General features: G+C 49.2%; 2 protein-coding genes across 2 annotated transcripts in view; both read right to left on the minus strand.

Moving 5' to 3' along the window:
- Positions 1 to 20,659, minus strand: part of FGF12 (fibroblast growth factor 12) — a gene marked incomplete at its 5' end in the record, with an annotated part of 246,382 nt that extends 225,723 nt beyond the window's left edge. The window contains 2 exons of the mRNA XM_081862809.1: positions 20,196 to 20,417; positions 20,558 to 20,659. Coding sequence (XP_081718935.1) covers positions 20,196 to 20,202 — 7 coding nt within the window. The remainder of the gene's footprint in view (positions 1 to 20,195; positions 20,418 to 20,557) is intronic.
- Positions 20,660 to 59,361: 38,702 nt separating this feature from the next.
- MB21D2 (Mab-21 domain containing 2) lies at positions 59,362 to 119,827 on the minus strand. Its single transcript, XM_081862566.1, has 2 exons — positions 119,545 to 119,827; positions 59,362 to 61,373 (listed from the first exon to the last, which is right to left on the minus strand). The coding sequence occupies exons 1-2, from the start codon at positions 119,810 to 119,812 to the stop codon at positions 60,109 to 60,111; spliced, it is 1,533 nt and encodes a 510-aa protein (XP_081718692.1). The 5' UTR covers positions 119,813 to 119,827; the 3' UTR covers positions 59,362 to 60,108.
- Between the last annotated feature and the right edge of the window lie 23,696 nt (positions 119,828 to 143,523).

Consider the following 143,523-nt stretch of genomic DNA (forward strand, 5'->3'; position numbering starts at 1 on the left):
ACTGGCTGGCAGCAGCTCTCCAAGGTCTCTAACTGGGGCCTTCTGCAGCTGCTGGGGGGGGGGGAAGAATCCTAGCTCCCTATCCACCAACTTCTGCTCAAAGCGAATCTCCAGTAACATCACCCAGCAATGCAAAATGAGTCAGCCTCCCTTTATTTTCCTTATCACTTATGAATAAGATGTGTTTGCCGCCTTTGTGCCAGAAGAGACAGAAGGCAGGATGCAGCCCAAGGTTGTTCGATATAAATGAACAGGACTCCACCGAACCTTACGAAGCCAAGCTGGATTTTCTGTTAGACCCAGAATTAAGGGAGGCTGGCGTCACATATCCCAGAATACGACCTGACCACGAGACCGGCTGGAAGAGGAGCCTAACGGCTGGCTGTTAAAGTGAAAAACAACTCCAGGTATGGTACAAGGAGGGTTCTGATGCATAGCAATAAAAATGGGTTGAGTAAGTTGCATTTCAGGGATGGCGGTTGTACTGGATTGCCGGAAGATGAACAGATAAAGATACATAACACATATTTCGCTATATAGCCTGTGTCCTGATGGAAACGGTTTTGCACATTGTGTCCAGGAATGTATTACTGAATGAAATCTGACTGACTGGGACTTTGGGGTACTTGAACCGCCCAGGGGAATTTCCTCCAAAATAGCCCAGTGAGAGCTGGACCATCAAGAAGGCTGATCGCCGAAGAATGGATGCTTTTGAATTCTGGTGCTGGAGGAGACTCTGGAGAGTCCCATGGACTGCAAGAAGATCCAACCTCTCCATTCTGAAGGAAACCAGACCTGAGTGCTCACTGGAAGGACAGATCCTGAAGCTGAGGCTCCAATACTTTGGCCTCCTCATGAGAAGAGAAGACTCCCTGGAAAAGACCCTGATGTTGGGAAAGATGGAGGGCACAAGGAGAAGGGGACGACAGAGGACGAGATGGAGGGACAGTGTTCTCAAAGCTACCAGCCTGAGTTTGACCAAACTGCGGGAGGCAATGGAAGACAGAAGTGCCTGGCGTGCTCTGGTCCAGGGGGTCACAAAGAGTCAGACACGAATAAACGACCAAACAACAACAATGAAAGTTGCATTTCAAGGGCAGCGGTTGGATGAGGGATGGCAAAGTGCTGGGTTGCTGGAAAATGAACAGATAAAGATAACATATATTCCGTGATACAGTTTGTGTCCTGATGGAAATGGTCTTGCAGACTCTGTCCAGGAATGCATTACCGAATAAAGTTTCTGATTGGGACTTTGGGGGACAGTGGTACCTCGGGTTACAGATGCTTCAGGTTACAGACGCTTCAGGTTACAGACTTCGCTAACCCAGAAATAGTAACTCGGGTTAAGAACTTTTCTTCAGGATGAGAACAGAAATTGTGCTCTGGTGGCAGCGGGAGGCCCCATTAGCTAAAGTGGTGCTTCAGGTTAAGAACAGTTTCAGGTTAAGACCTCCGGAACGAATTAAGTACTTAACCTGAGGTACCACTCTACAGTGGTCCCTTGGTTTAAGAACAGCTTAGTTTATGAACAACTTGGATTAAGAATGCTGCAAACCCGGAAGTAGGGATTTTGGTTTGTGAACTTTGTCTTGGAAGCAGAACATGTTCTGCTTCCTATTGTGTTCCATTTGTAAATTTCCCTGCTGCTATAGGAAAGCATGCCTTGGTTTAAGAATGCTTTGGTTTAAGAACGGACTTCCAGAACGGATTACGTAGTTAACCCGAGTTACCACTGTACTTCAACCCCTCAGGGGAATTTCCTCCAAAATAGCCCATCCTGGAAAACTCCTCTTTTTCAGGGCAGGGAGGAGGGCAATACGATAAGGAGGGAACGGCCACAAGCGGGCCGTGACCCCAGTTTTCAGGGTGAGAAAAGCCTCGATTTATTTACTAGTTAAGATAAGTTTAAGAAGCACAGGTTGAACAAGCGAGCAGACACCCAAAACACCAGCTGAACGTACGTAAAGTAGCAATGAAGGCATCTGACGCGATGTCGGCATCATCCACCATTCGGCATCCCCCCCCCCCCCGCCCCAAATCTCCATCTGCTGAGCTCCTGCATCAAATCCTCCAGCAAAGCATCGAGGGGCCTCTCAGGCTCTTGCCGGCAAGTTCGGGTGCGAGCATGTTGGGGGGGGGAGCGGTGAGCGGCTGAATGCAAATTAAAAATGGGGCCGTTAAAAGGAATGGCTTTCCGTGATGAAGCGCTCTAATTACACAGCAGAAAGGGAGAAAAAGACAGCACGGGAGAATGAGGGTAGCAAAAAATAACTCCCAGAAACCAACCCCCCCCCCCCCACTGTGCACTGGAGATGGCTAGATGTCTCCCTGCAATTTAGCAAGGTACAGATCTGTTTCCTTGTTAAGTCTCAGGGTGATGATGATGATGATGATGATGATGATTGCTTCTGTCAACAAAGGCAAGCTTCACAAGCTACACAGAGCTCTTTGCCTGGCAGAACAGAAAGATTCCTAAGTTTTGCAAAGGAGCTGAAAGTTTCAGAAGATAATATTCTTTTGAATATACTGTATTTTTCCGTGTATAAGACTATATTTCCCTCCAATTTTTTAAAGTTTAAAATTGGGGGTCATCTTATACACGGAATGTTGCAATTAATTATTTCTTAATTTTGGGCTCAAAAAATAGGGTACATTCTTTCGAATATACATACCTACTATATGGAATTTGACAACTGGACAATGGAAATGGACTCTCCGTGCCCTTGCTCTGGCCAAAAGACTGATATTGTTGCATTTGCATTGGAATATAGGTCTCCATTTATTCAATAGGTTAAAGACCTCCTCCAGTGAAGGAAAGTCCACCACCTCCCCAGGAAGATCTTAGGTTCAGAAAGTTCTTCCTGACGTTGAGTCGGAATCCCCTTCCTTGTCATTTGAACCCACTGCTCTGGGTCCTGGAAGTGGGACTGGGACCCAGAAGCAGAGCTTTCCTTTCTTCTGAATGCTAGAAGCGCAGACTGGCCAAAAGTCAGGGGCCTCCATTAAGCAAGAACATTGGTGGCCAAGGGATGATGATGATGATGATGATGATGATGATGATGATGATGATACCCCTCCCATCTGGCTGGGTTTCCCCAGCCACTCTGGGCGGCTTTGTCAGGAGTGCGTGCAGGAGCCGGGCCCTGTGACCAGTAGGGCTTCGCAGGACTGGGGCCTTCCTAAGTTTGTTCTGGAGAGGCAAGGCACGGCCGCACAGGTGAGGCCGATTGGTAACTCACTACACTTGGTGGCTAGAGCCGGAAGGGATATAAGGTCAGCATTTCCCTTCGGCTCTTTGCCACAGCAACACGCTTCCTGCCTTGCTGTGTTTGGCTTCTTGTTTCCTGATCCTCGGACCTTGGCTCCTTGACTCCTTGCTTCTCAACCCTCGGACCCTTGACTTCGTGACCCCCTTTTCCTGACCCTCGGACCCCTGGCTTCTGGACTCTCGTTCCTGCTCCCACCCCTCCATCTTGCCCCCTGACTTCCCGACGTCCTCAGCCAGGACTTTGATCGCCTGTAGACCAGACCGTGACAGGCTTCCAACAAAATATTAAAATACAATAGTCCATTGAACATTAAAAGCTTCCCTAAACAGGGCTGCCTTCAGATGTCTTCTAAAAGTCTGGTAGTTGTTTTTCTCTTTGACATCTGAAGGGAGGGTGTTCCACAGGGCGGCATGTCCTGCAATTCACAAAAAGGAGTTTCCCACGAAAAGCCCTTTCCATAAACACACAGAGAGAGAGAGACAGGTGCCAGCCAGCCTTTGCTGGCCCAGAAAGCACAGAGTCCATTCCTGGGCTTATCTGCACATATGGAACCCAAAGCTTTAGTGATTAATAAGGCAACCGGCCGTCATTCATTCCAAGATGACGATGGGACGCAGCATTATCGTGGTAACACACTATTAATCAGGGATTTCGGGAGCGCGAGTCATTTCCGCCTGGGCCTTGCGGGGATTTAACGCAGGAGCACATTCTGTGTGGCCATCTCCACAACAGGAAGCCTCACATCTCACCCGAGTTTGCAGCCAGAGTCGGAGGAACAGTTGAAAGAGCTGGAGAAGACTGACAGGAGGCTTGACAGCCATCTTCAAACATCTGAAGGACTGTCACCTGGAAGAAGGAGCAACTTTGTCTTCTGCTTCTCCCGAGAGGAGGACTCAGACCAAGGGGTGCCAATTACCAAATGTCAGGAAGAACTTCCCCATGGTGACAGCTGTCCAACAAGAGAATGGGTGGCCTCAGAAGGTCACGAGCTCTCCTCAGTGCCAGATTTATGTATAAGCTAAACAAGCTCTAGCTTAGGGACTCACTCTCTTGGGGGACCCCCAAAAAACTAAAGAAAAAACACACCTGGGTGTACATTTCCAGAATATAAGATAAAAAAAACAAATACAGTAGTACCTCTGGTTAAGAACTTAATTCGTTCTGGAGGTCCGTTCTTTTTTTAAAAAAAAAATAATAATAATATTTATTAACAATTTAAACACTACAAAAAAGAAAAAAAATTAAACAAAACAATGCAATACTAAAACAAAGACACTACATAACACTAACACTAAGACATTAAACTAACAAAACAAAACAAAAACAATTTAAAACACATCCAATAATTTCAATATCTTATCTTTCATTCACTTATTTCAAAGACCTCCTCACACCTCCCTTTTTGTATTCCACTTCAAATAACTGTTTCAGCAATTCCTTTCCATCTTCCTCTGTTTTCTGTCCTATAATTTATCTTAACATATTCTAACCTTATTTTTTCCCTTTAATACATTAATAATCTATTTGGTCTTAGTTCCTTATAACATTTCTACTAAAGCCATATATCTTCATTCCAACATTTTTCTAACATTCATTAATTTTACAGTATTTCTGTAGATAGTCTTTAAACTTTTTCCAGTCTTCTTCCACCGACTCTCCTCCCTGGTCTCGGATTCTGCCAGTCATTTCCGCCAGTTCCCTGGAGGTCCGTTCTTAACCTGAAGCACCACTTTAGCTAATGGGGCCTCCCGCTGCTGCCACGCCGCCGGAGCATGTTTTCTGTTCTCATACTGAAGCAAAGTTCTTAACCCGAGGTATTATTTCTGGGTTAGCGGAGTCTGTAACCTGAAGTGTATGTAACCTGAGGTACCACTGTAAAATAAAACCTACATCCAGCAACAGTGTTTTGTGTTGTGTAGGCTCCTATGATGTAAGTCATGGGCCCCGCCTGCTCTCTCAAATATCACTGGTTTGCTCCTGTCTATATATAGGGTGCCTACAATCTGCATGTGCAAATGGCTTGAGATACCTATTAGGTCCATAAATTACCATGTAGCATACAGTGGTAGCTTGGGTTACATATGAATTAAGTACTTAACCTGAGGTACTACTGTATATTCAACACAAAAAACAGTGGCAATTTGTTGTTGACAAAGGACAGCTGGACATATAAAGGGCCCCATGACCTTCAGGAGCTGAGGGCCTCATCAGACCTAAATCCGGCCCTGCATGTAACACTCCAAAAATGTAAGAGCATAAGAACAGAGGCGTAGCTGGGTCAGACCAGCAGCCCATCTCATTGAGATGTCTGTTCCTACACTGGACCACCAGATCCCCAAGGACATGAGTGTGACTGTGCTCTCCCTACGTGTAATTCCCAGCCTCCCAAATGGCATAAACAGAACAGGATTCTGGCACTGCTGGCTTATCATAGAATTGTAGAGTTGGAAGGGATCCAAGGGTCATCTAGTCCAACCCCCTGGTATGCAGGTATCTCCGCTCAAGCATTCCTGACAGATGGCTAGCCAACCTCTGCTAAAAAACCTCCAAGCAAGGAGAGGCCACCATCTTCTAAGGAAGTCCACTCCACTGTCAAGTGGCTCTTACCCTCAGAAAGTTCTTCCTGATGTTTAGCCAGAATCTCCTTCCTTGCAACTTGAAGCCATGGGTTCGAGTCCTACCCTCCAGAGGAGGGGAAAACAAGCTTTCTCCATCCTCCATGTGACAACCCTTGAGATGTTTGGATGCTTTCCAAAACTGTCTTCAAGGTCCATTATAGATGATAGATGATAGATAGATATAGATAGATATAGATAGATAGATTAGATAGATAGATAGATAGATAGATAGATAGATGATAGATAGATAGATAGATAGATAGATAGATAGATAGATAGATAGATAGATAGATGATAGATAGATATGCTCCTAGCTATTGCTGGATATTGGAAAAAATATATTTCTGCACCAAGACAACTTGCAGCTTACGCTGAAAACAGGTGAAGAGGTTGCTCAGTAACCTCCTATGAGCTAGACCAGGTGTCGGCAAACTGAGGCCCATGGGCCGGATCAGACCCAATTGCCTTCAGGATCTGGCCGGTGGATCGGTGTGGAGATTCTGTTCGTTTGGGCTGCACCATTCCCCCCCCCCCGCACCATTCCATTCCATTCCCTCCCCTCTCCCTCACACACACCACGGCGGCGTCTCCTCCCTCCCTCCTCCTGGCTTCTCCCTGCCCTGCCTAGAGGAGGAAGGGGGCTGGGCTGAGCTGGCTGAGCGCCATTTTAAGCAGCCCCTCTACGGAGACAGCCCTTTCACGCCGCTCATCTTCCCTCCATGGGCAAGCTCGCTCTGCCTACCCATGGGAAGCAGCAGCAGTGCTGGGAGGTGAAGAGGACAACTTGGCCCCCTCACCTCTTCTTCCAGCCCCCCCCCCCCGTGCTGTTTCTCTGGCCCGCCACAAGGTCTGAGGAACAGTGAACTGGCCTGTGGCTAATTTTTTTTGCCAACTCCTGTGCTAGACGTTCTCAAACCGCACGTCACCCATCACCACCACAACACCCTAAAGAGAGGGTTATGTTAATCAAAAGCCCACTGTTTCCCAAAGGCCTCAAACCAATAGACTGATAGATTTGAAGAATTTGGGGCAAAATTTGGAGGAGTCTGCTGAGAATTCATTGCCCCCCATGGCTGCTCCAGAGTTTGGGGGGGGAATCTGAACCAGTGGATTCAAATTACAAGAAATGTGATTCCAGCTAAACATTAGGAAGGACTTTCTGAGTGTAAGAGCAGTGGAATGGAGTCCCCCAGGAGGTTTAAGCTGAGATTGGAGAGCTATCTGCGAGGGATTCTTTCACTGGAGTTCCTGCCTTGCTGGGGTTGGACTAGATGACCCTTGGCAACCCTTCCAGCTCCATAATTTTGTGATTCTATGAGCTTCTGCCAGAGATGTTAGGCCCTGTTCAAAATCTTAGGCTCCCGTAGGCAAGTGACCAGAGCCATCAACAGGATTTACATTTCAAGAGGTGAGCTCAAACTACAGCCTTGGTGACAAAGCTTGCTACCCACCTAGAATGGGGACCATGAAAGACTATTTTATCTATTATTTGTACAATGCCCAATAGCTGGTGTTCTCTGGGTGGGGAAGAATACAACTGACTAGCCATGTTTTCCAAAAAGGGCGGGGGGAGCCACTTTCACAATAAAAATAAAAAATACTAACAGTGATTTAATAATTTAAAACAATTAGGAACATTACAAAGTCTTTGAAATCATATATCGAACAGATGGAAAGCTCTTCAATCTGAGCAGGCTGAAAGTAAAGAGTAAGGTTACCGTAACCTCCGCCATAGAGCTTCAGTATGCTGATGACAACGTAGTGTGCGCACGCTCAGAGGATGACCTCCAAACCATCCTAAATATCTTTGCAGAAGCTTACGAAAAGCTTGGCCTATCGCTCAACATCCCAAAAACCAAAGTGCTGCACCAACAAGCACAAAATAATCCATCTGCAGTGCCACAAATCCAATTCAATGGTGTAACGTTTGCGTGTGGATCCAGAATCGGCCTCTACAGTCACTTACGGATTCACTGGTAAAACCGTGTTTATGGAATACAATCTTACTCGGCTACGAGGGATGGCCAAAGAAGAAAGAAAAAGGAGGACAGATTATAATTCAGGCAGAGAAAAGTTCTTCTCCCTCTCTCATAACACTACAAATCGTGGACACCCAATGACACAGATTGTTGGACAATTCAGTACAGATGAAAGAAAAAACTTATTCAGGCAGCACATTGATAAACTTTGGAACTCCCTCCCACTGGAGGCAGTGATGGCCTCCAAACTAGATGGCTTTACAAGAAGAAGAAGAAGAAGAAGAAGAAGAAGAAGAAGAGAAGGAGGAGGAGGAGGAGGAGGAGGAGGAGGGGAGGAGGAGGAGGAGGAGGAGTTTGGACTTGATATCCCGCCTTTCACTCCCCTTAAGGAGTTTCAAAGCGGCTCACAATCTCCTTTTCCTTCCTCCCCTCAACAAACACTCTGCAAGGTGAGTGGGGCTGAGAGACTTCGGAGAAGTGTGACTGGCCCAAGGTCACCCAGCAGCTGCAGGTGGAGGAGCAGAGACATGAACCCGGTTCCCCAGATTACGAGACTACCACTCTTAACCACTACACCACACAACAAAGTCATGGGGGAGGAAAAGGCCAGCAGTGGCTCCTAGGCACAATGGCTCGGCTCTGCCACCGCATTGGGGGGCAGCACTGCTTCTGAATACCACTTGCCACAGACCACAGAAGGAGAGAGGGCTCTTGTGCTTGGGTCCTGCTTGCAGGTTTCCCAGAGGAGCACCTGACCGGCCACTGGGAGAACAGGGTGCTGGACTTGCTGGGCCCTGAGCCCTGAGCCTACATCCAGCAGGCTCTTCTCTATGTTCTTACATTCTCGTGTGGGTGCCAGGTGAGCATAGAAAAGAATCTCTGAAGGTGACTTTAGACATGTGCACCAGTGCCCTCGTGTCCATCTCTGACTCGTTCCAAGGTGATTTGCGCAGGAGACATATGCTAGCGGTGGCTCTCATTGCGCAAGGTTTCTTTTTTCCAGCCCTGTTTGTGACTCCCCAACACTGCCATGCTGGAAACATCCACACCTTCCTGCACTGTGCTGCTTTATGAGCCTCATGGAAGTATTCCAAGCCCCTATGACCAGCAATGGAGGAAGCCACTCGGGCGCCTGGAGTGGGGCACCCAGGGACAGGGCGAGCAGCCCATAGGAGTGGGGCGAGGGCAGGGCGAGTTGTCCACAGGGGTGGGGCGAACCGTGGGGCCTCCGGAGTCTGCCTGCCTCCTCCCACTCTGTCAGATGTGAAACACAAGAGCAGTCAAGTACAACATTCCTAGAGTGAACATGTTACACATGGGGAGTGGGGAGGAATGTTTGTCCAGCCAGCAGGTCAACTTCCTGTTTCCTTCTGGGCTGGGACAGACTTCCTCTGCATGTGACTAGAGGTGGGCGTGGCCTCACCTGCGCAGGTAACAGCAAAAGCACAGGACAAGGCAGCCATCTCTCTCTCTTTGACTACATGCATCGAAGAAGCAACATCTACTTAGCCAAAGATGCTCTCCAAGAGAGGACAAAGGGACAGTCTCCTTATGAGATAGTTTCCAGGTATATGTTACTTTTCTAAGTCTGCCTTCTGGGCTCCTATTGTGAACAGAATGATGTGTGAGTAAACCTTTTTATACTTTTATAGAAGACTGTGTCGTGTCTTATCTTTTATGAGGGAATTAGGTGAAAATACCAGAACAGTTATTATAAAGGCTTTAGCGAGCCTGAGCAAACGCATCTGCTAATTTTACAAAAAAGGGGAATGTTACTCTGCTAAATTGTGAACTTGTTTACACAAGTTGGAAAGGCTATAATTCAACAATATATCCTCTCCTGCGCCCCTGAACATTCCCACACACTCAGCTGCCCTACAGCTGGGGAGGAGACAGCGGGCGGACTGTTTGGGCAGGAGAGATGTGTGGCTCGGGTGCGCTGCAGGCCCCACAGTGAGTGCCGCGGGGCATTTTGCCCCCCTCCTCAGTGGTGACACCCGGGGCAGACCACACCTACCGCAGCCCCCTTCCTCCACCCCTGCCTATGACAATGGGAAATGGGGGAAGATAAAATCCATGGGATGCATTCAAAGAAGGCTAGACCCATCCCAGGAATTTGACTACCCAGCTTTGCTCAGAACACACCTGAAGACTCCATCCAGTTCTGAGCTCCACTGAAGAAGGCTCTTGACAAGCTGGAAGGTGTGCAGAGGAGGGCAACCAAGATGAGCAAGGGTCTGGAAACCAAGCCTGATGGGGAACGCTTGAAGGAACTGGGTATGTTTAGCCAGGAGAAAAAAGGAGCCTGAGAGGGGACATGAGTAAAAGGTAAAGGTAAAGGTACCCCTGACAATTAAGTCCAGTCACAAACAACTCTGGGTTTGCGGTGCTCATCTCGCTTTAAAGGCTGAGGGAGCTGGTGTTTGTCTGCAGACAGTTTTTCCGGGTCATGTGGCCAGCATGACTAAGCAGCTTCTGGCGCAACGGAACACCATGACGGAAAACAGAGCGCACGGAAACACCGTTTATCTTCCCGCAGGAGTGGTACCTATTTATCTACTTGCACTGGAGTGATTTTGAACAGGGGACATGAGAGCCATCTGCAAATATCCGAAGGGCTGAACCATGGAAGATGGAGCAAGTTTGTTTCCTGAGGCTCCGGATCTGAACCAATGGATTAAAACAACAAGAAGGTGGACTCTGACTAAACATGATGAAGACCTTCCTGACTGTGAGAGCTGTTTGGTGGTGTAACAGACTCCCTCGGGGGTCCTTTCCAACACTACACTTCTATGATTCTATACTCTGCCACAAGCAAAGGAAGAACTGAAGCAAAAACTGCTGATATCTCAACAGATTGTGGCTTTTCCGTCCTTTCCCTGTTGTTGTATCTCTTTTTTCCACAGCTGTGCAGTTTGCACCGATCAGTCGCTGTTTCTAAGGCCACGTCTTGCCTGGCCTTTCCTGCTCCCTCTTTTTGAAAACCCCATCCGTGATATAGTGGTTGATGGCGCACCAAATCCACCGTGAAGTGCGGCAGAAGGGCCTTTGAATGAAAAATTGATATTTCCCCGTTCCTCTCTCTCCCTACACGGACCTGAGAGTGTGCATACTGAACGCTCTTCGCTCAGATATCGCCATTAGGGCATCTCTGAATTCTCTGGATCTTTTGGAAGAGGGGGGGGGGCACACGCTGATTTGCAGGTGTTGCAGCCACTCAGGGAGAGGAAAGAAGGGGAAAGAAAGGGATTCAGCAAGAGGCCAGGAATGGACTTTCCAACACTCGCTTTGCAGGAGCAGGAAGAAGAGATTTACCCCTGTGCCTTTGGAGCCAGGAAGGTTCTCTCCCCACCAACACCACTGGATCAGGCCAATCCAATCCAGTATCCTGCTCTCACAGGGGGCGACCAGATGCCCCAATGGGAAACCAGCAAGCAATTGCAGAAGCAGAGCAGAGCTGTTCTGGATAGCGGCCACCAATAGCGCTCACCTTCTCCATGAATTTGTCCAATCCTCTTTTAAAGCCATCCACAGCCTCCAGTGGCAGTGAGTTCCACAGGCTATATGCTGTTTGAATAAGGACTTTTCTATATCTGTCCTGAACCTTCCAGCATTCTCCTTCCATGAGTTCTAGCATTATGAGATGGGGGCTGCCTCTTAGGTGTCTTTTCTCTAAACTAGATCTTCCCAAGCGCTGCAGCTTCTCTTAATAGGGGAGGAGGGTGCTCCACCACCTTATCCCTCTGGTTGCCCTTTTCCTAACTCTGCAATATCCTCTCTTGAGTTGAGGTGATTAGGCACTGCTGGCTTATCATACAATCGTAGAGTCGGAAGGGACCTCCGAGGGTCATCTAATCCAACCCCCTGCGATCCAGGACTCTCAGCTAAACCATCCTTGACCGATGGCCACCCAACCACTGCTTAAAAACCTCCAAGGAAGGAGAGACCTCCCGGGGGAGTCCATTTCACTGTGGAGCAGCTCTTACTGCCAGGAAGTTCTTCCTAGTGTTGAGTCGGAATCTCCTTTCCTGTAATGAGAAGCCATGGATTCAAGTCCTACCCTTCAGGGCAGGAGAAAACAAGCTTGCTCCATCTTCCATACCTCTTGGGGTATTTGAAGATGGCTCTCCTATCTCCTCTCAGTCTCCTCTTTTCCAGGCTAAACATACCCAGCTCCTTCAACCGCTCTGCCACTGAGCTATAGGAGGCCCTTCTGCCCGAGCCCAGATGCTATACTCCCATTCAGTAGCCAGCTGGGTTCCCAATGCCTGGAAGTTTTGCACAAAGATTAGCTGCAATTCCTACATGCATGGGGTTAGACTAGATGACTCTTGGTGTCCCTTCCAACCCTTCACCTCTATGATTCTGTGAGCTATCTGCACTCTTCTGCCCCTTTGAAGAGGCTGCTTTCCCTCTCTCACACGCAGTCCTCAAGTTCAGGATAAACGTTATTTGCATTAATAATGTATCACGAACAATCGAGAACCGGAAAGGACCCTTCTCTGCTCCAGAGAAGTACAGGCAGGCCATCTACGCCAATCCTATTGTGCCCATAAAACACGGAGTGCTGTGGGCTGCCCTCCATAAATCCTTAGGGCAGAAACATCCCGCAGATTAACTCCATCCATCAGATATGCAGCAGAGGAGAACACAAATAAAAACAACTCCAGGAGAAGGAATGAAATATTCCCGTTCTCCAAAGTGATGCAGAAAGGAAAGAGTCAAGGGTAAGAAAGCTGTCGTGCCAGTTCCCTGCATATAGGCCTGGAGCGCGAACCCGGCAGCCCCCAAACCTCTTGATTCAGCACCCCCCTTCTGCGCCTTTGCCCTTCCTTTGTCTCCCAACTGTGCTGAGCAAACAGCCGCCTTTCCCTCTCGCCAGAAAACCATCCTGCTACATCAGCCCCCAGAAGCCTCATCCATCGCTCATCTCCGTCAGCAAGTTTACTCAGTTCCGGCCAAGATAAAGGAGAAGGACCTCAGTGAGATAGCAGGAGGGTGGGAGGGAAAGAGGGGGGGGGAGAACTGGAGGGGAAGGAGTGGGGGGGGTTGAGAAGTGTGGGTCAGAGAAGAGGGAGCCCTATGGACAGACAGCATTTCCTGGAAAGGGGGCTTCCTTACAGGCTTGGCGCTGCTTGTGCACATAAGACCATAAGGAGAGACTGCTGGATCAGGCCAGTGGCTCATCCAGTCCAACTGTCCTCGCAGTGGGAAACCCACAAGCAGGACCTGAGTGCGAGAGCTACTCTCCCTCCCCTCCTGTGGTTTCCAGCATGCAGGATTCAGAAGCATTGCGGCCATTCACAGCCCTCTCCACCTCCATGAATTTGTCCAAACCTCTTTTAAAGCCCTCCAAGTTGGTGGGGGCCCCCCCACCGTCTCCTGTGGCAAGGAGTTCCACAGTTTCATTTTGCACTACATGAAGAGGTACTTCCTTTTCTCTGTCCTGGATTCTTTAACCTTCAGCTTCATTGTGTGTCCGCGAGTGCAAGCGTTAGGAGAGAAGGAGAAAAACTATTCTCTATCCTCTTTCTCCATGCCAGGCATAATTGTACAAACTTCTGTCATCAATAGATCCCCCCCCTTCCCCTTGCTTGTTCCATGGCTCTTGGGGAAATGGCATTTCCTGGCATTTATTGCTATGGAAAAGAGGGAGAGCAGAACTCATGAAGAATTATTAATATGCCACAGTGCTCTGGGCACTGACTGAGCCCACCCTTCTTGGCCCCCTTCTCAGAGTCCGTGTCTAGGCTACCTTTCCCCAGCCTGGAGAATGAACCCCCCCCCCAGCATGTCTTGCCCCATGCCCTTCCTCCAGGAAGCCTCAAGGTGGGACACAGCCCCCTTCTCCACATACTCATTTTATCCTCCCAAGAAGCCTGCAAGGCAGGAGAGAGGGAGGCTGGCCCAATTCAACCTGCCAGCTTCCGGAGTCTGGATTTGACCCCTGGTCTCCCAAGTCCTACTCCAGCCCGCGAATAACACTGACCCTCAAAGTCTGCAGTGTTGTGCGTGTCACGGCTTTCAAAGTAGACTGTAGCAGCTTATATTTTCAATATCACGCAAACACAGGTTGCTGGGTTTATACATTTTTGTCCCAGGACAAAAAGTCCTGCGGTGAAGTCTTTGCACATGGACATGCTGGGGACCTAAAGAAGGAAGGGAGGCTGGGGGGTTTCCTACAGATGAGAAGTATGCGGGGGACAACATGTGCTCCCTGCGTTTTAGAATAAATGCTTTGTTCCTCTCTCCCCCAAAAATTAACAGTGACCCCTAGTATGGACTGTCCATGGTCAAAGGATAGTCTTTTCCCCCCTAAGTCTGTTCTTTTTCTGCCCCATGGAAATGCTGCCGCTATCCCTACATCCTACACGCCACATTATCCTCAAGGTCCTAGTCCTCTCTTTTTGGAACTCCCCAACACACATCCGACTCCTCCATCCATTTATTCAGCTGCTATATGCCTGCGTGCTTTCCTTTCCACAACTAATAGCAGCTACAGGGGTGGGGGTAGAATTAGGGCCACAACAAAGGAAAAAAATGATTGTATCCCCCCTTCCCCAACCCTAATCACTTTCTCAGAGACATGCACACAAAAGTGCATTTCGAATAATAAAATTATGAATCTCCTGCAAAATTATGAATCTTGAGGTTCCTGCATTGCATGGGGTTAGACTAGATGACCCCTGGGGTTCCTTCTAGCTCTACCATTCTATGATTCTATGATGACGCCCACTTAGGCCCTAAAAAAACTGCCAGGGCAGAGTCGGTGTGTGTTCAGTGCAGCACACAGCACCCCGATCAGAGATGAAGGTGGAGTCACTGCCTTCTCACCATTTTTTCTGTCCACATCAGGGACTGTAGTGTGGCCAGTTTTTTAACAATTGTCCTGCCCAGAAGGTGCAAAGCACAGGTGGGAAAAGAAGTAAGAAATGCTGGTGGAGAAAAGGAGGACATAAAAGCAGCCTGCTGGGTCAGGCCAGTGGCCCATCTAGGCCAGCATCCAGTGCTCACAGAAGTCAAAGAGATGCTTCGGTGGGAAACCCACGAGCAGGATTCGAACACAAGAGCACTTCTCCCTTCCTGTGGTTTCCAGCGACTGGGATTCAGAAGCATCGCTGACTCCAGCTGTGGAGACAGAGCAGAGCCACCGATCGCTCTCTCCTTTTCCATGCATTTGTCCCATCCTCTTTTAAGCCATCCAGATTGGTGGCCATTCCTGCCCCCCCCCCAGGAGCACATTCCATCGTTCGAACTCTGCACTGCATGAAGAAGGACTTTCTTCTCTCTGTCTTGAATCCTCCAACATTCAGCGTCATCAGATGTGCACGAGTTCTAGCGTTATGAGGGAGAAAAGCTTTCCCCCACCCTCTTTCTCTATGCATAATCTTACAAACTTCCCTCGCCTTCCCTCTAAGCTAAAAAGCCCTAAAGGCTGCAACTGTTCCTCACAGGGCAGCCGCTCCAGCCCCTCATTCATTTTGGTGGCCCTATTCTGAACCTTTCCCAACTGTGCAATATCTTTTTTGAGGCCAGGCCAACCAGAGGCCTCTGGGAAAGCCACAAGAAGGTTTCGAGCACAAGATCACACTCTCCCTCTGTCCTTTCCAGCGAGTGGGACGGTTGCTCACTGCTTTGCAGGGATGTGAGGGGTCATTGCCCAGGGTTGCACCTGGGGGACTTGGCTATGCCTCAGATACACGGACTGTGGATTAGTGTCATCTCCTGCCATGCAGGGCTCCTAAAGCAGCAACAGCAATGAGCCTTCTGAAGTCCTCTCGCCCTTCTTCGGAGCGCATGATCCATGACTGCAAGATCAGCCACTGGGATCGGGCTGGAAACTTGTCTTTCTGGCTCCATGCAGCCCTCCTTCCTTCCTTGGGCCAGTCCTTTTTTATTGCAGCCAAAGGCCGTGGCCAAAGGCCAAGGCCTCCCTAATCTCCAGTGTTAACTACTGTTAGCCTTGGCAAAGCTGATGAGTGGGCTGGAGCTGCATTCTGCTCCATCCCAGCAAACAAAGCTGCTGTTAAGAGTGACGAGTGAGCAGAAAAGACAGAGCGATGCCAAGTCTTCAGAGATTTTGCTGGAGTCCACCGAGGGAGAGAGAGAGAGAGAGAAAGGGAGAAAGTGCAGCACAGCCGACACATGCGTTTGACATGGTCTTTTGTGTATTGCGACTTTGCTGTTGTTTTTATTGATTATAGTCTGGTACTCAGTTCTGGAAGTATATCATACTAACCAGAGGCCATGACAATTGCAAACCTGCAAACATAGTATTAATATAATACTATAGAACATGCATCCAGAATATAAAGAAGGCATTATGTGATTAATCGGTAATGATTTATTGTAATAGTTGAGATTGAGTTTCTGCTTAATTATTAGTTGCTGATGCTCTGAGAGCTAATTTCATTGCATAATATTATATTCTAAATGGATCGTTGAACACTACTGCATTTTATATAAGTTGTTTATTTTAAAGTCATTTTTTAAAAATTCTGACTTATTTCCATTGCAATGGATTGTTATCGGATGTGTGGTCTTTGTTGTACATTTGGTTGTTTCTGTGGCTTGTAAAGTGCCTTGAAAGGTGGTAAACAAATTAAAAGTGAACTGGAGAAATATTCCATCTTGACCCAAGAGTGGAGGCTGCAAACATCCCATCTCTCCTCCCTGCCTTCCTACGCCTTACTCCTTGCATTAAGTGACTAGTCCACATGGCCATGATTGCTGCCAAGATATACTGGTTTTGGCTCAGTTTGATGGTCATGTTTTCTCCCAAAGTATTCTGGGAACAAGGGACACAGGTGGCGCTGTGGGTTAAACCACAGAGCCTAGGACTTGCCGATCAGAAGGTCGGTGGTTCGAATCCCCACGACGAGGTGAGCTCCCATTGCTCGGTCCCTGCTCCTGCCAACCTAGCAGTTTGAAAGCACCTCAAAGTGCAAGTAGATAAATAGGTACCGCTCCGGTGGGAAGGTAGACAGTGTTTCCGTGCGCTGCTCTGGTTCACCAGAAGCAGCTTAGTCATGCTGGCCACATGACCCGGAAGCTATATGCTGGCTCCCTCGGCCAGTAAAGCGAGATGAGTGCCGCAACCCCAGAGTCGGCCACGACTGGACCTAATGGTCAGGGGTCCCTTTACCTTTTATTCTGGGAACTGTAGTTTGGGGAGGGTTCTGAGTCTCCTTGTGTTAGGGATCTTTGCTGTGCCACCCCAACCTCTATAGACCTCTGGGGAGAAGGGAAAAGCTATAAACCCGCTTGCAGCATAACTTTAAAACCAGCTTCAGAAAACCAAAGGGGCAGCAAGGGTGTCACGGCACAAATCTCCTACGTCAACCCCCTCCAGGGCCACTTTCTAGATTTCCCAGGGAAAGATACCTTTCTAAAAAGCAAAGTGTACATTAGCCTGGGGACCAGGCTCTTTGCCCTGAGAGCTTTATCCTTAAAGTCCCTGGTGTGTTAGAGAGGCACATCCAGACTCATCAGTACTCCTGGGACTCTCCCATTCTTGCATGAACAGAGAGGGGAAATATGTATTGAAATGCTGCTATTATCGACAAGGCATGTAAAAAGTGAATAGAAAGCGCAAAATGGAAGGCTTCCCTTCCGATGGAAAACAAAGCAATCAGGAGGGCCCAACCCAGTTCTGATCTCCGAGCTTTCCATGCAAGGCCCCCTCTCACCCACCTGTGGCCTGAAATGGCACAGTCCACGCGAGAAAGGCAAACTGCAACACCAGCATCACCTGCCCTGGCGCAAAGGGCCGCACAGGTGGCCCGCGCAGGATCGACAGGGCCAAAGGTGAGGCCAGCGCAGGCCTGAGAGGCGACCACACACAGGGGAATGTGTTACCGAGGAAGGAACGCTGTGGAAACTGCAAGCACTGAAGTTTTGAAATTAATAAATAAATGTAGGGGGGAGGTTCTCCTTAACGAAGCACCGTTCTTGCACCCCGAAGAATGAATGGTGATACAGGGATGATAGGCTGTAAGCGAGGAGGCGGAATTCAGTCCTCACAAACACCGCTTTGCAGGTTATTAGATGAAACCCCCTTTTAAGTGCATGGTCAATCACAGATTAGTTTCTGTGCGTGAAATCTGAGAGAGCGAGAATGGAAATTCACCAAAATTTGGGCTAGTCTGGGGCAGAGGTGAGCTAGATCGCAGGAGTGCCCTGCCCTTCTGGGGATCTCACCAGCTTTTCATGCTATTATTCCAAGTTGCTGGCCCTTGAGGGTCATTGGAATATGTTATGCGGGAGGGGGTTTCAATGTGGTTGTCAATCCTGAAACAGCAGACCATCGCTTGTAGGGAAACCTGCCTGCTGAAAATAGTTGCTCTAGATCCTGCAACCTCCAGCCTTTGCTCCAACCCTCGCCTAACCCTTCAATTCCCCCTCCGATGTCAAGAGTGCTTTGCCAGTTCGCTACAGGGAGAGACAAATCGAGCCCCCTCAGCAGAGGAACGTGCCCTTCTTGGGCCCAGCACTGGGACCCGCCTTCCCTTTTGGAACCGCCAAGAAGGAACCAGCAGTTGCTGCCCCACCGAATTCTCCTTTCCTTCCCTCTCCCCTTCCTTTCCCCAACGTCTCCGTCCTCCTCGAAGGCCTTATTGAGCCTGCTTCGCACTGAAGATTCCGGCAAGGCGACCCCGCCGCCACCCCCGGGCGGAAAACATCTCGGAGTACCCGAAGCCCTGAATCCCCCCCCTCCCCGGAGCCTTCTCCGCCAAGCCAAGGGCTCCAAGAACTTCGACAGCAATAAAGCGCATCCTTGCAAGTCGTGAGCACCGAATTAGGATGGCCAGGCAGAAACCGCGGCCAGATGGCTCCTTCCCTCCCCCTCTCGCCGCTCAAGATCCAAGAAGGCGAGGGCTATCGCGCCACGCTATCGCAGAATCTCTGGTAATAGCGCTGCTTTGGCTGCCAAGGCGAGGGAAGAGGCTGCTCGCCTCCCTTCCCGAGGCTGCCTCTTGCTCGCCCGCCCGCCCGCCAGCAACACGGAGAGGCATCCATCTGCTTCTGGATGCATGACTATGCATATAATGGGTTATTATGTCCCCACCCCACGATTTTTATGGCATCCAACGTGCAGACCAGCAACACACCTACATCACAACAGGGGAGGGGGGAGCAGTCTGCTTTGAAAACAAGCCTTCATCGAGGTGTTGGAGTCAATGAGATTCCCTGGTGCTGCTGTTCATATATAACGGAATCACTCATTTTGCGGGGCCTGTTCTGAACCTCAGGTACATCCCCCTTGCCGCTCGAGAGGGTAGGATCCCTCCGTGGGATTGAAGCCGCCTATAATCAGATATCCCCAAACTGCCTTTGATTGACAGGGCAGTTATTAAAACGGAGCCCGGGGTTTCAAAGGCAGCCTCCGTCTTAAAGGAAGCCCTGGGTACACCAGCTCCTCATTCTTGCTGTATCAGAGCTTCCCAGCCACCTTGTGTAATAAAAGGGGGGGAGCATGAGACTGGGGGGGGGGGGTGTTAAATAAGAGCAGCGTCTCCCTGCACGCTTTTTTTCCATTGGCCGGCGAGATGGGCCACCAGCAACGTCAATCAGTAATTAATATTTAGAGATTTGGAGAGTTCACGTACTTATGCAAAACGAGCAAAGCAAATCGAATCGGATGCAATTTGTATACGCCTGTTTGGATGCAGGAGACACGACCCCCCCCCCCACGGTGCGCCCCCAAACCTGGGTGGGTCGGGGTGTGTGTGTGTGTGTGAAATATTTTATGAGCAAGGATGAAATGCACTGACGGAGGCGCGGAGGGCGGGGGGAGCGCGAGATCAAGGGACTCTCCTTAAGCAGCCAAAACAACATTGCACGGCTTCCCCCTTTCTGGAAGGTGGGGTGGGGGTTCAGCATTGCCCTCCCCCCCCCCATATGGCGCCACTGGGTCCTGCATGCAGCAGATGCCTCGTCGCGTGGGGGTAAGGACGGGGCTTGTACGGCGAGTCTCTTCCCAGCAAAACGAGGCGCCCCGCAACCCTCCTAAGACACACGCCCTACAATTTACAATTGCATTCAAAACATTAATTAAATCGCTTCCCGGCTCAGAGCCAGGGAGTCGCCCCGGAAATCCACCTCCGGGAGCCAGCTTCGGCGCTCGGGGCGAAGGCCTTTCCCCGTTCTCGCCCCCTGGCCGGCGTGCGGCGCAAGCCCAGAGCCCGGCGGCGGAGCCTCCTTCGCCCGCCGCCGCCGCCGCCGCTGCTGCTGCAAAGGGCTCTGCCCAGCCTCGACCTCCGCTCGCACTGCGGTGCTCGGGCGAGGAGAAACCGTGGGCGCCCGCCCGCCTGCCCGCCTGCCCTTACCTTCCATGGCCGAGCTGTCCGGGCGCCGCGAAGTTGCCGGGAACTTTGGGGAGGGCTGGTGGGCTCGGCGGGTGCTGGTCCTCCTCCTCCTCCTCCGGCTTCCGCAGCTCCTCCAGCCCGGATCCCCGGCGGCGCGTCGGGGCTTCCTCTCCGCTTCTTCCTGCTCGGCTCCGGCTCCTCCTCCGGCTCCTCCTCGGCGAAGGCTTTCCCGGCACCCGGAGGCTGCAAGCAAGCACCGCAAGGGTGAGCGCCCGCAGGGAGGGAGCCGCGCGCCGCTGCGCAACCCGCAGGGACCCCGGGATGGAGGGATGGAGGGATGCAGGGATGCAGGGATGGAGGCTGGCGCAGGAGGCGAGCGTTACCTGGCGGCGGAGGCGGAGGCGGCGGGCGGCGGGCGGAGCGCAGAGGAGCTGTCCGCCGGCGCTGGTGCTGCAGGTACAACTGCCGGCTCTGCCCACTCGGCTGCCTCTGTTGTACGCACGGCACAGGCGCCGGGGAGCTGGCAGGGCGCATGCGCCCCCCCGCCGCCGCCTCCCTTCCCCTCCTCTTCGCTCCGGCCGCGCGCTCGCTCCCGGAGCCGCCAAAAGCGCTTGGCGCGGCGCTTTGGTCCCTGGGAGGCCTCGGCCGGGGAGAAAGCGCGCACTGGAGAGCGGAATCCAGCGGGACGGGGAGTGGCCGGGGACTCCGGGGTTCTCCGCGCCCCGGGATGAGTTTCTGTTCGGAGAAAGAGGAGGAGGAGGGCTTCGGTTGGAGACCACCACCCCCCCCTCCTCCTCCTCCTGCTGCTGCTGCGAGGCTTTTGGCCTCGCGCGCCGGGAGCGTTTATACGACACTTTTCCTGGCCCGCGGGTCCCGGGATGGCGATGCTCTTGACTTCAGCCCCTGGGGGCGAAGCTCGGTGCTGCCTCAGCATCGCGGCGGAAGAGAAGGGAGAGCGCTGAGCGGGCAGGCGAGCGCTGCCGCACCTCGCCGCCTCGTGCAAGGCTCGCCTTGCTCTGCGAAATGGGCCAAAGAAGGAGGACCTTCTCCGATAACCAGGCCCGGAGGAAGGAGGCAAGGGCCTTTCTTTGCATTTTTACAGCTGCCGCTCTCAGGAAGCCAGACATGGACTTCCACAGCTCGATCGAACCTAGCCAAGCTTCCAACCGAACCCATTTGCAAGCTCCGCCTCGTCCCAGCATACTGGGACCTCACTGCTAAACTGGAGAAGACAAAACTCCAAAAGAGATGTAAGGAGGCTGGAACCAGACTTAAGAGGGGTGGGCAAGGGAGGGGCTCCACCATTCTAACCCAAATTAGCAGTCTAGGCTTGGGGGGGGGATTGGTACTAGTTTTTTTATTATTATCATTTAAAGAATTTATATGCCACTTAACTGCAGTTGGTGCACAAGAAATAAAATGCAGAAAGAGGTAAAAAGAATAATGATCAGTTGAAACAACGAAACCAGAGTTCTGTTAAGATGCCTGATAGAAGACTAAAGGTCTCCCGTGGGCGCCAGAAGTTCAACAGGGAGCAGGCCGGTCTGATTTCCACTGGAAGAATTCAAGTGGCACACACGTACCGAAGGGTCAGTCCGCCACTGGTGTAACACAACCTGACTGTGGCTCCCAATGAACATTGCCTCTGGATGCTCACATGCCCATGGCCTCCCACTGTCCATTTTGTTGTGCATTCACAGCAATTTCTGTTCATGGTGATATGAGGACAGCCAAGGATCAGGGCAGGTCTAAGCCACCCCCGGGTGCTTGGCAGGAAAATGGCATAGTCATGCCCACTCATGCTTTGTTGAGGCTGTTTGGGTAGTGGGCTTTGGGGGGCGGCTGCCATAAGAGCATAAGGATAGCCCGCTGGACCAGGCCAGTGGCCCTTCCTGTTCTCACAGTGGCCAAGCAGTTAATAATATATAATAATAATAATTTATTATTTATACCCCGCCCATCTGGCTGAGTTTCCCCAGCCATGCAAAGTCCGGGCAGACGGGAGGAGGGCAAATGTTGTCCCTATTTTCAAAAAGGGGAAAAGAGAGGACCCAAATAATTACCACCCAGTCAGTCTGACATCAATACCAGGGAAGATTCTGGAGCAGATCATTAAGCAAACAGTCTGTGAGCACCTAGAAAGGAATACTGTGATCACCAATAGTCAGCATGGATTTCTGAAAAATAAGTCGTGTCAGACTAACCTGATCTCGTTTTTTGACAGAATTACAAGCCTGGTAGATGAAGGGAACGCAGTGGATGTAGCCTACCTTGATTTCAGCAAGGCATTTGACAAGGTGCCCCATGATATTCTTGTAAAGAAGCTGGTAAAATGCGGTCTTGACTATGCTACCACTCAGTGGATTTGTAACTGGCTGACTGACCGAACCCAAAGGGTGCTCATCAATGGTTCCTCTTCATCCTGGAGAAGAGTGACTAGTGGGGTGCCACAGGGTTCTCTCTTGGGCCCGGTCTTATTCAACATCTTTATCAACGACTTGGATGATGGACTCAAGGGCATCCTGATCAAATTTGCAGATGACACCAAACTGGGAGGGGTGGCTAACACCCCAGAGGACAGGATCACACTTCAAAACGACCTTGACAGATTAGAGAACTGGGCCAAAACAAACAAGATGAATTTTAATAGGGAGAAATGTAAAGTATTGCACTTGGGCAAAAAAAATGAGAGGCACAAATACAAGATGGGTGACACCTGGCTTGAGAGCAGTACATGTGAAAATGATCTAGGAGTCTTGGTTGACCACAAACTTGACATGAGCCAACAGTGTGACGCGGCAGCTAAAAAAGCCAATGCAATTCTGGGCTGCATCAATAGGAGTATAGCATCTAGATCAAGGGAAGTAATAGTGCCACTGTATTCTGCTCTGGTCAGACCTCACCTGGAGTACTGTGTCCAGTTCTGGGCACCACAGTTCAAGAAGGACACTGACAAACTGGAACGTGTCCAGAGGAGGGCAACCAAAATGGTCAAAGGCCTGGAAGCGATGCCTTATGAGGAACGGCTAAGGGAGCTGGGCATGTTTAGCCTGGAGAAGAGGAGGTTAAGGGGTGATATGATAGCCATGTTCAAATATATAAAAGGATGTCACATAGAGGAGGGAGAAAGGTTGTTTTCTGCTGCTCCAGAGAAGCGGACACGGAGCAATGGTTCCAAACTACAAGAAAAAAGATTCCACCTAAACATTAGGAAGAACTTCCTGACAGTAAGAGCTGTTTGACAGTGGAATTTGCTGCCCAGGAGTGTGGTGGAGTCTCCTTCTTTGGAGGTCTTTAAGCAGAGGCTTGACAACCATATGTCAGGAGTGCTCTGATGGTGTTTCCTGCTTGGCAGGGGGTTGGACTCGATGGCCCTTGTGGTCTCTTCCAACTCTATGATTCTATGATTCTATGATTCTATGATTCTATGATTCTATGATTCTATGATTCTATGATTCTATGATTCTATGATTCTATGATTCTATGATTCTGGGCGGCTCCCAATTGAGTGTAAAAAACCCTCTGTCTGGTTCCCTGTAACCTCACTTCTCGCAATGAGGGAACCGCCAGAAGGCCCTCAGAGCTGGACCTCAGTGTCCGGGCTGAACGATGGGAGTGGAGAGGCTCCTTCAGGTATATAGGACCAAGGCCGTTTAACTGTTGACTGTGGGAAGCCAGCAATCAGGATTTGAACACAAGAGCCCTCTCCCCTCCTGTGATTTCCAGCAACTGGGATTCAGAAGAATTCTTGCCTGTAACAGGGGAGGCAGGGCACAGTCATTGTGGCTAGCAGCCACCAATAGCCCTTCCCTCCTCCAGGAATTGGTCCAGTCCTCTTTTAAAGCCATCTCAATTTGATGGCCGTCACTGCCTTCTGTGGGAGAGAGTTCCCTAGATTAACTATGCGCTGTGTGAAGAAGGGCTTAAATCCTTTTATCTGTCCAGAATCTTCCAACATTCACCTTCATCGGATGTCCATGTGTTCTGGGGTTCTGAGAATGGGGTAAAAGCTCCTCTACTCCACCACTAAGTCTCATGTTCTGTGGCTGCAGTGTGGCCTTAGCGCAAAGGGGGCGTCTCATGGCCCTTTGTACCCCGGCTGTCCTGCTCCGCCTCCAGCATCCTGCCTGAAGACTCCTCTCCAGCAACTTTTCAAGATCCTGCACAGTGGAAATGAACTGCCGTGGTGGCACCTGTGCAGGTATAGCTCCTCCTCCTCCTTTCCTGTCCCTTTTCCCTTGGGTGGGTGGGTGTTTAAAATTGTAAGCCTGTGGGTAGGGGCTGTCTTGTTTTAATTGCTGGGATAGCTCAGTCAGTACTGCATGAGACTCTTAATCTCATCATATATCATATACAGTATATCATATATATGATGATAATTATATTAATCTTCTTATATCTTATAGTGTGTTGGTTTGTCTGATTTTTCTGTTATTTGTTTGTTCAATTGTATGTTTGTTCACTTGTATGGATGTCTGTTTTTCATAAATGTATTTATTTTAAATTAATAAAGCTATATTAATAAAAAAAGAGACTCTTAACCTCAGGATCATGGGTTGGAGACCCACATAGGGCAAAAGATTCCTGTGTTGCAGGGGGTTGGACTGGATGACCCTCAGGTTTCCTTCCAACTCTGCAATTCTATGTTCCTATGAATTGATTATTGGTCACTCTGGAAGCCCTTTTGGCTGAAGAATGGGGTACGAATGCCCCAAATAAATAAATAAATCACTCCTACAACTATGTTGGTTTAGTGGTCTCTTCAACCCCTCCATCTGCACCTGATTCCTTGGAGAATCACTTGTACTGGCCATGTTTGTAAGAACAATAGAAAAATAGCCTGCAAAGGAGAAAGCTATCGATGGCTAGTAGCCATAACGGCTGGAGGCATAAATGCTTGTGAATTCCAGTTGCTGGAAACAGCAGGAGCGGAGAGTTGCTTTTGTGCTTGAATCCTGCTTGCACAAGAACATCTGGTTGTCCACTCTGAGGACACGATCCTGGACTAGATATGCCCCTTTGGCCTGAGCCAGCAGGCTGTTTTCATATAGTTCTCTCTTTCCTAAATTATTCTTCTTCTTCTTCTTCTTCTTCTTCTTCTTCTTCTTCTTCTTCTTCTTCTTCTTCTTCTTCTTCTTCAAAATTCACTAATTATTCTTATACCAGTAAGTTGCTGCTGTAAGCTCCTATAACACTGCCACGATTTTCTCTCCAGTCATTTGCAAAACATGTCCTCCACCGCCATTTCTTTTCTGAATAAAGTTTCTGCAAGAGCCAAATGCTTCCATAACCATTCCCATGAAGTTGGAAAGTGTGGATTCTTCCACTGAAGTGACCCCAGGTTTTCTGATGAGATTAGTAGATTCTTTATTAAAGATTTCCTTTCCTCTGGAATAGCGGCCTCAATCCAATTAAACTGTATCAATACAGGACAGTTATTGCTGCAATTCCTAACACCTCTTATTCCAATTGTGAAGTAAGCTTGCATTTGCATCTGAGCAGCTTTTATTAAATCTCACAAGTGTCAGGAAAGAGAGCGATTTCGCACTGAGCTTATTGTACTGTTTAGCTCAATGATTTTACCAAGCAAAGTTCTTTGTCTACCGACAGGTCTAGGATCATGGCCTGTGATGCTGCGTAGCCCACAGAGAGCTGCTTTACCCTGTTTCAAACTGCAGCCTTAGAAAAATGTAAATTGTGATGACACAAACATGAGCATCACACACATTGAGGTGCTGGGATTGGCTGCTTCTCTCTGCTGAGAAAAATGTGTGAGATGGCCATGGGATTCACAGCTGGACACTGATTCATGGTCTAGGGTCAAAAAAAACCTTTAGTAGGAAGAGAATTATTAAGACTTCATTACAAATTCAACCCAAAGCAGGGAAATTATACATTTCAGGCACCAAACTTCTGCACAATGGAAGGTATAGGAGACCCATGAGCAGGACTTGGGCAGCACAAAATTACTCGCCTTTCCTGTGGTTTCCAGCAGCTCGTATAATTATTGTTAATAATAATAATAATAATAATAATAATAATAATAATAATAATATCCTGACAGAGGAGGCAGGGCAGAGCTATCCTGGCTGGGAGTCACAAACTGCCTTTACCTCCACGAATTCCACAGAATGGTGGACAGTGTCATCTAGTCCAACCCCCTACAGTGCAAGAATCCTGCCCACAACCATCCCTGGGGGGGCTCAAACCACTAACCTTCTGGTTAACGGCCTGGTGCGCCAACCCACTGTGCCACCTGAGGGTGGAAGTCACAGGAGGGGAGAGTGTTGATCTTATGCTGGGAGCCTGCTTGCGGTTTTCCCACAATGGGCATCTGGTTGGCCACTGTGAGAACAGGATCGTGGAATAGATGGGCCACTGGCCTGATTCTGCAGACGCTTGTTATTGACTTAAACAATCCATTTCTGAAGACCTCCAAATTGGTGCCCATCACTGCCTCTTGTGGGAGTGAATTCTTCTTCTTCATCATCATCAATTATTACATTTGTATCCCACCTTTCCTCCAAAGAGCTCGGAATGGTCTGCGTAGTTCTCCTTCTCCCCACGACAACCCTGTGAGGTAGGTTAGGCTGAGAGAAGGCAGTGACTGACCCTAAAAGTCACCCAGTGAGCTTCATGGCTGAGTGGGGATTTGAACTCTGGTCTCTCCCAGGTCCTGGTCTGATGCTCTAACCACTACACCACACTATGAGGAGGTGCTTCCTTTCTTCAGCCCTGGATCTCTGAGCATTCAGCTCCACTCCTATCCCTTCTTGATCAGAAAAAGCCCAGCAGCTGAAGGCTTCTGACGTCTTCCCTTGGGCTTTAACTGGGATTCAGAGTGCAGACCAGTTAGGGGATGAGCTGCAGAATGAAGGAAGGGACACTCACAACCCCCCCCCCCACCTTGCTTTATGCCAGCTTCTTGTATCGAGGAACAGAAAGTTGTGGGCTCTCTTCTTCACGGGTGGTTTTTAAGCAGAGATCGGATGGCCACTTGTCAGGGATTCCTTCACTGTGATTCCCAAATTGCAGCAGAACTAGATGACCCTTGGGCGGGGGTCACTTCTGTGGGAATGTTCAGGGTGGCAGGAGAGGATATATTGTTTATTAATATCCTTCCTAACTTGCGCTAGCAAGTTCCTTTACTTAGCAGAGTTCCATTCCCCTTCTTACATGCTGATAGCTGGTTGCAGGCTCATGTGAGCCTGTCACTATTATACAATTCAGTCTGTCTCAGATTGAGTTGTATGTTCCTGGTAACTTCCTGTAATGGTTCTAGGGGTTGCTCGTGCGTAAATCAGCGCCACGCTTGGCTGAGTTACCTGGGTGAACCCTTTCTGTCCTGGGTGAACCCTTTCTCAATCGCTGGCAGAATCCGTCAGTGGGTGTTTCTTGAACTTCTTCCAGCAAAGAAGCTATTTGATGCCTAGTCTCCCTGCGCAGAAGCCTTCTGCGCAACAAGGGTGTGGGCAGTGGAGGACCCTTACTCTCCCCGCTGGTCCCCGGCAAGGAGTCATGGGACCGCCTCGCCACTTCCCCCATCTGCCCCCCTTCTCCACTGGTGTTATGCTGATTTCCGTCCCCAGAAGATGGGCTGCTTCTCTCCCTCCCGGGACGCTCTCCGTAATCCCTCTGGAGCCCTCCCTCTCCCTCTGGCTCTGATGGCAGTTCCCTGACAGTTCCCTTGAATCCCTCTTAAAAGAATAAAGAGGCCACAATCTTATTCAAAATCAATAAAAGAAGTTTACTTACATCAGTTCACAGTTGGATTCCTGAAGGAAGACTTAGTTATGAATATGTACATGTGAATCTACCCCATATGTGGGAATAATCCCAGTGCTTCTGCCAGCTGAGAGCTAGCAGAGCAGTCCTAGCTAGAAGCTGGTCAAACGAAGAAGGAAGTCAAAAAGAGAGAGGTGTGCTGCATGACTCGTCCTTTTGTTACCTGGACAGGTAAGGTCACACTCACCTTCTATCACCTGCAAAAGGAAGGATGCTCCAGCCCAGGCGGAAACAGGAACTTTTGACTGGCTAGAGCAAACATACCCTTCAATGTCCACTCTAGGAAAACAAGGAATGTTGTATTTGACTGCTCCCACTGAATTACACTCCACACCTTCCAACCTTACAATTCTATGATTCTATGATTTAACCATCTAAAAAGGAAGGCAAGTGCAACAAAGACCCTGTGCCACACCTGTGAGAACTTCACCAAAGTTCTCTCTCCCCTTTGATAATATTTGAATACCATTTATTTTCTCCTTTAGTGGCGGAGAACGTTTTGTGGAGCACGGAAGGCAGGGCAACTATTTTGCACAGCACCAGTTTTTGGCACACAGCTCCTGCCAGCCCCAGCATAGCATGGCCCTGCACCCTGGGAGCTGATGGGAATTGTAGTCCAAAACCTCTGCGAGGGACCAGGTTAAGGAAAGCTAGAGAAGGCCACTTGACCTGCCATAATGGTCATAAAACATTTGCAATTATATTTATGTAGGGCGGTGTGTGTTGTGTATATATTTATGTAGGGCGGTGTGTGTGTCACTCTGCCGTGATCCAGAGAGTCTCCTGGCACTTGGAAGCGCAGGGTCACCTTCAGCGGCACTCGTCAGTGTCAAATGACACCACGCTGTGACTCGATGCTTCCGATTTTCTCCCCTTTTAGATCTGGCATTGATTGAACACGGTGCTGGGTGAGATCACAGTCCCATGCTCTTCCCCCTCCTCCCTTCTTAAAAAAAGCCCTCCCCAAACCTGCCTTGACAAAAAGCGAGATTGGCAACTTTGGCACAGTTCCCAAACCTGTTGTAGAATCACAGAACTGTAGAGTTTGAGGGGACCCCCCCCCCCCGAGGGTCATCCAGCCCAACCCCCTGCAAGGCAGGAATCTCAGCTGGCTCATGAGGGAACACACAAGGGACCTCTTCTCCTCAGCACAGCCTAAAAGCCATAGAACCAAGACAGGAAGGGAGACAATCTCATTCCAAGGTCCATGGAGCCAGGGCCCCTCCAAACATCTTTTAATTTGTGGCTTCATGAGGATTTGGGCTCAGGATGTTGTTAGGCAGATGTATGCAATCCAACTTTCAATACCGTTTGCTCTTGCAGAAGTTTCAGGGTGGACAGCTTGGTCCATTTCCCAACAGTGCGCATTGTGTGGTGTGATACATAAGTAGCAGTCAAGTACAACATTCCTTGTTTTCCTAGAGTGGACATGCGGGGGAATGTTTGGTCCAAGTCAGTTGAAAACATCCTGCTTCCTCCTGGCTGGGACATACTTCCTTTAGTGTGTGACTAGAGGTGGGCGTGACCTTACCTGTGCAGGTAACAAAGGCACAAGGCACAAGGCACCCCCTCTCTCTCTGACTTCCTCCATCATTGGACCAGCAGCTTGCCGATCAGAAGTTCGGTGGTTCAAATCCCCTTGACGGGGTGAGCTCCCGTTGCTCGGTCCCTGCTCCTGCCAACCTAGCAGTTTGAAAACACATCAAAGCGCAAGTAGATAAATAGGTACCGCTCCGGCGGGAAGGTAAACAGCATTTCCGTGCGCTGCTCTGGTTTCGCCAGAAGTGGCTTAGTCATGCTGGCCACATGACCTGTAGGCCAATAAAGCGAGATGAGTGCCGCAACCCCAGAGTTGGTCACGACTGGACCTAATGGTCAGGGGTCCCTTTACCTTTACCTAAAAGGGGACATACCAGGAATATACAATTCAGTACTGAATTGTATGATAGTGAGCAGCTAACACAAGCCTGCAACAAGCTATCTGCTGTGCTGTGAAAAGGGGAATGCACTCTGCTAAGTAAAGGAACTTGCTAATGCATGTTAGGAAGGATATTAATAAACAATATATCCTCTCCTGCCACCCTGAACATTCCCACACTAATGCACTTTTATTGTGTAAAGAACGTGTTGCAGAGGAGACCTGCAATGAACCATCACATGAAGAGGCCTCTGGAGAGCCAGACGGTGAATAGACAGGGGCATCGTTAGACTCAGGGGCCTGGGTCTCTTACATGGGTCTCTTACCTGCCCCCACTTTAAACAAGCAAGCAAACGGAAATGTTAACAGAGGAGTTTTCCCTCTGAAAGCCAGCTGATATTTGCAGATGTCTCCATCACCCTCCCAAGCAGAGTCAAGCCATTAAAATATCCTCTTTAGACAAGCCTAGCTAGATGCTTAGAAAGGTGAAGTAAATTTCATCTGTTTTAGTCTTCTAACTTTTGTATGTTTTTAAAGTACAGTGGTACCTCGGGTTACATAGTCTTCACGTTACATTCGCTTCAGGTTACAGACTCCGCTAACCCAGAAATAGTACCTTGGGTTAAGAACTTTGCTTCAGGATGAGAACAGAAATCGTGCTCCGGCAGCACGGCGGCAGCAGAAGCCCCCATTAGCTAAAGTGGTGGTTCAGGTTAAGAACAGTTTCAGGTTAAGAACGGACCTCCGGAACGAATTAAGTACTTAACCTGAGATACCACTGTATAGTTGTAAAAAATAATAATCTTGATTTTATTGTTTTGTTTTTTGTATACCGCTTTGAGGTTGTTGTTTTGTTTTGTTTTTTTACAATCGAGCGGTGTATACATTTTACAAAATAAATAAACATGTGGCTTCTGTTCTGGTTCATTAGAATTTCTTAACTTTCTGTACATCCCTGCATATTTTACATGAATTAAACCATTCAGTAATCCATTGTTACATCCATCAAAACTTATTTACACTGATGAATATATATCTTAATGCTACCAGCATTTTTAAATAATCACAATTTTCACCTATATATACAGTAAACATTTTATGTAAAATGAATGATGGAAGGAGAAGAAGGGATGTCATTGACTTAAGGTTGTTTAAATGAATATTTTGAAATGTAATTTAGAAAAATTATTTTTTTAAAAAATGCTATTTTTTAAAAATAGAATTTCTTAACTTTCGGATTCAGTTCTGATTCAAACAATATGAAAAAAAATAAATTGCTTAACCACTTTTCCAATTAGCCCAGATACATCTTCTCAGCTGCTGTTCTTAAACTTCTTCCTCTTTTAAGGCAACTTCACTAGAATAGGTGTGAAAGGTCTCTGCCCCAAGGCTGTTACAGTCTAAAGTGAAACTCTGTGAATGTGAAATGGAAGCTGGGATAAACAGGGGAAAGATTAAGAATGTAAGAAGAAACCTGTAGCCAATGGCCCCTCTTGTTGGAAGCTGTGGCTGAATGGTTTCGTGGGAGCCGATTAAAACTAAATCCTTCGAAGACAGAGGTCCTATGGCTGGGCCGGGAGGGCATGGGGTTGGGGGGCCAACTCCCATCTCTTGCAGGGGCCCAATTAGTGCCATTGCCTTCCATTAAGAGTTTGGGTGTAATCCTTGACGTCTCCCTTTCCATGGAGGCGCAGGTTACAGCAACAGCCAAGGCGACATTTTTCCACCTTCGCCACATCAAGCAGTTGGTCCCTTACCTTTCCCGCCCCAACCAGGCAACAGCGATCCATGCGACAGTCATCTCCAGGCTTGACTACTGCAATTTGCTCTACGTGGGGCTGCCCTTGAAGCTGTCCCAGAAACTCCAGCAGGTGCAGAATGCTGCAGCGAGGCTCCTCACGGGGTCCCTGCCATGGGAGTATACCCAGTGTTTTTCAAGCTGCACTGGCTCCCAGTGGAGTACAGGGTCAGATTTAAGGTGCTGGTTTTGACCTTTAAAGCCCTTCACGGCCTAGGACCCTCGTACCTACGGGACCGCCTCTCCTGGTATGCCCCACGGAGGACCTTAAGGTCCATATCTAGCAACACCCTAGTGGTCCCGGACCCTAAGGAAGTCAGATTAGCCTCAACCAGAGCCAGGGACTTTTCAACACTGGCTCCGGCTTGGTGGAACGCTCTGTCTCATGAGACCAGGGCCCTGCAGGATCTGATTTCTTTCCGCAGGGCCTGTAAGACAGAGTTGTTCTGCCTGGCCTTTGGCTTGGAGCCAATTTGATTCCCTCCCACTCTTTCTTTTTTCTTTTTCCTTTCTCCTCCTGTGATGAGGCTGCATTTCAATATTTTAATGTTTCGATATTTTAATGTTGTATTTTAATCTTGTTTTCAAGTTTTATTCATTCAACTTGTTTTATTATTGTTTGTTAGCCGCCCTGAGCCCGGCCTTGTCTTGGGAGGGCGGGGTATAAATAAAAATTATTATTATTATTATTATTATTATTATTATTATTATTATTATTCTGTTGGACCAACCAGGGGCCCCCATGGGAAGCCCCAGAGCAGGATCTGAGCAGAGCAGACATTTAGAAGCCTCTTATGTGGGATGTGATACACAAGTAGCAGTCAAGTACAACATTCCTTGTTTTCCTAGAGTGGACATGCGGGGGAATGTTTGGTCCAGCCAGTCGAAAACTTCCTGTTTCCTCCTGGGCTGGAGCATGCTCCCTTTTGCATGTGACTAGAGGTGGGCGTGGCCTCACCTGTCCAGGTAACAAAAGGGCAGGGCACGCAGCACTCTCTCTTTTTCTCTTTGACTTCCTCTGTTGTTGGAGCAGCTTTTTAGCTAGAAATGTTCTGTTGGCTTCCAGCCAGCAGAAAACACTGGAAAACACTGAAACAACTATCCCCATAAGGGACAGCACCACATGTATATACTTTGTAACCAAGTCTGCCTTCAGGGATCCAACTGTGAACTGATGATGCTGTGATTAAGCTTCTTTTATTGACTTTAAATAAGTCTGTGGCGTGTTTATTCTTTTAGGAGGGATATAAGGGAACTTACCAGGTCACTAATACTGAGAGGCTTAAACAAGCCTCCAACCAGCTATCTGCTGTGGGTTAAAAGGGGGTGTGTGTGTGTAAAACTCTGCTAAGTTATAGAACTTGCTAGTGCAAGTTAGGAGCATATTAATAAACAATATATCCTCTCCTGCCTCCCTGAATATTCCCACACCTGACAGTGGAATTATTTAGCTACACTTACTTCAGATTAGTAACATGAGGATGATGAAGCAGAACTCCTGTAGAATGCATGTGAGGATGAAAAAATTATCTTAAGGGGGGGAGTGGTTTATTTTAAAACATCATTTGCATGCATTAATCCTGCATCTTGTCAGCTCTGGCCTTGAATGAATTTCACACACCCAACTCCAAACCACACTCCCTCTCTACGTATGTTGACTTGCATTTGTTGTTGTTTAGTCGTTTAGTCATGTCCACCTCTTCATGACCCCCTGGACCAGAGCACGCCAGGCACTCCTGTCTTCCACTGCCTCCCGCAGTTTGGTCAAACTCATGCTGGTAGCTTCGACAACACTGTCCCACCATCTCGTCCTCCATCGTCCCCTTCTCCTTGTGCCCTCCATCTTTCCCAACATCAGGGTCTTTTCCAGGGAGTCTTCTCTTCTCAGGAGGTGGCCACAGTATTGGCGCCTCAGCTTCAGGATCTGTCCTTCCAGGGAGCACTCAGGGCTGATTTCCTTCAGAATGGAGAGGTTTGATCTTCTTGCAGTCCATGGGACTCTCAAGAGTCTCCTCCAGCACCATAATACAAAAGCATCCATTCTTCGGTGATCAGCCTTCTTTATGGTCCAGGTCTCACTTCCATACTTCACTACTGGGAAAACCATAGCTTTAACTATACGGACCTTTGTTAGCAAGGTGATGTCTCTGCTTTTTAAGATGCATAGCAGGGCTGAAAACAGTATTTAATCGATAAGTTTAAATCTCATTATTGTTGTCCCCACTCCCAGCTCACTTTCACTGAGATTAGGCTCCCTTGAGACATTATGGAATTCCCACATTTAGGAGGCACAGTTGACCAGAATTCACCTGAACTGGAGTAAGATTTTGGGGTGAGAAGAAATAACCTTTCAAAAGTCAAAGTTCATCCAGCTTTTCAAATAGGACGGCGCAAAAATGGTTCCACATTTTCACACCCATTGAAAACTATCACAGGGAAGGGGTTAGCTGTAGTTGCCGGGGGTTGGACTAGATGACCCTTGGGGTCCCTCTCTGCTTCTATGGTGAGGGAAGTCAGCAAAGGCAGAAGAAGCCAGCATGTTCTCTATAGAGCCAAGCCAGAAGGAGGAGGCAGCCAGGATGTAATGAATGTCGTAAAAGCAGTAATTGATTCAACAGCACAATGAATCAAATAATGCTGGCGAAAAGAGAGAATGCCAATCAATGGGAGCCAAATCTAACCCAAAGACAACACACAAAAAGATTTGGGGAGGTAGGGGAAAGAGCAATGGAGATGACGGAAAGGATCGCCCAAATGATGACTCCAGGTCCCTCCAATTCTATGATTGCCCTATGCGGAATGGTTGCAGCATTTGGGGTTTCTTTTAATGGCTATTGTATTTCCAAGCACAATTCAAAGTGTTGGTGCTGACCTTGAAAGCCTTAAATGGCCTGAGCCCAGTAGACCTGAAGGAGTGTCTCCATCCCCATCATTCAGCCCGGACACTGAGGTCCAGCTCCGAGGGCCTTCTGGCAGTTCCCTCCCTGCGATAAGTGAGGTTACAGGGAACCAGGCAGAGGGCCTTCTCGGTGGTGGCACCTGCCCTGTGGAACACCCATCAGATGTCAAGGAAAGAAACAACTACCTGACTTTTAGAAGTTAGGGTCAGGAAGTTTTTAATTTTTTATGTTTTATCGCATTTTTAACATTCTGTTGGGAGAAAAGGATCTTCAAACCTTCACCCCAGCTCCCTGCCTGGAGGAACAGAAATGCTCCAGTTTTCCTTAGAAACAACTTTGAAAACGCATCCTTTATAAAATATCTTGCAGTCTCCATGAGGGGCTTGTCCAGTCTTTTTTCTTGAGAATGCTCAAGGCAGAGAGAAAGCAAAGCCAGCTTTGTTCCATTGCTAAGATGTTCTCTTAATGGATTGGAAGAACAGGGCCACTTTTGCAGGAACAATAATGGACAAGGTGCGTCAAGAATCAATTCCAAGGAGCCACACATTAAAAGCACATGAAAGCAGCAGGGAGAGAAGAGATACAAGGCTTCCATCTCCGAAACTACGACAGGAAGGCACTATTGCTTGCCACACCCTTGTTGATGCTTGCTGCAAATACCTGTGCCATGCATTATGCAACTGGCTTAAAAGTCAAGTCATCAGCCAGCCTCCATTAAACTCAATGGAAGGCTGTGCATCTGCTGTAATTGCAGCTGGATCCCGTCCATTCTGCATACTTTGGAAGGCTGCCGGAGAAGCGTTGGGCAACCACCATTCCTTGCAAAACCCACGAGAGCTGAGCTTGCTGATCACCTCCCAGGGCAAAGCTGCTCTAAGCTGCTTGGAGGGCTGGAGAGATGAGCTCAAGGCACGTTGAAATGTCAGGTGGTGCACTCCGACAATTGAGAACCCTTCCAAACATCTGGCCAGAGCATCCTCTCCAGATAAAACGATGGACAAACTTTTTCACCTCTTTGACTTGTGTGTGCCAGCAGCAGAATATAATTCATTGCAGGAAAATTACCAAATTTACTGGGTTTGTTTGCTTTTAATTCCCCAAGGGCCCAAGACAGCAGAAGCAGCACATTTTTTCAGCTTCTACCAGAGCTCAAGACGACATCCGTAGTTCCCCCTCACTCCCTCATGAGGTTGGTCAGAGAGAGAGAGACAGACAGACAGACAGACAGAATGTGAGTGGCCAAAGACAGCCAAATAGCCACCACAGTCAGACTCTGCTCCCTGGTGCCATTCCAACTACATCCCATGACTTTTTTTAAAAAAAAAAAAAACAACAACCCAAGAACCCTATTATCTTCCTGCAATTCTGGTGCTGGGGGAGACTCTTGAGAGTCCCATGGACTGCAAGAAGAACAAACCTATTCTTAAGGAAATCAGCCCTGAGTGCTCACTGGAAGGTTAGATCCTGAAGCTGAGGCTCCAATATTTTGGCCACCTCATGAGAAGAGAAGACTCCCTGGAAAAGACCCTGATGTTGGGAAAGATGGAGGGCACAAGGAGAAGGGGACGACAGAGGACGAGATGGTGGGACAGTGTTCTCGAAGCTACCAGCATGAGCCTGACCAAACTGCGGGAGGCAGTGGAAGACAGGAGGGCCTGGCATGCTCTGGTCCAGGGGGTCACAAAGAGTCGGACATGACTAAACGACTAAACAACAACAATTATCTTCCTGCATTGCAGGAGCTTGGACTAGATGAACCTCGGGGTCTCTTCCAACTTTGCAATTCTATTATTATAACCCCCATCTGGCAGGAAGTGCCTGAGCCACCCATTCTTCAACACCCCTCAATCCCTGTAAGCTTCTGAGGTTTTCAAATCACCAGGGGGGTCCCCATTATTGTCCAGTTTTGTATCAAATCTCCTATCTGTAACTGTACACCTTCCATTCAGGCAGGGGTGCTTTTAGTTCCATCAGCTCCAATTTCGTCAGGCAGAGACAAAGGCAGAGACAAAGGCAGAGCAGTGCCAGGGAGATCCTAGCGCTTGGCATAACGCAGGAACAGGTGTTCTCAGCGGCTGCCAGGTGCCCCTGTCCTTCTGACCTCTCCTGGCAGCGAATGAGCCTACAATGGAAGAGTTGTATCTATAGGTGCAGTTCAGAAAATAACACAAGATTAGGCAGAGCAGGCAGGTGGCCCTTTTCAGAGCCACAACTCCACAGCAGGCAGGGTTGGCTCTGCCGTCAGGCAGAAGGAGGCTGCTGCTTCAGGCGGCAAAAGCTGGTGGATGGGGAGCAGCAGCAAGAGGTTGGAGGGTGGACCTGTATGTTGGACAGAGGCAGTAGTGGTGTAGTGGCTAGAGCATCAGACTAGGATCTGGGAGACCAGGGTTCAAGTCCCCATTCAGCCGTGAATCTCCCTGGATGACCTTGGGCTAGTCACTCACTCTCAGGATGGCCTACCTCACAAGGCTGTTAGGGAGATAAGATGGGGAGGAGAACAAGGTATTCCACGTGTGCTCCTTGGAGGAAAGGAAGGGTAAAAATATTAAATAAATAGTCAGTGTTCTTCAGTCCTCAGACGGTCCAGTGTCACAGCGGAGGCCAGGGATGTGGGATGTGAAACACAAGAGCAGTCAAGTACAACATCCCTAGAGTGAGCATGTTTACACATGGGGAGGAATGTTTGTCCACCCAGCAGGACAGACTTCCTCTGCATGTGACTAGAGGTAGGCATGGCCTCACCTGTGCAGGTAACAACAAAAGTTCAGGGCAGGGCAGCCATCTCTCTCTCTTTGACTACATGCATCAAAGAAGCAACATCTGCTTAGCCAAAGATGCTCTCTTGGCCTCCAGCCAGGTGTATGTTACTTTTCTAAGCTAAGTCTGCCTTCTGGGATCCGATTGTGAACAGAATGATGTGTGAGTAAACCTTTTTATACTTTTATAGAAGACTGTGTCGTGTCTTATCTTTTATGAGGGAATAAGGGGAAAATACTAAAACAGTTATTTTAGAGGCTTTAGCAAGCCTGAGCAAATGCATCTGCTGCAAATTTAAAAGAAGGAATGTTACTCTGCTAAATTGTGGAACTTGTTAACACAAGTTGGGAAAGGATATAATCAAACAATATATCCTCTCCTGCATCCCTGAACATTCCCACAAGGGAAAGCTGCTCTTTCCTTCAAGTCAGTGAGGCCTGCTTGGGGTTGCCACCTTTTCCTAAAGGAAGAGCTCCTGCACCTTTAACAGCAGTGTGTAGAAGCCGATCAGGCAAGCCCTTCCCCGTCCCTCTGCGTGAGAGGATGTTAAATGGATGCCTGTCATGGCACAATGACCATTTCGCTTCCAGAGGAACATAAGAAGGTCAGGCCAACAGCCCTTCTAGCATAGCATCCTATTCTAGCAGGGGCCAAATCTCCCTAGGATTCTGGGTAGATTTTCTTGGCACCAGGACAGTGGGATCCCAAGAGCTGGGAGTAAAAGTTCTCAGGCCTGTCCCACTGAAGTTATGATTTCATGGAGATATCTGAGTCAGGGACACCTTAATGGTAGTGGCACCCGCCCTGTGGAACGCCCTCCCACCAGATGTCAAAGAGAAGAACAACTACCAGACTTTTAGAAGACATCTGAAAGCAGACCTGTTTAGAGAAGCTTTTAATGTTTGATGGACTACTGTATTTTAATATTTTGTTGGAAGCTGCCCAGAGTGGCTGGGGAAACCCAGCCAGATGGGCGGGGTATAATTGTTGTTGTTGTTCTCTCTCTGTGTGTGTGTAGGGCCAGATTTAGGTTTGATGAGGCCTTCAGCTCCTGAAGGTAATGGGGTCCTTTCTATGTCCAGCTGTCCTTTGTCAGCAACAAATTACTGCTGGTTTTTTGTGTTGAATATATGCTAGATGGTCATTGATGGACCTGATAGGTATCTCAAGCCATTTGCGCATGTTTCCATGAAACCAGTCCATGCAGAATGTAGGCACCCTATATATAGAAAGGAGCAAACCAGTGATATTTGAGGGAGAAGGCGGGGCCCATGACTTACATCATAGGAGCCTATACAAAACAAAACACTGTTGCTGGATGTAGGTTTTATTGTATTTGTTTTTTATCTTATATTTTGGAAATGTACATCCAGGTTGTTTTTCCTTTAATTTTTTGGGGGGCTCCAAAGAGAGTGGGGCCCTAAACTAGAGCTTGTTTAGCTTACATGTAAATCTGGCATTGCAGTGTGTGAGGGGGGGGGGAGAGAGAATAGAATTGTTGAGTAAGAAGGGACTCAAGGGGGCATTTAGTCCAGCCCCCTGCAATGGAGAAAAAGAGATGAAGTCCAACAGGAGTTTACTGGGCACTGGGATGAAGCAAGAGAAGAACACCCCAGATTCAGGCATTGCACCAATATCTGAGAAAGAGAAAAAGAAGATCTTAAAAATATGATGCTCCACAAAAGGGATAAAGGCTGAAGAGGCTGTCATGTCTTGCTCCTGGTGTCAGCCGCTGCTGAGAACCGAGCCAATAAAAAGTGGATAAGAGCAGTCTTGAAATATTTAAGAGGCTGCTATGAAGTCAAAGGAGGCGGTTGGTCTTCTGGCCGCTCCAAGATGGGCAAGAGGTGGAGAAGAGGGCAGGTGCAGGGCTGCTGCTGCTACCTGTGAGAGTCATGGCACCTGCTTCTCAAGATGCCTTTTCCTTTTTTAACGAAGGAAAGGGGGGGGGACGTACTGGAAATTGTGGCTGCCGGATAAGCCACAAACTAGAACATCACAGTCCAGTTTTCAAACCATGTTCCATGTGGCTTAGTTAATTAAACGAGATGGTTGTAATTGGATTTTGAATAAATGCACAATCAGGTGTTGTTGTTTGGAATTTTATGGTGTTATTACCCTCCTTAGTGGGTCGTGCAAACTGCTGTTCTGCTATTATTATTGTTCTACTACTTATTAAATTTGTATGTCACCCTTCATCTGAAGACCACCGGGTGGCTCACAGCGCAACGCCAGAACTGGAGGTGGCCCATCTCCACAGACTCGGGGGGCTCTGGGGCATTAGGAGCAGCAGAAAAGGCACCCCAGGAGACTGAGGCAAGCAAGGGAACCTGCCCAGCTCACGAGTGACCAGGTGACCATGGAGCTCATCGGGTCTGGGTGGAGACCGTGGTCCCTCACCTGGTGAAGATCACATGACTCATCAAGTGGAGAGACACAACTGCTCAACTAGAGCAAACTCAGGTGTGTCAATCAAATTTGTTTTTTTAATAAATGTTTTATTAGTTTTCCAAAATACCCCCAATAATAGCCAAATTACAACAATAACGACTAATTCCCAGATGATACAATTATCAAAGGGCCAATCAACTTCCATTTAATACATCTTAGTTAAAGTGGCTCCCAGCATGATGGTTTGGGTGCATTTCCGATCTTATATCACTGCGTTCCATAAACTTAATTGATGGCAGTTACATTTCAGTTATAAAAATAATAATCCCTTAGTCAACAGCTACATAATTAATGATTTCCATTTGTGATGTTACAGTATATAAATTTATAAAGTTTCAAGTGAGGAACTCAAACTATTATCTTTATTCTGCCCTGCGTGTAAAAATTGTTATGTCCATGGAGATTCCTTCTGTCCATCTATGGTGTTGTCTCTTTCCCTTCCCAGCTGTTGTTTTCTCCCATCGTGGCTCCGGGCGGAACTGAATCTCAAAGTTTCTCAGAGGTCTTATCTCTGAGAATGTCTCGAAACAGGCGACAGTCTGCTAGAAACCATTCTGACTCACTGGTAAAACATGTTGCAGATCTTCACCATTTCCCCCTCAGCCTAGGAAAAGGTGGGCAATTTTTGAAAGTACTGAAGATTTCATACAGCTTTCCAACTCCCAGAATCTCTACATGGTTCTTATCACAGCCCAAAATTATTTTCCTTCCAGTAAGAGATTTATGACCCAATTAAACTTTATCTTCAATTACATTCCATCAGCAGCACACAAAAATCTCAATCTCTTTTTCCTTGTCAGTTGGTTTTAAACAGAGCTGAGGGGAATTACTCTCTCTCCAATGCAGTCATACTTGAGCTTCTCCTCCTTTCTTCATTTCAGATCACACAGAGTTTCCATTTTTGCTTGTTAATGTCAATATTACTCCAACGTTCCTCCCTCACTTGTAAATATCTTTTTATCTTATATTTCAGAGAATCGTAAATATAGAAAAGAAGCCTGGAATAAAGAAACCATGGGCTTCCCTCTCCCCAGTCGACTCTCACACCGAAGAAAATCTTACCTCAATTCAAACCTTTGTTCCATGTAGCTGAAATGTTCGGCAGTATGTTGTTGCAACCCTTTCCCATCACGGGCTGGTACTTTGAAGCCAAATAAATATCTGATTAAATGGAGAACCTCTGCTTCTTAATGGGGGCGTTGGAGGGTTTTCAGCAGGTGAAATGCTTTTGCATCCAGGGCCTCCCTGCCTCCCACATTCCATGCTGGAGTGAGAGCCAGGTACCGAGACAAACTGTGAGTGAAGCCCATTCCCCCTGTCCCCAGTGGCAGAGCATATGCCTGCGCTGCCCAGGACAGACATGCTGTCGAGGGGGGCGTGCTGCGGAGAGTGCCCTCCCAGGTGCAGGAAAGCCACTCAGGTGTCCGGAGGGGCGTGCGCGCCCTGCAGCTGGGGGCACAGCAAGCCACCCACAGGGCTCCACCCATGGCAGATATTTGGCACGCCACCCACAAGCTGTCAAAGCAAAGGGGGAGGGAGGATGCCTCCAGCAAAGCGGCGCAGCTCCTCCCCTTCCCCCAACGGCTCGGGGTAGGCTTGGGAGTCACGGGCAGGCAGCTCACCAAACGTCACCCCCCTCAGTGTGGGCACCCGTGGTGGTCCACCCCCACCCACCCCCTTCCTACGCCCCTGCCTGTCCCCGGGGGGAATTTGCAAGGATGATTTACCTTCTGCCATCCTTGATTTCCATTCACCGACGATCCCCTGCTGTCGTGGGGGCTGCCTCCATTAAGGCAGGCAGAACCGGAAGCCGCGTCAATCAAATTTGGAAGGGGTAAAAAGGAAACAAGGCAGAGACTCTGTGCCTGCTCAACTTTCTCTATTGACAGACCATAGCCTCACTGCTTTGGGAACACTACTAGACTGTGACTTTGGGACTGACCCCATCCTCATTGTGTTTGGCTATTTGGACTGTCTGACTACTCTCTGCTGTTGCCCTTGGGACCATGGGCACTATTGGAACTTACCTCTGGCTCTGCCAGGGTTCAGGGCAGCCAACCCCTTTCTGCCACCCCAACTCTTCACCATCTCTTCATCTAACACTTAGGCAACTGACATTTTTTACTGCATGTGCAGAGCCTTCCTTGTACCTTACCTGAACTTACTTCTAACTCTTAATCTTTGGCATTAGGTTCCTCCTAAACTGGATCTTATCAGCTTTGTGGCCAGACCACACTGCAATGCCGGTCTCACTGATAATGGCTTTTGCAGAATTTCTTTCTCACAAGTAAGCATTCCCAGTTAAAAGAACCAAGAACAGCCACGCATGCAGATAGCCATGGAGGTGGGGGCTTCGTGGTGCATTTTGCAGCATGCTGGAGGGAAGATGTGGAGGTTGGTGGGGCAGTGCCCTCATCGCTCGAATTGACCACCCTCTGTTGTGACTAGTGGGTAGAAAACTCACCTGAACAATCACACCTTAAATGGGTGAAATAAATACATATTTTTAATGAAAGCGGGCTGAAGCTGCCATGAAATGAAGCTCCACAGCTGGGGCACAAGCACAGGAAATGGGAGCTTGACCAGGAGAGGGGAGATTGATGGGCAGCGATGCTTGGCATACAAATTGGGGTACTGCTGGTAAGCTTGTCCCTACTCACTTCTGCTTGCGAAATGTTGGAGGGGAGATGGGCCTTTGGCCACCTACATGGGAGGCAGAGACTCTATCAGATAGGCTCTCCTATACTCCAGCTGCCTACTGATAAAATGGAATGGCCCCCACTAGCCCCATAGAGTCATTGTGGAGCTGAGAAGAGTAGTAGATACCAACCTACAATTCTATGAAAGATCTGATTTCTTTCCGCAGGGCCTGTAAGACAGAGTTGTTCCGCCTGGCCTTCAGCTTGGAATCAATTTGATTCCCTCCCCCTATTCCTTTTCCTTTCTCCTCTTGTGATGGAACTCCTTTTTGGGGACTTCCCTGGCTTTTTTCTGGCCCATGTAGGACCAGTCTGGAAAGTTAGCCTTGGTGAAGACCCCCAAAAAGTTTTTGATTTGAGTTTCCATTGAAATGAGGCTGTATTTTAATCTTTTAATGTTGTATTTTAATCTTGTTTTTAAGTTGTATTTCAATCAATTTGCTTTTATATCGGGTGTTAGCCGCCCTGAGCCCGGTCTTGGCTGGGGTGGGCAGGGTATAAATTAAATTTATTATTATTACGATGATGATGATGAACCTAGATGGCTCTAAAGGAGCCAATGGGCAAATTCATGGAGGAGAAAGATATCTATGGCTACTAGCCAGGATGTCCGTGCCCTGCCTGCGCAGTTGGAGGCAGGAATACTTCTGAGTGCCAGTTTCTGGAAACCACAGGAGAAGTGCTGCTCTCGTATTCAAACCCTGCTTGCCAATTTCCTGCAGGCGTGTGGTTGGCCACTGTGACAAGAGGATGCTGGGCCAGATGGGTCGTTGGCCTGATCCTGCAGGCTTTTGTTACATTCGAAAGAGAAGATGAGAGGCAAAGCATTTGCAGGTAAACATTTTCAGAAGGAAAGCATTCTGCAGTCCTATAATAATAATAATAATAATAATAATAATAATAATAATAATTTATTATTTATGCCCCACCCATCTGGCTGAGTTTCCCCAGCCACTCTGGGTGGCTCCCAATCAAATGTAAAAAACAATACAGCATTACATATCAAAAACTTCCCTAAGCAGGGCTGCCTTCAGATGTCTTTTAAAAAGAAGATAGCTGCTTATTTCCTTCACATCTGAAGGGAGGGCGTTCCACAGGGTGGGCGCCACTACCGAGAAGGCCCTCTGTCTGGTTCCCTGTAACCTTACTTCTTGCAATGAGGGAACCACCAGAAGGCCCTTGGTGCTGGACCTCAGTGTCCGGGCAGAACGATGGGGGTGGAGACGCTCCTTCAGGTATAGTGGACTGAGGCCGTTTAGGGCTTTCAAGGTCAGCACCAACACTTTGAATTGTGCTCAGAAATGTACTGGGAGCCAATGTCGGTCTTTCAAGACAGGTGTTATGTGGTCCCGGCGGCCACTCCCAGTCACCAGTCTAGCTGCCGCATTCTGGATTAATTGCAGTTTCCGGGTCACCTTCAAAGGTAGCCCCACGTAGAGTGCATGGCAGTAGTCCAAGCGGGAGATATGATGCCCAGAACCCCTCACTTGCTCAAATCGCAGAAGAAACTGGTGCTTTTCCAATGTAGAGAAGCTCAGAGATGAGGGTCAGCCCCTGGCAGTCTCCTCCCCTCTTGGCACCTCACTCCACAGGGCCAGAAAGAAGCTGCTTCTGGAAGCCCCCCTTCCCAAGGCGCCAGATGTACAAGGGGGCAGTGGTCCATTATTGCTGCCTAATCCCAGCCTCTCCAATCCCTGCGCTGATTAAATTACTGGGCCAGGGTGAGGATTATCAGCAAGATGAATAACCAGATGCCATGTTTTATCTGGATAAACCCACATTAACGAGCCACGCAACACAGGATTTGACTCTGGCACCGAGTCTGGGCACATAAGGGAAAGTCAACATGTGAGGAGGAATGCAAGCAAGCCCTGAGCATTCATCAGAGATTGCTCAGAATTGTCAGGTTGGAAGGGACACCCAAAGGGAATCTAGTCCAACCCCCCTGCAATGCTGAGGTCGCATCTCAAGAATCCTTGGCAGATGGCCATCCAACCTCTTTTCTAAAACCTCAAAGGCATGTCCACCAACTTCAGAGGGAATCCGCTCCACTGTCAAACAGCTCTTGCCATCAGAATGTTCTTCCTAAGGTTTGGTTGGAATCTCCTTTTTTGCAGCTTGAATACATTGGGTCTGCCCTCTGGGGCAGGAGAAAACCAGCTTGCTCCCTCCTCCATGGGACAGCCCTTCAGATATTTGAAGATGGCGATCATGTCCCCTGTCAGTCTCCTCCTTTCCAGGCTCAACATGCCCAGCTTCTTCAACCATTCCTCATCAGGCTTAGTTTCCAGACTTTGGATCATCTTGGTCGCCCTCCTCTGAATGCACCTCTTGCCTTTGTCTGCGCACAGGAGCACCCCATCTCAAATGCTTCTACCATTTGGGAAAATGGCTAAACTGGTCCTCCTCTTCAGAGGTGCTGTTCCCAGGCTGGGGGGGTGGGGTGGGATATGTGGGGGTCAGTGAATCACAAACAGTGGACCATTTGTGCACAGTTTGAAATGAGAGAGAGAAAAATCAGAGCTCAGGTGAGCCCAGAGCTTTCCTATTCTGCGCCAGGTGGAGAATGTTAGAATGTTAGGTGACCAGTTTATTAGCAGAGGTTTTCATGTAAGTTCTGATGTCCTGTCTCTTTTTAGGTTTTGTATGTATATAGGGATGCGGATGACGCTGTGGTCTAAACCACGGAGCCTAGGACTTGCCGATCAGAAGGTCGGCGGTTTGAATCCCCGCGACGGGGTGAGCTCCCATTGCTCTGTCCCTGCTCCTGCGAACCTAGCCGTTCGAAAGCACACCAGTGCAAGTAGATAAATAGGTACTGCTCCGGCGGGAAGGTAAACGGCATTTCCATGTGCTGCTCTGGTTCGCCAAAAGCGGCTTAGTCATGCTGGCCACATGACCCAGAAGCTGTCTGCGGACAAACGCTGGCTCCCTCGGCCTATAGAACGAGATGAGCGCCGCAACCCCAAAGTTGTCCACGACTGGACCTAACGGTCAGAGGTACCTTTACCTTTACCTATGTATATATACTGCCTTGAGCTCCTTGGATATAAATCACAGAACCATAGAATTGTATAGTTGGAAGGGACCCTGAGGGTCATCTAGTCCAACCCCCCCGAAATGCAGGAATCAATAAAGTCAGAAGTCAGAGTAGGCAATATTGGACTAGAAGAACCAGTCAGCCAATGCCCAGAAATGCCTTCATAAGTCCAGCTAGAAATTAGGAAGATCTCCTTCTTGCAAAGGTGTGATGAGACCCCACCTTGATCTAGAGTCCCCCCCACTTAACTTAGGGAGGAGAAAAAAGTCATATTTTGGAGCAGCTTGGTGGTGGGAGGCTCCAGGGCAGAGCAGGATCTACTCCTGGGCCTCCAGGTTCTCAGGATCCCTTCACTGGGAGTCTGTGGCACGGCATGCACCTTGCAGAGAGGAGGAGCTGACCTGCCTGGGATTTAAAGAGGGAGGGAGCCCCCCTCCGCTCTGCTCCCTCCTGCTCTGTTCCAAAAGTGAGTCATAAAAAGGACTTTGGTTGTAGTTTTCCACCCTCCCCGCTTTCCCCCTTGATTCCCCCCTCCCAAATTCACTCAGAAGCAAAGGTGAGTTGTTCTCCTTGAGCAAATCTGCGCTGCAGGGTACGATCAGGTTGCCCCCCTCCTGGCCCCTGGGTCCTCCCGGCTGGAGGCTACCAATAGCTCAAGTTTTCAGTGCTGGCAACCTCTCTTGCAACACTGCCCATGTGTGTGTGTGTGTGTGTGTGTGTGTCCTTCAAAGAAAAGATCCAGGCCCAGCTCGCATTTTGAACAATGGAGATGTCTGGGGCTTATCTCCGAAGCCCACAAGGGTGAGCTGGACAAAGAGACGGGAATGGAAATGTACAAACTGGGTAATGATATGTAGCATTGCCCCACCGGCCATCCGTCAATGCCTTGCAGCCAGCCAGAGGATGCAAAGCAGGAGAGAGGAAGCATTATTCCCATGTCGCCTGAAGGGCACTTGGTGGATCTGAGCAGGGGCCTCAATCCAAACGTACTCGCTTGGGTGGGAGGGAGGGAGGCCCACTGAGTTTGGAGAGGGTCCTTGTGTGCCATGGAAACAGGCTTTGGGGGGGGGGGCGAGTGGGGTAGAAATTCTGCAAAAACCCATTATCAGCAAGGTGAGTGTCTCTCTGCAGCAGTACAGCCTGACCACAAAACTGGTAAGCACCAGTTTAGGAGGAGCCTAATACTAACAGCGCAGGTGGCACTGTCATCTAAACCACGGAGCTTGCCGATCAGAAGGTGGGCGGTTCACAATTGTATATAATAATAATTTTAAAAATAAGATTATATGTATTGGGAAAATTTTGGGGAAACAATATGCAGGGTGAACAATATGGAAATAAAACAAAATGGGAGTATGACGGAAGTCAAGGGGATGGGGTAGGAAAATATGGAAAACTGTTAGAGAAATGTTGTTAGAGGATGCATATACTGAAAAACCAATAAAAAATATTTAAAGAAGAAGGAGGAGGAGGAGGAGGTCGGTGGTCCAAACCCCCCGTGACGGGGTGAGCTCCCGTTGCTCGGTCTCTGCTCCTGCCAATCTAGCAGTTCGAAAGCACGTCAAAGTGCAAGTAGATAAATAGGTACCACTCCAGCGGGAAGGTAAACGGCATTTCCGTACGCTGCTCTGGTTTGCCAGAAGTGGCTTAGTCATGCTGGCCACATGATCTGGAAAAACTGTCTGCGGAAGCAGACAAACGCCAGCTTCCTCGGCCTGTAAAGCGAGATGAGCACCGCAAAGTCATCCACGACTGGACCTAATGGTCAGGGGTCCCTTTACCTTTTTAATGCTGACTGCTAGAGCAACTCTAGATAAGGAACAAGGAGGGCTCTGCATGTACATCAAAAACAACTGGGTTGGGTAAGTGTTTTCAAGGGCTGTGGTTGCCTGGGAGATTGTGAAGTGCTGTGGTGACAAAAGCTGGTTAGCCAAAAAATACATAGCCAAGATGACATATTTTTCTTATACAGTGCTACCTCTGGATACGAACGGGATCCATTCCGGAGCCCCATTCACATCTAGAAGCAAACATAACTAGCGACCGCACATCTGCACACGCACACATCGCTTTTCGCCGCTTCTGAGCATGCGCGTGACGTCATTTTGAGCATCTGCGCATGCGCAAGCGACGAAACCCGCAAGTAACGCGCTCCGTTACTTCCAGGTTGCCGCAGAGTGCAACTTGAACGCACTCAACCCGAAGCGCTTTCAACCCGAGGTATGACTGTACCGGGTGTGTGCTAATGGAACCGCTCTCACTCTGGACTCTCTCCAGTGATGCAATCCTGAAGAAAGTCTGACTGATTGGGAGTTTGGTGTGGGTCTCTGTACTTCAACCCCCAAAGGGAATTTCCCCCAACACTAGAGACAAGCTTGCAAAAATTTTTTAAAAAAATAATCAAGCAGAGGCCATTAGCACACACTTGGACACTCTCCTAAGCATATTGGTTGGGAGGGGTGTGTCCAGGCAAGCATAGAGAGAGTTCCCAGGTTTGGCAGAAGACCTTAAGGCTCACCTCCACCAAATGCCTGATTCGAAGGCTTGCCTGATTGGCTTGCTCCAAAATGAATTCTTGTGGAGAGTTTTTTGTTGTTGTTTTTAAAAAATTATTAGGTAATTCAACAAAACATATTATCTTAAAACATATCCCCCCATTTCCCCCCTCCCTCCCATAAAACAACCCCCCTCCTCCCCCAACTTCCCTCAGTTCCAGTCTCTGGTTTCTCAATAAATGCTATTCTCTGCATGTCACAGAATTGTGTAAGTCCTTAATTTATCTAACTGATTATTATCAATAAAAAGTTTGTGAGTGTTTATTCAAAGCCTGCCAAGGAGTCCAATTCACTTAGTTGCATCTTTAGATACTTTGTAAAAGGTTCCCATTCCTCTTTAAAGTCACAGTTATCCTTGTCCCGTAGTTTATGTGTCAGTTTTGCCGATTCTGCATAATCCATCAGTTTCTCTTGCCATGCTTCTTTAGTCGGAGTTTCCTCATTCTTCCATCCTTGTGCTATTAAGACTCTCACCACTGTTGCCGCATACATGAAGATGTTTTTCAACTTTTTTGGCAGGTCTTTTCCTACAATCCCTAACAAAAATGCTTCAGGTTTTTAAACAAAGGTTAGATGGAACATTTTCTTCAATTCATTGTATATCATTTCCCAAAATTTCTTAATTTCATTACAATCCCACCACATATGATAAAATGTCCCCTCCTTTTTCTTACACTTCCAACACAAATTGGAGCTAGTTCTGTACATTTTTCCTAACAGCACTGGTGTCACACACCATCTATACATCATCTTCATGTAATTTTCTTTCAGCAAAAAACAAGCTGTAAATTTTTAATCAATTTTCCATAACCTTTCCCAATCTTCCATCATAATGTTATGACCTATATCTTTTGTGGAGGGTATTTTGATGGGCACCTGCCCACCTTCACTTGACAAACTCACCTTTCAGTTATTTGATTTCAATTCTCCAAGGAGCGCGGGGCAATATTCATGGCTCCGCCCTGCTTTTAACCGCACAACAACCCCATAAAGTAGGTCAGTCTGGGAGATAGCAAGCAGCCCAAGGTCAGTGTGCTCCGTGGCTGGGTGGGATTTGCTCCTGGGTCTCCCTGGCCTTCGTCCCACAGCCCTCTCCCCTCCTCCTCCTCCTCCAGCTCCTGGGTGCTTTGCCTGGTTTTGCTCAGTGTGGAAGGACCAAGCACTGAGTGGGTGGGTGGATGAGGTCAGGGTTGCCTCAGGGCCTCCTGCACAGGGTTGTGGGGATTAAATGGTGAGATGGATAAAAGCATTGACACCACCGCACATTCACTGGGGGGGGGAGGGGGGTATTCATGCAATCAATCAATAACACACACACGTACAATAGTGGCGCAGTCTTCCCCAGCAGGGTGTGTGTGTTGTGGAAGACTGCACACAGCGAACTTGTTTCAGCGGCTGGATTCAGCTCCCTCTGCTGGGCCAAAGCAGCACTAAACACACATACACACCAAAAAATAAAAATACATGAATCGTGGAATTGTAGAATCTTAAAGTTGGAAGAGACCCTCAAGGAAGGTGAATATGGTTAACTAGTGATGTTACCAACTAAAGAACAATGGCAAGAAAAACTGGTGGGATATGCTGAAATGGCAAAGCTAACTGAAAGACTAAGAAATTAGAGACTTTTAAAAAGATGGGGAACCATATACAGTGGTACCTCAGGTTACATACGCTTCAGGCTACAGACTCCACTAACCCAGCAATAGTGCTTCAGGTTAAGAACTTTGCTTCAGGATAAGAACAGAAATCATGCTCCAGCAGCGCGGCAGCAGCAAGAGGCCCCATTAGCTAAAGTTTTGCTTCAGGGTAAGTACAGTTTCAGGTTAAGTACGGACCTAAGGAACAAATTAAGTACTTAACCTGAGGTACCACTGTACAGTCATACCTCGGGTTGAATGTGCTTCAGGTTGAGCACTTTCAGGTTGTGCTCCGCAGCAACCTGGAAGTAACTGAGTGCGTTGCTTCCAGGTTTCGCCGCTCACGCATGTGCAGACGCTCAAAATGATGTCACACGCATGCGTGGAAGCGGCAAAATGCAACCCGTGCAGACGCAGATGTGCTGTCGCGTCTTACATTCTATTCAGGATGCGAATGGGGCTCCAGAACGGATCGCGTTCGCATCCCGAGGTACCACTGTACTGTGCGTTGTATTTACAGAAACAATGTAAAGAAATGGACTCACTAGCAGGTTTTGAGTAAACACTTACAATGGACAAAATAAATATAGAAAATACAACCTAGTGTTAGAATGATAAGAGGATAGTAACAGTTAAGGAATTTAATATTAATATTTAACAAACAAAAAAATACAGGGGGAAATTGTGTGTTAAAAAACCAGAAGAGGAAGTTGAGGGAAGTCGGGGGGGAGGGGAAATTGTATATTTTGTTATTTGATGTTATTATGATAAAAAGTGAGGAGGAATTAAAGAACCTTTTAATGAGGGTGAAAGAGGAGAGTGCAAAATATGGTCTGAAGCTCAACATCAAAAAAACGAAGATCATGGCCACTGGTCCCATCACCTCCTGGCAAATAGAAAGGGAAGAAATGAAGGCAGTGAGAGATTTTACTTTCTTGGGCTCCATGATCACTGCAGATGGTGACAGCAGCCACGAAATTAAAAGACGCCTGCTTCTTGGGAGAAAGGCGATGGCAAACCTAGACAGCATCTTAAAAAGCAGAGACATCACCTTGCCAACAAAGGTCCGTATAGTAAAAGCTCTGGTTTTCCCAGTAGTGATGTATGGAAGTGAGAGATGGACCATAAAGAAGGCTGATCGCCGAAGAATTGATGCTTTTGAATTGTGGTGCTGGAGGAGACTCTTGAGAGTCCCATGGGCTGCAATAAGATCAAACCTATCCATTCTGAAGGAAATCAGCCCTGAGTGCTCACTGGAAGGACAGATCCTGAAGCTGAGGCTACAATACTTTGGCCACCTCATGAGAAGAGAAGACTCCCTGGAAAAGACCCTGATGTTGGGAAAGATGGAGGGCACAAGGAGAAGGGGATGACGGATGATGAGATGTTTGGACAGTGTTCTCGAAGCTACCAACCTGGGTTTGACCCAACTGCAGGAGGCAGTGGAAGACAGGAGTGCCTGGCGTGCTCTGGTCCAGGGGGTCACAAAGAGGCGGACACGACTAAACGACTAAACAACAACATGATAAAAATGTGAAACTTAATAAAAATTATTTACGAAAAACAACAGCAACCAACTAGTGAGGGGCTCATCCAAGAAGAGAACACACACACACACACACACACACACACACACACACACACCCCTACCTGCCAAGAAACTTTGCTGTGTCAAGCCCTGGAGTGGGGGACATTTGTGTGACTCCCTCCTGCCATCTCCATGGATGTGCTGGTGGTGCAGGAGTCCCCCAGGCGGACTGAGGGTCAGGGACTCCACCAGCTCCTTAAAATCCGTTAATTGTGCTGCCCTTGCCAACCAACTTGCAAGGTCGCCGTTCTCTTTCAGCCCCCCTTTACATGGGAGGAGGGACACCAATGCTGAGGAGATGCTGGCACAGGTGCCACAAAACATCCCTTCCACTTTTTATAAGAACTCGATCTTTTTGCACATTATCTATTAATATTCCAGTTCCGGAACCATCTTTTTTCATGTAAAACGTGCAGGGGTGAGCAAGGAAATAATAAAAGAATCTATTGAATAATTATTAAACTACAACAACACAACAAGACGGAAGAAGTAAAAAAACAAATATTGAGATCACACATGGGTGTATAATATACTATTTCTAATTGACTTGCATTTATATATAGCAAAGGGAAGTCTATAGCAATTAGGTATATTTTAATATAGACAACTATGTAATAGGCTTATGTTACAAAACGAATATGGATTTTGAATTTGATCTTTGTAATTCTTTTTCGGTTTTGGAATAAAGTGTGTGTGTATATATGTGTGTGTGAGAGAGAGAGTGTGTGTGTGTGTGTGTGTGTGTGTGTGTGTGTGTATACACACACACACAAACTTATATCCTCAAAAAAGGGGGGGGGATAACTTAATCTTTTGGTGCAGCAACACCTGCCCTGTGGAACTCCCTGCCCCTTGACACCAGGCAGGTGCCGTGGCTGCATTTTTTGTTGGGGCTAAAAAACATTAGACAAGCCTACCCAGGAACTTTGAAAGTTGGTTCAAATCTTAATCTGCTTTTACTTTATTCCTGATTTTATCTTTGGAATTCTTTTGCAAAGGATGGCTTTCACAGTTTTTACTGAGAATTCTATTGTTTTCTTCTATTTGTAAACTCCTTTGAGGGTTTTTTTTAAAAAAATAATCAAATGGTCTATAAATCCTATTAAAAAGGTAAAGGTAAAGGGACCCCTGACCATTAGGTCCAGTCGTGGCCGACTCTGGGGTTGCGGTGCTCATCTCGCTTTACTGGCCGAGGGAGCTGGCGTACAGCTTCCGGGTCGTGTGGCCAGCATGACTAAGCCACTTCTGGTGAACCAGAGCAGTGCACAGAAATGTTGTTTACCTTCCTGCTGGAGCGGTACCTATTTATCTACTTGCACTTTGACGTGCTTTCGAACTGCTAGGTTGGCAGGAGCAGGGACCAAGCAACGGGAGCTCACCCCGTTGCGGGGATTCGAACCGCCGACCTTCTGATCGGCAAGTCCTCAGCTCTGTGGTTTAACCCACAGCGCCACCCGTGTCCCTAAATACCCTTTAGCTCCCTCTTAAAAACAATTATGACACAACCGTCTTCTTTCAGGAAGTAATGATAAAACATTAAAAACTTCCCTAAACAGGGCTGCCTTCAGAAGTCAGACAGTTGCTTCTTGCCTTGACATCTGATGGGAGGGCATTCCACATGAGAGGCAGCTGTGTGGATGACCCTCTTCCAACACCACAGTTCTGTGATTCAAGCGGTTGCATGGCCACCTGCAATGGGTTCTTTAGCTCTGCTTCCTGCATAGCGTGAGGTCGGCCTGCATGACCCTCACGGTTTCCTTCACACTCTACAATTCTAGGACCTCCTAAGGAAATGTATGGAAGTGAGAGCTGGACCATAAAGAAGGCTGATTGCCGAAGAATGGATGCTTTTGAATTCTGGTGCTGGAGGAGACTCTGGAGAGTCCCATGGACTGCAATATAACACCGGTCTTGAAAGACCTACATTGGCTCCCAGTACGTTTCCGAGCACAATTCAAAGTGTTGGTGCTGACCTTGAAAGCCCTAAACGGCCTCGGTCCTGTATACCTGAAGGAGCGTCTCCTCCCCCATCGTTCTGCCTGGACACTGAGGTCCAGCTCCGAGGGCCTTCGGACGGTTCCCTCACTGCAAGAGGCCAAGTTACAGGGAACCAGGCAGAGGGCCTTCTCGGTAGTGGTGCCCGCCCTGTGGAACGCCCTCCCGTCAGATGTCAAAGCGATAAACATCTACCTGACATTCAGAAGACATCTGAAGGCAGCCCTGTTCAGGGAAATTTTTAATATGTGACATTTTAGTGTATCTTTCATCTTTGTTGGAAGCCACCCAGAGTGGCTGGGGAAACCCAGCCAGATGGGCGGGGTACAAATAATAAATTATTATTATTATTATTATTATTATTATTATTATTATTATTATTATTATTAGATCAAACCTATCCACTCTGAAGGAAATCAGCCCTGAGTGTTCACTGGAAGGACAGATCCTGAAGCTGAGGCTCCAAGACTTTGGCCACCTCATGAGAAGAGAAGACTCCCTGGAAAAGACCATGATGTTGGGAAAGATGGAGGGCACAAGGAGAAGGGGGCGACAGAGGACGAGATATGGTGGGACAGTGTTCTTGAAGCTACCAGCATGAGTTTGACCAAACTGCGGGAGGCAGTGGAAGACAGGAGGGCCTGGCGTGCTCTGGTCCAGGGGGGCACAAAGAGGCGGACACTATTAAACAACTAAACAACAACAACAACAAAGGAAATCTCCTTCACAGGGGAGATTGGGTTGGGTGGTCAGCCATCAGGTATTCTTTTCCTGTGATTCCTGCATTGGACTAGAAGACTCTTCCCCCTCTAGAATTCCGTGGGAGCCCCCTTCTGCCTCAATCTCCTTTCTGCCAAGTCACACGCCCTGGAAGCCGCCAGGCGAGAGGCAGCGAGGCAAGGAAGTTGCATCCCATGACTTTAACGAGAGGCGACAGGACGTTTACCGAGTCCCTCTCAGCAGCGGCGTTTTACTCCCGATTAGCTCCGCGTGGTGCAGGCGCGGGCGGACTTCTGCCACCAGCCTCCCCTTCCCAGCCAGTGCTTCCATATGGCAGGAAGGGGCTGGCGCCAGAACAGCTGCAGGGGCCCAGGGGCTTGCAAACTGCCGGTGCTCAGGGGGATTCAGCCCAGCGTGGTGCAATGGCTTTCTCTGAAGACGGGGAGACATCGTGGCCGCCTCGCCCTGGGCTTGCACCGAGGGAGGGAGACAGCTGCTGCCAAGGCAGATCGTGGAATCCTAGAATTATAGTTGGAAGCTCCCCCCCCCCCCCCGTGGAACGCCCTCCCACCAGATGTCAAAGAGAAAAACAAGTACCAGACTTTTAGAAGACATATAAATGCAGCCCTGTTTAGGGAAGTTTTAAATGTTTAACGGACCACTGTATTTCAATATTTTGTTGGAGGCTGCCAGATGGGTGGGGTATAAAAAAAAAAAATTATTATTATTAATATTATTAATATTAATACCCCACCCATCCGGTTGGGTTTCCCCAGCCACTCTGGGTGGCTCCCAAACAGATTAAAAACAAATAAAACATCAAACATTAAAAACTTCCCTAAACAGGGCTGCCTTCAGATCTTCTAAAAGTCAGATAGTTGTTTACAGTGGTACCTCAGGTTAAGTACTTAATTCGTTCTGGAGGTCTGTTCTTAACCTGAAACTGTTCTTAAGCTGAAGCACCACTTTAGCTAATGGGGCCTCCTGCTGCCGCTGCGTGATTTCTGTTCTCATCCTGAAGCAAAGTTCTTAACCTGAAGCACTATTTCTGGGTTAGCAGAGTCTGTAACCTGAAGCGTATGTAACCCGAGGTACCACTGTATTTCCTTGACATCTGATGGGAGGGCGTTCCACAGGGCGGGCGCCACCACCAAGAAGGCCCTCTGTCTGGTTCCCTGTAACTTCACTTCTTGCAGGGAGGGAACCGCCAGAAGGCCCTCGGAGCTGGACCTCAGCGTCTGGGCTGAACAATGGGGGTGGAGACGCTCCTTCAGGTATACAGGACCGAGGTCATTTAGGGCTTGAAAGGTCAGCACCAACACTTCAAATTGTGCTTGGAAACGTACTGGGAGCCAATGTAGGTCTTTCAAGACCGGTGTTATGTCGTCTCGGCAGCCACTCTCAGTCACCAGTCTAGCTGCCGCATTCTGGATCAGTTGTAGTTTCCGGGTCACCTTCAAAGGCAGCCCCACGTAGAGCGCATTGCAGTAGTCCAAGCAGGAGATAACTAGAGCATGCACCACTCTAGCGAGACAGTCCACGGGCAGGGAAGGTCTCATCCTGCGTATCAGATGGAGCTGATAGACAGCTGCCCAGGACACAGAATTGACCTGCAAGTTGCTTCTTCCATAGTTGCAAAACCAGTCACTGTCAAAGTTTTGCTTTTTAAATGGATGGGAGGGAGGGAGAGAGAAAAAGGAATAAAGCAGTGCAGGGGGAGAAACAGGGAGAGCTAGAGAAGGGGAGCAGAGAAGTGAGTTTCTGCTTTCCCAGCTGCTCTGGGCCAGGGCCTCGTGCTTTAGATTTTAGGGAGATGGGAGTTTATATATAGCACACCTTGGCCAGCGAGAACAGAACATCACCTGCCCAGGCTTTTTCAGCACGCTCAGCAACAGCGACCAAAGCCTGACCTGCCGCTGTCACACTCCCTGTGGCTCAGCCCTTTGTTAAAACTGTTCTGCTGGGGTTGATCTGAGCACCTTTTTTTGGAGAGGTTTTGTTCGTGGCCCAACAGCAGGGGCTCGGCTGAAAAGGCCGGAGAGCAAGTCTTGTTCCCACAGGCCCTTGCGGCGGTGGGGTGTGTGTGTGTGTTTCCTCTCCTTTGATCTCTCTGACCTTCTGAGGCCATGTTCTTCCATGTCCCCGTTTGACCTCCAGGTGCGCGCAGATGCCTCAGAGGTGGGAGCCAAGGAGAAGACTTTGCACTTCCAACAAACCTCCCACCCCCTTTTCTATTTTTAAAGAGATTAATGAGCATTCTCTGGGAGAGAATGTGGGATGGAAGGGCCCCGACGAGGGAGGCTGGAGATCTCAGATTTCTTGGGGGGGGGGGGAGAGAAGCTTTCAAAAAAAACCAATAGCATCGCAATGCAAATGAGGCTATTCATCGCATTCCCCAAAAAGTAGTCTTTGCAACCCTGGCGCTCTTGCAACTGTTTTGGACTACACGCACACACACACACACCCCCCCCAGACAGCAGAGCCATATTGTTGTGAGGTGTGTTTTTATTTGGGGGGGTGTCAGTTTGGATGATGCCCTGAGTCCCTTCCGATTATCATGGTCCTCTGCCCTGAGATTCCTGCCTTGCAATGGATTAGATTATATGACCCCTTGGGTCTCTTCCAGCTCTACAGTTCAATGGCTAAGAAAGGGTGCTGACTCTTCTGAGGCAAAGGTGCAAGCATGGAATGGGTGGGTAGTAAGGAAAAATGTTTCGAGGCAGACTTGTGTGTGCTGGAGAATGCAGAGAGGTGTGGGGGGAAATAAGGAGGGGAGTTTGCATAGTACAATTAGGGATTTCAGAGAGCAGAGTTCGAATCTCTGCACAGCGAGGACCACTGCAGTCTTCCCTGAGCCTTCCTATTTGCAAAGGGGGGGGGGAGAGAAGGGATAGTGACCTACCTTTCACGTACGATGGAGATCAAGCGGGTGAATCCCTTTGTCTTTCCAAAGAACAGAAAAAGCTGCCTTTTCATTTACGAACCAATTTATTTAAAGTCATTTTGACCCTGTTCTTCAGCCAAAAAGGCTCCCAGAGAGGCTTACAAAATAGCGTTTAGAAAAACAGCCCCTGCCCGCAGGCTCACAATCTAAAAGACGCAGCCCAGAAAGGAAGGGTCTTCACCAGCCATTGCCAGTTAGTGGCTGCTGCTGCTGCTGCTGCGGACTACAACTCCCATCAGCCTCAGCTCCACGTGGCCAGGCTGGCTGATGAGAGCGGCTGTCCAAAAGCAGCGGGGAGGGGGCACATGGCCAGGTGAAAGGCCAGCCTGCTCTGATGGGCAGCAGATCTCCAGCCTCTTGGGACCAGAATGGTCTCCGCTGCTCCCCATCATGGGATTTCCTTTAAGCATAGCTGTCAACCGTCCCTTATTTGGCGGGAAAGTCCCTTATCCCAGCTCCGTGTCCCGCTGCTGTCCCTTATTGATGATGTCCCTTAAATTTCCCGAGTTTCAAAGGAAGCAGCCAGGAAGGAGGGAGGCTCCAATTGTGTTGCTTGGCTGCGTTGCTCACCCAATAAGGAACCTAAGAACGACTGGGGGGTGGAGCTTGCCTGCCTTGTGCCAATCAAATCGGCCGCGTTGTCTGGGGACTCGCCTTTGCTCAGCGCTTCCCAGCGGAGAGGTGACGGTGGTTTTCCTTGCTGCATCCCCTTTGCCGGGTTGCTGCGCTGTGGGAACCACCGCTTGAGGCTTCGTTTGGCTGCTGGCTGGGCTTTCTGCCTTTGGCTCGGAGGGGCTCAGAAGTTGAACATACCTGTGCCGGGAAAATCCCTTATTTTGGCTGCTGATCCCTTATTTTCGAGGCTGATGTTCCCCTATTTTCAAATCTGTAAGTTGACAGCTATGCCTTTAAGTGGGGGTGTTGGTGCATGGTCTCCCCCCACTGAGCAACAGGGAGCCCCCTCTAGGGAGGGACACTGGACGCCATCTCTGCCCCTCAACGAGCCAGGATGAAATGAGAGCAGGGAACCTCAAGCAGGCAGCCATGTCAACCACAAAACAGGCCCCTGAAGATAGCCCCCCCCCCCAGCCAGGCTGAAAAAAGGGCTCTGCTCTCTGTTGGGGCTGCAGACTTCGTCCTGCCATTTCTTGTGGTCCTTCTGGGACGGAGCCCTCCTTGCCTGAGCTCAGTTTACGAGGGTGTTTCCTTGAAAATGTGTGCCGATCAACACTATAAATGAAAAGGGGGGGGGCTGTCGTGGCCTTTGGTACCTCCGTGGTCCTCCTCCCCATCTTTTTAATCTGCAACCTCAAGGCTAGACTACACCACTGCCCGCTCCAGAAGGTGCAACGCACAGGGAACTGCCTTTAAAAAAAAAAAATGTATTATCTGCCGTCCTGGGCTCTTTGAGGAGGAAGGGAGGATTTAAATGCAATAATAATAATAATAATAATAATAATGGCATGAGAGGTTCCCAATGGCCCATCCAGTCCAGCCTCCTGTTCTCACAGTGGCCAACCAGGTGCTTTGATGGGAGACCCCCAAGCAGAATTCGAATACGAGATCAATACTCTCCCCTTCTGTGGTTTCCAGAAACTGGGATTCAGAAGCATGGCTGCCTCTAGCTGTGGAAGCAGAGCAGAGACAGCCTGGCTAGTGGCCATTGATACCTGTCTCTCTGCCTGCTGCCCTATCCCAGCCAGGCCTGGGTGTGTGTGTGTCTATCTAGCTCAATATTGTTTACACTGGCTGACAGCAGCTTCTCCAAGGGTTTCAGGCTTCTCTCTGAGACCCCAGTGAGGGCTGAAGTCCAGGCCTTCTTCAGGCAGATCAAATGCCTGCAGCTACAGCCGTTTGCCTTAAAGCAACGCAAGGTTCTAGTCCTCCTGCTTCCGAAGGGCTGGCTGACACTGGAAGCCATGGCTCTGCATTGTGGGCACGGACGGCAGCTGCGCCCCAGAGAGCTTCTCCCACCCCTCCCCAGAGATGCTGCTGGGAGCTGAACTCAGTCCCTTTGGCTCTCCCACAGAGCTGGGTCTCCTGCGTCAAAGCACCCCAGGCCCCCTCTCTTCCGCCAGCAGGGAGACCCCCCCCCCATGGATTCTCTGCAGCCAGATTGGTGAGGCTGCAGAGCAGGAGCTGTTGGTACAGCTGCCTCTCAAGGATGCAAGAAACCAAAAGGGGGCTTAGGAGAAGCTAAGCGAGGAGGCGACTTTATCCATGGGCTCCCTTGCAAAGCCCTTCTATCCTGGCCACGGGGTCATCTGCCAGCCGGGAGAATCTCTCAGTGGATCCAGGAAAGCAGCAGGGACTGAGCACCAGGAAGAGGGGACCCCCCCACCCCAGATGCAAAATCCTTAGAAGAAGCCAGAAGCCGGCAGATGATGTCATTAGTGCAAATTAACATTTATAATGGTACGTTCTTTAATAGCATTTAAATAAGGCTTTGAATAATTACACGCACTAAAAACTAACATTCCAGAACCGTTTTCCTTTCCCCCGCGTGGAAAGTGGGCCGAGGCACCTTTCCTTATGCCACGAGAAGTCCAAATCTGAGCTATTACATTCAAGAAGAAGTGACTTGGGGGGGGCTGTGTGTGGGAAGCAACACCCCATCGTTTTGGGACGTTTCGTCACTGTTTGCAAAGCCGCCTCGGTCCTTCTGGGGGAGCAAAAGAGGAAATGAAGCAAATGAAAATGGGACACCCCCCCAGCAATGGAAAGGAAGCCACAACACCCCCACCCACCCACCCAAAAAAATCCCCTTCTGGAACTCCTTGTACTCATGACCTCGGAGCTAAGGGAGGGAGCTCCGGGAACAAAAAGCAACAGAAGATCAACACGGAAAGGAAGGTTGCCAAAAAAAGGAGGAAGAGGGGGAAACCCAGGAAGTGTGGCTTCAGGTATTCCTCAAAAGCGACACATAGGCCGGAAAGGGGGGAAGTAGCAGCAAACGAAACAGTGAGAAACTGCCCCATCCTGCAGAACCAGGAAGAAGTCTGTATTTTGTCCTCCGCAAATCCAATCTAAGCTGGATATGTTTTTTTAAAAAAAGATTCCAAAAAGGGGAGTGGGAAGGAGAGGGTCTTGGGGTGGCGGTGAGCCGAGGCTCAAGTCTGAAACTGGGGTGGGGAGAGAAGCCGTCCTTCAGAAGAACTTGTCATCGATCCGGAAGTGCGGCCGCGTGACATCGTCCGGATTGATGAAGACGGAGATGGACTTGCCCGGGTTCTCAGTGACCAGCTGCTGGAGCTTTTTGGCCAGCCGGTCATCCGGCTGGCTGGGGTCTCCGCCATCCGACTGCGGGGAGGGGATGTTGGTGGTGCTGCCCCTCCGCTGGAGCTCCAGCGTCAGCCGGTTGGCCGCCTTGACGTGCTCGATGGCAGTCCGGAGGTGCTCGGCCGGGTCCGAGCGCACGGAGGAGAGCTTGCGGGCGTGGAGCATGGCCGTCTCCTCGGAGAGGTGCTCCAGCATGTTGCACTGGGGGATGAAGTAGTTGGGGCACATCTTGTTCACCAGGCAGTGCTGCAGGTCGTCAATGAGGCCCAGGAGGAAGTGCGCGGCGTAGTCCTCTTGCGCCAGGTAGCTGGCGGGCAGCCGGTCGCAAGCCCAGAGCATCATGCTGCGCAAGTGGTAGGGGCTGATGGCCTTGGGGCGAGAGAGCAGCTTGATGATGATGGCTTTGCACGCCTGGTAGGCCTGCATGAGGCTGCCGGAGATGCACTTTTTCAGCTGGACCTCGCTGCGGGCAAAAGACAGCCTCCACTCGTTGTCCTTCCGCCCTTTGTAGGAGCAGGCGGGCACCAGGTAAAACCCGCTGATGACCTCCTCCTCGGTGATCTTCCCGTCCCAGAAGTGGTTCTCCATCAGCCAGCTCTGAGCCACGGCCGGCCAACCTTTGAAGGACACGACGGGGACAATGTCGTAGAGCATGCGGCTGCTGCCCACCCCCAGGATGATGGAGATGATGGTTCCGTTTTTCTCCACCTTCTCCACCCTGGGCATCCCTCTCTGGGGCTTCTTCTGGATCTCAGACAGGACCACGCTGATGGAGTCGTGGAACCAGTCGGCCACCTTGGTGGGGGAGAAGAAGTAGTTGGTGGCCCCGTTGATGTGGTCCACGATGGTGCAGCAGTCCTTCCACTTGCTGATGGTGCCCTCGTCAAAGAGCCGCAGGCTCAGCCACGAGTGGCAGAGGGCCGAGTGGCGCATGTCCAGGGTGACGGGCTGGTTGCGGTCGTGGAGCTTCAGCGCCGGCACCAGGAGGGTGAAGTCCATGTCGTAGTCGGTGCCGCGGGCGTAGATGTTCAGGTCGTCCAGGTCCAGGTCCACCACGCCTTCCCGGACTCCCCCAGAGAGGAGCAAGTACTCATTGGCAACCGGGAGCTTTTGGTCAAGTTTCTGCACCATGCCTGCAAAGAGGAAGGAGAAGAAATTCAGAAAGAGGAGAGCAGGGCGTCCTCAGCCTCGCTGGTTTGCTATAAGATGGCAGCAGAAAGTTAATGGACTATGCAGAACTAGATAAACTAACAGGAAGGATTCGAAACCAGCGGGGCCAGAAATTCACGAAGACTGGAGTAAATTTACGGACTATTTGAAAAGTATTTGTGAAGATCAGATGACGTTTGTAGATTTGCAAGAAGTTTTGTGAGGAGTATTATTGGAAGTATTGCAAAAATGGAGAAGGGGAAGGACAATTTGTTAAGAGATGTAAAGGCAATATAAAGTTAAGAAATGCACAAGAAGTGATTAAAATGGTGGATCATCAGAGGTGCTGATGGAAGTCTAAAAAGATTGTATAAGTGATAAGTCTTGTGGTACATTTTATAATTTATAAGTTAAAATCAATAAAAATTATTTTTTTAAAAAAAAAAAAGATGGCAGCGGAAAGACCTTATGCCTTTCAAGAGCTCACGCTTGTAGGGAGAATTAAAATATGTAATGGGAAAGAAAGTAATAAAATGCACCATGGAAAGGGAAGAAGGGGAGTCAATATTAATCGTGTTGTGTGTGTTTCAAGTCTAAATGAGAATGAATTTAAAAGAGAGAGAGTTAACCCTTATGCTGGAGAGGGTGTCTGCCTAAAGGCACATTCCTCCACATGGGGTGGGAATGTCTGCTGCTCAAAGGTTGCTGGACCCAATTTTTCCCTTTGTCATCCACCATGAAGGGGCAACATCTTCACCTAATCCCATCTCAGTGGGAAATGGTAGCAATCTAAGCGTTAAGCACAAAGAGTTACAGGAATTGTACAATCTGGGTCTGCTGCAACCTTTATAGGGATATTAGATCTTGTCTTCTCTCACCACTGCTTTCTCTACAGTTGGGGAAGTCGGGTGGTTTTAATGCCTCTGTTTTTTTCATGGCAAATTCCAATTCTACGATCCCGCCAAGTTCCTTGCTGTGGTCATCAGAACTAGGTCACCATTATTAAAGGGAATATGAGCTTCAAGTTCCAGTCGCCTGTATTTTTAAACTATTTACAGATTCACAGAATTGTAGTCCATCCCCTGTAATGCAGGAATTGCAGCTTTAGTATGTCTTAAATTATCACGGTCAGCTGGATAATTTTATCGTTCTCTCCTTTTTGGTAAACCGTTTTTATACAGCGGTGTGTAAATGTTCTACAACAAATAAATAACTGGCAGCGTTGGGGAACTTCTGGCCTGCTGGTCAAATCAGGCCGTAGAGATGGGCGCTGGTCTGGACTGCATGCTTGGGGGGGGGGTCATGGCATTAGTTCAGGTGGTATCAGATCTATTGGATCAATCTGTCTCTCTATCCCGGAGGCACTCTGGCCCCATGTACCCCCCAGGAAAGTCCAAATGAGAAGACCGGAACACACCCTCTCCTCACAGCGGCCAACAAGATGCCCATTATGGGAAACCCACAGCCAGGATTCAAACTCAAGAGCAACATCCTCGCCTTGTGCGGTTTCTACCAGGTGGCATTTGGAAGAATTTGCTGCCTCTGACAGGGGAGTGAGAACCCAGTCCTGAGAGTTAGGAACCTTTCTCTCCTCTATGATATTTTCGCATCCTCTTTTAAAGCCATCCAAGAAGGTGGACATCACTGCCTGTTTCTTCACACAGCGCCTAGTTAAACTCTGGAACTCCCTGCTGCAGGACGCAGTGGTGGCTGCCAACCTAGATCGCTTTAAAAGAGGATTAGAAAAATTCATGGAGGAGGAGGAGGAGGAGGCTGCCAAGGTGGTGATGATGATGATGATGATGATGATGATGATGATGATGATGATATTAATTTTATTTATACCCCGCCCTTCCCGGTTCAAAAACCGGGCTCAGGGTGGCTAACAACAAATTTAAAACATTCTAAAACACTTAATTATAAAAGCAGCATAAAATACAGTATAAAAACATGAATAACAATAAAATATAAAAATCAAAAATCAATTAGATGATCCCCAGGGCTAGCTGGCTGAATCGGTCCTACTTGGGCCACCGAGGAGGCCAGGGGAGAATTGGCTGTGGGATCCCAGGGCGGGGAATCTTCATAAAAAGGGGAGGGGAAGGGAAGGAAGGGGAATAAAAAATCAGGCTGAATTCAAATTAAAGGCCAGGCGGAATAGCTCTGTCTTACAGGCCCAACGGAAGGAGGTTAAATCCTGCAGGGCCCTGGTCTCATGGGACAGAGCATTCTACCAGGTCGGAGCCACCACTGAGAAGGCCCTGGCCCTGGCGGAGGATAGTCTGACTTCCATAGGGCCTGGGACCTCTAAACTATGGTTATTTGTGGACCTTAAGATCCTGAATAATGGCTCTGCTCTCCCTCCACTGTCAGAGGCAGAGATGCTTCTGAATCTCAGTTGAACCTCAGGATTATGGACTCGATGGGCGACAGGCCTGATCCAGCAGGCTCTCCTGATGTTCACAGAGGACTAACAGGCCCCTGTTAGGATAACTCAGCTGTGCACGCTTCATAAGGCACTGCCACCGCCGCCACCCTCCTCCCTCCCAGGCTGGGTGTCGGAACAGCATTCATGCGCTCAGAGAATCAAAAGTGGAGAGACTGAAAAGCTTGTCAAGAAATCCACCCGCAGAGCTGGCGCTTTGATCATCTGGGACGCTTCCCCTCCCTGCTTTTTTCAATTTGCAGGGAATTAAATCTTCGAAACCAGGGCGGTTTCAGGCTCGGAGCTCCGCGATCGATCGCAGGCACCCGACTCCAGAGGCCAAGGCCACATGTCAGTTGTATTTAAAACCTGCTCTCTCTCCAACCCATTGACCTAAACTATTTTCTGCAGGAGATTGCCTTACAGGGCGGCACGACCTTGCCCCCTCCCTTTTGTCCTCTCGGACAACTTCTGCTGGTTTTTAACCAGAGCACAGAGCACCAGATTGGTGGGCAGAAAAGTCCTGGGTTCAAATGCCGCCAGCAGCAGCATCTGCAGGAAGGAGGTGGGAGAAGAAATCTCTCCCTTCTGACCCTGTAGTTCTATGATTCTAGGTAAGCTGTTTTTTGCCTCCTCCAGAGTAACTCAGAAATGACTACTGAAATCTGGTGCTCAGGAGAATCAGCCTTGCACCTAGATGAGGGCACATTCAGTGCACTTTTGCCTTTTGAGACTATGTGTACGTGAAGAGCCCTGCACAAAGGTGTGGGTTGTCAGGCGACAGATCAAGTTTCTAGTCCCTCTTGATAGGTGAGGTATAATCAAAGCCTCCCCAGGTTACTTAGATGGAGGGGTGGGTCTATTCCAGTGCGTTCCCCCTCTTCTGCCTAACCCAGGCATGTCCAAAGTCCGTTTTGGGGGCCTAATGCGACCCGCTGTTCGGTTTAATCCAGCCCCTGTGGCAGTTTATTTCCTGGGGTAAAAGGTAAAGGGACCCCTGACCATTAGGTCCAGTTGCGGACGACTCTGGGGTTGTGGCGCTCATCTCGCTTTACTGGCCGAGGAAGCCGGTGTACAGATTCCAGGTCATGTGGCCAGCAGGACTGAGCCGCTTCTGGCGAACCAGAGCAGTGCACGGAAATGCCGTTTACCTTCCCGCCGGAGTGGTACCTATTTATCTACTTGCACTTTGACGTTCTTTTGAACTGCTAGGTTGGCAGGAGCAGGGACCGAGCAACAGGAGCTCACCCCATTGCGAGGATTCGAACCACCGACCTTCTGATCGGCAAGCCCTAGGCTCTGTGGTTTAGACCACAGTGCCACCTGTGTCCTAAATACCCTTTAAAGGTAAAGGGATCCCTGACCATTAGGTCCAGTTGTGGCCAACTCTGGGGTTGTGGCGCTCATCTCGCTATTTTGGCCGAGAGAGCAGGCGTACAGCTTCCGGGTCATGTGGCCAGCAGGACTGAGCCGCTTCTGGCGAACCAGAGCAACGCACGGAAACAGGGATTCGAACTGCCAACCTTCCGATCCACAAGCCCTAGGCTCTGTGGTTTAACCCACAGCGCCACCCGCCCTCAAACAGCTCAACAATTAAATTCTTTGCTAAACAACTTTGGGTAAAATCGTAAAAAAAGGTCAACAACTTTAATCTTAAAAATAGGTCAACTCTTGGTTGGCCCTCATGCATGCACTTCATCAAATCTGGCCCTCTTTGAAAAAAGTTTGGGCACCCCTGGCCTAACCCATCTCAAACTGGAAAGAAAGATTAGTGTATTCTCCTCAAAAGGACTCTCCTCTCTCCCTCCCCCCCCCATCTTGAAAGCGTATCTGTCAGAGCCGCCCCTCGGTCCCAGCTCACAGAGGACCAACGCCAGGCTGTCGTTATGTACAAAAAGTCTTTATTGAAGTTCGGTTTCCATTTCAAAGCCGCAGCGTGCAACTCTACGTCTTAAACCCTAGACCGGCGAAGCTCCGTCTGAGTCTCCTCCCCCCTGACACCAGTTCAAGACTCTAGCCTTGCTCCACCTCTTCCTTAGCTCCTTCCTCCTCTGGGCCCTCCTGCCCGCTGGGGTTTCCCCCTTTCTGGACTCTTCTGACGCTGACCCCCCTGATTCTTGCCCCTCCTTCCGGCGGGCTTTAGGACCTGGTTCCCTATCCGGGCTACCTGCTGTGCCGCTCGCCTGTACATTTGAACTTGGCGCGCGCGCCCAGCCGGCAACCTTCCTGTTGACCGTTCCCTCGCTCTCCGATGGAGGCGTGGTCAACCCTGACTCATCTTCTCTCACTGGTGGTGAATACGCTGGCCCTGATACCTGGGACTCCTCCCCCCCACTACGCTCTGGTGGGGAAGCTGGTCCTGATTTCCAACTGCTGCTCTGGGAGTCCCCGCTGGCCCCTTGCTTCTGGGGTGTCCCCCTTGGGGCCCCCCTTGCCCTGGCCACCGGCGCCCCCTTCTGTGAATCTTCCGATTCGCTGGAGAGGCTCATGGAATCTCTCGGGCTACTGTCATCTTCTCCTACGCTGCCCTCGGATTGCTCCCCCTCGCTCTCCATCTCCTCCCTTCCCTGTGCTCCCTCTCTTGAGTCTCTGACAGTATCAATGCACAGACAAACCATCCCAATACAAATGGCTCAAGGACACGGACCGCAATTCACAGCCAGCTGCATTTTGGAAGTGTTAAGCCGCGAGCCAGACAACTGCAGTTTAAAATTAAATTGGAAATATTAATTGATGTTGCTGTAATTTTGCTTGTGCATCTTGTAAGAGAATCATTTGGTCGTTTCTTGGTCCTGTCTACGTGGCATCGTAGTTTATTTATTTTATTTCTTTAAATGTATACATTGCTAGACTGTAACAAAGAAAAAACCTCAAAGCAGTTTGCAAAACCATAAAATCAAGAAAAAATGACAACAGAACTTTCCGTATGTTGCTTTCCTCTGTTTATTTTTATGACTTTGTTCCCTGCTCTGGGGACTGAAAACACTCAATGAAGAAGAGACTATAAATATTGCAAATAAATTAATACGGGGGGGGGGGGGAGAGGCTGTTGGTTTCTCTGGAATGTCAGCCTTCTGGGTTAAAAAAAACCTAAACCAGAAGTCTGCTGTGGAAAAGCAGAATTTGGAAGGGGAGGAGAAAGGCATCCCGAAATTTCTCACGCAAGAGCAGTGTAGGAGAAAAGGGGAAAGCAGGCAGAAAGAACTCCTTTCGAGGTTCTTACATTGCTGGCTTGGTTTTTTTGGGTTTTTTTAAGTGCTGTTAAATAAACATGCCTCTGAAAAAAAGAGCCCTATGGGATGGTTTGAAGTTATTTTTGGGAAACTATTTTTAAAATCACATGCCCAACGAATGTGACGCTCTGCTCCCTGCCGGAGATTTTCAAGATGCAACAAAAGGAGCTCTAACACGTGGTTCAGAGGGGGGGAAATCCTGCCAGCAACCTTCTCCCAGCCCTCAAACCCCGTCCCAAACACACACACACACACACACACACCCCTCCTGTTCCCACCAAATTCTTCCATTCAGGGGGAGTCAGCAATTTTGCAATGATTTTTTCCCTAAAATAGCAAATGCTGTTCAAGGTCTACCTTTTTATATATATATAAAATCTTTATTAAGCGCCATTAAGCAGAATGCTCAATGCAAAGCCAAGCCAAGACACCTTGTTATTTTAGGACAAAAAGCCGACAGCAACTTTTGCATCCGAAGGAAAAGAGGAAGAGTTAGGAGCAGATCTTCCCCTTGGCACTGGAGGTCAGAAAGCTGCGCTATACTTTGCAACCACGCCAGGGACCAGTTTAAAGCAAGCAGAAAATTTCTCTTGTGGCCTGGTGCTTTATGAGGAACGGTTGAAGGAGCTGGGTATGTTTACCCTGGAAAAGAGGAGACTAAGAGGCTAGGAGAGCCATCTTCAAATATCTAATGGGCTGTCACAAGGAAGAGAGAACAAGCTTGTTTTCTCCTGCTCTAGAGGGTAGGACTCAAACCAAGGGCTTCAAGTTGCAAAGAAAGGAGATTTTGGTGCAACATCAGGAAGAACTTTCTGGCGGTTAGAGCTGTTCCACAGTTAAACCGGGATGTGGTGGACTCTCCTTCCTTTAAGCAGAGGTTGTACGACCGTCTGCCAGGGAGTCTTTTGCTGAGATTCCTGCACTGCAGGAGGTTGGACTAGATGGCCCCAAGAGGTCCCTCTCCAACCCTAAAATTCTACACTAGGCTCTTTAGACATGCAGCAGAACCAAGCCAGGAGGGTTTGTTTTTGGTGGACGACACTACTTCAGGCCATAGATTGAAGTATGGCATATTTGAACGCCCCCCTCATTGCAAGAGGGGGTGGGGTGGGGAAACAAAGCTTTCTGTATCCAAAAACCCGTGGGATGTGAAACACAAGAGCAGTCAAGTACAACATTCCTAGAGTGAACATGTTTACACATGAGGAGGAATGTTTGTCCAGCCAGCAGGTCAACTTCCTGTTTCCTTCTGGGCTGGGACAGACTTCCTCTGCATGTGACTAGAGGTGGGCGTGGCCTCACCTGTGCAGGTAACAACAAAAGCATAGGGCAGGGCAGCCATCTCTCTCTTTGACATTCAAGAAGCAACATCTGCTTAGCCAAAGATGCTCTCTTGGCTCCAGCCAAGAAAGGACAAAGGGACGGTGTCCTTATGAGATAGTTTCCAGGTGTATGCTACTTTTCTAAGACAAGTCTGCCTTCTGGGATCCGATTGTGAACAGAATGGTGTGTGAGTAAACCTTTTTATATTTCTATAGAAGACTGTGTCACGTCTTATCTTTTATGAGGGAATAAGGGGAAAATACCAGAACAGTTATTATAGAGGCTTTAGCTGAACAAACGCATCCGCTGTGAGTTTAAAAGGGGGAATGTTTCTCTGCTAAATTGTGAACTTGTTAACACAAGTTGGAAAGGCTATAATCAGACAATATATCCTCTCCTGCATCCCTGAACATTCCCACAAAACCGAACACCATCAAGCCTGTTATTCTTCCTGGCATAGAGTTCTCCTCTCTTCAGGGAATTTCTCGTATGCACACCCAGCCCACCATGTGTGCATGGGCATCTAAATTTAAGTGTCACGCACAAATGGTGGAGAGAGCTGTCAAGGAGGTGACAAAAGCAAGACAGAATGTAGTTGGTATGAAGCGACGTGAGGTAACTATAAAGACATCAATGGAGAATCGGGCCAAATACCCGAAAAAGGAATCAAAGAAGGGTTTTGTCCCAAAATAGTTCACATTCACAGATTATTATTATTATTATTATTATTATTATTATTATTATTGAAGTACAGTGGTACCTCGCAAGACTAAATTAATTCGTTCTGCGAGTTTTTTCGTCTTGCAATTTTTTTCGTCTTGCAAAGCACGGATTTTGGAAAAGCTTCAAAAATCACCAAAGTCTTCAAAAACCTCAAAAAAGGCTACCACACCGCGTGCTATGAGTTGCTCCTCGAAGTGGATGCACGGTTTCAAGAAAAAGGAAACAAACTTGCAAGACAAAGGAAACAAACTTGCAAGACGTTTCCCTCTTGCGAAGCAAGCCCACAGGGAAATCTGTCTTGCGAAGCAACTCAAAAAACGAAACTTTCATCTTGCAAGTTTTTCGTCTTACGAGGCATTCGTCTTGCGAGGTACCACTGTAATGTAAATGTAACTTTACATGTCATTATTAGTATTAAGTTATGTCATAATAAAAGTTGGTATTCAATATTCACCTATCCAGTTGCTTAAATGTAGAATTGTCGTAGGATTGCATGAGTCACGTTTTGATTTCAATATCAATACTATCATCATTAAAAGTACTGGTTGCTGTTGTATCAATTTGCATTCTGCATCTTTTATTGTTCTTTTTTTAAAAAAAATGCAATTCCTGCAAAATAAAGCTGAATCGGTCATAAAGTGACAAAAATAGCTGTTTACTTGGGCGTTTTCCTATGTCGCAAAGGCTGAAATTTCAGCTCAGTGGCGGAGGGTGAAGATATTTCAATTTCAATTTCAATTTCAATTTCAATTAACTGATACGCATGAAAGTTTAGACATAGCTATACAATCCCTACTGGAGTAAAATAAGACCTTTGGAGCAGGTATTTTCAAAAAATAATAATAATTTATGAACCACCCTAATGGGCAGCACTCAGGTCTCCCTCTCCCCAACCCTCCATCACGCCACAGGGGCAACCCTACCCCCCATTCCTGAATTTGCACCTTGACCACAGATCTGGTCCTCAGACATTCCTGTTGAGAGAGAGCTTTTGCCCGGCCAGGGCAGTCCAGTTCACGTGTCCTCTGCATGTGGACTGTGGCTCCTCTCTAGGAGCGAGTGTGGATTACCCTCTTGTGATTCAGTCCCAGGACATCCCATAATCCCTTAAAAATCCTTCGCAGCTTGGCTTGTGTTCCTTGCTGACGCCATCCAGGCCTTGCCTTGACAGCTTGGGCCGTTTTTCACACCCCCCCCCAACTGCTAACCCAGGCACACGGGTACTTTTTTCTTCTCTTTTTAAAATAATTTCTATAGGTTTTCCATTTCATAATATACATTCACATCGTTCTGATCCGCTTTGTCCCTCTGGCTCCTGAGAGCCAATCGCCTTCCTTCCCTCCCACCTCGTGGCTTTCACAGTCAACCTTTGTATCACTGCACTGTATACATTTTCCAATTCTAATTCATTCATTACTTAGGATGTTAAAATTTACATGAATATAGAAAGGTAAAAAAAACCTCCTCATTACGAGTCTTCAGACAACCCTGAAAGTGATGTTAACTGTTTACACTGATCTTTCAAATATTGAATGAATTTGCTCCAGTCCTTTTGGAATACTTGATCATGCTGGGTACTTTCTTTTCTTTTATGTTGAGCACATCCTTTAAGGTGCAAGACCTTATACTTCATGGGTAGGCAACCTAAGGCCCGGGGGCCGGATCCAGCCCAGTTGCCTTCTAAATCCGGCCTGCGGATGGTCCAGGAATCAGCGTGTTTTTACATGAGTAGAATGTGTCCTTTTATTTAAAATGCACCTCTGGGTTATTTGTGGGGCAGCCTGGTGTTTTTACATGAGTAGAATGTGTCCTTTTATTTAAAATGCACCTCTGGGTTATTTGTGGGGCCTGCCTGGTGTTTTTACACAAGTACAGTGGTACCCGTTCGCATCCTGACGTGAAAGCAACCCGTGTCTGCGCGGGTCATGATTCGCCGCTTCCACACATGCGTGTGACGTCACTGAGCATCTGCGCATGCGCAAGTGGCAAAATCCAGAAGTAATGCGCTCCGTTACTTTCGGGTCGCCGCGGAGCGCAACCTGAAAATGCTTAACCTGAAGCTACTTCAACCCGAGGTATGACTGTAGAATGTGTGCTTTGATTTAAAATGCACCTCTGGGTTATTTGTGGCAGTGGCGGAGAGCAGGCGGGGCTGGTGTTTGTCCTGGGGTCGTGGCATGCTGCCTGTGGGGGTGTGGCCCCCTGCGCAGGTGGGGGGGCAGTCCGCAATGGCACCCCACCAGGATCGCGCTGCCAGGAGCAGTGCGCTCCCCCCCCACTCCTCTTCCTCCACCAGTGATTTGTGAGTCGTAGGAATTTGTTCTCCCCCCTCCCTTCAAAATATAGTCTGGCCCCCCACAAGGTCTGAGGGACAGTGGACCGGCCCTCTGCTGAAAAAGTCTGCTGACCCCTGTTATACACCCACCCCAAAAAAACTCTTACCAATGAAAGCAGTTGCTCATTTCCCCCTCTTGCCAGTATCGGCTACCTGACATTTAGAAGATATCTGAAGGCAGCCCTGTTCAGGGAAGTTTTTAATGTGTGACATTTTAACGTATTTTTAATCTTTGTTGGAAGCCACCCAGAGTGGCTGGGGAAACCCAGCCAGATGGGTGGGATACAAATAAATTATTATTATTATTACATGGCAAATGCTTCTTTCTACTTCTGCCCCCAAGCCAAACTGTCTCATTTCCAGGTGAGGTATCTGCAGGAAAGCCAAGCATTATGGGAGCATTGCAGTCAAACACCTTGGAAGCATAGAAGGAAAACCACTTCCGTATGGAGTGAGCGGCACAGAAGCCGAAGCCGAAATCTCTCATTGGGGTCTGATTCGCAAACCCCTCAGCGCCATCTTGCGGCTTCCTCTCTGAACAACACCCCAAGGGGGTTGGTGGGGAGAAGAGAGATTTTAACCTTTGCTAAGATTTATGCGTCTCTTTCTAGCTGATCAGAATCAGATGGCCTGGCTGCATAAGTGCTATGCTAGATAGAAATTTAAACATAAACAAGGGGGACGCAGGTGGCGCTGTGGTCTAAGCCACTGAGCCTCTTGGGCTTGCCGATAAGAAGGTCGGCGGTTCGAATCCCCGCGATGGGGTGAGCTCCCGTTGCTGGGTCCCTGCTCCTGCCAACCTAGCAGTTCGAAAGCACCTCAAAGTGCAAGTAGATAAATAAGTACCACTCTGGTGGGAAGGTAAACGGCATTTCTGTGTGCTCCTTTGGTTCACCAGAAGCGGCTTAGTCCTGCTGGCCACATGAGCCGGAAGCTGTATGCCGGCTCCCTTGGCCAGTAAAGCGAGATGAGCGCTGCAACCCCAGAGTTGTTCACCACTGGACTTAACTGTCAGGGGTCCTTTACCTTTATGCACGCTTAGAAAATCTCCAGGCCCTTAATTCTTCTCGCCAGGGGTCAGCTTTCTTTGCTTTTCTCACTGTCTACTCAGGTTTCTAGTCCCTAAAGTGAGAGGGATTTAGGGGCTCAGTCATCCTGGAAGCTCAGGAAGGCTTCCAACTGGCTGCAACCCGTTTGCCTTCTGACTGATTTAAGACATTTGACTGTGCTCTACAGTATATATTGTTTTAATACGCTGTTTAATACCACTTTGGGGCAGAAAAGGCGTAGACAAATAAATAAATAAGAGGCAGTGTGGAATAGTGGTTAGAGTGTCAGAGAAGGACCTGGGAGAAATCAGAGTTCGAATCCGCACCCAGCCATGGAATTCACTAGGTGCCCTTGGAAGCTAATCGCTGCCTCTCAACCAAACCTTCCTCACAGAGTTGTGAGGATAAAGTGAGGAGGGGAACAGCCATGTTACCACCTTGAGCTCCTCAAAGGAAAAGATGGGGGGGGGTAATTAATGCAACAACAACAACAACAACAACAACAACAACAATAAACCAATAGCAGGCATGTCCCAGCCAGAGACAAAATCCCAGTGTTCCTTTAATGGAACAGAGCCAAACACGTGGCCTCAGGACCTGGAAACTGCCGGGTCTCATCCTGAATATCCATCCCTTGCAGCCCTCCATCTCTTTTCTGGAGCCTCCCAGCAGCCGACACGAGCCCAGCGCCACCCCCTCCACAAAAACTTGCACTATTAAAATTGCCAAAGAACAGCAGCCTGCTTTTTATCTGTGGAAAACTTCTGCACAGACAGTTTTACTTGGCGCTTTATTACTTTCCACTGCTGAGGCAGCTTTTCTCCTTTCTTCCATTCTGAGGGGGCCTGGAATTTAATCTGTGATATTTTAAGGGTTTTGCTTTCCCCACTCTGTAATAATATTTATTGCTGGCTGCCTTGGGAGTTTGTTCCAAACTTTATCATCGTATGGTTTAGGTTTTCAAAATGCATGGTCATTGATAATAACATTGGGGTTTTGGGGGGGGCAGTCTGGATGATGCCCTGAGTCCCTTCCAATTTTGGGGGTGCTGGCGCTGTGAGCCCCTCCGTTATTGTGCTCAGGTTGCACATACGTGCAAATAGGACTATATACCCTAAAAACACCATGGTCTCCGCTAACCTTCATGCCAAGCAAACCGAACCCCAAATAAGCAAAGGAACCCCTGGACTCGCACCACTCGAGAGACTGAAATGGGGTGTCACAAGAATCCAGGTTGCCTTCCTGGGAGGTTTTAAGCAGAGCCTGGGTGGCCCTCTGTTGTGGAAGCTTCAATTGCAATTCCTGTATGTTGGGATATACTTCCATTCCACCTTCAGAACAGGCTTGTGGAGTTGTTGTGTGTCACATGTCTGTTAACTTCCAGCACAGTCTGCTGGGAACTTCCGTTGTATATTGCTTTTGCTGTACTGCTGTTTGCTTGGACACGAAGGGAAGCAGACATGTTTTTTCCTTTGTTCCTAAACTATGCTGAATAAAGGTAAAGGGAAGGTAAAGGGACCCCTGACCATTAGGTCCAGTCGCGGACGAGTATGGGGTTGCGGTGCTCATCTCGCTTTATTGGCCAAGGGAGCTGGCATACAGCTTCCGGGTCATGTGGCCAGCAGGACTAAGCCGCTTCTGGCAAACCAGAGCAGCGCATGGAAACGCCGTTTACTTTCCCGCCGGAACGGTACCTATTGATCTACTTGCACTTTGACGTGCTTTCGAACTGCTAGGTGGGCAGGAGCTGGGGCCGAGCAATGGGAGCTCACCCCATTACTGGGATTCGAACCACCGACCTTCTGATCAGCAAGCCCTAGGCTCTGTGGTTTAGACCACAGTGCCATCCATGTCCTAAATACCCTTTAAAGGTAAAGGGCCCCCTGACCATTAGGTCCAGTCATGACCGACTCTGGGGTTGCGGCGCTCATCTCGCTTTACTGGCCGAGTGAGCCGGCATACAGCTTCCGGGTCATGTGGCCAGCATGACTAAGCCACTTGTGGTGAACCAAAGCAGCGCACGGAAATGCTGTTTACCTTCCTGCCGAAGTGGTGCCTATTTATCTACTTGCACTTTGACGTGCTTTCGAATTGCTAGGTTGGCAGGAGCAGGGACCGAGCAATGGGAGCTCACCCCATCGCAGGGATTCGAACCTCCGACCTTCTGACTGGCAAGTCCTAGGCTCTGTGGTTTAACCCACAGCGCCACCCGCATCCCTGCTGAATAAACGCCTGTAAATAAGCTTACACATGTCTCTGTCCACCTCTTCCGTTGTGAGAAGATTGATTCACTCTGCTGATAAGAGCGTGCTCAGCTTCTGAAGGTTTTGGAGGCTCGAGTCGCTGATTGATGCTGTTCCAATAACCAGAGTTCACCCGGCTGCTGGCAAGTGGCTGGAGCCAGCTGGGGGCCTGCCACATGCCCCCCTCTCCCCGGACACATCCCAACACTGTATTGCCGGGGGGGGGGGTTGGACTGGATGACCTTTGGGGTCCCTTCCAACTCTGGGCTAGGGAGTCTAGAGTCAGGAAATAATAACACCCCTGGAGTAAGGTGATTATAGAGTGTGTGTGCAGAGCATTGCACCTCCACCCTCCCAGAGAGAGGGCTACCCCAGTTTCCTCACCGGGCGACAGCCTACCTGCTCAAAAGCTGAACCTGAGAAAGGCCTCATCCTCAGAGATGCTCAGTGCAGCACAATGAGCTTATCTCCTGCTGCCAGAGTGAGATCACAGGTGCGCAGGGAGCATTTGGCACGGCTCTTCAAATTCCTCATTAACAAGCTGATCCTACAGTCCGTGATCCGGGGAGAGGAAAGGGGTGTGCGTTCTGCAGCGCAGCCTCCACTCATGGCAGCACAAGGGGGCTGAGCAAGTTTCAAAACCAGACACAGGTGGGGAAAGGGCACATGGGGACAGGAGGCAGCAGCGTCAGCAGGAAAGCACGGCCAAAACCACGTGCCTCCAACCAGCCACAAATCTCCTGTGCCGGTGCAACGGTGCCACACCAAAGGATGGTGTGCCCAGGCCCCTAGATGCCCAGGAGAAGGCTCGGCTGGCTGGCCCTGATGCCATGGAGGGTGGTGGGCAGCTTCTGCAGGCCCCCAGGGACCTGCTCCAAAGGGTGGTTTTTGCACTGCAGGAGGTGTGGGGAACATCCGGACCTCCCCAGGCGCTGAACTACAATTCACAGCAGCCCCGGCAAACATGATGATGAAATTTAGAAAGGAGGCTGGGAGGAAAGACAGGATAGATATACAAACAAACAAACAAACAAACAAACAAATTTATACCCCGCCCATCTGGCTGAGTTTCCCCAGCCACTTTGGGTGGCTCCCAATCAAATGTAAAAAACAATACAGCATTACATATCAAAAACTTCCCTAAGCAGGGCTGCCTTCAAATGTCTTTTAAAGATAGCTGCTTATTTCCTTGACATCTAATGGGAGGGCGTTCCAGAGGGTGGGCCCCACCACCGAGAAGGCTCTCTGCCTGGTTCCCAGTAACTTGACTTCATGCAATGAGGGAACCGCCAGAAGGCCCTCAGCGCTGGATCTCAGTGTCTGGGCTGAACGATGGGGGTGGAGACGCTCCTTCAGGTATACAGGACCGAGGCCGTTTAGGGCTTTAAAGGTCAGCACCAACACTTTGAATTGTGCTCGGAAACGTACTGGGAGCCAATGTAGGTCTTTCAAGACCGGTGTTATGTGGTCTCGGTGGCTGCTCCCAGTCACCAGTCTAGCTGCTGCATTCTGGATTAATTGCAGTTTCTGGGTCACCTTCAAAGGTAGCCCCACGTAGAGCGCATTGCAGTAGTCCAAGTGAGAGATAACTAGAGCATGCACCACTCTGGCGAGACAGTCTGCGGGCAGGGAGGGTCATCCTGTGTCCCAAATGGAGCTGGTAGACAGCCGTCCTGGACACAGAATTAACCTGCGCCTCCATGGACAGCTTTGACTCCAAAATAACTGCACTGTAGGAAGTTGGACTAGGTGACTCTTTGGGTCTCTTCCAACTCTACAATTCTGTGATTCTATAAGAACATAAGAAGAGGTTGCTGGATCCGGCCAATGGTCCATCTAGGCTAGCATTCCTGTATCCAGAGAGTAGCCAGCACAGCTAGTAGCCTTTCCTAGTCTTTTATCCTCCATAAATTTATCCAGCCCTCAGCCACCCAGATTGGAGACCATCACTGGCTCCTGCAGGAATGAGTTCCACCATCTACCTATGTGATGCATGAAGAAGACCTTCCTTTTATCTTCTAAGGTGTGCAGAGGAGGGCAAGTAAAATGATCAAGGGCCTGGAAACAATGCCTGATGAGGAACAGTCGAAGGAGTTGAGTATATTTAGCCTGGAAAGGCAGAGACTGAGAAGAGATACGAGAGCCATCTTCAAATATCTAAATATCTAGATATCTAAATATCTATCCCCTTAAATCTCCTCCCAGGGCTCTGAGTATACAGTCCCTTCTTTATACAAGATTAAAGGGGCACAGAGAGAAGAAAAGCCATGGGGCATCTGCAAAAGCCCCACTGGACCCCTTCCTCTGCCCTGGCTGCAACAAAACATGTCTCTCCCGCATTGGTCTCTATGGCCACAGCAGGCGCTGCAAACTTCCAATGGTTTCCCTTCTCTCCTCCATTGTCTCCTGAGACAGATGCCAACCATGCTTGCTGCCACCGCTGTCTCCTGTCTCTTGTCCAGCAAGCCAGTTGTTAAACGCCTGATCTCAATGAGACCCAGCAAAAACCCAAGCAAAAGGGCATTTTTACAGATCAGAAACCTAGAGCCTTGCAAACGGCCGTCCCTAAACTTCAGAAACCTGCAAGTCATGGCAACAAGGTGCGGTCCGAGGCAGGAATCAGCAGCCGCCCTTCCGTTTTCAGCCAGATGGTGGTGCCAAGAGTCCAATTTACATTCTGACCTGACCAAGGAAAAGGAGGTTCTGCAGGGATTGGACACGAGAGGATTCAGTTTGGTACCCAAACGCAGGAGACCCAAAGAAGCGAGTGGCAGAGCCAGGCAGGCAGAAACATTCATGGGATTAGGGCAGATCCAGACCCTCGACCGCCAGGCAAATATTCCCTTGACCGGGATCCTGCCTGCAGTGGAATCGGCTTCCCACGAGATCACCTTCCTGCAAGGGCCTTAACTACGGAGCAAACTTCTGAACGGCCTGAGCCAGTGTCACTCCTGACCGAGGTTCCCTGTCTTAGCCAGGACTTGAAAGCAGAGCTGGACGCTTTCAAAAAGCTTGCAATCCCTCTTAGCATTAACTGTGGTTAAGAGCAGAGGTGCTGGTACTCTGGGCCACACTTTTGGGCAACAACAAAAGAGGTGCCAGTACTGCACACCCTTGAGTACCCCCCTGGAATAAAAAGGGCACTAGTCCCTTGCAAGAGGAGGGAGAGCAGTCGGGCTCCTGTGATAAATGCAATGTTTACAATGTAATAAATAAAATTATAATATAATTAAATGTACACCCAGAGTGTATGCCCAGAGTGGCTGGGGAGACTCAGCCAGATGGGCGGAGTATAAATAATAATAAAATGTTGTTGTTGTTGTTGTTGTTGTTGTTGTTGTTGTTGTTGTTGTAATAAAATAAATAAATAAGCAAGACCCACTCCTGACATCTTAGCCCGAGCTAGAAGGCGCATCAGCCAAAAGTGTGAGAGAGAAAACAGAATTGCAGGGTCTCCAACCCCCTGCAATGTGAACTTTTATTTTATAAGTGAACTTTTAAAACTTGATGAAATGAACCTGCTCCTTCTGCTCCTCACTTTGCATTAGAATGGCGGCTAGAAATTAATATTAAAATATCAAACCAATAAGGGATGCGGGTGGCGCTGTGCTACAGAGTCTAGGACTTGCCGATCAGAAGGTCAGTGGTTTGAATCCCCGTGACGGGGTGAGCTCCCGTTGCTCGGTCCCTGCTCCTGCCAACCTAGCAGTTCGAAAGCACGTCAAAGTGCAAGTAGATAAATAGGTACCGCTCCAGTGGGAAGGTAAACGGCATTTCCGTGCGCTGCTCTGGTTCACCAGAAGTGGCTTAGTCATGCTGGCCACATGACCCGGAAGCTGTACGCCAGCTCTCTCGGCCAATAAAGCAAGATGAGCGCCGCAACCCCAGAGTCGGCCACGACTGGACCTAATGGTCAGGGGTCCTCTTTACCTTTATCAAACCTATAATCTATGTATTAACATGAAACACTTTCTGAAATTGCAGGAGCACAGAAACATATCTGAGAGTTGAAGTGCTTCCCTCTGAAAACAAAAAGAGTTATTAGTTGCCAATGGTTCTATCAAGCTGCATCTTTCAACGGGAAAGTTACCTGACTTAACAGTGTGCAAGCCTTGTTTCTGGCCAGTCTTATTTCCTGGCTGCTGAGCTGCCACCAGCACCCATGGGTGAAGGAGCCCTGGCAGCTGCTGCTTCTGTGCTGCTCCCAAGTCGTGGGAAGTTCCTGGGACAGTAAGACCCGGGTCTGGCTCCCTTTAGGAGGAAGAGAGTGTTCTGGAGACTTGTGGGATTTTGCAGTACTACATTGGCTTTATTTGTAAATGTTTTACTGCAGAAATGCAGGCATGGGGGAAGAAGGCTCCACGGTCAATTCTCTGCCTCTGTAATGTGTATCCAAACACCTGCACAAGTTACATCAAGGAGACTCTCCCCCTAAATCCCCCCCCCAAAAAAGCTCAACAACTTCATGCACGTTCACTTCATCAAATCTGGCCCTCTGAAAAAAGTTTAGGCACCCCTGCCCTGGTTTACTTTCTTGGGCTCCATGACGCCTGTTTCTTGGGAGAAAAGCGATGACAACCTAGACAGCATCTTTAAAAGCAGAGACAGGACCTTGCCAACAAAGGTCCGTATAGTAAAAGCCATGGTTTTCCCAGTAGTGATGTATGGAAGTGAGAGCTGGACCGTAAAGAAGGCTGATTGCCGAAGAATGGATGCTTTTGAATTCTGGTGCTGGAGGAGACTCTTGAGAGTCCCATGGACTGCAAGAAGATCCAACCTTTCCATTCTCGAGGAAATCAGCCCTGAGTGCTCACTGGAAGGACAGATCCTGAAGCTGAGGCTCCAAAACTTTGGCCACCTCATGAGAAGAGAAGACTCCCTGGAAAAGACCCTGATGTTGGGAAAGATGTAGGGCGCAAGGAGAAGGGGACGACAGAGGACGAGATGGTGGGACAGTGTTCTCGAAGCTACCAGCATGAGTTTGACCAAACTGCGGGAGGCAGTGGAAGACAGGAGTGCCTGGCGTGCTCTGGTCCAGGGGGTCACGAAGAGGCGGACACGACTAAACAACAACAACAACAAGAAGAAGCCCTAAGTGGGATGGGTCAGGGAGTACATCTCCTTCTAAAGCTCTGCTCCTCTATTCAATGTACTCAGGACAGATCTCCAGCATATCGTCTCCAGCAATTTGCTCCCATTGAAGCAACATCAGCCAGTCATTCTGTGCCATAATATCCATAACAAAAGAAGGATGCCCAGTCGCCTTAACTGTACTTACATTTTTTTAAAGTCTGTGTGTAAGAACAAGGAAAGCCTGATGAATCAGGCCTCTTCTCACAGTGGCGATCCAGAGGCTTAGGACGCTCAAGAGCACTTTCCTCTCCTCCACCACAACTATTCGGAACAGTACTTTGCATAACTTTAGCAAGTTTCAAGAGCACATAGAAACCCTGCTAAAATAAAGGGGGGGGCCCGAGTCTGCAGTACTTGCGGCGGCCACTAGAGGGCAAGCCTCCTCTGGGATTAGACAACATTGCCATAAAATATATATACCATCTTTTTCCGTGAATAACACGCCCCCGTGTATAAGACGCCTCCTATTTTGGGAGAGTCAAAATTCAGAAAACGGGGAGAGATTGCCCCAGTGTATAAGACTACACCCCTTTTAACATTATTTTTTAGTTAAAAAAACCTTAGTATTATACAAGGAAAAGTATGGTATGTTTCTGCATGTGGGGAGCGCTTGCCTCTTGGCACCCTCAGGGTTCTTTATTTTAGAAGTTCAGCAATCAAAGCAAAACGCTTTGACATTTCCTAAAGATGCTGGCTGGGAAATGAAAGGTCTGCATCGACACTTAATTATAAATCCATTTTTAAGAAGAAAAAAACACCACCAGGCACCACGGAAAAGAATGAAAAGTATTTAAAAAGCTAAGCTGCTTGCAGTTTTGAAGTCTAATGGAAGGCCAGATCCCTTAGAGAGGGAAGGGAAGGAGGTCAAAGCTTCTCCAGGAAGAGAGGTCTGCAGGAACTGCATCCCAAACCAAGCGGTCACATCTTAGAAGCAAGAGGCCTAAAGCAGGGACTCATAGACAAATAGAATTGTAGAGTTCAAAGGTGTTACGGAAATTATGGGGGGGGAGCACATCTTTCAAGTTAAATATTACAAATATTATGCCTTTCAACTTGACAGCTCAGGGAAGTTACCTAGCTTTAAAAATAATATAAAATCAACTCCTTTGCCAGTTTCCTCCATTCCAAAGCTATTTTCCCCTTGAAAAAGGACTCCAGGAAGTTCCCAGAGGTGACAATTGCTAGGCTCATTGTTAGCCAAAGGAAGCCAAATCCCATCACCTGACTCGCCTCAGGCTCCAGACATGCAAAGGAACTTCTATTGTACTTTTGGGTGGTGGGTATTTAAGACATATTTGTCTATGCTAATCTTATACCTGAGTCTTGCCCCGCCATGTCTGCTTATGCTAATCTTGTACCAAGGACTTGTCTGGACATGTTTGCCAAGGTAAAACTTTTGTGACATGTCAGTGATGTAGCAATGATGCTGCACGAACTGTATTCTGGGATATGGTGGGAAAGTTTTAAAAGTCCTTGTCGCCCCATCCTCGGGGTTCAAAATTCCTCTTTGAACCTGTTGCACAATAAACTTTGGTCTACAGCTATTTGCTCTGGTTGGCTGGACTCCTTCCTTTAGTCCGCAGGGACCCGCGGGCTCTGCCCGACCAGCTGGGGGACTGAGCAGCCTCACACCTAGATTTTTCAGTGGACTAGGATACCTCAAAGGTCATCTAGTCCAAACCCCATCCATGAAGAAAGCACAGCGAAAGAATCCCTAGCAGATGGCCACCCAAACTTCCTAAAAGCCTCCAATGAAGGAGAGTCTACCACTTCCCACGGGAGTCTGTTCCACAGTCAAACAGCTCTGGAAGAACAGAAAGCAAGTGGCTCCATCTCCCCCGGTGGAGACCTTCAGGTATTTGAGGGTGGCTATCAGATCACCTCTCTGTTTTCTCTTCTCCAGGCTAAATATCCCCAAAGCCCTCAACCGTTCCTCATCAGGCTCAGTTTCCAGATCCTGGGTCATCTTGGTCCCCCTCCTCTGCCCACCTTCCAGCTTGTCAGCATCCTTCTTAAATTGTGGCGCCCAGAATTGGACACAGGACTCCAGGCAGTGCTGGATTTACGTATAAGCTAAACAAGCTCTAGCTTAGGGCCCCACTCTCTTGGGGACCCCCCAAAAAAATTAAAGAAAAAACAAACTTGGATGTACATTTCCAAAATATAAGATAAAAAACAAATGTGTTGTGTCGGCTGCTATGATGTAAGTCATGGGCCCCACCTGCTCTCCTGCTCCCTCAAATATCACTGGTTTGCTCCTTTCTATATATAGGGTGCCTACATTCTGCTTGGACTGGTATATACTTCTTAATTGTATTTCACTATTAATATACTGCTCGGCATAGTTCATAGCTTCTCTGAGTTATTCAAGCCCCTTCGCCACGGCAAGGCAGTGATCCACTGCAGGAGGCAGTGGAAGACAGGAGTGCCTGGCGTGCTCTGGTCCAGGGGGTCACGAAGAGGCGGACACCACTAAATGACTCAACAACAACAACAACATTAATATACTTCTTCTTAACTGTATTTCAGTTCAACAGTTACTTTGATAAAATACACATATTGTTATGTGCAAATGGCTTGAGATACCTATTAGGTCCATCAATTGCCATATAGCACATATTCAACACAAAAAAACAGTGACAGTTTGTTGTTCGCAAAGGGCAGCTGAACATAGAAAGGGCCCCATTACCTTCAGGAGCTGAGGGCCTCATCAAACCGAAATCCAGCCCCGACTCCAGGTGAGCCTGACCGAGGCAGAATAGAGTGGGACTATCACTTATTTTGGTTACCCAGTGAGCGGATCGGCACCTAACACAAAGACAACCAGGTTGCAATCACTTTGTGGTTCTTGCAGCTCTGCTGTCACTGCACAGCTGTGTGTATCTGAAGAAGTGTGCATGCACACGAAAGCTCATACCAAGAACTGACTTAGTTGGTCTTTAAGGTGCTACTGGAAGGAATTTGTTTTGTTTTGACTATGGCAGACCAACACGGCTACCTATCTGTAACTGTTAAACCATGGTTTGGCTTGGCATTATGTCTGAACCCAGCTTGTTTCACAAACCACAAGTGGGAAACCAAGAACAAACCATATCTATAGTTAATAGCCCCTCCTGAGCGAGAAAAACCAGGAGCCCCAGGTCCAGATAAAATCCTATGCTAAACCATGGCTTGCAAACTTATATAAAAATATATAAATATTTTTAAATATTTTTATAATAATAAAAATATCTATAAAATTATATTGAAGAAAATACAGGAGAGAAATGTTGTTGGCTGTAATATAACAACAACCCTTGGGAAGTTTTTGCACTAGAATGGGTGTTTAAACCCTGCATTTCATATACCGAGCCACTGATTATTTAACTACAGTAAAGATTGAACAGAATGCTTACAAAACAGCATTTGCAGTGTCAACGACGAAAGAAGCTGCAAAACTAGTCAGGCCATACATGGTTCATTCCGCAAATGGCACTTAAAACCAGGTTTTGCATTTTGCATTCGTTTAAATCTACGGAAGAGACTGCATTGCCCGGAATGCCCAGAGGGCTGAATGTGCCAGCCCACCCTCTGGCAAAGGGGAGGCCCGGTTGTGAAATGTCTTCACCAGTCTTCACCACAACGGTGGCTCATGACCCCACCCGCAATTCCTGAGCTCCTCTGGAACAGGGGCTGGTGCCTTTTACACTGTATTTTTTTAAAAAATATATATATATTTTTATTAAGATTTTGCAACAAATTTTAACATAATCACTGCTAATAAAAAGAATCACAAATTACGTTTTCAATCCTGCCCCCCGGGGCGACTTCCCCAAACTTCCCTTTCTGGTTTATAACATAGTTCCAGTTACAGATAGGTAGCCGTGTTGGTCTGCCATGGTCAAAACAAAATAAAAAAATTCCTTCCAGTAGCACCTTAAAGACCAACTGAGTTAGTTCTAGGTATGAGCTTTCGTGTGCATGCACACTTCTTCAGATACACAGTGCATGCACACGAAAGCTCATACCTAGAACTAACTCAGTTGGTCTTTAAGGTGCTACTGGAAGGAATTTTTTTATTTGGTTTATAACATATTCATTTCTTCTGCTTGTAATTTCATATCCCTTATATACTATAATTGAAATTATACCTTATTATTCTATTCTTAACATTTTAACCTCATGTTTATGTTTTCTGTTTATGTTTGTTAATTGTAAGCGTCTTAGTCAAATCCTGCAAGTGAGTCCATTTCACCACATTGTTCCTGTATATACATCCTGTATATACAGTCCCGCCTCGGGTTACAGCCGCTTCAGGTTGCGTTTTATCGGGTTGCGCACCCGCCGAAACCCGGAAGTACCGGAACGAGTTATTTCCGGGTTTCGGCGGTTGCGCATGCGCAGAAGCGATAAATCGCACTTTGCGCAAGCGCAGAAGCACCGGATCTCAACCCGCGCATGGGCAGACGCACTGCTGCAGGTTGCAAATGTGCATCCTGCACGGATCAAATTTGCAACCTGAGCATCCACTGTAAAAGGTTCCCAAACTTTTTTGAAGTCTCTCTTGTCCTTATCTTTAAGTCTTTCAGTCAGCTTCGCCATTTTGGCACATCCCATCAATTTTTCTTGCCCCTGTTCCATCTTTGGCATTTCCATCTTTGAGCTAATAAAATTCGAGCTGCTGTTGTCGCACACAGCACCAACCCCACACAACCACTTGGCTGCCACTGAATCCTACACAGATGCTCCACTACAGTCACATCCATTTCCTAGAATTGTAGGGTTGGAAGGGACCCCGAGGGTCATCCAGCCCAACCCCCTGCAAGGCAGGAATCTCAGCTGAAGCATCCATGACAGGTGGCCGTCCAAGCTCTGCTTAAGAACCATCTCCCAAGACTGTTCCCCTGTCGAACAGTTCTTATCGTCAGGCTCCAACATCAGGAAGAACTGCCTAAGAGGTCAGAACAAGGCTCTGGCAGGCTCTCTGGAAGTGAGCCAGGATACTATTATGGGTTTGGGGGAGCCAGTCTGGATGATGCCCTGACTCCTTTCCAATTCTTGGGGTCTTTTACTCCGTGAGGGTTATGATAGAATAGTCTATTGTTAAACTGGTCAGACAAGCTTCTTTGTAAGACGGTAACCTTAGCTGGCTACTCAGGTGTCTCCATCAACATCCCAAAAGGAGGAGCCAGGCTGCAAATGCTGCCACTAAGTGAGGGGGCCCTCCAGGCTAAGGGGCGGGCCTTTCCTCCAGCCCCCTCACCTGTCTGCTAGGTAGGAGGACATTAGCCTGACTGGTGTTTGAGCTAAGTTGGAAGAAGGCTGGAAGCTGGAGACACAGAGACCTGTTTGCTCCGCACTGGATCCAAAGTCGCAACTAACAGGGAAACAAGAGATGGTGGGGTGTTAATGCTGCAAGGCTCAGGTTGAATATATGTGCAAATAAAACCATATATCCTAAAGCCATATACAGTCATACCTCAGGTTACAGATGCTTCAGGTTATGTTTTTTTTGAGTTGTGGACTGCCGAAACCCAGAAGTAAGGAATGGGTTACTTCTGGGTTTTAGCGGTTGCACATGCGCAGAAGCGCAAAATTGTGCTTTGCACATGCGCAGAAGCGCCAAATCGCAACCCACGGGTTGCGAAATTGCATCCCGCACGGATGACGTTCACAACCCGAGTGTCCACTGTATCTGAAGACAGCCCTGTTTAGGGAAGTTTTTAATGTTTAATGCTGTATTGTGTTTTTAATATTTGGTTGGGAGCCACCCAGAGTGGCTAGGGAAACCCAGCCAGATGGGCGGGGTATAAATTATTATTATTTATAATAATTATTTATAATTATTTATTATTATTATTATTATTATTATTATTATTATTATTATTATTATTATGACACCACAGGCTCCGCTGACCTCCGCCCCATGGAAACCAAACCCTGGTAAATGCCTTGAACCCCTGGTGTCTCTCAGAGATTGAGGTGAGGTGTAACAGTGCAAAGATTAAGGATGCTGTAGGATTCTGGAGCTAGAAGCCTCCTAGGAGGTCTCTGCTGGTGGTACAGCCTCTTCTTCAAAGGGAATGTGGTTGTGTCAAGGCTGAGGAATCACAGGCAAGCAATGTGACAGCGGCTTCCTAGGCTGTGGGCTTCTGGAAGTGTGGGGGCAAAGCCAGGCACGCTCCGCTCCTTCCCCAGTCAAACGGGGAACCCTCCATGCTCCAGACCCATCGGGAGACGGCCGGCCGCCAGGCTTGTCACTCTGTGTCATTCACAGAAAGCCTTGGCTGACTCCAAGCGCTCTTGGATTTACAAGACGGACACAGTGGAGAGGGAGCCTGGCCAGCCGCTGTCCCTCGCCAAGGCCAGCAGCCAAGGGGGGGGGGGATCCCAAAGGAACAGGGCCAGCAGCCAAGCAGGAAGGAAGGAAAGTCACTTGCCTGACCCAACCACACACAGCGCAGCCCATCTGCCCGGCTGCAAGGATGCCTGCCTCAAAGTCACAAGGGGGCGGCCCACCTCCAGTCCTGCTGGGGCTACTGCAAGGGGAGGCACCCTGGAATCTCCCGCAGAGGAGGAGGAGGGAGAAGGGCGCCTCGAGGAAGAACCCAAACAGGAGAGGACAAAAGAGGCGTCCCTGTGGGAAGGACAGGCAAGCAGCTAGCTGCCAGGCAAACCTTTTCCCGTGGGCTGGGCTCACCTGCCCCTAGGACAGGGGTCAGCAAACTTTTTCAGCAGGGGGCCGGTCCACTGTCCCTCAGACCTGGTGGGGGGCTGGACTATATTTTTTTGGGGGGGAGAACGAATTCCTACGCCCCACAAATAACCCAGAGATGCATTTTAAATAAAAGGACACATTCTACTCATGTAAAAACATGCTGATTCCCAGACCATCCGCGGGCCAGATTTAGAAGGCGATTGGGCCGGATCCAGCCCCCGGGCCTTAGTTTGCCTACCCATGCCCTAGGCAGTTAAGTCTGATTTGCCTCTGCTTTATAGTCCTGTGGTCTCTCCCCTTCTGGAATATTTATTTCGACTTTCATAAGGACCGAAGGACAGCCGACTGGATCAGGCCAAAGGTGCAGGGGCATATTGTCCAGGATCCTGAAATCACAGTGGCCAACCAGATGCCCCAAGGGGAAACCTGCAAGCAGGATTCGAGCACAAGAGCAACTCTCCTCTCCTGTTGTTGTTGTTGTTGTTTAGTCGTTTAGTCGTGTCCGCCTCTTCGTGACCAGAGCACGCCAGGCACTCCTGTCTTCCACTGCCTCCCGCAGTTTGGTCAAACTCATGCTGGTAGCTTCCAGAACACTGTCCCACCATCTCATCCTCTGTCGTCCCCTTCTCCTTGTGCCCTCCATCTTTCCCAACATCAGGGTCTTTTCCAGGGAGTCTGCTCTTCTCATGAGGTGGCCAAAGTCTTGGAGCCTCAGCTTCATGTTCTGTCCTTCCAGTGAGCACTCAGGGCTGATTTCCTTCAGAATGGAGAGATTGGATCTTCTTGCAGTCCATGGGACTCTCCAGAGTCTCCTCCAGCACCAGAATTCAAAAGCATCCATTCTTTGGCGATCAGCCTTCTTGATGGTCCAGCTCTCACTTCCATACATCACCACTGGGAAAACCAGAGCTTTAACTATACGGAGCTTTGTTGGCAAGGGGATGTCTCTGCTTCTTAAGATGCTGTCTAGGTTTGTCCTCCTCTCCTGTGGTTTACAGCAACTGGGATTCAGAAGAACTGAGGTCTCCAACCGCAGAAGCGGAGCCAAACCATCCTGGACTTTCTTTCCAGAGCCACTTTTGGTGCATGGAGGCAGCTCTGGGGGGGCTCTGGGATCATGACCTCTGGGCTGGACATGGGAACTTCAGGGGGGGTTGGGGAACATCCCTCGCCCTTTTTGCAAGCCCATTTTCCAAACTTCCTAGCTGCACAGCCGGCCAGGGGGAGGGGGGCCTCTGCCTTTCCACACCTCCCACCATCGAGTGTGTTTGTGCGCATCAAGGAATGTGCAAGCGCTCTGGTGAAGCCCAAGCCCTCGTCACCTGCAGGCCCCACAATGCAGCCCCTTTCACAGCTGCTGCCTCTTCTCAGTCCACCTGCTTGATCCGGCCCACAAAGCAGGGACCCACCCAGGGAGAGGCAGGGCTCTCTAAACCCATTAGAGCCGATTTCACCGTGACTAAGGCGGAGAAGGGGATTACGGACGGAGCAGAGGGGCTTTGTGCCGGAATCGAGGCAGTAAACCTTTAAAGCGGAACAGGGAAAAGGAGGCAGAGGGAGAGAGAGGGGGTCCGTGGCCACAAATGGGGCCTCCGGTCTGGGCAAGGGTGCCAGCTGCCCATTTCCCTGTTCTTGCCAGATTCCACGGCCGGCACAGCGCTCTCCCAGAAATGAAAAGGCCCTTTAATCCTCTGGTACAGACAGTGTCACAAGAAGGCATCAAGGGCAGTAGCTGAGGGTGCAGGGCCCAGCAAGAGGGATTTGAGGGGCCTTGCAAGGCCAGCTCTCCCCCGGCTCAGTCAGGGACTAGATGGGCTCTCTCCTTGCCTGAACTTTGCACAAACCACTGTGCTGCTTGGAGGAAGGAAGAGATACCAATATAAATCCTTTAATTCATCCAGAGTGATCGTTTTCATGCCATCTCGCACCCAAACATGCACAGCCTGCGATCTAGCAGCATCATGAATGAATTCCAAAATACTGTAATGATTTTGGGGGGAGGGGGTCAGTCTGGATGATGCCCCGAGTTCCCTACTGTTCTTGGGATCCTGCATCTGTGGACGTAGAAGTTCCCAGCCCTCCCTGGAGGTGCGGAAGGGGAATGAACCCGGGTCCTTCTGCAAGCAGAGCAGGTGCTCAGCCCACTGAGCCACAGCAACCCAAATTCTCAGGACCAAAGAAGCAAAACTGGGCAAGCCCTCAACAACTCGCTTCCTCCTCCAGGGTGCCTCCAAAGTGCCAATCCCTCTGAGGCAGGCAGCCTTCCTCCTGCTCAGCCCATGCCTTCGCCAGGGCACCTGTGACTCTGCTGCCCTGCACAGGGCCCTCCCTGGCCACCTGAGCCCCCTCTCCTTGGCACCAGCCACCCCCCAGCCCTGGACCTGGCCTGGGTTTGGGGGCCTCTTCAATTTGTCACATTTGCCACTCAACAACTGGTGATTAACAGCGACTTCACAACAGCCGCCAGCCCAGCCTCCTTCTCTGGGCAGAGTTTTATTGCCAGAGAAGGCAGGGAGAGGCTCCAAAGGAACAGATGTCCTCATTGTGCTCCTTTGGGGGGGAGAGGTTGGAGGAAAGGGGTGCAGGCAACTGGACGAGGGTGGGGAAGAGCTGCACTTTTGCACAACTTTAGCAGAAAGACACACAGACCGCAACTCCCCAGAGTCCCCTTGCATGGACAGAGGGTGGGGGTCAGGGGCAACCACAAACAATGGCCTATGCACACCCCAGGAAGTCCTGCTCACGCCAGTCTAAAAACCATCCAGAACAGGATTCCATTTTCTCCAAACCAAGATGCCGTTTTGCAGGTCTCTGGGGTCCTACCCTGTAAGCCAGGGGTCAGCAAACTTTTTCACCTGGGGGCTGGTCCACTGTCCCTCAGACCTTGTGGGGGCCAGACTATATTTTGAAAAGGGAAAAAGGCTACAAACTCTTATATATAAGCTAGGCACAACATTTTTTTTCTCAGGCTGAAGGGAGAGCAAAAAAACTTTCTGCAAGTCTCCTGTTCGGTTTCCATGCTCTGTCCCTTATACCTCCTGCATGACAACCACCACACACACACCCTCACTTGCATGAAGGTTCCCCGGCAGCAGAGGCCACAGCAAAAATCTCCGGAGCCATTTCCATCTCCCACCGGCAGAAGGGAGCAGGATGGGATAAATTTGGGAGCAGCCATGGATGCTGCCCTCCCTGGACTTCCGCTGCAGGGTAAATATAGATAGGGATCCCGTCTCTTTGCACTGAGACAGGAAGGACCCCCCTGCCCCACCCCCACCCCTAATTGGCCAGGCTTTGCAGGCACTTTCCCTTTCCGTGGCTGAGGGTGTTGTAAAACGAGTGCAAAACAGGAACCGCAGCATCCGGCTTGGAGAGAGCTGGCCTCACAAACATTTTCTCTGCAGGGGCTGGTAGTAGTTATTCTACACCTACTTATCATTATTTATGGCGTTTATAACCCACAGGGACGCGGGTGGTGTTGTGGTCTAAACCACAGAGCCTAGGACTTGCCGATCAGAAGGTTCGAATCCCCTCGATGGGGTGAGCTCCCGTTGCTGAGTCCCTGCTCCTTCCAACCTAGCAGTTCGAAAGCACGTCAAAGTGCAAGTAGATAAATAGGAACCGCTCTGGCGGGAAGGTAAACGGTGTTTCTGTGCACTGATTTGGTTCGCCAGAAGCGGCTTAGTCCTGCTGGCCACATGACCCGGAAGCTGTGCGCCAGCTCCCTCGGCCAATGATCCGGAGTCCCTTTACCTATCCCACCTTTTTTCTCCAGCGAGTTCAAGGTGGCAACGGGGTCCTCATTTAATCTTCCCCCAACAACCCTGTGAGGCCGGTCAGGCTGAGAGGCAGTGCATGCCCCCCCCAGGTCACTCCAAGGAGCTTCATGGCCAAGTGGGGGATTCAAACATTCGTCTCTCCCCGGTCCTAGTTCGATCCTCTAACCCAGGGGTTGTCAACCTGGTCCCTACTGCCCACTAGTGGACATTTCAGAATTCTAGGTGGGCGGTAGGGGGTTCTACGGCACAAGCTGAATCCTCCTTCCATCAAGCACTGGAGGCAGTAAGGAAATTTTACCATCAAGAAAGATGCATTAGTGGGTGGTAGGTATAAAAAGGTTGGCTACCCCTGCTCTAACCACTGCACCACGCTGCTTCTCTCTCTCTTCTGTGGTGAAGAAAGCATGTGCGGTTGGAGGATGGATGGCGGCTAACAGATTGAGGTTGAATCCTGACAAGACAGAAGTACTGTTTTTGGAGGACAGGGGGCGGGCGGGTGTGGAGGATTCCCTGGTCCTGAAGGGGATAACTGTGCCCCTGAAGGACCAGGTGCGCAGCCTGGGAGTCATTTTGGACTCACAGCTGTCCATGGAGGTGCAGGTCAATTCTGTGTCCAGGGCAGCTGTCTACCAGCTCCATCTGGTACGTAGGCTGAGACCCTATCTGCCCACAGACTGTCTCTCCAGAGTGGTGCATGCTCTGGTTATCTCCCTCTTGGACTACTGCAATGCGCTCTACGTGGGGCTACCTTTGAAGGTGACCTGGAAACTACAACTAATCCAGAATGTGGCAGCTAGACTGGTGACTGGGAGCAGCTGCCGAGACCACATAACACCGGTCTTGAAAGACCTACATTGGCTCCCAGGACGTTTCTGAGCACAATTCAAAACGCTGGCGCTGACCTTTAAAGCCCTAAACGGCCTCGGTCCTGTATACCTGAAGGAGTGTCTCCACCCCCATTGTTCTACCCAGACACTGAGGTCCAGCTCCGAGGGCCTTCTGGCAGTTCCCTCACTGTGAGAAGCCATGTTACAGGGAACCAGGCAGAGGGCCTTCTTGGTGGTGGCGCCCGCCTTGTGGAACACCCTCCCACCAGATGTCAAAAAGAAGAACAACTACCAGACTTTTAGACGACATCTGGAGGCAGCCCTGTTTAGGGAAGCTTTTAATGTTGGAGGCATTACTGTATTTTAATGTTGTGTTGGAGGCCCAGAGTGGCTGCGGAGGCCCGGCCAGATGGGCAGGGTATAAATAATAAATTATTATTATATTATCATATTATTATTATTCCTTTGGATTTTGAGCTGCCTTGTAGCACCGAAAAGGGATCTGTAACAGGCAAAGGAGCTTTCACAGCCTCTGTCCGCCTCTTTCAGGCTTTCTTCCTGCAAGCAGAGATGAAGGACGGCTGATCAGGCACCAGCAAAAGTTCCCTCCAGTTGCAATCGCAGCCATTAAGTCCAAGAAGAAAGTCCACTCTTATGGACTTATTCATATCTCTCTCTCTCTCTCTCTCTCTCTCTCTCTCTCTCTCTCACACACACACACACACACACACACACACACACTTCACACACTCGCCTCCACTCTCCCAGCCAGAAGAGCCCAACTGGGGCTAAGAGCAGCTCATTCAAGCTGCCCCTGGAAGATTTCCAATTTGATTAAAAGAAAAGGAGTTCACTAATCAAGTTCTTACGAGCAGAAGCTAACAGAAAACACCGCTGCCTTGGCAGGGGGTTGGACTCGATGGCCCTTGTGGTCTCTTCCAACTCTATGATTCTATGATTCTATGAGAGGGGAGGGAGAGCAGGGCTGGCAAGGAGAGTCCCCTGTTCAACTGTGCCGTGTCCCGTCCCCATTCAGTCCCACAGAGAAAAGGACTATATATTTAAAAGGGGGTTGGGGAGAGAGGGACAGACAGAATGCCAGCAGCATCTCTTGCCAGCTCGACTACTGCGCCCAGCTCTACAGGGAGCTGCCACCGAAGGCGGACTGCGAAATTCAGCTGGTTCAGGACCCCTCCGTTGGCAGAGACATGGTAGTTTGAACACCTTGCAAATGGTTGCTTTTAACCTTTAAAAACCAAAAGAGCTCTTGGATCGTGTGCAAGAAAAAACCTCCTGCTCTCTCCAGCAGCTGGTATTCAGAAAAATTGCTCCCTCCCACTGCGGAGACAGAGTAGAGCCATCCTTGACAGGGCAGCCCTAAAGAGCCCTAATCTACGGGTTGCCATCTGATTGGATTTTATTCTGATCCTGATCTGATTTGAGGATGTATTTTAATTGTCTGATTTTATGTTAATGTGTTATACATTTGATGTTAGCCACTCTGAGCACGACTTCAGCTGGGGAGGGCAGGATATAAATAAAATTTATTATTATTATTATTATTATTATTATTATTATTATTATTATTATTATATATTTGTTGGAAGCCACCCAGAATGGCTGGGGCAACCCATTCAAATGGATGGGATACTATTATTATTATTATTATTATTATTATTATTATTATTATTATTACTATTATTACAGTGGACCCTCTGGTTACAGACCTAATTCGTTCTGGGGGTCCGTGCTCACCTGGAAAAATCCGTAACCAGAGGCCCGCTTCTGCGCATGCACACGCAACGAAACCTGAAAGAATACACTTCTGGGTTTGCCACGTTCGTAACCTGAAAGTTATGCAACCAGAGCGGTACGTAACAGGAGGATCCACTGTATTATTATCCTGTCAAGTAGCTATCAAAAGCCTTCTCCTCCTCTATGTGTCCAATCTTCTTTTAAAGCCATCCAGGTCAGATGCCATCATTGCCTCCTGTGGCAGAGAGTTCCACAGTTTAACTCTGTGCTGCATGAAGAAGGACTCCCTTGAATCTTCCACCACTCAGCTCCGTTGGATGTCTGTGGGTTGCAATGTTATTAGAGAGGGAGGAAACCGTTTCTCTTCCCGCTTTCTCCTCGCCACGCCTCATTTTATAAACTTCCATCGCGTCTAAGTATGGCCGTCTCCACCATGAACTACAACTCCCAGCCGCCCCAGCCAGCTCAGCCACACTGCTTGTCCAAAACATCTGGAGGACACTAGGGTGACATTTGCAGCTGCTGCCGTGTGGCCCAAACGCATCGGAGATGGCTGGCCGAGGTTTCTGCAAGCCTCTTCCTTCTGAGCCCTTGACAGATATTCTGGGATGCGACGCTGTGCCAGATTTGGCTGACTCATCCGGTATAATAGAAGCACATCTGCTGCAGCCTCATAACCTGGAAAAGCATCTTTTGCACAGCAATTGCACAAGAGGAGGCGGCGGGGGGGGGGGGGGAGTTGACACAGAAGCGGCGGCAACAGTCTCTGCGTGCCGCCCAACAGACAGAGGAGGTCAACATTTATTTTCGAGGCAACCCAAGGGGAGAGGAAAGGAAGAATAAAGGAAGAAAGAGCTTTGTTTCCTGAAAAACCACAGGCTAGCTAATTCTGCGGTGGCTTTCAGTTGCCTGAGTGGCAAAGGGTGAAAGTGATTTAATTATCTGGAGCTGCAAAGGGGGAGGGGGCCGGGGGCACCAAAGGTCAGGGCTCTGGAGGAGTCACATGACAGGCACCCAAACGTCTTCTGGGGCAGAGCCACTTATCCCACGGCTGCGGCCAGCCCCACTGAAGTCCGGCAGCTGGCCGGCTCGGAAAAAGGTTGCAGAGTTCGGGACTTTTCAGGCAGCAAAGAGTTGTTTATAAAATTGTGATTTTGGGTGTAATCTTCGACACCTCCCTTTCCATGGAGGCGCAGACTGCAGCTATAACAAAGGTGGCATTTTTTCATCTCCACCAAGCTAAGCAGTTGGCTCCTCACCTCTCTCGCCCTGACCTAGCCACTGTGATCCACACGACGGTCACCTCCAGACTGGATTATTGTAACTCGCTCTACGTGGGGCTGCCCTTGAGACTGATCCAGAAACTCCAGCGGGTGCAGAATGCCACGCAAGACTCCTTACGGGGTCCTCGCCACGGGATCACATTCACCCAGTGCTATACCAGCTGCACTGGCTCCCAGTGGAGTACAGGGTCAGGTTTAAGGTGCTGGTTTTCAACTTTAAAGCCCTATACGGCCTAGGACCCTCGTACCTACGGGACTGCCTCTCCTGGTATGTCCCACGGAGGAACTTATGATCTTCAAACAAAAACATCTTGGAGATCCCAGGCCACAGGGAGGTTAGATTGGTTTCAACTAGGGCCAGGGCCTTTTTAGTACTGGCTCCGACTTGGTGGAACGCTCTGTCACAAGAGACTAGGGCCCTGCAGGACTTGACACCTTTCCGCAGGGCCTGCAAGACAGAGCTGTTCCACCAGGCGTTTGGCCAGGGCACAGCCTGACCCCCTCCTTTGGTAATCCTCATAGAACTCTAGCCCAATGGTTGCCATTAATTTGATTTTGAATTGATTTTAAAATGGATTGATTTTAGAATGCTGTGTTACTTTTATTGTTGTTAGCCGCTCTGAGCCCTGCTTCGGCTGGGGAGGGCGGGATATAAATAAAATTTTATTATTTATTATTGCAGAAGGGGGAAAGTGGGTAGAGGTTGTTTTTTTTCCCTCCCTCTCTCGTAAGACTAGAACTCATGGGCATCCCAGGAGGTTGAATGCTGGAAGATTCGGGGCAGGGAAAAAGGAAATTAATTCTCCGTGCAGAGTTAAACCCTGGAACTCCCTCCTGCAGGAGGTGTGATAGATGGCCACCAACTTGGAAGGAGAGTCCGGTGCCAAAGAAGCCAGTGGGGGAAGAGAAACTGGACTGACGGTACCAGTGAGGCACAAAAAGGCCAGACCATTTTGGAAGCAGTTGGCCGTTGGGCGCCCACACCTCCCCCGCCAGAGGAGGGTTGGGCTACAGGTGTAAATAAGGCCTTGTCATCACCAAACAGCTGTGCCCAGAAGGTCTGCCCTGGTTGCTGATTAGCCGCAGGGCAAAGCTCAAGGTGGTGCTATCAGTATACAGTCATACCTCGGGTTACAGACGCTTCAAGTTGCGTTTTTTCAGGTTAAAGGTAAAGGTAAAGGGACCCCTGACCATTAGGTCCAGTCGTGGCCAACTCTGGGGTTGCGGTGCTCGTCTCGCTTTACTGGCCGAGGCAGCTGGTGTACAGCTTCCGGGTCATGTGGCCAGCATGACTAAGCCACTTCTGGCGAACCAGAGCAGCGCACGGAAACGCCGTTTACCTTCCCGCCGGAGCGGTACCTATTTATCTGCTTGCACTTTGACGTGCTTTCGAACTGCTAGGTGGGCAGGAGCAGGGACCAAGCAACAGGAGCTCACCCCGTCGCGGGGATTCGAACTGCCGACCTTCTCATCGGCAAGTCCTAGGCTCTGTGGTTTAACCAACAGTGCCACCCGCATCCCTTTTTTCAGGTTACAGACCCGCCAAAACCCAGAAGAACCGGAATGGGTTACTTCTGGGTTTCGGTGGTTGCACATGCGGAGAAGCGCTAAATCGTGCTTTGCGCATGCAGAGAAGTGCCGAATCGTAACCCACATGTGTGCAGCTGCGGCACTGCGGGTTGCGAATGTGCCCCCCGTACGGATCACGTTCGCAACCCGAGCGTCCACTGTATAAAGCCCTTAACAACTTGGGACATATGAGATCGCCTGACCCCCATCTTTGCCTTGACTGCTTCACTTGGTGGAACTGGCCGTGTTACAGGGTCCACATGATACCCGTTCCATATTTGCCAGAAATCAATTCCAAACCTACCCTTTGGAACTCCCTGCCTATAGATGCCAAACAGCCACCTTCTCGTCCAGACAAGCCCACGCAGATACAGTGGAACCTCGGGTGTCGGACGCTTCAGAAGCTGAACAATTCGGAACCCGAAGGCCGACAACCTGGAAGGGAAATCCGTTTTTGAAGGTGGCTGGGAAGTCAAACGGCTTCCAAGGCATGTTTCTCCATTTTTTAAAAGGAACCGGCAGTTGCGCCTCAGTTGCCGAACGTTTTGAAAGTCGAATGGAATGGATTAGGTTCAACAACAGAGGTTCCACTCTACTTTGAGTGAGGTTTTTATCTGTTTTCAGTCTATTGTTACTTTAACTTCTTGAAAGCTTTGAATGATTGTTGTTAACTTCACTTACTGATAATTTTGCTACCTTCTTTGTAAATAGCTCTGAGGGGGTTCTTTTTACATCAAGCGGCATATAGAAAGCAGCCTATTCCAGAGGGCTGCTTTCTACAGCATTAAGACCGGGGGGTGGGGGGTGTCAGGTGGTTGAGAGAAGCGGCAAAGGAAAAGATGTGGCGAGGGTGGAAACATCCACAGGGGGCAGGTTCCATCTGGCTGATTTAATTTGGCAGATTTCATCTGGCTGGAGAGACTGGCAGTTGTCGGCTGCGACAACCCAGCAGGCCGGGCTCCCACCAGAAGCCCTTTGCTAGTCAAGATCCCCACTGGGAGATCCTGCTTTCACCAAGGGCTCACCCACATTCCCACCAGTCCCACTGCTTTTGCTCTTTGCTGCTGAATTGGAGCAAACGTCTACCTGGTTTTGCTGTTTGCTCCGATTCAGCAGTAAAGAGCAGGTTTTCCTGGGGGAAACAGCAGGACAAATTGAAAAGCCGTTTGCAGCTGTGCCCAGAAAGAATGGAGCAAGAGGAAAAAACCTCTTCTTGTTGTTGTTGATTTTCTATACTGCTTTATATTTTTAAGGGGGAGGGATCTCAAAGCACTTTACAACCTACATTAAAACATTAAAAAAAAATAAAATCCAGAATAAAACATTACTGAAGAAAGTCAAATATAAAGTATATACCTTTAAAGACAATTAGCATTCATTCAAACAGGAAACTAAAATATTATCCTAAACGTTTAAAAAAAGAAACACTACACAGAAGGTCAACTGCAGAATGCACATTAAGCAGAGAAAAGTTAACAAAATGCTCCCGGCCAGCCCATCAAATGATTGATCTGTCAGTTGTAGAGGGGGCAATTTGCCCCCTCGTCTGTTTGCAGCTTACAGCAGCAGAACGACTGGTAGTACTAGGGAAGCCCCCCCCCCCCAAATCTGGAAACCCCTTACGGTGCCCAACAGTGAAGCGACTCGGCCGGAGCAAGACGCCCTCCTGGCAGGAGGGGGGGGGTCACTCAGAGCAGACCTGGTTTGGGCTAGAAGCATCTACTGAAAGAGGACAAGAGAAGAATCTTTATTTACTGATTTTCTCCCGCAACAGATGGCATGGCGGGGGGGGGGTGGAGACGGAGAATGTTGCCAGGTGGGCATCTGCCTTACTCAGGATGGCGCAAAGTCTCCCGCGGGGAAGAAGCTGGAAAGTCCCCACAGCAGACATAAGCTGCTGCAGCCCGGCAGTCTCCAACCTGGCGCCCTCTGGATATTTGGAGTCCTACTCCCGCCAGCCCCCAGCCAGCACAGGCAGCGACACAGCCGCCTTCGTCCGAATGTCAGAGCATCGAAACGCACTTGTGGGCAAAGCACATGGGAAAACAGGAAGCTGCCTGGTACTGAACCTGTGTGGCTCTATACTGCCTGCACTGGCTGGCAGCAGCAGTTCTCCGGGGTTTCAGACAAGGAGATGCTGCTGCCACTGGGGAATGAACCTGGGAGGAGGGATGGCGGCTAACAGATTGAGATTGAATCCTGACAAGACAGAAGTACTGTTTTGGGGGGACAGGAGGCGGGCAGGTGTGGGGGACTCCCTGGTCCTGAATGGGGCAACTGTGCCCCGGAAGGACCAGGTGCGCAGCCTGGGAGTAATTTTGGACTCACCGCTGTCCATGGAGGTGCAGGTCAATTCTGTGTCCAGGGCAGCTGTCTACCAGCTCCATCTGGTATGCAGGATGAGACCCTACCTGCCCGCAGACTGTCTCGCCAGAGTGGTGCATGCTCTGGTTATCTCCCGCTTGGACTACTGCAATGCGCTCTACGTGGGGCTACCTTTGAAGGTGACCCGGAAACTACAACTAATCCAGAATGCGGCAGCTAGACTGGTGACTGGGAGCGGCTGCCGAGACCACATAACACCAGTCCTGAAAGACCTACATTGGCTCCCAGTACGTTTCCGAGCACAATTCAAAGTGTTGGTGCTGCCCTTGAAAGCCCAAAACGGCCTCGGTCCTGTATACCTGAAGGAGCGTCTCCACCCCCGTCGTTCAGCCCGGACACCTGGGTCCATCTCCAAGGGCCTTCTGGTGTTTCCCTCACTGCGAGAGGCCAAGTTACAGGGAACCAGGCAGAGGGCCTTCTCGGTGGTGGCGCCCACCCTATGAAACGCCCTCCTACCAGATGTCAAAGAGAACAACAACTACCAGACTTTTAGAAGACATCTGAAGGCAGCCCTGTTTAGGGAAGCTTTTAATGTTTGAAGTATTACAGTATTTTAATATTTATTGAAAGCCGCCCAGAGTGGCTGGGGAAGCCCAGCCAGATGGGTGGGGTACAAATAAATTATTATTATTATTATTATTATTATTATTATTATTATTATTATTAGGCCTTCTGTGTGCAAGGCTGGTGTCCTGTCGCTAAGCTTCGTCCCTGCTCACCATTTACCAAGACCACATTTGCGCTGTGCTGGACTTGACAGTGGATTAGAGAGGATGGGGGGGAAATGCCAAGATAGGCCAAATAGGATTTGAACTCGGAACCTGCTCTTTCAGGAGAGACTTCAAGAAACCCAGTGCTAAGCCTCACAGGTAGCAAGAACATACATGACCAGCCCCATGAAAGCTCCACAGACACACTTCGGGGGAAAACACTCTCCTACATATTTCTCTACCCCATAATAGCGCATCTTGTGCTACTGCTTTAAAGGCTGATTGTGTAAATCACCTATGTTAACAGCAGGACTAAAGAGGCGGCACTATGCCCAGAAACCTGCTTGGCCCCCAAACTTTTCCGGTGCACCCTGCCCCTCTTGGTTCCATAAACTCATCCCCAGAGACCCCTGCTCTATAAAAAGCATTTTTCAGAACAGCAGTTTCCCCAACTCAGTACTACTACTGAAGGCAGCAGTACAGAAAAATTCAAAAAGGTAACAATGAACGGCACACTTCTATTCAAAATCCAATTAAAACTATGTGGCTTAATTAATTCAACAAAACTGATGAGCTTGATCTAGTGGTACAGTGATACCTCGGGTTACGGACGCTTCAGGTTACAGACTCCGCTAACCCAGAAATAGTACCTGAGGTTAAGAACTTTGCTTCAGGGTGAGAACAGAAATGGTGCGGTGGTGGCAGCGGGAGGCCCCATTAGCTAGAGTGGCGCTTCAGGTTAAGAACAGTTTCAGGTTAAGAACGGACCTTCGGAGCGAATTAAGCACTTAACCCGAGGTACCACTGTATATGCGTTTTGTTAAATAAAAGGGTTGGGACCCAACAGAAAGAACTTTCTGACGGAGAGAGACATTCAACAGGTGAACAGCCCAATCCCCAGTCAGACAAAGCGGCAGTACCCAGAGAGTCAGCTGTGACTGGGTGGGACTCGAACCCAAGGCTTCAGGTTACGAGAGAGGAGATTCCGACTAAACATCAGGAAGAACTTTCTGACAGGAAGAGCTGCTCAGCAGTGGAAGAAATTCCGTCGGAAAGTGGTGGGCTCTCCTTGCTTCGAGGTTTTTAAGCAGAGATTGGGTGGTCACCTGGCAGGGATGCTTGAGCTGAGATTCCTGCATTGCTGGGGGCTGGACTAGATGACCCTTGGGGAACCGCCCAACAAGTCTAGGGTTTAAGACCTGAATGGAAAGCTGCTCATTTCAACACAGAACTTGGAGTTGCAGGTTACTATTCTTCTTCTTCTTCTTCCAAAGCCCAACATGGAAAATTCTGCCCCCCTCCCCCCCCCAAAGAACCCCCTCCCTGCTTTCTTCTTCTCCCTGCTTTCTTACGAACTCAATCCATTCCGGAAGTCCGTTCTTAAACCAAAGCGTTCTTAAACCAAGGCGTGCTTTCCCATAGCAGCAGGGGACTCAATTTACAAATGGAACACACACAACAGGAAGCGAAACATGTTCTACTTCCAAGGCAAAGTTCACAAACCAAAACACCTACTTCTGGGTTTGCAGCATTCTTAATCCAAGTTGTTCATAAACGAAGCTGTTTTTAAACCGAGGTACCACTGTAGTTGTTTTCCAGGCAAAGCACAATACTATATCACAATACTATATTTAATGCTGTATTGTTTTTAACACTTGATTGGAAGCCGCCCAGAGTGGCTGGGGAAACTCAGCCAGATAGGCGGGGTATAAATAAAAAATTATTATTATTATTACTAGTTTTCATTCTCCCCACGCACTGACCCCTCACTGCTCAAATGAAACTCAGCCTCCGTTGCTACATATCCTCTCTCAAGAAGCCTTGGGCGCAACTGCTATGAGCTTTCCCTGAAAATTATTATGAGAGAGGGAGAAAGAGAGAGAGGAAGCCCCCCTTCTCCTAGGCAGCAGCAGAACATGAATCCAGCAAATCTGCTTTCCTCCCTCTCTAATCCGCCTCCCGTTTGTGTGTGCGGCACACAGCAGACAGCAGAAGGCTGGCCGACTGCAAGGAAGGAAGGAAAACCAATAAGCCCCAGGAAAAACTGAGCAGGAACAGTAATATTAGGCAACAGAGCAGCTGACCTTCAAATATTACCATTTCATCTATCGCTTGTTTGTTTGTTTCGAAAAATTTATCCACCGCTTGACTGTAGAAAAAACAAACCCTCAAAGTGTTTTATAAAAAAGTAAACTCAAGAGGAATGCACAAATATATAAAAGGATGTCACATAGAGGAGGGAGAACGGTTGTTTTCTGCTGCTCCAGAGAAGCGGACACGGAGCAATGGTTCCAAACTACAAGAAAAAAGATTCCACCTAAACATTAGGAAGAACTTCCTGACAGTAAGAGCTGTTCGACAGTGGAATTTGCTGCCAAGGAGTGTGGTGGAGTCTCCTTCTTTGGAGGTCTTTAAGCAGAGGCTTGACAACCATATGTCAGGAGTACTCTCCACCCCCACCGTTCACTGAGGTCCAGCTCCGAGGGCCTTCTGGCAGTTCCCTCACTGCGAGAAGCCAAGTTACAGGGAACCAGGCAGAGGGCCTTCTTGGTGGTGGCGCCCGCGCTGTGCAACACCCTCCCACCAGATGTCAAAGAGAACAACAACTACCAAACTTTTAGACAACATCTGAAGGTAGCCCTGTTTAGGGAAGCTTTTAATGTTTAACAGACTACTGTATTTTAATACTTTGTTGGAAGCCGCCCAGAGTGGCTAGGGAAATGCAGCCAGATGGGTGGGGTATAAATATATTATCATCATCATCATCATCATCATCATCATTTCCTGTTTATAAGCTGCTCTGGGATTCATCTGAACCAGAATCAACAGAGAAAGATAGCAATCCAGTCCAATCCATCAATCCCACCTGCCCTCCCCATGCCCAGCCTCCTAATCTGGCATCTTTTCTGGGATGGGGGCTTGAGCATGGAGAAGGATGCTGCAGCAATGGTCCAGGGGAACTGGCACCAGGGCATTGTGGAGTGGTGTTCAAAGAAGGGTAACAGAGCACCGAGGCAGGATTGGCCCAGCAGAGGGGCAGTGGGAGGAGCCACAAAGGAAACATCTGCCTCTGCTGCAAGAGGAATGTGCCCTCAGCTAACTTTTTCAATTGCTGCCTTTCAACATCGTTTTATAGATTATAAATCAGGCATAGGCAAACACGGCCCTCCAGATGTTTTGGGACTACAACTCCCATGATCCCTAGCTAACAGGACCAGTGGTCAGGGGTGATGGGAGTTGTAGTCCCAAAACATCTGGAGGGCCAAGTTTGCCTATGCCTGTTATAAACGTTTTATTGATGATCTGTTAATCATGTAACTTATGTTGTAACTGTGATGCTAAGCTTTTTACTTTTTTGTTGTGGGTTTGTTTACTGTGCTTTATAGATCATTAAGTGTCTTGCTGGTGTTTTGTTAGTTATATAATACGGCTTGAGCTGTACCTGTTACACTGGTGTAACATTGGAAAATGTCGATCACTTCTCCTACCTGGGCAGTTACCGTATATTTCCACAAGGCCCAACGTTGATGCAGAAATCCAGCATCGCCTGAGCTCTGCAAGCTTTCTCCCAATTGAAACGCAGAGTGTTTGAGGACTGGGACATTCAAAGGGAAAGCCCAAATGCTTGTTTACAAAGCTATCGTACCACCAACTTTACTGTCTGCTTGTGAAACATGGACAACTTATAAATGCCATCTCCAACTCCGTGAAAGATTCTATCAACGGTGTCTACAAAAACTTTTTTCACATCACTTGGGAAGACAGGCGAACTAATACCAGTGTCCTGGAAGAAGTGAAGATCACCAGTGTTGAAGCAAAGATTCTTCAACTTCGTTGGACTGGTCGTGTTGTGAGGATGCCTGATGATTGTCTTCCAAAGCAACTACTCTATTCCAAACTTAAAAATGGAAAGCGTAATGCTGGTGGTCAACAAAAGAGGTTTAAAGATCTCAAGGCAAAGCTAAAAAAAGTAGTATAAACACCAACAATTGGGAAACACTGGCCTGCGAGCGCTCCAGTTGGAGAACAGCCTTGACCAAAGGTGTCCTGGGCTTTGAAGACACTCAAACTCAGGACGCAAGGGAGAAACACGCTAAGAGGAAGGCATGCTTGGCAAATCCACACCATGATCAACTCCAACCCGGGAACCTCTGTCCCCACTGTGGAAGGATGTGTGGATCCAGAATTGGCCTCCACAGTCACTTATGGACTCACCGTTAAGACCGTGTTTATGGAAGACAATCTTAGAATCATAGAGTTGGAAGAGACCACAAGGGCCATCGAGTCCAACCCCCTGCCAAGCAGGAAACACCATCAGAGCACTCCTGACATATGGTTGTCAAGCCTCTGCTTAAAGACCTCCAAAGAAGGAGACTCCACCACACTCCTTGGCAGCAAATTCCACTGTTGAACAGCTCTCACTGTCAGGAAGTTCCTCCTAATGTTTAGGTGGAATCTTCTTTCTTGTAGTTTGGAGCCATTGCTCCGTGTCCGCTTCTCTGGAGCAGCAGAAAACAACCTTTCTCCCTCCTCGATGTGACATCCTTTTATATATTTGAACATGGCTATCATATCACCCCTTAACCTCCTCTTCTCCAGGCTAAACATGCCCAGCTCCCTTAGCCGTTCCTCATAAGGCATCGTTTCCAGGCCTTTGACCATTTTGGTTGCCCTCCTCTGGACACGTTCCAGTTTGTCCGTGTCCTTCTTGAACTGTGGTGCCCAGAACTGGACACAGTACTCCAGGTGAGGTCTGACCAGAGCAGAATACAGTGGCACTATGACTTCCCTTGATCTAGATGCTATACTCAACTACGAGGGATCGCCGAAGAAGACCTGTGACACTGTTACACTATTGCCAATTGTTGTTGTTCTAAGCAGCTTCAGGATTCGTTTGAAAGGAAAGCAGCGCAGAAATGCAATAAATCTCTCTCTCTCAAAGACTTAAATCCTTTATAAAACGAAAAACAAAACCAAAAACGGTTGAGGCAAGAGGGGGAGGGGGAGGAGCTGACAGGACTCGGCCCCTGAAGTGATGCTCTGATGCTGCCACCTCCCGCTGCTCTAATGGGGCTTTCACCAGGCAAATAAATCTTTAATTAAATAAAACTGCAAAGAGGGCACAATGGCTCTTCTCTGCGGTGGGTGAGGAACTGGCCCACAGAAGCCCTAACGTGCCACCCCCGCCTCTTTCTCTGGGAAAAGCAAAGGGCAGCTGTGACTTGGCGGAGGTCACATTCCCAAAATACCACAGCAGGGCAGCAGAGGGAGGGGGGAGCCAGGAAGGAGATTTGCAGCGAGAAAAGGGAAGCCAGTGTGGCTGCCCGAGGTCTCAAGTTAAGAGGAAGAAGCAGCCACAGGGACTCCCCCTCCGAGGTTATACTTCCCAGAGGCCGTTTCCTAAGAAGAGCCATTTCATCATCAGAGGCAGATGACAGGGGAGGAAGAACACAACCCCCACCCTTACAAAAATTCACTTGTGAGGGTATCACAAAGGGGATCTCCAAAGCACCAAACCACCTGAGCCAGGGAGAAAGGAGGAGATGTCCCCCCAAGCAGCAAACCTCTTAGGAAAAGTGGTTTCCCGGCCCCCTTGCCCAGAAAGAGACTTTGATCCCAAGTGGCGCTGTGGGTTAAACCACAGAGCCTAGGACTTGCCAATCAGAGGGTTGGCGGTTCGAATCCCCGTGACGGGGTGAGCTCCCATTGCTCGGTCTCTGCTCCTGCCAACCTAGCAGTTCAAAAGCACATCAAAGTGCAAGTAGATAAATAGGTACCGCTCCGGTGGGAAGGTAAACGGTGTTTCCGTGCGCTGCTCTGGTTTGCCAGAAGCGGCTTAATCCTGGCCACATGACCCGGAAGCTGTACGCCGGCTCCCTCGGCCAATAAAGTGAGATGAGCACCACAACCCCAGAGTCGGCCACGACTGGACCTAACAGTCAGGGGTCGCTTTACCTTTACAGAAGCCAAAGAGCAAGGCTTCAGCTTCGTCAGCTCAAGCTGGACCCTTGATGCCAAGGACAGCTGCGGTTTGAATCACAGTATTCCAGTGGGTGAAAATGAGAGGGGGGGGACAATTTCACAGATGCAATCTACATCCACAGTAGGGACAGCAGATGTGTGGGTCTGCATCGACCCAGATCTGCCTCAGACACACAAAAAGGAGAGGGAAGGGACAGAGATGTAAGGGACAAAACCCTCCATGCACACATTATCCTCACAATTATATGCTTCTCTCTCCAGGCAGCCTCGCTCCCAGTTATAGGTGCCTGGTTGTGGGGGAAAGTCATAGAAATGGAGGGCTGGATGGGGCCCCGAGGGAGCAGGCAGCAGCTGCAAGGATGGCTGAGTAACAATTGTTGGCTTCTTCAGAGGCCTCCTACTGTTTGAGGTTGTGCCTCCAAGATCTCACTTTAAAGACACTCCCATCCATCACAGACGGCCTTCTCTTTGGGCATTTCCTTCTGGAACTGCCTCAGTCTCGGTGGAACGTGTGAGTTAAAACCTATGGAACTCGCTTCCACTGGAGGCAGGGGACTTAGAAAGGCAACAGGACAAAATCGTGGAGGAGGCTCTTGTAGGCTGCTGGCCAGGACGGCTACACTCTGCCTCCATGGCCAGACCCAGATGGCCCAAGTCTCCCCCAGGAGAGAGAAAAGGTCAAGCATTCCAAGACCAGAACTTGGCCTCAGCCCATCTGTTTTTTCAGAACCTCAAGAGTGAGGAGGAACAACATTACATAATGTCGTCATTCTTTTGGCTCGGTCACCTTTTGCTGTGGATTCAAGAATGAGGTACCTCAACCCAGAAGCTTTAGAAAGGTTCATGCAATGGTCACCTCCAGGCTTGACTACTGTAATTCGCTCTACGCGGGGCTGCCCTTGAAGCTAACCCAGAAACTTCAGCAAGTGCAGAATGCTGCAGCGAGGCTCCTCACGGGGTCCCTGCCATGGGAGCATATTCACCCAGTGCTTTACCAGTTGCACTGGCTCCCAGTGGAGTATCGGGTCAGGTTTAAGGTGCAGGTCTTTCTTGACCTTTAAAGCCCTTTGTGGCTTAGGGCCATCGTATTTACGGGACCGCCTCTCCTGGTCTGCCCCGCAGAGGACCTTAAGGTCCATGAATAATCATAGTTTAGAGGTCCTGGGCCCTAAGGAAGTCAGACTATCCTCCGCCAGGGCCAGGGCCTTCTCAGTGATGGCTCCGACCTGATGGAATGCTCGGTCCCATAAGACTAGGGCCCTGCAGGACTGAACTTCCTTCCGCAAGGCCTGTAAGACAGAGCTATTCCGCCTGGCTTTCAATCTGAACTTAGCCTGATCTTTTATTTCCCCATCCTTCCCTCCATCTCTCCTTTTCATGAAGATAACCCACTCTGGGATCCCACAGCTAATTCTCCCCTGGTCTCCTTGCTGGCCCAAATAGGACTAATTTAGCCAGCTAGCCCTGGTGATCATCTAATGTTTACTGGATGGATTTCCCCCTTGAATTGATTTTTGAATTCTGAATTTTTTATTCACGTTTTATACTGCATTTTATGCTGGGGGTTTTTTGTTGCATCAATTAAGTGTTTTAAATCTGTTGTTAGCCTCCCTGAGCATGGGTTTTTTGAAACGGGGACGGCGAGGTATAAATAAAAATTTATTATTATTATTATCATCGGTGGAGCAGAGAAAACAAGCTTGACCGTAGACATGAGGACATGAGAGAAGAGTCCCTGGCAGAGTTGGAAGGGACTTCAAGTCTCATCTAGTTATGGATCCCCACAAGAAATCCTGTGAGGAGCAGTTCACCACTCACAGAGCTGCAATTCTCAGCCCCCTTTGCAAACCGCAGTCCTTTTGTTCTTAAAGCCAGGGTGGAAGGGAACTTTCCGCCCTGTACGCTCGCAAAATCTTTTTTTTTTAAATAGATTTTATTAAAGTTTTAAAGGTTACAAAAAGAAAAATAGAAAAAGTTAAACAAACAAAACACAAAAACAAACAAAAAAAGAAAACACACACACACACACACACAAATCCAACCTTTACATAACTTTCTTTCCTTTCCTTATTTCCTTGACCTCCTCACACCTCCCTTTTTTGTATTCTAGTTCAATTAGATATTTCAGCAAATCCTTTCCCTCTTTGTTTTTATCCTAAAAAATTATCTTGATATACTATATTTTTACATTCTCCTCTTTCACTAATTACCAATCCATTTTTACTTGATCCTTTATAACATTTCTGCTAAAACCACATAACTTCAATCCAACATCCTTCTAACATTCCTTAATTTTACAATGTTTCTGTAGATAAACTTTAAATTTCTTCCAATCTTCTTCCACCAACTCTTCTCCTTGGTCTGTACGCTCGCAAAATCAGAGCAGCAATCGACCGGGCACAACTTCCACTTCTGAGCCACGGCCCTCCTGGATGTCCAGCCCTGGTCCTTCCTAGGGATGCTTCTCCATCATCTCTGGAGCAGAGACAGGAGCCAGACAGTCGACCCGCAAAGCCCAGGCCCTCCTAGGGAGCTGTCATCGCTCCCCTTGCGACTCAGAGGCGCCTGCTCCCGTCTCAGCCTGGCACGCCTGGTCTTTCCCCCTGCCAAACCGAGAAAGAGCCGCTGAGCTGAGCTGGCCGCCTTTCCTTCCATATGCGAGAGAGAACAAAATCCTGAATGGAAATGCAGGTCGTGTTTACTCTGCGAGTGCAGCTCAGTTACAGAAAAGGCAGGGGCCTGCTCCACTCCAGCCCCCTCCTCCCCGCCTGCTCCAGCCACCACGGAACTGCCAATCCAGAGGCCCTTGAAGTCAAGTGTCTCCAGGGCTTAATCTGTTCGCCACTTTGTCAGAGATTAGAATGCTGTTGGGAAGGACGGAACAGGACACAGCTGGAAGATCCAGCCTGGCAGACCAGACAGAACCACACACCAAGGGGGTCTGCCTGCCCCCCTGGACTAAAACAAAACCTCCTAAAAACAAGAGAAGCTCCCCAAACCCTGATATCGGGGTGTACTCGCTGGCCACACCCCAAATGCATCATGCCACATCTGCAAATTCCAGACTCTTCATGAACTATGAAGATCTGGGTGGAGGAGAGATTAGATTAGCAACATTCCTGTGCCAGACAGAGAACGTAAAACCATCAGGAGGGCCTGCTAGTCCAGTATCCTGGTCTCACAGTGGCCAAGCAGATGCCTCAATGGGAAACCATTGTGCAGGATCCGAGCCCAAGAGCCCTCTCCCCTCCTGTGGCTTCCAGCAACTCGTACTCTGAAGCACTATTCTGCCAGTTCTGGGCGCCACAATTTAAGAAGGATGTTGACAAGCTGGAAGATGTGCAGAGGAGGGCAAACCAAGATGATCAAGGGTCTGGAAACTAAACCTGACAAGGAGCACTTGAAGGAGGTGGGTATGTTTAGCCTGAAGAAGACACAATTGAGAGGAGATATGAGAGCCATCATCAAATATCTCAAGAGCTGTCACATGGAAGAGGGAGCAAGCTTGTTTTCTCCTGCTGTGGAGGGTAGGACTCGAACTCATGGCTTCAACTTACAAGAAAGGAGATTCCGACTAAACATCAGGAAGAACTTTCTAACAGCAAGAGCAGTTCAACAGTGGAGCGGGCTTCCTTAGAAGGTGGCAGACTCTCCTTCCTTGAAGACTTTTAAGAAGAGGTTAGTTGGGCATCTGTCTTGGATGCTTCAGCTGAGAGTCCAGAATTGCAGGGGGTTGGACTAGATGACCCTCAGGGTCCCTTCCAACTGCGCAGCTCTATAAATTAATGAAGGGTTGCTGCCTCCGACTAGAGGCCGAGCACAGCCATTGTGTCTAGTAGTCCTCTGCAGGCCCTTTCCCACGAATGTCAACGTCAAAGTGGCAAAGGAACTCCAGTCTCTGAAATGCCAGTACACACCTTGCTCACCCTGAGACTGAAGAGTGTTCACTACGGAGAAAGACACTTCTGTAAGGGGTTCTTCAGCGGTTTGCAGAGTTTCAGACAACACAGAGAACTGCAAAACCTCTGTATCACAGCTTAAAGGCAGGAGGATTCTGGCATGTCAGATGATGCAGGGGTTCTTAATCTGGATCTTATAAGGTTCTGAATCATATTAGAAAATAATAATCTACCATGGTTTCCTTGAATTCCTCTCCACCCACCCCAGTCCACACCACTGGCCTATGCTCAATTCTCCTGCATGTGCGGTAACCTTATCTGACTAGAACATTTTGTCACCTTGCACCAAGGCATTGCTGCTGCACCCTGACATTGTGTCACGGCATATGCAAACTAGAATTGCACTTTGAATAATCATTTACGTGTTTCCAGATGCGCCACGGCTGAACTGGTTACTAAGCTTCTACTGACCAAAGTACACCAAAACGCCTTACCCAAATAAAAAACACCTAACACTGAAGCCAGCGCTGCGAATTCCAACCTTAGTTTGCAGTTAGGTGACCACCATAAGATGCAGAGGTGGGTTTAATTGGAAGAAGAGTTGTCTGTGCCTCAACTTACCCATCCATACAACGGGAAGAAATGGGGATTTAACCGAAAATCCAAGAGGTACCCATGTGCAGCACCTTCAGGTCCAAGTTTTAGAAACAGTCAGCTCTGTGCAAGAGATTCTTCGCCTCCAGCCGGGGGGGGGGGAGATAAATCCCCGTCAATCAGCCAGACGCTGCCACGTGGATAGACAAGGCCAGCGAGCAAAGAACATTTGCTAACTGCCAAGGACAGCCTTGTACTGTCTCAGCACACTCCCAAGAAAAGCCCTGGGGAGACAAACAGGGACTGTACCCCAGGCTCCTTTGGAGAAGAGAAAAATCACAGCACCTCCCCTCCCAATCCATGTTAAAACCACTTTAAAAAGCCAGGATTACCGTATTTTTCGCTCTATAAGACGCACCAGACCATAAGACACACCTAGCTTTTGGAGGAGGAAAACAAGAAAAAAAATATTCTGAATCTCAGAAGCCAGAACAGCAAGAGGAATCGCTATGCAGTGAAAGCAGCAATCCCTCTTGCTGTTCTGGCTTCTGGGATAGCTGTGCAGCCTGCATTCGCTCCATAAGACGCACAAACATTTCCTCTTACTTTTTAGGAGGGAAAAAGTGAGTCTTATAGAGCAAAAAATACAGTAATTGTTTAAGTGCAGAGCAAGGAAAATATTTAAGTTTCTGCGAACCGAAATGTGCCTTTCTGGAACCCAGGCAAGGCGGCCCCGGGGATTTCTCCAGGGCCAGCACCTCCCCAGTGGACCTGGGTCCAAAGGAAGAAGGAGCGAGGGAGAGAATTCTGCTGCAGGCCTAGAGTGAATCCATGCAAGGGTCCCATAAACCACCTCTGGTCTCCCTTAGACACCCTCGGAAGGTGGTGGACTCTCCCCTGCACCAGAAGCTTCAAAGCAGAGGCCACCTGTCAGGGATTCTTTCGCTGTGACTCCTGCCTTGCAGGGGGTTGAGCTAGAAGTCCCTCAGGGGTCCCTCCCAACTCTGCGACTCTCTTATTTCCTCAGAGGGCCACTTCACACATTCAAGCGCATTGCAACACCACACAATAATTATTATTATTATTATCATTTATTATTTATACTCCGCCCATCTGGCTGAGTTTCCCCAGCCACTCTGGGCGGCTCCCAATCGAGTGCTAAAAACAATGCAGCATTAAATATTAAAAACTTTCCTAAACAGGGCTGCCTTCAGATGTCTTTTAAAAATAGGATAGCTGCTTATTTCCTTCACATCTGAAGGGAGGGTATTCCACAGGGTGGGTGCCATTACCGAGAAGGCCCTCTGTCTGGTTCCCTGTAACCTCACTTCTCGCAATGAAGGAACCGCCAGAAGGCCCTCGGAGCTGGATCTCAGTGTCCTGGCTGAACGATGGGGGTGAAGATGCTCCTTCAGGTCTACTGAACCAAAGCCGGTTAGGGCTTTCAAGGTCAGCACCAACACTTTGAATTGTGCTCGGAAACGTCCTGGGAGCCAATGCAGATCTCTCAGGACTGGTGCTATGTGGTCCTGGCAGCCGCTCCCAGTCACCAGTCTAGCTGCCGCGTTCTGGATTAGTTGTAGTTTCTGGGTCACCTTCAAAGGTAGTCCCACATAGAGCGCATTGCAGTAGTCCAAGCAGGAGATAACCAGAGCATGCGCCACTCTAGTGAGACAGTCTGTGGGCAGGTAGGGCCTCATCCTGCGTACCAGATGGAGCTGGTAGACAGCTGCCCTGGACACAGAATTAACCTGCGCTTCCATGGACAGCTGAGAGTCCAAAATGACTCCCAGGCCTGCTCCTTCAGGGGCACAGTTGCCCCATTCAGGACCAAGGAGTCCCCCCCCACACACACACACACCCTGTCCCCCCAAAGCAGTACTTCTGTCTTGTCAGGATTCAACCTCATTCTGTTTGCTGCCATCCATCTTCCAACCGCCTCCAGGCACTCACACAGGACCTTCACCGGTTCTGATTTAAAAGAGAGGTAGAGCTGAAATGCAGACCTCCTTTTGAGAAGCACCAGAAGTGTGATCTTACCTGCAAGAACTCACATGCGCTGCTTGCCATGCAATGAGCACAGAGGGGGGGACAATGCACAAGGCGTAGATCCACAGAACTGCACTGCAACATCGTAAGGGACCCCAGGGGTCATCCAGCCCAACCCCCAGCCATGCAGGAATCACAGCGAAAGATGCGGCAGTTGCTCAGTTTCTAGTCTACTTGCCCAAGCGCTGCAAGGCAAACCTGTGGCAACAGGCGCCCCCCCCCCCCCCCGCCCCCCAGCAAAACCTCAATTCATTGTCTGGCTGGCACATAGCTCCCTCCTGCCACCTTTGCCTGCTGGAAAGAGCACAAGACCCAGCAGTGCGCCAGGCCGAGCTGCGCAGCTCCATTCATCAGGGGGCAGCAGCGACTGCCCAAAGAAGTACCACGCCATCCGTCTCCAGGTGCCAGAACCCCCCAGGACATCCCCCCATGGCTCGGTTCCCTGTCACACAGATGGAGATTAGAGTGACACCCAGAAGCTGCACGTCGCAAAGGATTAAAATCACGACTTAACCAGCAGACAGGCCAGACAAGTGACAGAGTCTGCCGTAACAATCGAGGTACGAGACCAAAGGCTTGTTGACACACGGCGAGATTCAGAAGTGCTTGGCTTGCCGCTGGCAAGGTGTTTTCCTCACCATGGTGCATGCGGGAACTCCATCATGCATGCAAGTGACCTGCTGTCCATGTTTCCACAATCCCTTACTCAGAGGCAACGCACATCGGAATCCCAGGGGCTCTGCTGTGCGCTAGAGACCCTTTCAACTCATTTCAGGCTCGTGGGGAAGTTTTCGGATTTTGCAGAGTAACCTAAACATGCACTGCAAATCATAGGTGGAGCCCGTACCTCAATTGCCCCCTTCCTCCCTGTGCACCAGTGTGGCATCGGGGATGAGGGCCTGGGAGAGACCAGGGTATATCTAAAGAGCTGTGAGCTCCTGGCAGGCTCCTCTTATGTGCTTAGGTAAAGGGACCCCTGACCATTAGGCCCAGTCGTGACCAACTCTGGGGTTGCGGCGCTCATCTCGCTTTATTGGCCGAGGGAGCCGGCGTACAGCTTCCAGGTCATGTGACCAGCATGACTAAGCCACTTCTGGCGAACCAGAGCAGCGCACGGAAAGGCGCCACCCGCATCCCAAATGTGCTTATGTGCTTACAAATGTTTAAATAAATAAAACTAAGAGGTGATGAGCAGTTGCAGAAGTGACAGCAATAGGGATGAGGGAGAACAAATGCTTCATTGGTTTTATTTTAATTATTTGATAAAAGTTATGCTGGAAAGAGAGAGAGATAGAGAGAGGAAGAGTCCTTGATGTGGTTTGCTCACTCTCAGCCAGCTATCCAGCAATAACCGCCACTACAAGCAGCACAAACACTCTTATCTGCAGCCGGATGTTCCACAGGTCAGGAAACTGTTGCAGCGCAAAGCTCATCGCAACCCCCTAGCTAGCACCTCCGTGGAGCTAAGTTTCTGGTCCCCAATAGAGAACGAAGAACAATATCGCTACTGGACCACTTGACACTTACTCCTTTTAAAGAGGACTCTGGATCAGACACAAAGGGTGAGCACTTGACGCGGGATGGAAGGGGTGAAAATCCTGACTTTGGAAAGCAGCCAGATAGTTTCTCCCCCGTTGCCACTCTTTGGCAATCCATATGCTCTCTAAGAAAACCAGAAGAGCGCTGCTGGATCAGGCCAGTAGGCCATCAACCCAGCATCCTGCTCCCACAGGTGTTTATTATGGGAAACCTGCAAGCAGGACCCAAACTTTGCCCTCCTGCGTCTTCCAGCGAGTGGCACTCAGGAAAAGCCTTGTTGTCTCCAGCAGAGCAGAGCCAAGGCCATTGGAAGCCTTCTCTTCCGTGAATAACAGCCTTGTCTTCCATGGCAGAACAAGTACCACCTGCTGGATCTGACCCACGGCCCGTCTCATGGGGGCCACCCAGATGCCCCCGATGGAAAACAAGCAAGCAGAATTCAAGCACAAGGGTAACTCTCCTTTCCTGCGATTTCTAGCAAATGGTACTTGGGAGCGCTTCTGCCTCCAATTGCAAAGGCAGAGCAGAGATGCCATGGCGGGGGGGGGGGGGGGGAGGAGAGAGATTATCTGCGATAAGATAACACAATAACTAGGTCACTTCCATAAGCTCTTTTCTCCAGGCTCATCCAGCCGCCGCCACCTCTGCAGCCCCTCGCAAAGAGAGGAGAGCCCCTGCAAAGCACACACCCCACTGTACCACCAACCAGAAAGTGAGACACCTTTGGGGTCGCTGATGAAAGGAGAGGCCAGCGGGGGAGGGGGGCGATTCCCAAGAGACATAAGGGACCCTCCTGGGAATCCCTTGGGAGTCTCTCCTTCAGGCAGCCCGGGGGGGGGGGGGGCCAGGACGCAGCTTCGGTTACTCATCTTACAAGGCTGCTTCTAAGAACTCTTATCCTTCCTTGTGGAACTTCCCCTGCCTTTTCTGAGCTCCAGCATTTAGAGAGAGAGAAGGAGGAAGCCGATGATGAGAAAGATGCACAGCTGGATTGCAAAAAGGAAGTGCTTCGAGTTCATTAACACTGTGCCTACTGTACGGAACGGCTCTTTGGAGTGTGAGCTCATGCAGAATCCTGTCAGGCTTTTCCGCAGGGCGGGGTGGGAGTGGGGGTGGGGAGGAGAGAGAGAGAGACGGAGAACCACCATGAACGGTATCCTAGTTACCATTTGTAGATATATAATTATGTGCCATTGCCAAGCACATGCCTAGACCTTTTTTCTAAAGGCATGATTTGGGGAATATTAGATTTCAAGTGGGAAAGGCAGCAATGGAGAGCTCCTGTTTAGGGGGCCGGCCGGCCAGGCATCCTAAGAACATTAGAAGAGTCTGCCTGCAGGGTCAGGCCAGAGGGGGCCCACCTAGGCCAGGACCCCTGGTCTTACAGCCAGAAACCAGCAAGCAGAACCTGAGCGCAACAACACTCTCCCCTCTTGCAGTTTCTAGCAACCAGAATTCAGAAGCATTTTCTTACTCCCTTCTGTTTCCCTCATGCTTCTCTTCCCCTCCCAAACAGAAGCTCAGCGTTCTGCGGCCACTGAGCATGCTCAGTTCAGGTGGGTCCTTTGGGAGGGGGGCTGCTCCCTTAGGGTTTTATTTTCGAAGGGGTTCCTATTTGTACTGCTGCAATCCTAGGGGTTCCTCTGAGCGAGCCACCCCCAACAAGGTTCTAATCCTGCGGGCACTCGCCAGCTAAGTTCTCTGTCAAGCAGGAGCGAGTCTTCCTTTAAAGAAGACAGTTGCTAACATAGGCTTCTCCAGGAACCCTTGGCGGTTTCCTCCTGGAGCAAGTCTAGCCAGGACAAGAAGAGTCACGTAAAGATTACGGGGCCCACGCCCAGCCTTTGCAAACAGCGAAGGTGCGGCAGAAACATCCAGCCCGTCTACTGTTGCTGGAGAATTTGTGCACCCGCAGGGCACGTTCTTAGCTACTGAGTGACAGGCAAGTTCACCTGAGCAGGGTTGGAAGTTCCATTTGCTACAACTGCCACAGGAAATGACCTTTAGCCAAGCTGTGCAGAGACAGCTGCATCTTAAAACCGCTTCCAGTCCTTTCATTTCTATCTGCCCACCTCCTCAAAGACCCAATGGAAACATTTTAACTTGTCGGCTCAAGCCCATCAGCAAGGAAGACAGACGGACCACCCATGGCAAGAAGCTGCGCCATCTCGGTGCCGCTACTGAGAAGGCCCTGCCTTGCATAGCTTCCTACCACCCTTCAGATATTTCGGGCTTTAAGTAACAGCCCTTTGAACCAGTTCCAAAACTGGAGCCAAGTTGATCCGATATCAGAGTAGTGCTGAGCACATCTCTCGCAGTTGAATTCTGGACCAGCTGCCTGTCCCAAAAGCATTTCCAAAGGCAGTCCTGTTGCAGGAGGCAGGTTATGCAGATATTGCATGAGTGGCAAAGGGCCGATCCTGCACCAGGAGAGCTGCTGCAGTGAGAGAAGGAGCCTCAGGCCCCCACAGCCATCTAGGCATCTAGGGAGCAGCAGCATACCCAGAGGCACCCCCAATCCCGAGCCTTGAAGGGGCGTGAGACCCTGCCCTAAACTGCTCTCAGGCCTCTTGCTTCTCACATGCTGGCAAACAAGCAATGAAGCTTGTGGACCTTAGAGCCAGATTGTCTCTCCTCGGCACATCACACGGACACCCCTGGAGAGGGGCTCCCAGTTATACCAGCGTACTAGTGAAGCCGACAAAGTCCTCACCTGTGAACCACTTCGCTAAGGTAGTCACTCCTCACAGAAAGTCACAGTTAAACACGGCAACCTTCCCCAAAGAAGCCATTTCTGACTGGTCCCTGCTGCCCCCAGTTCACCCAGACACAGGCCAAAGTGTTATAAGAAGTCACGACTTAAGAGATTATTATTTTTTAATACCAAGCAGTATATAAGTGTTTCTGATTAAATCATGAAAATGTGGGCCACTCCTTCTGCATGCTCAGGGGCTTCTCATGTTATCAAGCAGTGCTGAAAGGAGCAGAACTTGGGGGTCTGCCCCACAACACTGGATTGAGTGTGGCTGCCTGGTCCTTCACTGAATCTACTAAGGGCCAGGAGGAGGCAGCCGGGGCTCCAAAAACATCACCAAGGTTTGATTGGCTTCTAAGGCTTGGGGAGGAATTCAAGCACTCCCACCCCAGAACAACAGAAACCCTTTGACGCAGCCTTGCAGGCAGGCTACTAGCTCACTGCCCAGCCAGCTGGTTACAGCCAAGCTGGAACGAAAGGGGTCAGGAGCTGAGATGTGGCTTGGTTTGCAGGCTGAGCACCAGGGAGTGTTACGCTCTGGCCAGTGCCAAGTCAGAGTGAGGGTGGCAGGAAGTACCCTCTGCGGCCAGGCACATCTGCTTCCCAATCAAAGGCCCTGTGCTATACGTAGGGCAGTTCCTCCCCCAGTCCTGGCAGCAGGAGCCAAGCCAGGGCAGGAACGAGATCAGTGACAGAAGGGAAACACGGTCCAGGTCCTCCACACCAGAAATTAACAGGGAACTAACTGCTTGGCACCGGTAACTCAGAGCCTACCAAGGCCAAAAAGACAGGAAGCATTGTTAAAAAATGTTGGGAAGTCAGAAAGAGGGAGGGAGGGAAGTCAGTGCTCTTGTTGGAGCAATGCTTTATGTTATAGATCTGTGTAATGAAATGTAATTAAATATGGAAAACTCAATAAAAATTATTATTTTAAAAAGACAGGAATAATAATAATAATAATAATAATTTATTATTTGTACCCCGCCCATCTGGCTGGGTTTCCCCAGCCACTCTGGGCGGCTTCCATAAAAACCAGAAATACACTAAAATATCACAGATTAAAAACTTCCCTGAACAGGGCTGCCTTAAGATGTCTTCTGAATGTCAGGTAGTTATTTATCGCTTTGACATCTGATGGGAGGGCGTTCCACAAGGCGGGTGCCACTACCGAGAAGGCCCTCTGCCTGGTTCCCTGTAGCTTTGCTTCTCGTAATGAGGGAACCGCCAGAAGGCCCTCGGCGCTGGACCTCAGCGTCCGGGCAGAACGATGGGGGTGGAGACGCTCCTTCAGGTATACTGGGCCGAGGCCGTTTAGGGCTTTAAAGGTCAACACCAGCACTTTGAATTGTGCTCGGAAACGTACTGGGAGCCAATGTAGGTCTTTCAAGACCGGTGTTATGTGGTCTCGGCGGCTGCCCCCAGTCACCAGTCTAGCTGCCGCATTCTGGATTAGTTGTAGTTTCCGAGTCACCTTCAAAGGTAGCCCCACGTAGAGCGCATTGCAGTAGTCCAAGCGGGAGATAACTAGAGCATGCACCACTCTGGCGAGACAGTCCGCGGGCAGGTAGGGTCTCAGCCTGCGTACCAGGTGGAGTTGGTAGACAGCTGCCCTGGATACAGAATTGACCTGCGCCTCCATGGACAGCTGTGAGTCCAAAATGACTCCCAGGCTGCGCACCTGGTCCTTCAGGGGCACAGTTACCCCATTCAGGACCAGGGAGTCCTCCACACCAGCCCGCCCCCTGTCCCCCAAAAACAGTACTTCTGTCTTGTCAGGATTCAACCTCAATCCATTAGCCGCCATCCATCCTCCAACCGCCTCCAGGCACTCACACAGGACCTTCACCGCCTTCACTGGTTCTGATTTGAAAGAGAGGTAGAGCTGGGTATCATCTGCATATTGATGGACACCCAGTCCAAACCCCCTGATGATCTCTCCCAGAAGACAGGAAGCAGCACCTTAGCAACAGGATCATCACCAAGAGATCGCTAATCCTATCAAGTCTTCACAAAGACCCCATAGCAGACCACACTAGGCTTCCCTGGGACTGCAAAGCTCCTGGCTGTTCTGGGACTCTGTGGCTCAAAAGGCTGGGTCCAGGTGCTACACTAAACTACGGTTCAGCGTGACATGCCTGAGCCTCAGACTCTCCCCCTGTCCATTGTAGCCTGTGCCCACCGACCCCCACCCACGACACTCCTCCGGCACAGCCGCAAGGTGACTAGAAGCTTAGCTCCACTCTCAGGAACATTTCTGGAGGGAAAGGGTGGTTAGCCTCATTTACTGGCTGAAAATAAAGACTGGCCAACCCTTGGTCATTTTGTTTGAAAGGTAAGACCACCCCCTCAAAAAAAGAAAAAGTTTGCGTGTTTCCAAAAGTTGCTGAATATATCCTTCCACGTTTGCAATGAGATAAATGGGTGTTTGCGTGGAAGAAGTCAGCCTCAGTGTGACCTTTGTTCCTTTGAATAACCTGAAGTTTGTGTAGTTTGGACGCAATGCTAGAGGGCAGTTAATGAAGAACAGGGACGGAAAGGAAAGCTTCCAACCTCCTCCTCACAGGTAGGCCAAAGGAGAGGGGGCACCTGCTGAGCCTGCAGCTTCATCATGGAACCACAGCTGAGAGCTAGGACCCAAGGCAGCCAGCATTGAGGCCTGTGCAATGCAACAGCCACCTTAGGCCAGAGGAGAAGGTCTTAGTTACCTGGCTTTGCAAAGCCCTCTTAAAAAGCAAAACCAAAGAAGTGGTCTTTTGCTCCAGCCAGGATTAAATCTTACAGTTTCACGCAGCGCTAAGAGGGAGAGGAGGGCAGCTGCGATCCCAGGGGACTCGCCTTGACTCACTGCTCGGCCTGCAACACGCTCCAGCAGTGATTTATGTCCATTCCAATACATTTCAGACTTCATAATTGCGAAAGGAGGTGGGGCTCTCCCCCTTCCCCACACAATCCCGCCAGCTGAGCTGGGTGGAAAGCACCCATGGCCTGAAGGCTCCCCGTTTGCCCAGGGTGGGAGCGCTGTTCTTGCGCACCGGCGGGAGTGAGGCGCCCACCCCTCTCCCTCTCTGCCCTTTGTCTCAGCTGACGAGCTGGGGGCGGGGGGGGGGAGCCACAGCCCTGGCCTCGCTGCCGAGGTGAACGGGGCGGGTTCTCAGAAATAATCAGCAAAGTGGGGCTGCCGGGGGAGGGAGCTGCTTTCCCCGCTCCCTCCTGCTTCCTCTCCCGTTGCAAAGAGGGACCACCGGCTCCGTCCCCTTCAAGGGCTGCCTCTCCTCCGCAGTTGGACCAGGAGCCGGGAGGCGCACGAGGCTTTGCCCAGCGGTGTCGTCCCCGCCCCCGCCGGGCATTTCTGCCAAGCTACCCACGGCTTTGGGCGGGATGGGGAGGACTGGGGAGCAGGGTGGCATCCTGGCTTCTGGGAGCATGCTCTATTGGAAATGGGGGGGGGCGTAATTCCGATTCAGGGGCTGCAGGCAAGAGCCGCCAGTGCGACAGGTGCCAGGCTCCCTGCAAGCCACCAGGGCCCAGCCTCATACGGAGGGGGGGCAGGATCACGCCCAGAACTCTCCCCCCCCCACCGACAAGTCGGGGTCTTTGCCCTTTTCCTCTCCCCCACCCTATTTCCATTAACCCGAAACGGACCATTAACCGAAAGGACCATCGCCACCTCCCCGACTCTCCCAGGCGCAGAAGGGCATCCCGGCGCCCCCGAAGCCGCGCCCGTCTGGGGGCTTGGCCGCCCCTCCGCCCGCGGGAGCCTCCGGGAAGCGGCGCGCAGCAACTGGTCCCGGCAGCCGGAGCCGGGCGCGCCCGGGCGGGGAAGGGGAGCGCGCCGCCGCCGCCGCCGCCTCCTGCTTCTCCTCCTTACCCAGCATGGAGAAGATGAAGTCCTTGGCGGTGTGGATCTCGAGCGCGCGCTGGTCGTCGTACTCGCGCTGGTCGTGGCGCGTGAACTCCTGGATGAGCCGGTTGAGCTCCTCGACGCGGGCGCCCGAGCGGAAGTCCAGCTCCGGGAAGGCGGCGGCGGCGGCGGCGGCGGACAGCGACGAGCCGCCCGACGCCGCCGAGGAGGGAGCCCGGCCCGGGCCAGGCGCGGCGCCCGAGCCGGCCTTGGCGGCCAGCGGCGGAGCGGCCATCTTCGCACCGGCCAGGAGGAGCAGCAGACGCAGCGCACCCAGCAGCCGCGCCCGCCGCCCGGACACCAGGCGCCGCGCAACCGGGAACAGACGCCGCCGCCAGCGCCCAGGCAGCAGCAGCAGCCAGCCAGGCAGGCAGGCCGGGCCTGGCGCTCGCCGGCTGCCCGCCCCGCGGCGGCTCCTCCTTCTCCTCCTCCTCCTCCTCCTCCTCCTCCGCCCCGGATCCCGGCGCCCGGGAGCGCGCGAGCGAGCGCGGCTGCAGCGCCGCCGGGACGCCCGACCGGGAATCCCAGCAACGGCGCTCCCAGTGGCCGCGCTGCCAAGGCTGCTTGGCGCGCTCCCGGGCCCGGCCCAGCCTCGCCGCCGCCGCCGCCGCCGCCCACACCGCGCGCGGCAACGCCGGCAGCTCCAACCGGCGCCGCCCCGCGCGCCCGGGCACCGGCGGCAGGCTTTCGAGCCACGCAGAGCGCTTCGATGCCGCGCGCCCGAGCGCACCCGGGAAGCTTCGCCGCGGAGCAGGACCCCTCGCCGCCGGGGGGAGGGAGGTTGTCAGGAGCTTTGGGGGCGGCGCAGGATCCGTTCCCCCGTAGAAGAAGCCTGGAGGCCGGGGCGCACCGAGTGGCTGGCCACGTTGGACCCCGCCAAAGGCGCAGCCCGAGGGGGGCGCAAAACCCGCGCTTGCCGGCTCTGGCAAGGGCGCAAGGGAGTCCAGGCGCGCCTCTGCCTTGGGGAAAAGGCTTCTGCTCAGCTGGCTCAGGGTCTCTGTTGACCCCGGAGGCAGCTGCCAGGCCGGTGGGCCTGTTTCGGTTCGCGCCGACTTTGATTTGCTTCCTATCCCGGCTGGGTGCGCTTTAAGGCCAACGGGACACACTCTGGCCTGTAGCTCTGGAATGAACATGATTTATTCCAAGGCAAGGTTTGGCCGCCCACCAAGTCTGCCACTGGCCGCTGCAAAAAGGTTCCTTTGATGCTGGATTTTACTCATCTTTTCCCATTAAGTCCCATACACATCTCCTTCGTCAACGAAATTAATTGATAGGTTTTGTTTTATTGGCAGAGAAATCTGAAAAGCTACACAGAACTCTTTGGCCTGGTCAAGCATGGATGGCAGTGTTCTGTGTAGCTCAGAAGCTGACACCCTCCTCGTCTTCCAAAGCAACTACAGTGGTACCTCTAGATACGAACGGGATCCGTTCCAGAGCCCCATTCGCATCTAGAGGTAAACGTAACTAGCGACGGCACGTCTGCGCATATGCATGACGTTATTTTGAGCATCTGCGCATGCCCAAGCGGCAAAACCCAGAAGTAACGCGCTCCATTACTTCCGGGTTGCCACGGAGCGCAACTCGAATGCGCTCAACTCAAAGCGTATTTAACCCGAGGTATGACTACTCTATTCCGAACTTAAAAATGGAAAGTGTAATGCTGGTGGTCAACAAAAGAGGTTTAAATATTGTCTCAAGGCAAATCTAAAAAATGTAGTATAAACACTGACAATTGGGAAACACTGGCCTGTGAACGCTCCAATTGGAGAACAGCCTTGACCCAAAGGTGTCCTGGGCTTTGAAGACACTTGAACTCAGGACACAAGGGAGAAACATGCTAAGAGGAAGGCATGTTTGGCAAATCTACACCGTGATCAACTCCTGCCCAGGAACCAATGTCCCCACTGTGGAAGGACTTGTGGATCCAGAACTGGCCTCCACAGTCACTTACGGACTCATTGTTAAAACCGTGTTTATGGAAGACAATCTTTAAATCGTAATGCCCTGTAGACTGTCCTTCTGAAAACTGGCTGCCCTGATAAATTTGTGAACATCCTTTGGCTCCCTCCATGATAATATGACAGCAACAATCGCAGATAACAATGGCTCTCAAAGTGAACCATTCACAGTGGGATCAGGTGTTAAACAGGGTTGTGTTATTGCCCCAACTCTATTCATTATTTTCATTGCCATGATCCTACACTTTGTTGAAGGGAAACTCCCCACCGGAGTAGAAATCATATGGAAAGCTCTTCAATCTGAGCAGGCCGAAAGCAAAGAGTAAGGTTACCGTAACTTCCGTCATAGAGCTTCAGTATGCTGATGACAACATAGTGTGCGCACGCTCAGAGGATGACCTCCAAACCATGCTAAATATTTTTCAGAAGCTTACGAAAAGCTTGGCCTATCACTCAACATCCAAAAAACCAAAGTGCTACACCAATAAGTACAAAATAACCCCTCTGCTGTGCTCAGGAGTAAGCCCCATGGGGCTCAGTGGGATTTCCTCCCAGTAACTTTGGGAGCTGTTTGACAGTGGAATGGACTCCCTTCCTTGGAGGCCATTGGCTGGGGATTCTTCAGCCGTGATTCCTGCATTGCAGGGGGTCAGACCAGATGAGCCCTGGGGGTCCCTTCCAACACTACAAGTCTATAATTCTAAGTGTGCATATATGATTCCAGCCTTTAGGAGAGCTCCCTTTGAAGGACAAGGGGGCAGCCAGAATTTGTCAGAATACATAGGTGGGTAGAACTCGTGTCATCCAAACAAGCAGAGTTGCATAACTCTAGTTTGGAAGACTGAAGAAGTACCAACAAAAGAACAATGGCAAGAAAAACGGGTGAATTATGCAGAATTCTACAGATAAACTACATGAAAAGGACAAAAGAGACTTTTAAAAAGAATGGGAACCTTTTACAACTTACCTAAAGAAACAACAAAAAGGAAATGGACTCATTGGCAGGTTTTGAATAAACATTCACAACTTTATTCAAGTAAGATATGAAGGAAGACAATGTCGTAACATCTAAAGAATATTAATATGCATAAGACCACAATCAATGTGACAAACCAGAAAGGGTTGATGAGGGAAGTCACCGGGGTGGGGGTGGATTGGAATATGTAAAATTGGATGATCGTTATTTGCAATTTGTTATAATAAAAGAAAATTAATAAAATATTTATAATTTTAAAAAAGACTGTGATGGATTTAACACTGGACTCAAAGGCAAAAAATGGAGGATTTGTGTGGAGAAGATGGGGCTCCCTGCAAGACCTTTCCACCTGCTGCAAGTGATTCAGGTCTCTTCCTCAGGTCTGCCAGCCCTATTTTTCAGTCTTGTGTGGCTGGCGTGGGTGCCCACTCACTGCTGCCCTCTCTTGGTTACGACTGTGAATGCCAAGCTGGCTGCTTTGCTAACATGCCCCCTCTCAATTTAATGGTAAGATTACCTTGAGGGCTGCCCTACCCAGACTTCATAGACTCTGCAGTCTCTCCATCCAATAGTGGTTTGATGTCAGGCCGTAGCTCATTGGTAGAGCATTTGGTTTGCATGGAGAAGGTCCCAGCTTCCATCTCCAGTGGCACATGCAGGCAGGGATCTGAAAGCCTGGAGGCCCATTGCTTCCAGTCAGTGCAGGCAATCAGGGCACATAAGAGGACGTACTTCGTTTTGTGGTTAATCTACAGAACTCCCTGCCACAGGAGTCAGCGATGGCCACCAACTTGGATGGTTAAAAGAGGACTGGACAAATTCATGGGGGAGAATAAGGCTATCGATGAGACTCACCACAATAGCTATGCGCTCCTTCCACAGTTGCAATGCTTCTGAATGCCAGTTGCAAGAGGGGAGTGCGCTTTTGTGCTCATGTCCCACTTGCTGGTTCCCCCCAGACATCTGAGAAGAGGATGCTGGACTAGATGGGCCATTGGCCTGATCCAGCAGAAGACTCTTGCATTATTGCGAGCAAAAAGGGCCACTGGCCTGCCTTCCTGGGTTTTCTTTCTTCTTCTTCTTCTTCTTGTTGTTGTTGTAAGTGGTGGTCTTGAAAATGCACCCTTTGGGGAAAGGTCAAATGCTACAAAGGAACTCGAACGCATGAAAATTTGATCAAGGCCCCACACAGGGAAGAGGTGATGAAAGGCTCTGCAACTGCAAAGTCAGCAAACGTGGCGATGCAAAGGTTTCAGCAGCTGTCCCCAGCTGGGACAGAGGGGATGCATTACCAGGAATCCTTCTTTAAATGCTGCACAACAGTTAAAAGTGGCTGGAGAGAAAACAGAGGGAGAGAGTATCTCACTTGAAAAATGAGAAAGGAAGGCCCATGCAGACCTATCCTGTTACTGGCAACTTTCCTAACCAAGAGGCTGTTTATCTGATGTCCTGGACAGAAGTTCCCGAAACACTCAAGAAATCTACAAGGGTTCCAAGAAGTGAAATAATCACCTAAGAAAGTGGACTCTGAGCCTTTGTCCCATTGAGATTCAAGGACACTTAACCTTCTATTTTGGGAATGATTCATGTCCTTATGTAGCTGCATTCTTTTATACTTTCTGGGTGTCCCAGGGTCATACTATAAATCAACATGTGAGTTTCTTCTTTTTGTTTCCCAATGTATTTCTTATCAATTAAAAAAAAATGGTATGGTGCAAGTACCGTATTTTTCGCTCTATAGGACGCACTTTTCCCCCTCCAAAAATTAAGGGGAAATGTGTGTGCGTCCTGTGGAGCGAATGCAGGCTCCTTGGCTTCAGCGATAGCAACGCGAAGCCTCCAAAGTGCAGAGGGAGCGCTCTCCCCGCGGTCTGGAGGCTTCGCGTTGCTTTCACTGAAGCCTCCTGAAGCCCCCGGAGCGCAGGGAACTCCTGCTGCGCTCCGGGGCCTTCAAGCAGCTATCCGCAAGCAGGAGTTCCCACTGCGCTCCGAAGGCTTGCGGATAGCCGCCTGGAGAGGGAGAGGGGTCAGTGCATACCGATCCCTCTTGGTCTCCAGGCTTCGCTTCACTGGAGAGGCACTGCACAGTTTTCCCTCTCTGCGCAGCGCCCCTTCAGCCAAGCGGGAGGAGAAATGGAAGGGGCTCCGTTTCTCCTGCCGCTTCGCTGAAGGGGCGCTGAGCAGAGAGGGGGAGAATTTTTTCCCCTGTTCTCCCCCTCCTATGGTCCAGTGCATCCTATAGAGTGAAAAATACGGCAATTGTTTATTCTGAACATGTGGCCCAGAGAAAAAAGTTTAAGAACCACTGTCCTAGTGCAACAAACGCACCTTTTTGGAAAACCAGACTTTTTGCTGTAAGGAAAGTGAAGGGGGATTCTCAATAAAGACTGGGTGTTGTCTTAACTTCTGTGTAAGAAATGAAATGAGGAAGGGATGCAGAATAAGCAGGTAGCTTGGAGAAGCCCAGAGACAGACTGCGTCATGGGGGAAAGCCTCCCAGATGTGGAAACTCAGCTGGTGTTTTCTGAAGGGTTGTAAAGAGCCCAATAAACCTTCAGGACACCAACTGAGGCATGGGAAGCCTGCAAATCTTTTCTTTCCGAGAGCACAGGTGCTGCGGGCAGCCCTGGATTTAAAAGGGCCATAAATCTGTTGAATCTGACCCTAGCAGAAAGAGAGCTGTCCCTGAAAAGAAGGTGTCAGAGAGACCGCGGGGACTTCTTGGGAAAGTGTGTTTGCGTGCAAAAGTGAGGCACCCCCAGAAAGAGTCATTGCTGTGTCCATCTGTCTCCAGGGCCCAGATTTTCTCTTTGGGATGTTTGCCTCCTGCAGTGACCCTCCTCTTCCTCCTTCTCTCCCCACAAGGAGGACAAAATGGAAAAAGGTTGTATCAGCCTGATGAAACTGGGACCTTGGCCACAAAAAAGAATAGGCCAGGGAGCTCATGCTATCAAACTCCTGATAAAACCACCATCACCCTGAGCCAAAGCGGCTTTTCATAACTGGTAGCATCCTTCTGTTTTAGTTTGTTAAATTGCAAACCCCTTTGGGTGCCTTGGCAGAAAGGAGAAATATATATGCAGTAAATAATTAAATGAGCAAAATGCATATTTGTGCAATGTGCCCACGGAATCCCTGCAGTGGAGTCCATTCTAAGGCTTCATTTGCTGAGCCGCCACTCTCCGGAGTAAGGCATGGGGTTCTGGGCTGCTCAGATAGTCTCTCTGGAAAAGGCCAATTTCTGCAGCTACTAAAGGAGCTCAAGGTGGCATCTGTGGCTCTCTTCCCACTTTATCTTCACAACAACCCTGCGAGGTTGGTTAGGCTGCAGTAAATGTGACTGGCCACCAGGTTCACCCAGTAAATTTTGTGGCCACACAGGGATTTGAACCCAGGTCTCTCCCAGTTCCTAGTCCTGCACTCTAACCACTACACCACTCTCTCTCTCTCTCTCTCTCTGAGCCCTCTGATTTAGGTCCAGAGGGGGGCACACACTTGCGGAGGGGAGTGAGACTATGCAGCAGAAACCGCTGGAGGTACCACGTCAGGCATAGGCAAACACGGCCCTGCAGATGTTTTGGGACTACAACTCCCATCATCCCTGACTACTGGTCCTGTTAGCTAGGGGTGATGGGAGTTGTAGTCCCAAAACATCTGCAGAGCCGAGTTTGCCTGTGCCTGTACCAGGTCCTGATGAGGCAGGAGACTGAAGGCCTGCCCCTCCCAAGCCTGGGGAGCTTGAGGGAGGCAGACATGACCAGTCATGTGGTCCAAGTGACAGCAATGCATCGTGGGCATTTCTTTTCCCTGGAAAATGATGCCATGCCTGGGATGCTCTGGCCCACCCACCTGGCGACCCAAGAGGCTAGGCAGGAACTAAGCTGAAATCCTTCCGTAGGGTCAGCCTTTCCCTCATCTCATGCATGTGAAAGGCATTAGGAGGCTGCCTTAGGTTCTTAATTAAATCCCCGGACAATTGGCTACTGTGGTTGCCAGAGGGTGCGAGGGCAAGGAGGGAGAAGGGGCTGCTCACCCTGGGATGTGAAACACAAGAGCAGCCCAGTGCAACATCCCTAGGACTCCCTGCTCAGCGCCTGAGGGCCCCAGTCCTGCCACTCACCACCTGGCCAGGTGGGCCTGATGGGCTCTATAAAGGACTGCTGTCGCTGCTGCTGCTGGGCAGAAAGGGCTCCGTTTAGTTTAGTTTTCGTTTTTTTGTTTAAATTGCTGTTATTTTTTACCTATGTCATTTTAAACTGTGGTATTAAATTTGTTTTAGATTTTGATTTAGGTGGAACTTCCTGTTTCTCCTAGGCTGGGACAGACTTCCTCTGCATGTGACTAGAGGTGGGCGTGGCCTCACCTGTGCAGGTAATGACAAAAGCACAGGACAGGGCAGCCCTCTCTCTCTCTCTCTCTCTCTCTCTGACCACATTCGTTGAAGAAGCAACATCTGCTTAGCCTAAGATGCACAAAGGGACTGTCTCCTTATGGGATAGATTCCAGGTGTATACAGTGGTACCTCGGGTTAAGTACTTAATTCGTTCCAGAGGTCCGTACTTAACCTGAAACTGTTCTTAACCTGAAGCAGCACTTTAGCTAATGGGGCCTCCTGCTGCTGCTGTGCCGCCGGAGCACGATTTCTGTTCTCATCCTGAAGCAAAGTTCTTAACCGGAAGCACTATTTCTGGGTTAGCGGAGTCTGTAACGTGAAGCGTATGTAACCTGAAGCGTGTGTAACCTGAGGTACCACTGTATTACTTTTGTAACTTAAGTCTGCCTTCTGGGATCCATTTGTGAACAGAATGTGTGTGAGTAAACTCTTTTTATACTTTTATAGAAGACTGTGTTGCGTCTATCTTTTTATGAGGGGCTAAAGGGGAAATTATCAACGAAACGTATTATAGAGGCTTTAGCGAGCCTGAGCAAACGCATCTGCTGTGAGTTTAAAAGGGGGAATGTTACTCTGCTAAATTGTGAACTTGTTTACACAAGTTGGAAAGGCTATAACCAAACAATATATCCTCTCCTGCATCCCTGAACATTCCCACAAAGACCTCCCATTCTTCTTGGCAGAGTTAATTTGCTGTAATGAAATGTATATTTATTTGTCTAGATTTATAGCCTACAGGGTATGTGTGTGTAGGCAAATGACTCTTTATCCCCAGAGGGCTAGCAGTTTTAATTTGTTATTTGCATGTGGGCAAATTAAATAGGTCTGTTGCCTCAGCTCTTTCCCCAGTTTTCCCCTTTTAAAGGTCGAGTGATTTGGCTGCTGATTCGGAAACAGGCACCTCTGCTGGGAAAGGGGAGTCAGGAGCACAACGGTAAGCGTTTGTGTGTGTGCTGACATCTCTTTTCACAATGTCACACATAGTCCCTGGAGCAACTGGAGATCCCTCATTTGTGCCCCATCTCCCCACCTGCCAGGTCACCTCAGTCACACTCCAGCATGGCGGTGGTTGTGGGGGGGGGGGAGAGGAAAATGGAGGACGAGGATAATTGAATAACCTTGGGGATAATTGAAGTACGTCAGGCTCTGCTTGGCTCTCTTCTGCGGCGAAGGAATTGGTCACTTGGGGTAATGCTCTGCCATGCGTAACCTTTTGTTCGGCTGCGCTAGAAAGTGCGTGTGTCCATGTGCATTTTTCTCACTGTGACGGGGAGCCACTCTTGTTTTGACTGACGCCGGAGAAAACTCACTTGAGGCCACGAGAAAATATTGATTCCATGCTAATGGCCGCTGGGCGCCACAGCCCGACGGGAGGCGGGTTCACCACCCTCCCTCCACTGCGCTGATAAATACAGGGATCACCGAAGATGCAGGGAAGTGTTTTGGTCTAACCCAGAGGTCAGCAAACTTTTTCAGCAGGGGGCCGGTGCACTGTCCCTCAGACCTTGTGGGGGGCCGGACTATATTTCGGAAGGAAAAAAAATGAATGAATTCCTATGCCCCACAAATAACCCAGAGATGCATTTTAAATAAAAGGGCACATTCTACTCATGTAAAAACGCACTGAATCCCAGACCGCCCGTGGGTCGGATTTAGAAGGCGATTGGGCTGGATCTGGCCCCTGGGCCTTAGTTTGCCTACCCATGGTTTAAGTCAAGAGAGGTGTTGTGTGGCAGTGTACACATTGCCAGCTTACAACTCCTTGTTTTTGTTAATTGGTTTTATTATTATATACTTAATTGTTGAGATGTTGTGAGCCACTTTGGGTACATTTTCATGGAAAAGTGGCGGACAGATAAACAGATGATGGTGATGAAAATTCAGTGAGTTTGTTGTCTGAGCACCCCCATGCATTTCAAATCACATTTGTAACTCGAGGTGCACATCGGTATGGTTGAATGTGTTCCCAACTTTCCCTCAGACTGTCTATGGCAGAGGGCAGAGAACATCAGAAGAACGTCCTGGATCAGGCCATCTAGTCCAGCACCCTGTTCTTGCACCGGCCAAACAGATGCCCATTATCGGAAACCCGCAAGCAGGAATTGAGCAGAAGAGCAGCTCTCCCGTCCTGTGGTTTCTAGCAATGGCTAAAGTGGTACCTCGGGTTAAGTACTTAATTCGTTCTGGAGGTCCGTACTTAACCTGAAACTGTTCTTCACCTGAAGCACCACTTTAGCTAATGGGGCCTCCTGCTGCTGCCGCACCGCTGGAGCACGATTTCTGTTCTCATCCTGAAGCAAAGTTCTTAACCGGAAGCACTATTTCTGGGTTAGCGGAGTCTGTAACCTGAAGCGTATGTAACCTGAAGCATATGTAACCTGAGGTACCACTGTATTCAGAAGCATTTCTGCCTTCAACTGTGGAGGCAGAACAGACACACAACCCAGAAGATGTTGGTGGCTAGGACGTACGTTTTCAAATTGAATCAAACGTGGCTGAGGGAAAATGCATCAAAATGTCAATATTTCTCAAGAAATAACAGGATAGAGGTGGACTGTAGCTTTCTCATGTCTACGCAGCTTCACAAGTCAGCGGCTGGGAGCACACCAAATGCAGACTAAATGTCAGTCAGCTCACAGCCACTGTCTCCCATGCCAACCTAAGTTGCCGCAAAGTTCTTAATAGTTTTGAACCTGCTGTTCTCCTCTGGTTCTCAATTATTTTGCATTTTGCCATTTCTCTTAGATGCAGGGCTGTCTTTCCCCGGGGGTGCAAGGGGTGTGGGGCACCAGGAGCCCACCGCTGAAGCCGCCTAAGCTCTTAACCATCTACCTGTTCTGAAATAATAAATAATTTTGATCAAGCTAAAAAAACAAAATGCATATATACCTAAGCATTACCGAAATGTATACCTACTGTTTAACTGAAGGACTTTCGACTTTGTGTGCTCATTTACCAAAGATGTGCTCAACGGCGCCCTGCACATGAAATTAATTCTTACATCATAATAAAAGCTAATTTGGGGGCTAAACTAAATTTGGGGGATCTTTGCACCCTGGGAGCACATATGCTAAAGACTGCACTGCTTCTTTTCTAAGAGGCTGGAAAAGCTTTTAACGCTGAATCTTTCTCCCTGCCTTGGCTTGCAAGTGGCCTCTCTCGGAGCTCATCCACACTTTCGTTTCATCCGTATTCTGATTGTATTCTGCACCTCTGTCTTATCCTGGGTCTGAGAGCTTTCCTCCTTGTATCTCTGCTAGGCCAGATTGAAATCCCATGTTCCCCACTTACGAGAAAATCCGAAGAGAGATTTGCCCTCTTCCTAAACCGCATTGCTCTTTGCTCCACTTTGCAGCTAATGAATTGGTTTAATCTGTTAACTGCTCTGAAGAAATGGGAAGATAGCGAAAAGGCCCTTAATGCCTGCCTCCCCCTCCCTGAATAAGCAGGAGGCCTTTCTAAGGGTAATAACCACAAGTCAGCTTTCTAAGAGCGTCTGCTCCCTGCTCTCCATCCTGTCCTCAAAAGGCACACCTGAACTACCTGCCACAGTCATAGAATCTTAGAATCATAGAATCATAGAGTTGGAAGAGACCCCAAGGGCCATCGAGTCCAACCCCCTGCCAAGCAGGAAACACCACCAGAGCACTCCTGACATATGGTTGTCAAGCCTCTGCTTAAAGACCTCCAAAGAAGGAGACTCCACCACACTCCTTGGCAGCAAATTCCACTGTCAAACAGCTCTTACTGTCAGGAAGTTCTTCCTAATGTTTAGGTGGAATCTTCTTTCTTGTAGTTTGGATCCATTGCTCCGTGTCCGCTTCTCTGGAGCAGCAGAAAACAACCTTTCTCCCTCCTCTATGTGACATCCTTTTATATATTTGAACATGGCTATCATATCACCCCTTAACCTCCTCTTCTCCAGGCTAAACATGCCCAGCTCCCTTAGCCGTTCCTCACAAGGCATCGTTTCCAGGCCTTTGACCATTTTGGTTCATAGAATCATAGAATCATAGTCATCCATTTTGTCACTGGACAGCATGTCAGATAATATTGCACGGATGGGCGAGAGACTTGGAAAGACCCCAGGCAGGTTCTGGGGCTGGAGATGCCGCCATCATGTTTCCCAGCAGTGCCTTAAGACGCTGCCCCCAGAAGATATATCATAATTGTGACAATATATGTTGGAAATGTAAAGAAAAGGAAGGAACCTTTTATCATATGTGGTGGAGCTGTACCAAGGTGAAAGACTCCTGGGGAAAGATTTATAATGAATTGAAAAAAATGTTGAAATATACATTTCTAAAGAAACCAGAGGCCTTTCTTCTTGGAATATCAGGTTTGGAATTGCCCAAGAAAGATGTTAAATTATTTTTGTATGCCACAACTGCTGCTCGTATTTTGTTAGCTAAAAAGTGGAAAACCCAAGAATTACCAACAACAGAGGAATGGCAGATGAAGATGATGGATTTTTCGGAGCTAGCTGACCTAACCGGAAGAGTCCGCCACCAGAAGGAGGAGGAGTATCAGGAAGAGTGGAATAAATTTAAGGATTATTTAGTTAAATTTGTTAAGTTAAACTAACTGAAAATAGCTTGCAGATACTTAATGGGATTAGGATTTTATTTATGTTAAGTGATGAATTAATATGTTTAATTCCATAAGGTGAAGATTTAAGGATGTTAATGTTTAAGTTAAATTTCATAGAAATTGGGACTTGGAAAACCGTTAAGAGGACATGCAATGAAATTCAACCAAGGGGAAGCGAGGAAGTCACTTAACAAAGTTAATAACTGTAATTTTCAATAAGGCTATGATTTATGTTTGTTTGTTTTTTGTGTTTGTTTGTTTATAATATTGTGAAAACTAATAAAAAAAATTGGGGGGGGGGGAGATGCTGCCGCCAGAGGGTCTGTGTGGAGCTGCTATGAGAGGACAGACGGTAATTGAGGGCAACAGGAAGGCTCTTGCCGGTGGAAATTGTGGGAATGTTCAGGGAGGCAGGAGAGGATATATTGTTTAATAATATCCTTCCTAACTTGCACTAGCAAATTCTATAACTTTGCAGAGTTTTAACATTCCCCTTTTAAATACACAGCAGTTAGCTTGTTGGAAGCTCGTTTAAGCTTTTTAAATCCCCAGCTTTAAGTCATGAGGGGTAGGCTGTGCACCTAGTGACAATACATTTTCGTTTTTCTTATTACAGTGGTACCTCTAGATGTGAAAGGGATCCTTTCCGGAGCCCCATTCACATCTAGAAGCAAACGTAACCAGCGACGGCACGTCTGCGCACGCACATGTCACTTTTTGCCGCTTCTGCGCATGCGCATGGCGTCATTTTGAGCGTCTGCTCAAGCGGTGAAATCCGGAAGTCAACGCGCTCCGTAACTTCCGGGTTGCCGCGGAGCACAACTCGAACACGCTCATCCCGAAGCACATTCAACCTGAGGTATGACTGTATAGGATTCCTGGTAATCCCCTTTACTCCCCCTTAAAAAGAATAGACACGACAAAATCTTGTGTAAAAAGTATAGAAGAAGTTTACTCACACATTCAGTTCACAGATGGATCCCTGAAGGCAGACTTAGGTTACAAAGTATATACATGTGGAATTTATCCCATAAGGAGTTAGTTCCTTTGTCCTTTCTTGGCTGAAAGCCAACAGGACAGCTAATGTTACTTCTTCGACGAATGGAGTCAGAGAAAGAGGGGGTGCTGTGTGCCTGGTCCTTTTGTCACTTGGACAGGTGAGGCAGTGGCGTAGCGTGGGTTGTCAGCACCCGGGGCAAGGCAAGTAATTTGCGCCCCCTAACCCATGGATTTGCGCCCCCTAACCCTAACCCCCAGATGTTGCGCCCAGTGCGGCCGGGCCCCCCTGCACCCCCCACGCTACGCCACTGAGGTGAGGTCACGCCCACCTCTAGTCACATGCAGAGGAGGTTTGTCCCAGCCCAGGAGGAAACAGAACGTTTTCTACTGACTGGAGCAAACATCCCCTTTCATGTCCACTCTAGGGATGTTGTACTTGACTGCTCCCTGTGTTTCACATCCCACAGAAATGTGAATTATCCTGCTCTCCCATGGTGGAGGGGTTGCACTGCTGGGAGTGGGAGAGGCAACCTAGCGTGTCTTCCAAAGAGGATTGGACAAGTTCATGCAAATGCTGGAACCACAGGAAGGGAGAGTTGCTCATGTGCTCAAATTCTGCTTGATGGTTTCCCAAAAGAAGCATCTGGTTGGCCCCTGTGAGAAGGATGCTGGACAAATGGACCATTGGCCTGGCCCTTCAGTCTCTTTTTAGCTTCTCATGAGACTGGGAACCAGATGTTGCCCATGGGGCCTTCTCACAATTTTTTTGGTGGTGGCAGCTTGCAAACTAGATAGAAAAGGTACAGTGGTACCTTGGTTCTCAAACGCCTTGGTTCCCAAACACCAAAAATCTGGAAGTAAGTGTTCTGGTTTTCGAACGTTTTTAGGAGGCCAAACGTCTGATGCAGCTGTTGGCTATTGTTTCTGGGGCACCTGCACCAATCAGAGGCCACACCTTGGTTTTTGAACATTTCGGGAGTCAAACGGACTTCCAGAATGGATTCAATTCGAGAACCAAGGTACCACTGTATTTGGTTCTTTTGTTTTTGCTATTTATTTTGCTTTTTCGGTTAATTTGTTTTTGTGACTGTGCGGAACCCAGTTTAGCTACTGATTGATTGATTGATTGATTGATTGCATGACTGCGGAAATGGATAAAAGTCCTGCATCCAAACAATGACTATCGTCAGTGTAAGTAAGGGGGGGGGGAAATAATTTTAATTTTCATAATCTACAAAACTGTTTTCTTTATTTGATAATACAGTACATTGATTATTGCTTTCATTTTATGGATCAATGGTCTCGCTAGAGAGTAACATTCATGTTAAATTGTTGTTTTAGGGGTTGTTTTTAAGAGTCTGGAACGGATTAATCCATTTTGCATTACTTTCTATAAGAAAGCACGCCTTGGTTTTGGAACGCTTTGGTTTTGGAACAGACTTCAGGAACGGATTAAGTTTGGGAACCAGGGTACCACTCTATTTGAAACCCCATCTTCATTCACAACCCAGTGTCTGGGGGTGGGGACACTGTTGCTTCTTTTTGTCAAATGTGCAAAACAAGTTTTTGCTTTTTGTGTGTTTTAACGGGTGATTTTAGAGAGTAGGGAAGGCAACAGAGCTGGCGTTCTGCTCTTCCCAATAAGCCAAGTGTTCTTCAGTCATGAATGCCTTGCTTTGTTGATGCTGGCGAGATCAAGACATGTGATTCCTTCTTCACGCTATCAGCTGCTCTGAGCCTCCTTTTACGAGGTACTGATGGAGCCGAGACACGGGCACAATTTCTCTTTGCACTCCATTTTCCTTTGTTCAACATTCAGAGCCCAAAAGAAGACTACTCCACAAAGCTAGCACCTTGCCCAGTTAACCAATATGCATTTAAAATCTGTAATACAATCTTCACTGCCTTTAAGCATCCTCTGAGAGGAACTGTGATTTATATAGAGAAGAAATAAATCTCTGCTTCCTCTCCTGATCCAATTCCAACCTGGCCAACCCTTACGCCAGCAATGGGGCACCTGTGACCCTCCAGGTGTTTCTGAATTTCTTTCTTTTCTTTTTTTTAAAAAACTCTTCACTTCTACACTGTGTCTTGATGAAACTGGAGCTGTTTCAAGGCTGAAAGAAGGAGATTAGTCCCATTGCTTCAGATTTCTGAAGTGGGAATTGGAATCCCTTTTATGACCCTTCCCCATCTTGCTTCACGTTCCATGTGGCAACCTTTTAGGTATCTGAAGATGGAATACCAGACCCTCCAAGTATCCCTATTTTCCAGGGACAGTCCTGGATTTACAGAAGCCATCCCTGTTTCTGGTTGGATCCTGGAATGTCCCGTTTTTCCTTAGGAAGCTACCAGCATGAGTTTGACCAAACTGCGGGAGGCAGTGGAAGACAGGAGTGCCTGGCGTGCTCTGGTCCAGGGGGTCACGAAGAGTCGGACACGACTATACAACTAAACAACAACAACAATATTTTCATTGGAGAAATGTTGGAGGGGAAGGAGTTATGCAATCCCTGAGCCAAGGAGAGAACTAGCTATACAACATTTAGAAGACATCTGAAGGCAGTCCTGTATAGGAAAGTCTTTTTAATGTTTAATATTATGTTAGAAGTCACTCAGAGTGGCTGGGGCAACCCAGACCGATGGGTGAGGTATAAATGTTGTTGTTGTTGTTGTTGTTGTTGTTGTTATTCAATGTTGTTGTTTAGTTGTGTTCGACTCTGCGTGACCCCCTGGACCAGAGCACACCAGGCACTCCTGTCTTCCACTGCCTCCCACAGTTTGGTCAAACTCATGCTGGTAGCTTCGAGAACACTGTCCCACCATCTCGGCCTCTGTCGTCCCCTTCTCCTTGGGCCCTCCATCTTTCCCAACATCAGGGTCTTTTCCAGGGAGTCTTCTCTTCTCATGAGGTGGCCAAAGTCTTGGAGCCTCAGCTTCAGGATCTGTCCTTCTAGTGAGCACTCAGGGCTGATTTCCTTCAGAATGGAGAGGTTTGATCTTCATTGCAGTCCATGGGACTCTCAAGAGTCTCCTCCAGCACCAGAATTCAAAAGCATCCATTCTTCTGTGATCAGCCTTCTTTATGGTTATTCAATAGGACGTCCCTATTTTAATCAGAGAAATGTTGGAGGGTATGGAATCCTAGATCAGGCGGCCGGACTCTGCATCTAATTCATCAAGGTAGTTCCTACCTTCTTGGATGAGCATGCAGCCCACAGGTCCGCCAGGGCTCGGTAATTCATCGTTTTGAGAAACACCTCCTGTGACAGATTACTGTTTCCTGAGCTTTGGGGGAATCAGTCATCACTTTTCTGCATCAATCGAGCCTCAGCCTATCTATCAGGCACCAGGGACACCACCAGCTCTGCTGTCTGAAAATCCTCTGGAAAAAAGGAAGCATTTGTGCTGTTGGGCAATGTTTCATAATGAGATCACAATATTCCACACTCTGAGATTTGCTGTTGGTGGCAAAGACCGATATGACAGTCACACAGGCTGAGAAGGGGCATTCATAACCCACACGCCCACTTGGCTGCCTCGACAAGGACCCATCAACTCATAGAATCATAGAATCATAGAGTTGGAAGAGACCACAAGGGCCAACGAGTCCAACCCCCTGCCAAGCAGGAAACACCATCAGAGCACTCAGAGCAGGTTTTTCCAGCAGTGACTGGGGATGCAGATTTAAAGTACTACCAAGCCAGGCTAGGCACTTCGATTTGGTAACTACACTGTTGGTGGAGGTTTCAGGGGCATCCTGCTCTGCTGGGCCCTCTCCTACTCCAGGGAGTCCTGCCTGGTGGCAGAAGCAGAACTACACAGGCTGAAAATCACAGGGTTGTAAACCAGCCCTGGACCATAAAGCTGGACCATAAAGAAGGCTGATCGCTGAAGAATTGATGGTTTTGAATTCTGGTGCAGGAGGAGACTCTTGAGAGCCCCATGGACTGCAAGAAGATCAAACCTCTCCATTCTGAAGGAAATTAGCCCTGAGTGCTCCCTGGAAGGACAGATCCTGAAGCTGAGGCTCCAATACTTTGGCCACCTCAGGAGAAGAGAAGACTCCCTGAAAAAGACCCTGATGCTGGGAAAGATGGAGGGCACATGGAGAAGGGAGGATGGAGGACAAGATGGTTGGACAGTGTTCTCAAAGGGACCAGCATGAGTTTGACCAAACTGCGGGAGGCTGTGGAAGACAGGAGTGCCTGGCGTGCTCTGGTCCATGGGGTCATGAAGAAGCAGACACAACTAAATGACTAAACAACAACAACAACAAACCAGCCCTGGGCAGCTGTGCTTGAGCCATTGTTCACATTTCCCACAAGTAAGCCAGCAGTGTGATCAGGGGCAGCCCATGACATTTCAGTGTCTGGGGCAAATCATCCCACTGCTGCCTCCAGGGTGGCCGAGGGCATGAGGCTCTGGAAAGGCTTCTTCTCAAGAAAAATCCCTTGCAAAGCCTTGCCACCCCACCGGGCCTTTTAAGGAGACCCCCGTTAAGGAAGGCAATTCCGGGGTGAGAGACTACTCAAGACCCCAGCTCGTTGGGGTGCAAGTCCCCCGCAGGTCCATGCGGTCAGTAAAAGAAGGAAGCTCCAGCCAAGTTAACAGCGGTCAGTAGACCATGATCTTTATTGTTGCGCAAGAGGTGCCCCCAGGAGTGAGAACCCCAAGGATGGGGTAACATCCTCTTTTAAAACTTCCCTCTTTCCCCCAGAATACACTTCGAGAGGCATCACTGATACATCATCACCACATCACTGGCATGTCACAAGTGGGGAGGGGTCTACAAGGCTTACACAAGTCCAACATTAGGTCACTTTATCAGACCCCTTTCCCAACACCTCTCAAGTCCCCATCACCAAAAGAACAATAAAACTCTTTCCCTCTCCTTGCCCTCAGGACTTGTCTGGAGATGGGCTTTCAGAACACCGGACTTGCTCAGCTGCCTCTGGGGATGTCTAGTGTTGCCCCCCTGGTCGCTCCCTGGGTGGGGGGCCATGCATGTGCTCTCATGCTTGGGGAATTATGGCGGGATGCCCTGTTCCTGCTGCCTGCGTGACTTCCTGCTTCTTGGTTCATGGAGGGAGGTGGAGCCCATTCACCTTTCTCCAAGGGTTAAAATGGCACTGGAATGAGGAGAGTCGGCTAAAGTATGGATTTCCTACGAATTTATAAAGCTGGGTATCTTCCCTGAGCTGTCAAGTCGAAAGGATACACAGAGGCATAATATTTGTAACAACTTTAAAGATGTGGGCGACACCCCCCCCCCCGTCATTTCCGTAACACACCTGTGCCGAATCTCCCTTCCCAGTTGGTGGCAGAGCTGAGCAGTGCAACACCTCCCCTCTCACTGACTTGGGAAGAGGGAAAGCATTCCTGGGGTTGGGGAGCCTGGCAGCAAAGCTGGCTGGCAGAAAGCGGTGACGCTCTTCCCCTGTCGCAGCCTCCCTTTCCTGGGTTGCTCTGTGGCAGCGGTGGGGCAGGGATGAGACCTCTTGCACTTCTGCCCACGGAGGAGGCAGCTGCTTCCCGCTGACTTATGGATGGGCCAGCCTTCGGGGCGATGCCACAGCAAACGTGTCAACAGCGTGACACAGCAGCCAGAAAGCCCATGCAATTCCAGGCTGCATCGACGTAAGTCCAGCATCCCAATCAAGGGAAGTATGAGAACTGCTCTCTTCTGCCTTGGTCAGAGCACACCTGGAATACCGGGTCCAGTTCTGGGCACCTCAGTTTAAGAAGGATGTTGGCAGGCTGGAAGGTGGGCAGAGGAAGGCGACTGTTGTAAACAAAATCTGCCCTTTTTCCCTTATGGGGTATTCAAGAGCCTGTATAGAGTCCTTAAGTGGGTTCCCTATTGGTAGGAGAAAATAACAGAGGCCAAGCAGAGAATATTGAGAAGCAAAGCAGCTAGTAAGCCTGATCTTTATTGAACTGTTGCAACAGGATGCTCCTCTCACATGCAGGAGAAGGAGGAGGACCCAGAACCAAGGTGTGCCCACCCTTATATAGACATTTTATTTTTATTTTTTTAATAATATTTATTACTTTTAAAAGAAGAAAGAACAGAAGCAAAGAAAAAAAACACAAAAGAAGAAAGAACAGAAAAAATATACAATAGAATACAACTTAAAAACAGTACGAAACACAACCTAATCACTATAAACTAAACTAAAAAAACCCACTCCCTAACCCTAAATAAAACAAATCAAAAACAATTTAAAAAATAAAAAATAAAAAATTACATCCCTCCTTTTCAAAACTCTTTCTTTCATTCCCTTGTTTCCTTGACCACCTCTCACCTCCCTTTTTGTTTTCCACTTCTACAGTGGCGTAGCGTGGGGGGTGCAGGGGGGGCCGGCCGCACCGGGCGCAACATCTGGGGTTAGGGCAAATCCACGGGTTAGGGGGCGCAAATCCACGGGTTAGGGGGCGCAAATTACTTTCCTTGCCCCGGGTGCTGACAACCCACGCTACGCCACTGCACTTCTACTAGTTGTTTCAGCAAATCCTTTCCATCTTTCTCTATTCTCTATCATATTATACATAACATTTTTTTTTACCTTATTTTAATGTTAAAACTAAAATACTTAACTCCTTATAACATTTCTGCTAAATCCATAAAATATCAATCCACTAATTTACTAATCCACCAATTTTTAAATTTCCTGCCCTGGAGCTCCAGACCACCCCTCCATACACCAGACATACATCACAGAAGGAGTGTAACCCAAGACCACCCCCCACAAACATCATACCTACATCACAGAAAAGGTGGTCTACAACAGAAATTTGAATGCTGTTGTTTTTCCTGCCTGCTAGGTTTTTTTGATAATGCCTTATCTGATTGCCTTTCCTGGTAGTCTGTCACCCTTTGAAATGGTGATTACTAAATTCCTGTAACAAGGAAGGTTTTTTCACCTCCTCCCTCCTTGCAGAGAAAACATTTGGTCAGTTTGGGAGTCAAAATGGTTTCAGGTCGGACTTCCTGTGCTGATCTATGTACGTGCTTGGTTGGTACACTTATGAACATTTATTATTATATAGAAGACCTTAAATTTTATTATTACAGCGACCAAGGGCCTGGAAATAAGGCCTTGTGAGGAACAGGGAAGGGACCTGGAGATGTTTAGCTTGCAGCCTTGTGGTGGACAGGATCCAAGCAGCCACTGGGAGAGCCAGGCACGTGTTCAGAAGGCCACCTTATCGTCCATGGTGGCGGGGGGGGGGGCTGCTTTCTTCTCTGCACACTTGGGTCCATCCGCACACTTGGCACTGGCAGCGGAGCCCAGGCTGCGTCTCCCATTCCAACACATCTAACTCCAAGTCAGTTGCAAGCCGCTTCCTTCAGTCCATTGAAAGGAACTCAGCACAGAAGGTGGATTTAGGCCTCCCTCGGCTGACCAGGCAGATCTGGCTGGTCAGCGGCTCCTTTGTCCTGTTCCCAGTTGGCACAATGAGAACCTGGCTGGGCTCCATTCAGCCTCTTTTCATCCTCGCCCCCTTTCCCCCTGAGCCTCCCCCTCCCCACCCACTTCCCCTCCCTGCTCCTCCTCCCTGGCTCATTGATGGAGCAGAGATTTGAATAAGAATGCTCTCTTTCCCAAGGTCATTAATACTGATTTACAGCCCACTACTACACTGCTAACAACAGCAAAACAGTGCATTGCACCAAGATGGAAGAAGAAAGGTCCCCCTACCGTAACTGATTGGCTATGGGGAAACCTGGCCAACTATCTTAATGATAAAACTTATGAGAAATACCTTACATAATAATAAAAATACATTGAGGGGGGCTTGCTTTTACATTTCTGGAATGACAAAGCAAATGATGATATAGTTAAGAGTCTTTTTTGGAGGTGGGGGGTTAGCTGAATGCCTGGGCCCCCTTCTAACTCTTGGAATAGCCAGGACAGCTTCCTGGTGAGGTGATGGGCCATTAAGGGGAACAAAGGAAGGGGCTCTGTGCAAGAAGAAAATGGAACGGCCCTCCCTCGACTTGTGGGTAGTTAGAAGGGCAGAGGCATTGCTGAGAGCAGAGCATTGAGAGATGTGATCTAGAAGCCAGACAGAAAGACAGACATGTTTGATTTCTTTTTGAATCCAAGGCTGTGGTGACAGGACAAGCAAGACCCTCTGTTGCCATGAACCCCTCCATTGTACGCTCATTATAGTAAAGGTAAAGGAACCCCTGACCATTAGCTCCAGTCGTGACCGACTCTGGGGTTGCAGCGCTCATCTCGCTTTATTGCCGGCGTACAGCTTCCGGGTCATGTGGCCAGCATGACTGAGCTGCTTCTGGCGAACCAGAGCAGTGCACGGAAACGCTGTTTACCTTCCTGCCGGAGTGGTACCTATTTATCTACAGTGGTACCTCGGGTTACAGACACTTTAGGTTACAGACTCTGCTAACCCAGAAATAGTGCCTTGGGTTAAGAACCTTGCTTCAGGATGAGAACAGAAATCATGCAGCGGGAGGCCCCATTAGCTAAAGTGGTGCTTCAGGTTAAGAACAGTTTCAGGTTAAGAACGGACCTCCAGAACGAATGAAGTTCTTAACCCGAGGTACTACTGTACTTGCGCTTTGACATGCTTTCGAACTGCTAGGTTGACAGGAGCAGGGACCGAGCGACGGGAGCTCACCCATCGCGGGGATTCGAACCACCGACCTTCTGATTGGCAAGTCCTAGGCTCTGTGGTTTAGACCATGGCGCCACCCGCACCCCTTCAGCCTACTTAGCCTATACATAAATCCGGCACTGCCAGGGACACTGTCTTTACCCTTTGCAGAGATGTTCACACCTTGGCTAGAGAGGAATTAGGAAAAGGTGGAGCTATAAGCTTTGAAGTCGCCTCTCGAAAGAGGAAGACAGAAACAGAAGAGGACATCTAGTAGAGTTCCCAAAAGCTGTGGGGTGGGGGATTGGGGGGGGGAGAGAAAAGGAGTTTCTGTGCACTGCTCTGGTTCGCCAGAAGCAGCTTAGTCCTGCTGGCCACATGACTCAGAAGCTGTATGCTGGCTTCCTCAGCCAATAAAGCGAGAGGAGCACCGCAACCCCAGAGTCGGTCACGACTGGACCTAATGGTCAAGGGTCCCTTTACCTTAAGTAGGCTGAAGCCTACGGACTCTAAATCTAGGGGGCCTCCCCGGTCTGGCTGCCCCCCAGCGGGCAGTCTCCCCTCTCCCCAAATTGCAAACCCAAGGCTTCATGCCAGGGCAGGGCAACTTGAGCCCAGCAACTATGAGACTCAGGGCCAGCCAGTGGGCCCCAATTTGAAACTCTGGGGCCCAACTTGGAAATTTTTTGTGGGGCCCTAGTTCACAGCCAAAATCTGCAGAATCTTAGAGATATAAATCCATGTGCTAGGTCATTTTCACAAGGTCAGCAAAGCTCTTCAGAAATCAGACCTGTTATTGAGTTCTTGTGCAAGTTTGTAAATAAATTTTGATGGGTCTGGGTCCCCAGAGGTTGCTGGACTACAACTCCCATCGTCCCTGAGTTCTGGCCTTGCTAGCTAGGGGTGATGGGAGTTGTAGTCCAACAACATCTGGGGACCCACAGGTTGAGAAAGGCTGGCTAGGGCCCTTCCTTGAATTCATATTCATTCTTTTTCATCCAAGTCTCTCATTGTCCGCCTGCTCCTCTCTCTCTCTCTCTCTCTCTCTCTCTCTCTCTCTCTCTCTCTCTCTCATTCTTTCCTTGTTTACATTCTCTTCCTACCTCTGGCATTAAAGGATGCAGAGTTTCCTGGCACAGCTTGAGCTCCAGCAACACGGAGAAATGAGTGCCTGATGTCATTCAGCCGTTCGCTCCAGGCAATTAATTCAGCCATGAGTCTACCTCATGCCAGAAGCAAGGAGGATCTGCCCAGAAATGTTGCTGGCAAAACCCACTTTGAAGGCCTCATTCATCTCAGCCAAAGTGCAGAAACTGGTGCCTGGTGCCTCCCGTATGGAGGGTCTTGGAAAAGCCCCAGGAGCAAAACTGCCACTTGCTGCTGGATGAATTATGCATGTCGCTCAGGGACTGAGCTGCTGCCGCCTCCACAGGCCTTCAGCCTGGCTGGAGTCCAGAGGTGGCTTTCTTTCTTTCTTTCATGGGGAAGAGAGAAGGGCAGAGAAGCATGTTGGTCGCAGGATCCCAGCCTTTGAAAAGGCAAGAGCAACCACTATTCAGAGTGGTAAAAACAGAAAGCGACTGTAGAAGGGGCTCCGAAAGGATCCATCCAAACTGCAGAAATCCAGTAGCAAATGTGGCTCACTAGATCAGGGCAAACCATCCTTGCTTGACCATGCACTGCTGAGGTCTCAGGTGGTAGCAACTGAGCAAGGAAGGAATCTGTGGCTATGAGGCACATCAACTCAAGGAAAACCAGGGTTAGCTGCATCGGTCCATAAGAAAACACACACACTCCTAAAATCCACAGGTGGGCAATACCTTTCTTAAAGGTAAAGGTAAAGGACCCCTGACAGTTAAGTCCAGTCGCAGACGACTCTGGGGTTGCGGTGCTCATCTCGCTTCACAGTAAGGTTACCAGACATCCCTGTTTCCTGGGGACAATCCCCGGATTTACAAATCTGTCCCCATACAAAATCCATTGAAGTTGAAAAATGTCCCCAGACTCATTGAAAAAAATCTGGTAACCTTACTTTACAGGCTGAGGGAGCCGGTGTTTGTCCGCAGACAGTTTTTCCAGGTCATGTGGCCAGCAGAACTAAGCTGCTTCTGGCAAAACCAGAGCAGCACACGGAAACACCGTTTACCTTCCCACCGGAGGGGTACCTATTTATCTACTTGCACTTTGATGTGCTTTCGAACTGCTAGGTTGGCAGGAGCAGGGACCGAGCAACAGGAGCTCACCCCGTCACAGGGATTCGAACTGCTGACCTTCTGATCAGCAAGCAAAAGAGGCTCAGTGGTTTAGACCACAGCGCCACTTTCTTAGTGTTGGTTTCTGCTCTCTTCACTGTGCAGTGAAAGTGCTTGTCACGAGACAGGTGTTTACATTTCACAGTCAGCGTA

Source organism: Podarcis erhardii (assembly GCF_964252035.2).
Source record: "Podarcis erhardii genome assembly, chromosome: 5".
Classification (NCBI taxonomy): Eukaryota; Metazoa; Chordata; class Lepidosauria; order Squamata; family Lacertidae; genus Podarcis; species Podarcis erhardii.

Excerpts from the sequence above, each read along its gene's own strand:
- MB21D2 (XM_081862566.1), bottom strand. The coding sequence starts at position 119,812 with ATGGCCGCTCCGCCGCTGGCCGCCAAGGCCGGCTCGGGCGCCGCGCCT. Across the intron at positions 61,374-119,544 it reads CTTCATCTTCTCCATGCTGG|GCATGGTGCAGAAACTTGAC; the intron begins GTAAGGAGGAGA and ends TCCTCTTTGCAG.